A 144,179-nucleotide genomic window follows, 5' to 3' on the forward strand; every position below is an offset into this window, starting at 1 on the left:
TACAGAATTTTCGGTATTTTTTCCTTTATAGCACAAAAAATAAAAAACCCAGCGGTGATTAAATACCACCAAAAGAAAGCTCTATTTGTGTGAAAAAAAGGACAAAAATTTCATATAGGTCCAGTGTTGCATGACTGAGTAATTGTCATTCAAAATGCGAGAGCACCGAAAGCTGAAAATTGGTCTGGTTATTAAGGGTGTTTAAGTGCCCAGTGGTCAAGTGGTTAAGGATGGCCCTGCACATGACCTGGACAGGTATTTTATTCAATGTACGTGAATAGTGCTATGCCTTATAAGCATGAACAATGTACTGTATGTGACAGTATGGCCACTGTAAGGGCATACCACTGCTTTGTTTGGGGGACCTTATAAGTGAAGATCTTCTATTCTGTGCAGACTTAAGTATCTCATAGCAACTGCCTTCATTTCAGAAGTAAGATATGCAAAACATGAAAGCTGATAACTAATACTTTGAGTTTATCTTGCTTTAATGATTAAACAAAATAATGGTTTCTGTATAATTTTATAATCATCAATGATTGACTTTGTAAACTTGGAGTTGAGAAAAAAATATATTAATCTTTCCTTCGAATAGAAGCAGATGAAATATGAAAAAAATATACACCATAACCGAATTGGACTTTGTATTTCTTGTGTTTCTTTTTTTAAATGTAAATTTCTATTTCAGTTGGTTTACTTTGAGCGCATTGGTATATATTTTACATTTTGTGGTATGTGGGCAGACAAATATTATGTGTCACTTTTATGTTCCTGTAAGTGGCCTCAGAGTTGCCAGTAATAGCAATAGTCAACACTCTGTATGATATTATCAGCAGCATCCCCTCCAGCAAACCTGTCTGTGCAATCTGGCTTCTTCTCATTCCATCTGCTACCATTTCAAGCTTCAGTATAACGTCTTTTGGTCTCAGTCTTTGTTTCCATTATGTAGCACTTTAGTAATCTGGAATGTTTTAAACTGTGTACTGTAGACTGCTGTTAGAAAACCTCCCTTGTCTTGTAAGATGAGTAGAAGTCATTTAGGAGATCTCCACAAAAGATGTTTAGCTACGCAGAAATGTGCACAATAGTTGAGGTTACATGGAGGTCTGTATTTTCCATGATGGCACCCATGGGCCTCTGTCTAGAGAGCAGGGTTAGAGGGGGCAGTGCCAAGCCTCAAAATGTACAAATTGTGATAACTTTTACTTAATTTTTTTCTCTCTCCTTGACACCTCTGGACATTTTAGGCCTGTTCACACTGTTGTGGGTGGTTGTGGGAATGTAGGAATTGCAGCTGTTCCAGCACCCGCAACCACATACAGCCAAAACACACTGCCCTATAGAGACACACTGGGCTGCCATTCATTCTTAATCGCACCCTCATGCATCTAAACCCACAGCGCATTTGCGGGTGCGGGAAAATTTCCCTGTGGCGCATTTTGAGAATGGTGTAGGCGCCTTTTTTTCTGTGGGAAATGCAACTGATTCAAATCAATGGGTTGTTGAGCCTGTGCAAATGCAGGCTGCAAACCCACAACAGTGGGAACATAGCCATAAGGCAAAATATAGCAAAATAATTAAGAAGGAGTGTAGAGAGTTTTGAGGGAGCAAGAAGTCGTTCAAGAAACATAAAACCATCTCTCATCTCTTTTTTTTTATTATATGTACAGTTGAAACGTAGTTCTGAATATAAAGCAGGCAGCACACTGTCTCCAACAGTGCATTCTACCATTCTATTAAATTATTAAGTTAACACAATGGGCATAGCTTGTACACAAGGGCATCAGCATTAAGGTGTTCCTGGGTTAGTATGATATCTAAATATTGCCCTAGTTACATAGAGGTAGAGGAAGATTAGACTGACACTCCCAGTGCCAATCTAATCGTGTAGGAAACATTAGCGGATGGTTGAAATTATCCAGCAACTTTTCATAAGTCTTCATTGGAATGGATGACTGGCTGTATATGCATGGGTCTACATAAAGATTGTCATCTGATCAAGCAGAATGGTTGCAATGGAGACAGCCATCTAATTTCTAGAAGTACCTTGAGGGATGACTGGCCTGGTTTTCAGTTTGTCATGTTCTGATGTGTGTCATATAGCTTAAAGAGGAACTGCAGTCTGCTCACATAATTTGTAATAAAAACATCTTTGCCCTTCTGAAGCTTCCCTCCAACCACTTTGCATATTATTTTAATAATACTCTGATTCTGTATGTGCCAAACATGCTGCAGAAATCTCCCTCCACTGAGTCTGGCTGCAGCCATTTCAACTGTGGCAACTGAAGCTGCTGCCTGTTCATTTCCTGGATTTACACGGACACACAGAGGCACACCTCCAGCCCTGCAGCACTCATTGACCCTCTTATGACTCACCCCTCCCCCCTTTCTGGCAAACTCTCAACAAGAGTGAGAGAGAGAGCTGTGCATGATGTCATAAGCCTAATGACCGGACAAACAGGAAGTGGGCTGTATAAGGTATTTACTGTCAGAAAAAAAATGTTTTACTATCCAGAGTTAAAACAACAAGGGCAGAGGATTTAATAGATGTAAAGTTGAAAAAAATTACTAAAGGTCCTTTAAGCGCTTTAAAGTGGATGTAAACCCTTACAAACCACTTTGACCTACAGGTAAGCCTAGATTAAGGCTTACATGTAGGTCCATGTTCCTACACGGTTTAGGAGATATTTACAAAAAGACAGGGGTGCACAGGTGCATTGACATGCTGCTGCTAACGGCGATATGCCGTTAGTGGCGGCTCCCGTGCCCATGGAGTGACGTCATCACTGCTCCGACACTGTGAGTGGCCGGAGCAGCGATACCCGGAAGAAGATGGATGCTCCGGGCCACAGGGAACAGCGGTGACATCGCTGGCTCCTGTGTCAGGTAAGTGACACATAATGGGCAACTATGCGATGCATAGTAGCCCATTATGCTTCACCTTTGCAGGGAGACAAAGAGGAAGTAAACCCATCAAGGTTTACTTCCTCTTTAAGAGCTGCTGTGAATGCTACTAACAGCCAGGTCTGACCAATGTATTCTGAAAAACTACATTAAAGTATCACTCAGGCAGCCTGTGCTACTAATGCTTTGACTTTCAGTGACTTGAGGATCGGGGGCATGTTTTTAATGAATGGGGATCTTGCCACTCTCTGAAAAGGTAGCTAAGTGGTTCTTCTGCAGCACCTCTTCCAAGTGGTGCATTTTTTTCTCCTCTGGGATGGAAAGACATAGAATGTCTAGGCCAATGCTTGCTGGACCACAAATCTGTGGTCACGTGGACCTTCTGTTGCCTGTTTGGCCCAGCGACACAGCATTACCTTCCATGTGTTGATAGAAGGGAGGCATTGTCTTCTTTTAGAAATTATGGCTAGGTACCTGCCACTTTGAAGCAGCACAGGTCACTAAGTTTCAGAGGGGGTAGACACAAGATGAAATTGGGCAGTTGTAAAGCCACCATCTTTATTAGTCAGTATTGAGACCATGGACCTGGGGGCTATTGGTTCAAATTTTATTTCTTCTACTTCTTCTACTTCAGCAGCTGGAGAAGAGAGTTCTGCATTGTCAACAATGCTGCCGTAGACTGCGAATTGGGATTGGGAGACTTATGGCAAAGTACATGCCTATGTTTGACTTTACTCTGCAGGGTCCCAAGCTGACCCTCTACCTATAAGTTAGGCTTTTTAAACCCTTTCTCAGACATCTATCCCTAGTGCATGTACACCTTTCCCTGCTGTATGTTTAAAAAAAGATCAGAGTGGCTGCCATAGTGGGTGCCATCTTTTCTTTTTTTTAGATTTCCATCCCTTTCTCTTAAAAACTGTAGTTGTCGCAGCGGATGAAAATGGAGATTTTTATGGAGTGAGGTAAGAGGTGGAAAAGGAGGTGGAGGCGCAGGCCATTTGCTACCAACCACTCATTCAACCAATGTCATTCATGGGCTGCTCATGGGCTGCTCTTATGGAACTTTGTGGTGAAGAATCATGTGTCTGCTCATGCATGTGGAACCCAAATGACTGGTAGATTCGCCAAGCCTGATATGCTGCAGGCAGAGGAAATAAACCACTATGGTGCTGTCAGCAGCAGATGTGTTAAAAAAGACTCAGACTGCTGCGCTATTTAAAGCAGCCCTGGGGATAGCATTGGCCTGCATGGGCAGTGCTATCTGGTAGAATAAGATGGCTGCTTTCTACACTTGTCTGTAAGTTTCCCCTGCCCCTGGATGCCAACTTTCCTTTCTGATGTTGCACCTCTCTCTCACTTTTCCCATCTACAATCTCTGGCACCCAGGCGCAGTGTGCCATCTTGTCATCCACGCCCTCCACATAACTTAAGTCCACTTGATAATAAACTACAGGAACATCAATGGCAGTTACTCCACTCTGCCTGTTGTCTCCTCCCTCTTTGCTCCTATCACTCTTCTCCTCCACATTTGATAACAAGAATTTTCATTGGATGAGCATGCTTCTGCATCAAGCTATGCATGCTGTGCTCAAATAATTTAGCCAACTCCTCTATGCCTGTTTGTACCGAAAACAATAGGATTTTTTTAGCCTTTGTTTGCCTCCTACATGTGGTCCTGTATAGCACACCCACTGCCTGAAAGAAAAGACACAAGTGCCCTGCATCTGAAAGGTGTGGTCGACCAGTGCTTTATCCTGCAGATGCAGAACCTGCTCTCCTCCTACTAGCTGCATGTGAAGATTCTCTTCCTCTTTGTTTGGACTCCCTGAGATATAATGACTATAGGGAATTGCCTAACTTTTTTAGCAGCTATGGCAAAAGAGAGATGTTGCACTTTGATGCACTTAACAATGTGGTGAATCAGTTCACCAAACTGTACCGCAGTAGTGTGCGATGACGTGCTGCAAGAATAGGTCAGCTTTGCTAGCCCCTCCCTTTCCATCTTGCTGCCCCCTTCCCCTCCACACTAAATCATGAAAAAAGCCTCCTAGATTGTTTTAGGTGTTTTTCCTGCACTCTCGATGGATTGAACACCAGAGACTATTTAAGGTAAGTTCCTGAGGGACTGGGGGCTGAGCCAGGCATGGCACCCTGAGTTCTCCTGGTGGCTTCACTTACTGTTGGACCTGTTCTGCATGGGCTAATAGCTGTTGTTACAATTGTATCTCTGCTGTCCAAACACTTGTCAGCCTTGCCTATGGAAAGACTGGAGGTGTGAAGCTTCAGGGACAACTTTTAAGAAACATCCAGGGTTGGTTCAGGGCTAACTGGCTGATCCTGTGTAGTGTCAGTGCCATATAAATAAGGTGCTGTCCTGTGTACTGCACATTCTTGAAGATCTCATTCATATGGATGTTTGGGGACACAGGCAGGGTCTAGCACAAAAAAATTGCAGCGTTTTCCCACATCCATGCAGCCAAAAGTGGAGCATACAGCTTCATAAAGGTGAATGACTGTATGCATTTGTGTTAGGGTATGGCAACACTTTTTCACATCATTATTGGAGTAGAAGAGAATTAAATTGATCTTAAAATATAAGAACATTTTATCCAAAAATGCTATATACAGCGAAGCAAATCCTTCCATGTGATAGAAAGAGAATGTTTTCCCCTTATACTGGGATATGATATAAGTATTATCAGTCCAATGAGGAAATAGCTTGCTGTGATTTTCAATAAAGAATTAAGGATTTAAAAAATTGTATTTGTCCTGTCCCATAATTGTAAATCCCATAACTAATCACCGGAGAGTGCAATATCTGGTGTACTGTAGTTTCTCATAGAAACCAATCAGCTTCCATTTTTTTCTTTTGTCAAAGTTTAATTGAACAAGCCTAAAGTAGTAGATGATTGGCTACCATGCACAGCTGCACCAGATTTTGCACTCTCCAGTTTAATAAATCAATCTCATTATGTTCTTGAATTAGTGATAAATGTTAGAAAATGCCATTGTAAGGCCTAATGGGAATCTCTCAAGTCTGTGAAGTATTGTATATTGGCCTGATAATTTAACCACAATTATGAGCAATATGTCCAGTATATTTACACACATTTCTCAGCAGTCTGAGCTCTGTGCAGTAGGTAAGTAAGTAGATGTAAGTCCTAACTAAACGTCAATTTGTTTGCCAAAGCATTGTGCACCCTATACAATTGCCATGTTTATTTTCATAAAATACTGTTTTCTTCTTTTTTTTTCATCTTGGTGTTGCTGATCTCCTCCAGCCTTATTCTTGCTTACAGTTGCTCCAGTATTTGTTAAAGTGGTTGTATAGTAAATTTTTTTACTTTAACCTACAGGTAAGCCTATAATAAGGTAAAAAAATGTAGGTTTAGGAGATATTCCCCTCGCAATCCGCCGCTGACTGCAGCGGCGCATGCGCACAGGGGATTCTTAGCTGAAAGTCTGACAGAGAGCCGGACCCTGCCAGAAAGAAATCTCCTGCGTGAATGCGCGGGAGTGATGATATTGTGGCTCCGGCCACTCACAGTGTCAGAGCCGCGATACCCGGAAGAAACTCTGAGGGAACATGTCAGCTCCCTCTGCGTGGATCGGGCCAGATATTGGGGCCTCGTTCTAAGGTAAGTATTTCATAATGAGCTAGTATGCCGTGCATACTAGCTCATTATGCCTTTTCCTTTGCAGGTCAGGAAAAAAAAAACTTCAGTGGGTATACAACCGCTTTAAATATCATTGCTTTGGACAAGCTTCCTGAGAAGGATAACCAGTAAACTATGCCTGTACAATTTGTATTGGCTCGGCCACTTACCGTCTCTACCAGGGCAGTGCCTGACATGGTTGCAACACAGGAACACAAATATGAGTCTTTTTGTATCTCAAAAATGCAGTGTGCCTGAACAAGGAGCTTAAAGTGGAATGAGACCTCTGGAAAAAAAAGGGCCCCCAGCAGAAGATTTTAGCCATAATGTGCTAGTATGCACAGCATATTAGCACATTATGGCAGACTTACCTTGCAAGTGATCCCCTTCAGTGCTGCAGGGTCAGTATACCCATCTGCTGTGAATGCCTCCAGCTTCTCCTGGTCTTCCATGCAGATTTGGGCTCTTCGGGCACTTGATTGGCTGTGCATGCACACAGGAGTTAAGTCATCTCAAAGTAGTGGCGGTACATTTTTTAATTTTTAATTCTGTTTTAATGACAGGATTGCCAGTAATATTATAATGGAAAGGAAATAAATATTTCAAAAGATTGAAGACAATTTTTGGAATCCCATTAACATTTTAATTCTTGTATTAGATTTTAGTGATTGAGTTTACATCTAGGTTATTTTACAATGGTGTTCCCAGTTCTTTGTCCTTTAAACATTTTGACTGCACATTATGGGTCATCTCATTGTGGAGACTATGCAATATATTTGGCATTCAGGCCATATCTTAGATATTTGCAAACACAATCCAAACCAAACATGCATTCTTTGCAACACTTGTGAAAAACATACAACACAAAAAAGGTACAACACAGAGCTATTCAACTGTATCTGACAGTTGACAGTTACCATACTGCCTTACAGTCATAATCTCACTAGAAAAAGGACCTCATTGGCAAACAGGACCCTTTAACTATACAGGACCCTTTACCTGTACAGGTGATAAATCAATCATGCAAGATTTGTTACATTTGTGTTTGAGCATAAAAGAACACAACCATATCTGTTATTTTTGCCTTTTTTGCAGTGATGGTTTTCCTATCTACAAGACAAAAGGATCAAGCTGTGCTGTTTCAGCATAAACAGAAGTACTATATTATCTCCTAGACATCTGCACCAGCTAGCGCTCAAAAAGCCACCATGCATCAAATATCATGTTGTCCACCATAATAATATCTAATTAAATTAAACTATATCAGATTAAAAATTCCATTATTGCATGTTTTGACTCGCCTGCTTACCAGATGTACAGTGAAATATATCTTGTTTCTTATCCGCAAAGCTTTGGTTGCAGCCAAGTAATGTACAATCTAGGCAATGTATTTATTTGGAAAACATCAGCTGTCTGGGTGAAATGATTCCCTGGGTGCTGTGTGCATCATAAGTGGTATGTATTACAGCTCTCTCCATCTCTCGCTTTTTAACACCTTTCATCTCCTGTTTAAAATGTTGTGATCGCCCTCTCCAGAGCGAAACTCAATTTCCTCTCTCCGTCCTATTTTATGGTCGTTGTCAGGAATTTCAGACATTTGTCTAGGTATATGACAGATCTGCTTCAGATTCATTGCTCTTCTTATGTACCTTAAGATTGCAATACCAAGTCCATAAATTCAGTTTTTTTCTGTGCTGCCAGCACTCGGTTGTTTGAGATCATGCCCTGAAGGCTATTAGAGCTGCTCTCCTGTATTTGATATGAATTTGCTCAATACTTGGGATAAGCCGATAGCTGGGCTTTGTTGACCAGAAATCGGACTTGTTTTCCATAATCCCAAACTTCAAATTTCTCTTTTGTGATTTATGAAATCTTTATATGAGTTCAAAAGCTTAGTCAGTTTTAGTTCTAACTTCTAAAACACTTATTACAAATGTTTGCTGCAGTACTACAAAATCAGGGTTTAGGTAAGCATTAAAGTGTAGCTAAAGACAAAACTTTTTTAAATTTTTTCAGTTTTGGATAAATTTGAGGCACACATTGTGGGTGTGCACCACATTGTGTACCATACGCTTACAATGTGGGGGGGAGTTATTGTTGTTTTTGAAATACACGACCGGTTATTCCATCAGAATAAACTCTGACGGTCTTTCCGACGGGGTTCCGATGGAGTTCCGCTGAACTGGACTTGCCTACACATGATCACACCAAAGCCCAGTCGTTTTAGAATGCGATGACGTACGAGGGGACTAGAAAAAGGAAGTTCAATAGCCAGTAGCCCATAGCTGCCCTTGCATCGTTTTTGGATCATCGGAATAGCATACAGATGGACAATTTTCCCAATAGGAATTGATTCCGTCGGAAAGATTTAAAACATGTTCTATTTTTAGGTCCGTCAGAATTTTAGAAAGAAAATGTCTGATGAAGCCCACACACGATCGGATTATCCAATGAAATTATTCCGTCTGATCTTTTCTGCCAGAAAGTCTGACCGTGTGTACACGGCATAAGGGTTTTACTGCTGTCTGTGTGATTTCCACTCTTTTTTTGTCCAGTTTACCATTATCACTGAGAGTGAAAGTGAAAGAAAATCAGAAATTTTGGGTTGCCCCAAAACAATAATAGAGGGGATATCTACCAATGGGGACACTAGTTCTGGTCACCTTGGAGACAACAATGGATTCCTTCACTTGGAAGGGATTTCCTCTCACTTCCTGTTTCAGCTAAGAGAACTGAAGTAGAATCTTCCCAATGGGACATACAGCAGGTGGCAAAAAACTGCCAGGAATTATAGCATTCTCTTACACGAATGTGAAAAAAGTTTTGCCGATAGTTCTACTTTAAAGATTCATGATTTGTTGTATATGCCAAGGTTTATATGATAATCACCACATTCAACAATTTAAGTTTTCATTTTTTATTTTAGTTTAAATGCACCCTTTTCAGCAAAATGCCCAAAGGCGTGCTAGCGAAGTTAAATCCAAAGAAATGGTGCTTTAAAAATCGAATCCCCAGTGTGAAAATTGAACTGAATACTGAAAGAGTTTCTGGTATAAATAACTGTAGGAAGTGGAAAAAAAGCATTCCTACACGTGGGAGGTTATTTACTAAAGGCAAATCCACTTTGCACTACAAGTGCACTTAGAGTTGCCACCTGTCCTGAATTCACGTGTCCGGGTTTCAAACTGCCTGACACATTATTCAGATTGAACTATGGCTTCCCAGTGGGGTTTCTGGCTGCAGTTGTCTAAGCCGAGAGTGTCTGTTATGCCGCATACACACGATCTGACTTTTCAATATACTAGGTCCAACCGGTCTTCCCGACAGACTTTCGGCGGAGGTCCAACGATCCTTCTGAACGAAACGGACTTGGTCACACATGACCGGACTAAGTCCGTTCGTTTTGAACATGATGACGTAAACGGGACTAAACAAGGAAGTTCAATAGCCAGTAGCCAATAGCTGCTCTTGCGTTGTATTTGGTCTGTTGGACTAGCATTCAAATGAATGGTTTTCACAGTTTTTAGTCCGTTGGACTTGAGTCCATCGGATAGATTTGAAACATGTTTTATTTCTAGGTCCGTCTGACTTTTGGGAAATAAAAGTCCGCTGGAGCCCACACACGATCGAATTGTCCGATGGATTCCGGTCCGCCGGACCAAGTCTGCCGGAAAATCTGATCGTGTGTACGTGGCATTAGACTCTATTTCACACTGCCCAAAGCCGGCAGTAACAATCCCCGCCCCCCCACACACACATATGGAAAACGAGAGAAGACTCAATCTGCTCCTCTCCCTCCCGCCCCTTACCCCTCTGTGTCTGCCCACACTCCAATCCCCAGGGCTGTGCCTCCGAAAGACAAAGTTGGGGCTGGAGATTTGAAGTCCAGCAGCCTCAGATACTGGGTGAGAGGTGGCAAGGGGTGAGTAAGCTCACCATCCTTCTCACTCCTGCCTCTGAGTGAATACACTAATGCCCCATACACACGAGTGGATTTTCAGTCGGAAAAAACTTGAATGGTTTTTCCAACGGAATTCCGCTCAAGCTTGGCTTGCATACACACGGTGACGTACAACACTACGGCGAGCCGAGAAAATGAAGTTCAATGTTTCCGAGTATGCGTGGAATTGTTTTTGAGCATGCGTAGGAATTTTGCGCATCAGAATTTGTACAGATGATCGGAATTTCTGATCGGAACTTTTTCTGACCGAAAAAGAAAGAACCTGCTCTCAATCTTTTGCTGGCTGGAATTCTGCCAGCAAAAGTCCGATAGAGCATACACACGGTCGGAATTTCTGACCAAAAGCTCATATCCGCCTTTTGCTGCCAGAATTTCTGATTGTGTGTATGGGGCTTTAGGTAAATCAGGGTTCTCAGAGCACCTCTTACATCAGATCTTCCCTTTACACCAGAAGCCACAATGTTCCGCCTTACATCAGGGTTCCCAGAGCATCCCTTATGTTAGAGTACCCAGAGTTCTCCCTTACATCAGAGCTTGCAGAGTTCCCCCTAACAGTGTAAGGGAACTATTTGAGTTCAGATGTAAAGGGGGAACTCTGTGGACAAAGCAGGACTCTTATGATCAACTTCATATGATTAGAAATGTTGCAAAATATATGTATAGTATATACATTTATATGCTAAAGTGTTTGTGTTTGACTTGAAGAAAAGGTGCACTGCAAATCAGCAGAGCTTCCCCTCATTTCTGATCTACCCCTCAGATTTACAGCGACTGCACTTCCAAGTGCACTTGTAGTGCAAAGTGGATTTGCCTTTCGTAAATAACCCCCATAGACTCATACACACTCCTCCACAGCTAAACACCAACAAAAAAAACCTTTATATTTATATTATCTATGGCTAGATACAAAACAAAAAGTAGCAAAACAATCCCAAATAAAAAAACGAAAGCTGCCTTCCATGAAAACAGATAAATATACATTTGAAAAATCATATAGATATATTTAACTGCCAAAGGATTTGTAGTTGTATTCAGCAAGTCTTTTGATTCAGTCTCCCTGTCAGACAGGACAGAGAGATCAGTGACACTACTTTTTTCTCTTTTGCAGTGTAACGTTAGGCTCTGTTCTCCCCTAAATGGCAGCCTTAGCCCGGACTTCAGCCAGGCCATGACCCCCCCCCCCCCTTACTGTGGCAGGGGGACTGTGACGTGACAAACTTGTAAAGAAGGCAAATTGCCTTGTCTATGCATTGGAATTGCACTGGGATAGCCCCCCATTCTTGTAGCCATCTACACAATCTTGCAATTGACACTGCTTTATTGTATTAATTGAACATGGATCATATTTTGTATATCGCACTACATCACTTTATGTATACTCAGCGTTTGCAATGATAATTGAATGACCCAATGGGGGTTATTTACTAAAGTAAATAACACTAAAAAAGAACACACTGCCCGAAGGGGCTTGGAGAGTGCTGCTCACTCCAAATAGATATAAAAATGGAACAAGTTCCCCCACAATCGGGGTTTTTAGGCAGCAAAAACACTAATAGTATGACGGAGTAGCGTAAAAAAAGTATTTTAATATGTTTATTACCATGAAAAAACAACAACATGGCACAAAGGTAAAAACATGAGCTCCACCTAAACAATTGAAAAACTCCAAACGAAAAAATAATGTAACATAAGAGCTATATAAAAAGTACAATAATAACGATGGATGTGCAGAGGCAGACACAACTATTACTGACACTGTACAATATAACAACAGTGGAGGTATAGTTCTAACGCGTTTCAACCCGCTCAAGGGGTCTTCTTCAGAGAAATGGTCTGTTATAAAACAAAAATGTAATAAATAATTACATCAAATATTAATTGTTTATACTGGGAATACCTGATATTTTAGTATAATTTACCCAATAGTGCACGTCCAAAGGGATAAAATAAAGTACTTTCAGTGGAGTACCCCCTCCGAATGACTGCCTCAATTTCCCTTCACGTATCAAGGATGTCAACAAGTCCAAAAATGTCACCAAATGGGAAAGATTAGGGGTCCAACGTCGTGGCTTGCGAGAGGTCACACACATACCTCACCCCCCATGGACATAGGGAGTGGGCGCGGACGTTGGCAGTCCGACAATATGGCAGGTCACACCTGTGATAGAATCCCATATATATATATATATATATATATATATATATATATAAAAATTAGGGACATATATTTTAAACATAATCACTGGGTGTGTGTAGGGCATGAAACTATTATCATACCTCTAGTCTATGTGTATAGAAGATAGCCACACCTAGGTGTTTAAATTTGTCTATATATTAGATTAAAAGGAGAAGAAAGGAAGAAGAAAGAAAAAGGAAAAAGCTCACGGACTCAGGTTCTTAATTGGTGTCAGAAAAAAAAAAAAAAAAAACACACTGTGCACAAAAAAAGGGAAAAAGGTGAGGAACACATGAACAAGTGAAAATGGAAACAACAACAACAAAAAAAAAAAAAAATATATATATATATATATATATATATATATATATATATATATATATATATGTTTTGTAGTGGAATGTGTGTTAACTGTGTGAGATGTGTGAGTGATATAGTGCATACTGTGTATAAGACAAAAGAAACTGTGTGTGTGTTATTGTGGAAAATGTAAACAATGTGCAAGTGATGTGAACAACATAATAATGACAGTAGTGCCTGGATGGAACCAAATGTATATTGATGAACTAGTGCAAACGTCGTGTATGTGAAAAAATGTGAGAAAACAAAAAAAAACTCACAACAGCAAAAACCAAGGTGGACATGCAAGCCTAGTAAGGTAAACAAAATCATAAAGATCAAGGTTATTACCTGTATTACCTGAATAAATAGTGTTAGTAAAGGGGTACCCCTGTAAGAAAAGGGGGGACTGTGAACAAGGACCTAGCCCGGGATAGGTAACAGACGCAGTCACAGACTCAGATATAGAGTCGCCCAATCTATAAATTAATAAATAAGTAACTCAGGGTGTTGTTATACCAAATTTCTTTCAAAGAAAATATATAGAAAATAATACATGAATATAAGAGATGAATAGGCGCAAGCAGGGAAAAGTTAGCCGTACGTACCGTCCGAGAGCTGGAAATTCCTAAGTCCTTCCTCATGTAAAGATAGGCAGTAAATGTGCCCTTCCTACTTGGGGGAACATTTATACTAAGCCCTAGAGTTCCTCACAGGTGTCATCCACATGCCTAATGGCCGATAGCTGCCCCATTCCGCATGGCCACCTAAATAGGTGGACCGCGTGTGGCCACCCCGGCGTCCCGAAAGGCCCCTTACTGATGTCACTTCCGTCGCAACTGCCTGACGTCAATACGTCATGCGCACCCGCTAGATCGCGGGTGCGCACGAGGCATGAGTCCGGAAGTGTCCAAGGATGCCGCCGGCAAAGGAATGAATGTCCCCCGTGGATGGGCGGTAAGAACCCACCCATATCACAAGAGGTGACAAATGGAGGGGCTCGTGTAAATGAACAAGACCCCTCCTACCCTTGCCGGGAAGTCACGACAGGGTGCTCCTCTCCTCCAAAACAAATGGCGACAGGACCATGATAGTGGGGAATAGCATCCCCCAAGGGGGGAGGGGCATGTGGTACTGTGGCTACGGCACACCGCATCGGTCCACACCCCCACAACGCCCAAAAAAATAAAAAAGAGTTGAGTGGGACAGGAAGTGTAGGAGTGAGGGAAACAAAAAATAAAAATAAAAGGGGGGGAGGGCATTGGGGGGGGAGGAGACACAGGTGGTGCACCCAAACACAACACCACATTGGCACAAATTTATCTCATCAATCCTATCGTGTCATTCCATATTAATCACACTAATTCACATATATATCATACATATTATTTGCATACAAATGTGTGCATTACATAGAGCACGACCACAATAAATATGTAACAGCAAAGTAACTAATATTTATAAAGCATTAGCCATACAAGGTACACTATCTAGACCCCAAGTGTAGTAACAAAGGCTAAAGTGTTTCCAATAATTTAGAAAGGCATGACCAGGAGATTTAACTGAGAGAACGCTTAAAAATGAGGGGAAAAAACGAGCAGCCGAATAAGGACAGGTTCAACAAGTGGTCTCTACTGTGTCCTTCCAGAGGTGAACCCCTTTAAAAAAGGGGCAAAGGAGACCGACTCGTTGAGTCCTGGAAAAGAGGTGACATTCAGTTTGTGTATCCACCTCTGTTCATGTTGGAGTAGAGTCTTATTCCAATCACCCCCCCGTTCAGGGTTTTGTATTCGATCCAGGGCATTCTGTAGTTGTGTACTTTCACAGCATGTCGTCCTATTGGCAAATAATAATCTTTCCCATTTGGCGACATTTTTGGACTTGTTGACATCCTTGATAAGTGAAGGGAAATTGAGGCAGTCATTCGGAGGGGGTACTCCACTGAAAGTACTTCATTTTATCCCTTTGGACGTGCACTATTGGGTAAATTATATTAAAATATCAGGTATTCCCAGTATAAACAATTAATATTTGATGTAATCATTTATTACATTTTTGTTTTATAACAGACCATTTCTCTGAAGAAGACCCCTTGAGCGGGTTGAAACGTGTTAGGACTATACCTCCACTGTTGTTATATTGTACAGTGTCAGTAATAGTTTTGTCTGCCTCTGCACATCCATCGTTATTATTGTACTTTTTATATAGCTCTTATGTTACATTATTTTTTTGTTTGGAGTTTTTCAATTGTTTAGGTGGAGCTCATGTTTTTACCTTTGTGCCATATTGTTGTTTTTTCATGGTAATAAACATATTAAAATACTTTTTTACGCTACTCTGTCATACTATTAGTGTTTTTTCTGCCTAAAAACCCGATTGTGGGGGAACTTGTTCCATTTTTACTTACTAAAGTAAAATCCACTTTGCACTGCAAGTGCACTTGAAAATAAAGATACTGTAGATCAGAGGGGGACAGGCAAGGAAAATAAAAAACAGCATTTTAGCTTGCACATGATTGGATGATAAAATCAGAAGAGCTTCCCCTCATTTCAGATCTACCCCTTAGATTTAGAGCGACTGCACTTCCAAGTGCACTTGCAGTGCAAAGTGGATTTGCCTTTCGTAAATAACCCCCAATGGATGAATATCAACTTCTTACTGAATGCACTATTGGTTATATCGAAGACCAGAATGGAATTTAAAAGTTTCTAATTGTTTTTGGATAATCACTTTTTTGGTATTTATTTTTGCTGGTGAATATAGGAGATTTTGTATTTGTTACCCTAAAATTCCCTAGACCCTAGACTTTATCAGGTGTGCTTATGTTCTAATTCGGCTTAGATTTAATTGAGCGAAGTGATTTGGACAAAGTCGCCACTGATCTTAAATTTTGGCTTAGATGCATATAAAACATATATATATATTATAACATAACATTATATATAAACTCTAACAATGAACTTATCTTATAGATGCCAGCAGTAATCATTGTACTCTGCCGGCCGGGAATGCTCGCTGCACCGTCCTGCAGGCAGAATACAACAGCAATGTGGAAGGCTTTCCCCATCAACACTAACTGTGTTGATGGAGCAATCAAGCAATCTTCTTGGCGGAAGGAAAGAAAATTCATTAACCCCCCTGACGGTATTCCCGAGTCTGGCTCGGGGTGGAATTTTCATACCAAAAGCGGTATCCCCGAGCCAGACTCGGGACTGCATCGCTGGATCCAGGAGGAGGTTTACTTACCTTCTCCCTCGGATCCAGCGTTGTCTCCCCGCTGTACGAGCGAACCATGTCTCGCTCGATGCATCACATCGCCGATCTCCGTGCCCTGCGAGCGTTGCGACGCACGGGGACGGAGATCGGCGCCAAATTCAAAAAGTGAAACAAACAGTAAACATACAGTATAATGTAATCTTACAGATTACATTGCTGTATGTAAATATTTCACATCCCCTTTGTCCCTAGTGGTCTGCCCAGTGTCCTGCATGCAGTTTTATGTAATAAAAACTGTTCTTTATGCCTGGAAACTGGAGATTGTCCATAGCAACCAAAACTGTCCTTTTACATCAAAAATGGTTTTAGACCAGCTAGAAAACAGCGATAATAAATTGGAATCACTCGCAGAATTGAGCGATAGCGATTTGTGGGGAGATCCGTCATCAAATACTGAAAAGTAATGACAGTGACAATTCTGCAACTGAGCAAATTTCAGTGTTTTTGATTTGATTACATTATTGAATAATTTTTATTATTGTTATATTATTATTTGGTACAATTATTTATAATTATTTATTATATTATAATTTATGATTTCATTTTTCAAACTTTATTATACCCGGGATGTCTGCTAGACTCTGGTTTGGACAGATTTAAGAGAGTTATTCCTAAGAATTGCAGGACTACAATATAAAACGCCAAATTTTCATGCAAAATAATGGTACCGCTTTTAGCACCTAAAATCCGAAATAATCGTACCGCCAGGGAGGTTAATCCATTGCGTGCTCAAAGCTGGCCATGCACTAGGAGTGTATTGTAGATTTCTCCATCTGCACAAATAAGGAAGATAGAGGTATTCCCCCCCATGGCATATTATATTCTGACAGCAGAATTGTCTGAATACACTGATCAGAGGCTAGTTACAGTATCTCACAAAAAAAGAGTACACCCCTCACATTTTTGTAAATATTTTATTATATATTTTCATGTGACATCACTGAAGAAATGAGACTTTGCTACAATGTAAAGTAGTGAGTGTACAGGTAAGTGTAAATTTGCTGTCCCCTCAAAATAACTCAACACACAGTCAATGTCTAAATCGCTGGCAACAAAACTGAGTACAGCCCTAAGTGAAAATTTCCAAATTAGGCCCAATCCCTGTTGTCATATGACTCGTTAGTGTTAGAAGGTCTCAGGTGTGAATGGGGAGCAGGTGTGTTAAATTTGGTGTTATCACGCTCCCTCTCTCATACTGGTCACTGGAAGTTCAATATGGCAGCTGATGGCAAAGAACTCTCTGAGGATCTGAAAAAAATAATTGTTGCTCTACATAAAGATCATCCCTGGCCTAGGCTATAATAAGATTGCCAAGACCCTGAAACTGAGCTGCAGCACGGTGGCCAAGACCATCCACTCAGAACAGGCCTTGCCATGGTCGTCCAAAGAGGTTGAGTGCACGTGCTCATCGTCATATCCAGTGGTTGACTTTGTAAAATAGATGTATGAGTGCTGTCAGCATTGCTGCAGAGGTTGAATGGGTGGGGGGGGGGGGGGGGCTGGTGGGCTCAGCCTGTCAGTGCTCAGACCATATGCCGCACACTGCATCAAATTGGTCGGCATGGCTGTCATCCCAGAAGGAAGCCTCTTCTAAAGATGAGGCACAGGAAAGCCTGCAAACAGTTTACTGAAGACAAGCAAACTCAGGGCACGGGTTACTGGAACCATGTCCTGTGGTCTGATGAGACAAAGATAAACGTATTTGGTTCAGATGGTGTCAAGCGTGTGTGGCAGCAACCAGGTGAGGAGTACAAAGACAAGTGTGTCTTGCCTACAGTCAAGCATGGTGGTGGAAGTGTCATGGTCTGGGGCTGTATGAGTGCTGCCGGCACTGGGCAGTTCATAAATGCCAACATGTACGTTGACATACTGAAGCAGAGCATGAGCCCCCTCCCTTCGGAGACTGGGCAGTATTCCAAAATTATAACAACCCCAAACACACCTCCAAGATGACCACTACCTTGCTAAAGAAGCTAAGGGTAAAGTTGATGGACTGACCAAGCATGTCTCCAGACCTAAACCCTATTGAGCATCTGTTGGGCATCCTCAAAACAGAAAGTGGAGGAGCGCAAGTAATCTAACATCCTCCGGGTCCGTGATGTCATCATGGAGGAGTCGAAGAGGACTCCAGTGGCAACCTGCGAAGCTCTGGTGAACTCCATGCCCAAAAGGGTTACAGCGGAGGTCCACCCTAAAGTGGACCTTCCGCTCATTGGAACCCTACCCCCCTCCGGCGCCACAATTGGCACCTTTCAGGGGGGAGGGGGGTGCAGGTACCTGTACAGTACAGGTATCTGCACCCACTTCCGGCGTAGATTCTGCAGAAGGTGCGCCCCTTTCCGCAGAATCTACGTCCCTTTCCGAAGGTCCCCCGCTGCCTGCTGGGAAACACACGGATCCCAGAGACAGCGGGGACCATCCTTATTGCGCAGCGCGACTCGCACATGCGCAGTAGGGAACCGGTAAATGAAGCCGAAAGGCTCCACTTCCTGATTCCCATACCCAAGATGGCGGCGGCAGCACCCGAGAGACGATTGAGAGATCGGCTTCGGGTGCCGACATTGCGGGCGCGCTGGGTGGGTAAGTGTCATTATTTTAAAAGTTAGCAGCTGCAGTATTTGTAGCTGCTGGCTTTAAAAAAACAAAAAAAAACGGCGGACTCCCGTTTTAAGGAAGTGCTGGAAAATAATGGTGGCCATACAAAATATTGACACTTTGGGCCCAATTTGGACATTTTCACTTAGGGATGTACTCACTTTTGTTGCCAGCGGTGTGTTGAGTTATTTTGAGGGGACAGCAAATTTACACTGCTATACAAGCTGTACACTCACTACTTTATATTGTAGCAAAAATGTCATTTCTTCAGTGTTGTCACAGAAAAAGATGTAATAAAATATTTACAAAAATGAGAGGGGTGTACTCACTTTTGTGAGATACAGTAACTGGCTGCAGCTGAGATCAAGAAAAGTTTCCCAGTATGCTCTTGCAACAATAGTTGATCAAACAATCAACCTTTGTCAAGTGAGGATGGCCATACAAAGATTGACTTTTTGTACTGGCCAAATTTCAATCGGTGTATGGCCAGCTTTAGGAGCTGAATGCATTTCTAGCAGATCAACAGGTATTTTACTTTACTTGCAGGGTCTTTAAAAGGACAAAATATTGGGAATATTGTATGTACTGCAGAGATGTACAGTATATGCTTTCTTTTATTTTGCCTCGGCATACACTTTAAAGAAAACCAGAGTAAAGAGATGGGAACAAGTGATGTATGTGTAGAAGTTAAGGCATTATTTGATACATACTAAGCATACAGAATAATAGAAAATGTCCTTAGAGTGATGGTAATCTCCCTGATTTTTACCTGATTACCTGAGCTCTGAGTAATAGCAGCATGGAGATCACATATTGCAAGCTAATTGTCAGTCCTTATCTGTATCAGTACTAATTGTCATGCACACTATTCTAATTATATTATAATTAGTCAGCATGCAGATTAGTGCTGACTATCCCACTCTGAACTCTGTTCAAAGGAATAATTTAGTTTGTACATCCTCATCCTACTTTGAAAAATGGCAGCTAAGCAGTGTTAAGTGAAATGTCTGACAAAGTTTGTATCAGGGCCATCCTTGAAAGGAGGCAATTCTAAGAACCTTGTCTGTACTGTAGCTGGGGGAAGAGACAAAGTTCAAAAATTTACGTTGCTGTTGCATGTACGGTTTGCTAGCATGAAATAAAGGAGAGTTCCTAGAACACCATCTAATATACAGTGTAAGACAGGCATACCAAACTCCATGAAAACATGGCGGAATTAACCACTTCAGCCCCGGAAGAATTTACCCCCTTCCTGACCAGAGCACTTTTTGCGATTCGGCACTGCGTCGCTTTAACTGACAATTGCGGGGTCCTGCGACGTGGCTCCCAAACAAAATTGATGTACTTTTTTTTCCCACAAACAGAGCTTTCTTTTGGTGGTATTTGCGGTTTTTATTTTTTGCACTTTAAACACAAAAATTGCGACAAGTTTGAAAAAAACGCATTATTTTTTACATTTTGCTATAATAAATATGCCCAAAAAATATATAAAAAAACATTATTTTTCCTCAGTTTAATCCGATACGTATTCTTCTACATATTTTTGGTAAAAGAAATCTCAATAAGTGCTTATTGATTGGTTTGTACAAAAGTTATAGCGTCTACAAAATAGGGGATAGTTTCATGCCATTTTTATTTATATATTTATTTTTACTAGTAATGGCAGCGATCAGTGATTTTTATTGTGACTGCGACATTATAGTGGACACATCGGAAAATTTTGACACATCTTTGGGACCATTGGCATTACTACAACGATCAATGCGAAAAAATTGCATTGATTACTGTAAAAATGTCAATGGCAGTGAAGGGGTTAACCACTAGGTGGCGGTGTAGGCGTTAAGTGTGCCCTCAGGAGAGATTCTAACTGTGGGAGGGGAGGGACTGTGTGTGACACGTCACTGATCAGCGTTCCCGATTACAGGGAGAACTGATCAGTGACAGTGTCACTAGGCAGAATGAGGAGATGCTTGTTTACATCAGCATCTCCCCGTTCTTCCTCACCGTGAGGCGATCGCGGGTATCCCCACGGACATCAAGTCCGTGGGACCCACGATCATAGAGCTCCCAGTGGGCATGCGCCTGCAAGCCGCCTCTTAAAAGGCAACATACAGGTACATTAACCAACACCTATAAATATGGGGAGGTGAAGCCTGATTTTACCTGGAGAGGTATGTGAAATATACACTCTGGGGGTTATTTACTAAAGGCAAATCCACTTTGCACTACAAATGCAAACTACAAGTGCAAAGCGCACTTAAAATTGTACTCGCTGTAGATCCGAGGGGAACATGCAAGGAAAATAAAAAACAGCACTTTAGTTTGCACATGATTGGATAATAAAATCAGCAGAGCTTCCTGTCATTTCAGATCTATCCCTCAGATTTACAGCAACTGCACTTCCAAGTGAACTTTTAGTGCAATTTCAAGTGCACTTTGCACTTGTAGTGCAACATGGATTTGCCTTTTCTTAAAAAAAAAACCTATATTGTCAAAAGTATTGGGCCTGACTTTACACGCACATGAACTTTAATGTCATCCCAGTCTTAGTCCGTAGGGTTCAATACTGAGTTGGTCCACCCTCTGCAAGTATAATAGCTTAAATTCTTCTGGGAAGGCTGTCCATAAGGTTTAGGAGTGTGTCTATGGGAATGTTTGGCCATTCTTCCCGGAGGGGAATTGTGAGGTCAGGCACTGATGTGGATGAGAAGGTCTGGTCACAGTCTCTGCTCTAATTCATGCCAAAGGTGTTCTGTAGGATTGAGGTCAAAACATTCCCATAGACACCCCTAAACCTTGTGGACAGCCTTCCTAGAAGAGTTGAAGCTGTTATAGCTGCAAAGGTTGGCCAACTCAATATTGAACCCTACGGACTAAGACTGGGATGCCACTAAAGTTCATGTGCATGTAAAGGCAGGTGTCCTAATACTTTTGGTATTGGTAATATAGGGGGTTATTTACAAAAGGCAACTCCACTTTGCACTGCAAGTGCAGTTGGAAGTGCAGTCACTGTAGATCTTCCGGGAAGATCTGTAATGAGTGTAATCTCTGCTGATTTTATCATCCAATCATGTGAAAGCTAAAATGCTGTTTTTTATTTTCCTTGCATGTCCCCCTCAGATCTACAGCGACTGCACTTGAAAATGCAAAGTGGATTTGCCTTTCGTAAATAACCCCCATAGTGTATATTATAATATATGCAAACTAAAAAATACCTATTTTGTAAGCAAGCGTAATAATAATAATATTAATAAGCGCTTACACCTCTTTAGTGTTTCATGTGTTGGATGTATGAAAGCTATTTAGGACCTGGACACTCAAATCTCCATTTTTACTGCATGGTACAAGTTAGCAATTATAAAAGGGCCGGGATTGCCTGAAGTCATTTTTGATGAAGCTATCGAAAAAGTTTACGCTCACTGTGCTGTAACCCCTTTGTATTATATATAGATTCTTTTTATGGTTTTGAGAAACACAGCTGGTTATGAGCATAAATGAAGATTTTTGCCTGTTGGTGCCGTTCACCCTCCTAAATGTTTAAAAAAAATATTTTTATAATTTTTTTTTTTTTTTTAGTATGCACAAGGTTTGCATAAAAGCAACAAACAACAGTGAGCAACAAAAAGTACAGCGTGTTTAGTGTTCCATGTTCCAATAAGCGTTCATGGAAAAAGAGATATACATCATTTGACTGCAGCAAATTGCATCGTGGTATTTTAATGCTCTTATATTGAGTGTATGTAATATTGTTAAAAAACACTATAACCTGGGACACCAGTGGCAGCTGGTGCTCAAAATTTTTTGGGGGGTGTAAACAAACTGAAAAATTCTGAAAAATACTTAAAAAAAACATCAATTGCAGCCTCATTGTGCCTATCAAATGCAGCCACTTTGCCCATTAAATGCAGCCACTGTGCAATCAAATGCAGCCACTGTGCAATCAAATGCAGCCACTGTGCCATCATATGCAGCCACTGTGCCCAGCAAATACAGCCACTGCGCCCATCATATGCAACCACTGTGCCTAGCAAATACAGCCACTGTCTCTAGCAAATACAGCTACCGTGCCCATCAAATACAGCCACTGTGCCCATCAAATACAGCCACTGTGCCATTAAATGCAGCCACTGTGCCCAGCAAATACAGCCACTGTGCCCAGCAAATACAGCCACTGTGCCCATCAAATACAGCCACTGTGTCCATCATATGCAGCCACTGTGCCCAGCAAATACAGCCACTGTGTCCATCATATGCAGCCACTGTGTCCAGCAAATACAGCCACTGTGCCATCAATTACAGCCACTGCGCCCATTATATACAGCCACTGTGCCCAGCAAATACAGCCACTGTGCCATCAATTACAGCCACTGTGCCCATTATATGCAGCCACTGTGCCCATCATAAGCAGCCAGGTGCATCCTCCTCACTTCACCAACCCCCCCCTCCCCCGCGGCTGGTCAAGTGGCACTTTCCGCTCATGTGGCTGGGCTCTGCTCCTCTCCTGCAGTGACGGGGCTCTCCTCCTACTCTTCTGCAGTGGCGGGAAGCAGCGGCTCCAGTGTAGGGTTACCACCTGTCCAGGATTCACCCGGACAGTTTGGGTTTGGAATCTTGTGTACAGGTTTCAGTCTGCCTGAAACCCGGACACATTTAGACTGGGCTGTGGCTCCCCAAGTAACTGAGAGAGTCATACAAGAATCTGTTGCAATTCGGTAGTTGCCAGCCCCTGTCTGGGGGCAGGTTTGGCATCACTGGGGGGGGGGGGGGCATGATGTCAGTAAAAGCAGTTACCACTCTCCTTAGGGCACCCAAAGGTGTCCCAGGTCTTTTATAATTCTATAGTGTATACTACAGAAAAAAAAGTGTCCTGTGTCGCTAAAGTGTTCGGGTTTGGCTTGAAGAAAAGGTGGCAACCCTACTCCAGTGTCCACTCGGCTCCTCAGGCCTTCTCTGTCGTGTCTCTTCCTCTTCCGCCAAAGCGTTAGGCATCCAATAGGTCTCACTGACCTGCCTCCTGATTGGCAGGGAGGAGCATTAGTGTGAAAACAGCAAAAATTTATTTGCTATGTCACACAACAGGGTTGAATCAGGACGCAGTGCTCTGCGCCCCCTTATCCCACCCTGTTTTGAAGCTGATTAGAGGCTTATAATCTGGCTCTAATCACGTGCTTTAAGATACACACCCTCCGTCATAGTATTTCATGTGTCCAGAATCCTGAAAGGGGCCAGGCACATGAATAGGGAGGGTCCACAATGCACAGGCCGCCACTGTGGAACACTCTGTTCAAGTACGGTATCTTTCAATATATGAACAACCAAATGTAAATCAAAGAAAAGGCTTCATGTGTCAAACTGTATCTGCCTCCTCTTCTTTTTTTTTTTATTCTTTATTTCTTTGCAAGAATACAATCATAAGTCGATAGTGATAGTTACATAAAACTACTTTTAAAGACCAGTTTCAAAACATAACTCATTCTTTAAGTCTTAAAACAAAACATGACTTAGTCCTGCCATTTTTATAAACAAATAACAATATTACAATATCAATTCCCTTTAAAGAGGAAGTAAACCCTTACAGCCTTTCAGATTATATTTTGCTGCAAAAAAGGCATTGGTCCAGCTGAATGAACATTTGATCTAGGCCTTGTACACAGTGGGATGCCTATTTCGTGTTTCAGATTTTGCACTGCTTCTTTCAGTCATTTTGATTCTGCAACTTTGTACTGTTGTCTGTGTCTCCTAAGCCTTGTCCTCTCATAATAAAGGAGATATTTATCAACGAGACTGGCATTAAAAATGTAAAAAAGTGTACCAGGAGCAGTATGGATCCAACATACAAATTCATCTTTAATGTAGGAGCATGGTCTCCAACAACCTCTCCTATCCATAGTTAAAAGTAGTTGTGAACATATAGATGCTTTCTAATGCAATTATAGCTATACAGGTATCATAACTGCTTTTGCTTGGTTTCATAAATGATCTTTGATTTTTTTTTACAAGGTTAAAATATTCTGTCATATGACCATGCATCTCTTTTTCCTGATAGCGAGGGCAGGGTTACAGGATGTTGTGCAGACACACAATGTGCCTATATTCTATAGTCTGTTCATTCTGACATAAGACACAGACTGTGCTTAACCACTTCAGCCCCGGAAGATTTTACCCCTTTAATGACCAGACCATTTTTTGCTATACGGCACTGAGTTACTTTAACTGACAATTGCGTGCCACCATAACAGTCGTGCAACGCTGTACCCAAATAAATTTGACGTCCTTTTTTTTCCTACAAGTAGAGCTTTCTTTTGGTGGTATTTAATCACCTCTGCAGTTTTAATTTTTTGCGCTATAAACAAAAAAAGAGTGACAATTTAAAAAAAAACATTTTTTACTTTCCGCTATAAAACATCCAATAAAATAAAATGTAAAAACCTAATTTCTTCATCAATTTAGGCCAATATGTATTGTGCTACATATTTTTGGTAAGAAAATTCCAATAAGCATTTATTGATTGGTTTGTGCAAAAGTTATAGAGTCTACAAACTATGGGACAGATTTATGGCATTTTTTTTTTTTTTTGTAGTAATGACGGTGGTCAGTGATTTTTTTTAACAGGACTGCGACATTGCGGTGGACAAATTGGACACCTAACTGACACTTTTGACACTTTTTTGGGAACCAGTGACATTATTACAGTAATCAGTGCTAAAAATATGCACTGTTACTGTATTAATGACACTGGCAGAAAAGGGGCTAACATCAGGAGCGATCAAAGGATTAACTCTGTCCCTAGGGGGTGCATTCTAACTGTGTGGGGGATGGTCTGACTGGATGAAGTTAAGGATCAGTGTTCCTGGCAGGAACACCGATCTCTATCTTCTTCCCTGTCAGAACTACAATCTGCCTTGTTTGCATCCCCGTTCTGCCTCTCTAAGGAACAATCGCAGTGGGCAAGCGGTTAAGCAGGGGGCATGTTCAAGAGGCAGACTGTAATTGGGAGGGGTGTGTGCCAGAGGCAGGCTTTGATTGGGAGGAAGTGCGACAATGGCAGGGCGTGATTGTGAGGGGTGTGTGCCAATGGCAGGGTATGATTGGGAGGGGTGTGTGCCAGAGGCAGAGTGTGATTGATTGAGGGGCATGGTGGCTGAACCAACTCCAACTATCCAACAGAGGCATGCTGTGCGTCTGCACCTCTGAATGGTCAGCCAAAGGATGAAAACTGACCATGCTAACACAGATCAACTTCTGTGCTTTGTGTGGTAATTTTAGAACATGGAAGAGTGAGGACTTGCAGGATCAACCAGGTACTTCAGATGAAAGATGTACATAAAAATTATACAGACTATGATTTCTAAAATACACATACAGTGTCTTGAAAAAGTATTCATACCCTTAGACATTTTCCACATTTTGTCATTACAACCAAAAATGTAAATGTATTTTATTGGGATTTTATGTGATAGACCAACACAAAGTGGCACATAATTGTGAAGTGGAAGGGAAATGATCAATGGTTTTCAAAATGTTTTACAAATACATATCTGAAAAGTGTGGCGTGCATTGGTATTCAGCCCCCTTTACTCTGATACCCCTTACTAAACTCTAGTGGAACCAATTGCCTTCAGAAGTCACCCAATTAGTAAATAGAGTCAACCTGTGGGTAATTTAATCTCGGTATAAATACAGCTGTTCTTTGAAGCCCTCATAGGTTTGTTAGAGAGCCTCCGTGAAGGTCAAGGGACATACCAGACAGGCCAGTGATACAGTTGTGGAGAAGGTTATAAAAAAATATCCCAAGCTTTGAACATCTTACAGAGCACTGTTCAATCCATCATCCTAATATGGAAAGAGTATGGCACAACTGCAAACCTACCAAGACATGGCCGTCCACCTAAACTGACAGGCCGAGAAAGGAGAGCATTAATCAGAGAAGCAGCCAAGAGGTCCATAGTAACACTGCAGAGATCCACAGCTCAGGTGGGAGAATCTTTCCACAGGACAACTATTAAGCCCCATACACACTATCAGATTTTTTGCTGATTTTATCCTTCAGATTTACCAAAACCATATAATATGAGGTCAAACCTTAGGAGTTTCAATTTGTATGCAATCAGACAGACCCTTGCACTACATGCTTTTGGTAAATCTGAAAACAAAAATCAGCAGAAAATCTGATAGTGTGTATGGGGCTTCAGTTGTGCACTCCACAAATCTGGCCTTTACAGAAGTGTGGTAAGAAGAAAGCCATTGTTTAAAAAAAAAGCCATAAGAAGTCCCATTTGCAGTTTGTGAGAAGCCATGTGAGGGACAAACATGTGAAAGAAGGTGCTCTGGTCAGATGAGATCAAAATTTAACATTTTGGCTTAAAAGCAAAGCATTATGTGTGGTGGAAAACTAATACTGCACATCACCCTGAACACACCATCCCCACCGTGCAACATGGTGGTGGCAGCATCATGTTGTGGGGATGCTTTTCTTCAGCAGGGACAGGGAAGTTGGTCAGAGTTGATGGGAAGATGGATGGAGCCAAATACAGGGCAATCTTAGAAGAAAACATGGTAGAGTCTGCAAAAGACTTGAGACTGGGGCGGAGGTTCACCTTCCGACAGAACAACGACCCTAAGCATACAGCCAGAGCTACAACGGAATGGTTCAGATCAAAGAATATTCATGTGCTAGAATGGCCCAGTCAAAGTCCAGACCTAAATCCAATTGAGAATCTGTGGCAAGACTTGAAAATTGCTGTTTATAGAGGGTCTCCATCCAATCTGACAGAGCTTGAGCTATTTTGCAAAGTAGAATAGGCAAAACATCACTTTCTAGATGTGCAAAGCTGATAGAAACATCCCCAAAAAGGCTTGCAGCTGTAATTGCAGTGAAAGGTGGTTCTACAAAGTATTTACTCAAGGGGTGGGGGCTGAATACAAATGCATGCCACGCTTTTCACATATTTATTTGTAAACTATTTTGAAAACCATTTGTCATTTTACTTCCTTTTCACAATTATGTGCCACTTTGTGTTGGTCTACCACATAAAATCCTAATAAAATACATTTACATTTTTGGTTGTAACGGGACAAAATGTGAAACATTTTAAGGGGTATGAATACTTTTTCAAGGCACAGTATATGAACACACACATTGAATAAAAATAATTATTTAGGATAATATTCACTTTAAATGTAGCTTATACTACACCCCCAATCACTACATCCAATGCCTGGGAGGACTTCAATGCAATGCTGGAATTTGGCTGTCAAAACAAAATCTCTAGATGGTGAACAGTCTTAACAGACACTTTCCTGTAAGACCTAAACATAGTGAATCTTTGCACTGTCTTGCAAATGCACAAATTACAATCACTGTCAAAAGACTAACAGCATTTGCCTGTTTCCACACTTCACAGTTTATTGAGCCATGGTACAAACAGGCATTTGTTTATTTTGTTGATGCTTTCAATAGGCTTGTCAAACTGTACACAAAAAATGCTATCCTATGCAAAGGGTACAAGTTCATGATCACAATCAATAACATGGTGAACAGCCGTTAAAAAACAAGCGGACGTGTCATTCACAAAAATAGCTACGTCTCTATTTCTGAAATCAATGAAGGTCACTAAAGACTGAAAACTTGACAGTAGTAACTGAATGTTTAAAAAAAGAATAGGTAATGTGAAGTGCTAAATAGACAATTATACTGTAATCAGACAATAATTAAAAGTGCGCTATCCTTGTGCTAGGTATGTTAATAAATCACATAAGATACACAATAAAGTGCACTAAACATATGATGAACGCATCCTAAATTGACATATCTGTGCAAATAAAGTTAAAATAAATTGTGCAAACACTGTGCACAAAAATATTATTTATAAAAACTAACTAAATATATAAAGTGCAAAAAAGTGCTCAGACTTTTGTATAAACATCAAAAGTTCTTCTTTGTTTGCCGTGAAGGAATGATGATAATGTGCACCACCGAAGAAAAAGTGCCCCCAATAGTAATCACCACAAGCTATTAAATGAGCTCCTTACCCGCTACTCTGATCCACAAAGAGATCCTTAGACGCCTTGCTCCAACCAAATTATTGTTTGGTTGGAGCTTGTTGCACATCCTACTCGGATTGGTCATTTAGATGCTGCTGTCCATTTGATTTAATTGAGTGTTATTGTATTTGTTTTCCTTTTTTTTTTTCCACTAAGGTTTACAGTTTTTTTTTTTTTACAAGCGCACAAATATTATCTTGGGTTTAGTAAATTGTGCTGTAATATTCTTGCACTCAAAAAGTTTGGGACAGGAGTCCATCCCCACTAGAGGGCTGACTGGGTAACCAGGATTTGATTATAGTAGCTGGGGCAAGCAGTGATGTAAACCAGAAAGGTGACACGGAAAGCTCTGAGGCGTCTTAAACTGGACATAGGTGGGTAGAATTTTGAACAAACATTCTTAGAAAAAGAATTTTGTAAGAAGGTTTGTTCGTTTTTTGAATCAATAGCGGGTCAAATCTATTTGTTTTCAACCACAGTGACAAGGAAATTCGAAGGAGCAGGATGAAAAATGGTTATTAAATGAACTAATTTCTAACAGTGTATGTGGTTTTCGTTCAGTAAAGTCCATTCATTCTAAAATCAAATGTTAAATGCAAATTAAATATTTTGAACAACATTCAAATGCTCTATATATGTTCTGTTAATTTTTTCACAAATTTTCCTAATGCCGCGTACACACGATCGGACTATTCGGCAGATTTAATACGGTGGACCTAGTCCGGCGGAACACCCGCCAGACTTTGCAGCTGAGGTCCGCTGGACTTTCCGAATGACGAACCTGCCCACACACGACCAGACCTTTCCGGTGGACAAACCGCCTGACTATGGCTGAACTGAACAGACTTGCCCACACACAGAGGGAAGTCCGTTCATTTTGAATGCTACTCCAGGTAGCCGGGACTAGCACAAGAGGTCAATGTCGCCGCCTCCATGGGCGAGATTGACACCTCGCTGGCCCCATCACCTGGTATGGACTTAAAGGGGTCCTCCCAAAGTCCATATCAGACCCTTACCTGAGCACGCAGCCCGACCGGTCAGGAAAGGGGGTGGAGACCAGCGAGTGCCCCCCCGAGCTGTACCAGGCCGCGTGCCCTCAACATGGGGGTTGCTTTGGGCCCGGCAAGAACAACCGAAGAGGGGGACAAGACCCCCGAAGTCGAAAGAAGAGGTAGCGGCGACAGAAGACCGGGCCACCGCTAGTAAAAGAGCTGGAAGAAGAAATCGGAGGCCCGGCAAGAAGAACCAAAGAGGGGGAAGAGGTGGACAAGACCCCCAAAGTCGGAAGAAGACCCCCAGATGGCGATGAAGAAGAACTTCACTAGTAAAAGAGCTAGCAGAAGATAGCGGAGGAGTCCGGCGAGAAGACCCCCCAAGACGGAAGACCACCGAAGCTGTGCAATAAATTATTTTCTCCCCGGACCCATCTCTAGCCCTACTCAACTTAACACCCCACAATTATACCCGCAATCAGCTATCCCTATTCCTTCAACTTACCACGGCGGCTAAGCAAACGATAGCCAGAGCCTGGAAAACTCCGACGCTCCCGGTGGTGGAACTGAAAAACAGGGTTACACAGGCCATGATCCATTGCAAGATTGAAGCGAAGCTCTTAGATCGTATGCCTCAATTTTATAAGGTCTGGCAGCCTTGGATATAACACTTTTTGCCCCCTGATTTAGACCCCTATCTTTTAGAGCCCTGAAATACCCGTTTGTTAGAAATCATCTCCAGCATGCGGCGGCCTGGGCCCGTGCGGGCCGATCGACTAGTCTCTCTCTCTCTCTTTCTCTTGCTCCTCACTTCTCTTTCCTTTCTTTCTTATTTCACTACTTTTACTCGTGTACCTGATCTAATTGTTCTTTCCCTTCCTCTTTCCCATATTTGAAAACTTTGCCCACGCAGTACCAGTGCTCCCCTAACCAATATATTTTTCGCTATTGGGAGTAATCTACCTCTCCGACCCCGGTGACACCGGAATGTTTGGGTTCCTAATTGTTTGGCTAAACAATTACTTTCCATCCTGATCTATGCGGCATGTCCATGTGTACTCCTTGTAACTGCTATATTACGTATAAGTCGCAAGTTTCGTGATCGATTGTTCTTTATCCATTGTTCTATCTGAATTCTGATTGTAACGTACTGTGTAATTCATATGTCAATTGATAATAAAAATTTTGAAAAGAAAAAAATATGTGTTGTGTTTTTTTCTTTACGCTTTTTTCACCAGGTGAATGGGTAGGGGTACATGGTACCCCAATACTCATTCACATAGGGTGGGGGGTAGGGTTGTCGGGTAGAGGCCCTTGTCCTCATCAACATGGGGACAAGGTGCTTTGGGGTTGAGGGCACGCTGCCTGGTACGGCTCAGGAGGGGGTGCCCTCGCTCGCCCCCACCCCCTTTCCTGACCGGCCGGGCTGCGTGCTCGGATAAGGGTCTGATATGGACTTTGGGGGGACCCCCCATGCCGTTTTTTCAGAATAGGGCTTCCTCTTTAAGTCCATACCAGGTGACGGAGCCAGCGAGGTGTCAATCTCGCTGATGGAGGTGGTGACATTAACGTCCTTCGCTAGTTCCGTCTACCTGGAGCCACGTTCCAAATGAATGGACTTTTCTCCGTGTGAGCAAGTCCATTCATTTCAAAAGTCCAGCGGACTAGCACACAGACGGCAGGATTTGAGTCAAAACTTCTTTCTAAGTCCGCCGGACTTTTGGGGGAAAAAAGTCAGCCGGAGCCCACACACGGGCGGATCCACCGGATAGTCTGATCGTGTGTACATGGCATAAGACTTTTCTTAAGAGTTTTTGCTCTTTCTTAAGAGGCACCAAAAGTGTAGAGGCAAGTGGGAGAAAGCTCATGACGCCTGCTTGATTTGAGGAGGTGGAAGTCCCTAAAACAAGAAGCTAATTTGAAGAAGCCACCTTGTCCTCTCCAGAGCAACTTACAAGGGGTGATGTGTTTCATTGCTGATGGCTAGGGATGAGCCTGCGATGTTTGACTCAATTATTGGGTGTTTGCCCGTTTGCTGAATACCAAATATTATCATGGGAAATTTGAGTGCCCGCAGAACGCGCCATAATGAACAGCGAGACCGTCAATGCACTGCGAGATAGCAGTGCATTGACGGCGGCCAATGCATGCACCCGTTCTGTATGCTTTGGCCAATCACAGCGGGCTCTGCTGTGAGAGCCATGACTGGCCAAAGACAGGGTGCCTTTAGCCAATCATGGCTCAGGGGAAAAAAAAGGCCCTTCAGGTTTGGTATGGATATTAAGGGGAACCCTGTGCCAACATTTTAAAAAAATTGTGTAGGGGTCCCCCAAAAATCCATACCAGACACTTATCCAACCACGCAACCTGGCAGGCTGCAGAAAAAGGGGGGTCCAAGAGAGTGTACCCCTCCTGAGCTGTACCAGGCCACATGCCCTCAATATGGAGATTATGCTTAGCGGTCCCCCCAAAGCACCTTGTCCCCACAACCCTTGCCCCTGTGGGTTTGGGGGCTTATTAGAATCTGGAAGCCCCCTTTAACAAGGGGTCCCCCAGATCCTGGCCCTTCCTATGTGACTGGGTATTGGGCACATTGTAAAAATCACAGGAGACAGTTTGGGACAAGTCCTTTATTAAAAAAAAAAAAAGTGTCCTGCAAAGTAACTCCATCTTTGATCACAGTGTCCAATGACCTGAGAAAAAAAATAGAAATGGGAAAAACTCCATCTCGATGGGAGGCGTCCTGCTGACTGCAGGCTTTTTCCAATGACACCCGTTATATAGATGAGGGCGGGGCCACCTGGTGGCGTAAACGGGTGACCCCTCCCCTTCTGACATCATGTGATGTCACATACTTCTATGGCGATTGCGTTTTTTTAATTGGGGGGTGCATATTTTATTTAAATAGATTGGCTGGTTCTAAGAATTACTGCACTATGGGAGCTCTTTATTTATGCTTCTTTCACTGAGAGCAATGCAGAATGGCCATGAGAATATGTAAATGATCTTAAAGAGGCCACACTCCTTTAATTTCTGGAGGCACTGTGAAGTGCATCAAGAGAGACCCCAGTGAAGTGTCTGGGTAATACATGCTAAACTGTTTATGCTGGAGGGGAGAGTTTTGTGAGCCTGAAGGGAGCACGTGGTGCCTATATATTAAAGAGGAAGTAAAAACCATCAGGGTTTTATTCCCTTGCAAAGTAAAAGCATAATGGGCTAGTATGCATCGCATACTAGCCCATTATGTGACACTTACCTGCCGACGAAACCCGCAATGTCACCGCTGGTGGAAGCATCCATCTTCGCCTCTCTTCCTTCCGGGGCCACGGACTCTGGCTCTGTGACTGGCTGGAGCCACGTGACACATGCGCGTGGGAGCTGCCAGTTACGGCACACACTGGGGAAAAAGTGGCACGGAGGGCTGTTTCTTCACTGCACATGCGCCATTGACATCATCGGTACACTATCAGGTAAATATCTCCAAAGCGGTGCACGTTTAGGAGATATTTTCCATACATATCGGTAAGCCGTATTATAGGCTTACTTATATGTAAAAATGTCTCAGGGGGGTTTACAACCACTTTAACCTCCCTGGCGGTATGATTCAGTCTGGAATTAGGTGCTGAAAGCGGTACAATTATTTTGCACAGAAATCTGGCTTTTATTTTGTAGTCCTGTAATTCTTAGGAATAACACTCTTAAATCTGTTCAAACCAGAGTCTAGCAGACATCCCGGGTATGATAAAGTTTATAATATAATAAAGAATAATAAAAAATATTCAATAATGTAATCAAATTCTAAAATCCAAATCCTAAAAAAGGGACACTTTTTGGTTGCTATGGACAATCTCCAAATTCCAGGCAGTAAAAAACAGTATTTATAATATAAAAGTGCATGCAGGACATTGCACAGACCACTAGGGACAAAGGGGGTGTGTATTTTTTAATACAGCACTGTAATCTGTAAGATTACAGTGCTGTGTGTGTTTTGTGTGTTTTTACTTTTTTGAATGTGCCGCCGTTCTCCGCTCCCGTGCGCCGTAACGCCGCAGGGAACGGAGCTCGGCGGCATTCGGCACTGTGAATCGAGCGCAGGACGGCTCGATCACACAGCGCGGCGGACATTGCTGGATCCAGGGGACAAGGTAAGTAACTCTCCCTGTGTCCTCCCCTGCATCGAGCGAAGCCATCCCGAGTCTGGCTCGGGGTTACCGCTCCTATCAGTATATTCCTACCCCGAGCCAGACTCGGGATTACCGCTAGGGGGTTAATAGTAGTGTTAATTTCACCCTGGTGTGGATAGTATTAATTATGGGAGATTGGAGCACTAAATGAAGTTTTCTAATATTTAGGCACTTTAGTGCAATTTCAAATGCACTTTGCACTTGTAGTTTGTACCCAGGGCCGGACTGGGAATAAAAACCAGCCCTGGAAATAATTTCATACCAGCCCCATAGCATTATTATACTAGCCCAACAACATAGCGCCATTATTTTCTTGTTCATAAAAGGGAAAACCATGCACATTTGAAGAGCGTATTATATATAGATTACATAGGGCTTTATATATTTTTATATATAAATAAAATGGAACATTTCGGTTAAAAGTAGTAAAAGTGGGGGAATCCTCAAGGGGGACGACTGGGACTCTGCGAATAGGGGGGGGGGCTCTGGCAACCAGAGAGAATGCAGACATGATACAGGAGATCAATGCAGCCTCACCAGTGCCCATCAATGCAGCCTCACCACTGCCTATCAATGCAGCCTCACTGTGCCCAGCAATGCAGCCTCACTGTGCCCATCAATATAGCCTCACTGTGCCCGTCAATTCAGTCTCACTGTGCCCATCCATGCAGCCTCACTGTGCCCGTCAATGCAGCCTCACTGTGCTCATCATTGCCACTTTACTGTGCCAATCATTTTCGTATCCCCATGCCAATCAATGTAGTCTCACCGTGCCCATCATTGCCACCACATCGTTCCAATCAATGTAGCCTCAGCATGACCATCAATGCAGCCTTACTTTGCCCATCATTGCCACCTTACCATGCCAATCATTGCCGACTCACTGTGCCAATCAATGTAGCATCACTGTGCCCATCATTGCCACATCACTGTGCCCATCATTGCAGCATCACCATGGCCATCATTGGTGCCTCACCATGCCCATCATTTCAGCCTTACTGTGCCCATAATTGCTGCCTCACCATGCCAATCATTGGAGCCTCACCATGCCCATCATTGCAGCCTTACTGTGCCCATCATTGCCGCCTCACCATGCCAATCATTGGCGCCATACCATGCCCATCATTACAGCCTTACTGTGCCGCTCATTTTTGCCTCACCGTGCCAATCAATGCAGCCTCACCGTGCCAATCATTGATGTCTCACTGTGCCCATCATTGCAGCCTTACTGTGCCCCTCATTGTTGCCTCACCGTGCCAATCAATGCAGCCTCACCGTGCCAATCATTGATGTCTCACTGTGCCCATCATTGCAGCCTTACTGTGCCCCTCATTGCCGCCTCACCGTGCCAATCAATGCAGCCTCACTGTGCCCATCATTGCCGCCTCACCATGCACACCATTGCAGCCTTACATTACCCATATTGCCACCTTACCATGCCAAACATTGTCACCTCACCATGCCAATCAATGTAGCATCACCATGCCCATCATTGCTGCCTCACCATGTCCATCATTGCAGCCTTGCATTGCCTATCATTGCCACCTTACCGTGCCAATCAATGTAGCATCACCAGGCCCATCATTGCTGTCTCACTGTGCCCATCATTGCAGCCCTACTTTGCCCATTGCCACCTCACGGTGCCAACCATTGCCACCTCACCATGCCAATCAATGTAGCATCACTGTGCCCATCATTGCACCATCACCGTGCCAATAATTACAGCCTTACTGTGCCCATCATTGCTGTCTTACTGTGCTAATCATTGCCACCTCACAGCGCACATCTCACATTGTGTCATGGAGCTCAGTGTGAAAGGTTCAGTCTCGCTGTGACAAAAGTCCCACCCCCCCTCCTAGACCAGCTTGTGTGATAGACAGAACACTGTGTCTATCACACGAGCTGGTCTAGGAGGGGGGCGGAATTTTGTCACAGCGAGACTTCACACTGAGCTCCGTGACTCAGCGACACTCTGCTTTGAGCTACACTGCAGCCACAGCGTAGCTCAAAGTGGCCCCAGGGCAGGCAGCCTACTGGGAAATGTACCGGTATCCCAGTAGGCCAGTCCGGCCCTATTTGCACCTGTAGTACAAAGTGGATTTGCCTTTAGTAAATAAACCCCAATGTGATTGATATATATATATCTTTTAACACAAGGCTTCACACTGCCTACAAACTGCTTATAAATGTTTCTATAAATATGTTTATTTGTAGTATGATGGATTAGCACTCTTTACAGTCCCTTTTATCCCACACATTATTTATTAGCAGCACAACACTTTTACTAGTATCAATTCCTTTTCTATTACTTTCTAATACACTAAATATGGTATATTTCTTTTCATACATATGTAAAAGTCTGTAGCAGTAAAATGCCCCCTAAAATGCCTATAACAATATATTTTTATAATGTAATACATGTTTTTGTTCTCACTTTACTTATCTTTGAAAACATTAAAAATGTATGTTAAACAGATCCCTTATGAATATTCATGATGTTATACTCTGGGCACAAGCCTGCACATGGAGGTTTCTTGGCTTCAATCATTTTTATTACGTTTTGATATACAACAAGAAAAACTTTTATTTTTTTATAAAGAAGATAAAACACAGAAAATATCATACAGAAATGAACCTAAAACAATATAATATAGTTACTTACCTATTGATCATTATGTAGTACAGAGAATGTAGATGGAATTGTTTATATCAGTGGTTTAATAGACAAAAAGGAATGTATTAGGTAAAATGTAGGTTTAATCGAAAACTTTAGAATATTACATTATAATGTGTAAAGGTTTATTGAACAATTTCAATACAAAATGAAGTTCAAGAATTGTACAGAAAAATAGAGTGTGTCACAGAGATAAGTCAGTCAGTTACATACATGGGAAAGATCAACAACCTTATTAGTGTGATCAATATGGTCTGATAGAGGACCATGCTGTACATTGTGGAAAAGAATACTTATGCACTACTCTGTGTAGATTACAAAGGTTACAAAAAAATAAATAAAGTGCAATAAGGAATATATATTAGGCTTGTGCAACTCGTTTCATAACAAATCGAAATTCGGCCGAATTTTGCATCTTTCGGACATTCGGATGCATCCAAATGTCCGAATAAAAAAAAAAAAACGAATTACAACGAATACGAAAGAAATATAACGAATGAATTTAAATGAATTCAACATGATTTGTTAATTCTTTAAAGATCTAATGAAACAAAAGGTCAGCTCAAAGTAAATCTTATAGTCCAATCAGCTAATTAATTTTGTGCCGGAGGTTGGATTACTGGCAAAGTGCATTCCTGAGAACTGAGTTTAAAGGGTGTTGTATTGTATTTGAGCCGAGGAGAAGAGACGTTGTCATTTTGTTTGTTAAAAGATTCAATAAACAAACGACTTTCCAAACTACAAATCATTATCACGAATGTCTATACATACATAAATAGCGAATTTCAACGAATACGAACGAATGAATTCGTCACTCTACGAATAATAATGAATTATCCGAAAACGTATTAACGTAACATAACGAATATAGCAGAACGAAATGATGTATTTTACGAATGACAACGAACCGAAACTAAACGAAATTTTCCGTTGTGCACAAGTCTAATATATATCTGCTGGACTCCTATAGTGTCACCAGCACCAAAAGAGAGTAAAATGTATACGATGGAGCAGTGCTATATACCGGTAAATACATTCTAAATAATGAATAATCTGTGCAAGTGTGCAAAACATCAGTAAAACATTATGCAGCTGTGAAAATAAACATCAAAAGTGCAATGATGAAACAACGTTTAATAAAAAACAGTCCAGTTCAAAAAAATTGTTAAATAAATGGTCTCGTCAGATGTGTAAAATGTGCAAAAAAATGGTAAGATAAAGTGGCCCAGTGCAAAGAGATTCAAAGTGACTTGATCACACTTGTAGCCCCCTTCTTTTTTCTCTTTTTAATCCACACACAATGTGCCCAGCCTCTCACCTCTAAGGAAGACCCCAATTGGTCTAGTCAAGCGTCTATACAATCCTCAGTGTCAATCCCCTATCCTTTCCTCTTTGTTTGGAAGTGAAACGACTGGGGCTACAGACACTGGAGGCTCCTCTTCTGTGTGGTTCCCATCCTAATAGACCTCTCTTGAACTCTGCTCCAATTCAGGGGTCATGTATTGGGATAGAAGGAATCTCCAAGGTGTAGTATTTCAATAAAAGTATTTTATTTTAAAAGCAGTAACTCACATGTCAAAAACTATGCATTTAACAACATGCTATACATTGACCTGGGTGTGATTATGACTGTGACCTAGCAGAAGGAACTCAGGAAGGATCCAGTTATAGAGGGAGTGAAGAGTAATAGCGAGAAACATAAGCAGGTAGGAAAAAGAGAAGGAAGGGGAGGGTCTTAGGTAGCCACTGAGAGCAATTACTTTTTTGCTGGTTCATAGGTTAATGGTCAATGGTGTCACAATTGGCTTCTGGAGCAATCAGTGCTCATATAGTGAAATGCTCCAAGTGAGTACATAATAGTCACATTGGAGTCAGACTGTCAGCTCCTCTGTGTGTTGCAGGTGGGTAAGTTTGTTAACCCATTACATAACAGTAGGAGGGTTGTTAATTCTTCAGTATCTGGGTATTACAATTCCAGCTGCAACAGGAAATAAGTAAAGAAGACTTTTCTATGCCTGTGATATGGAGTCCAGCAGCATAGAGAGGATTGCAATTTCTGGTGTTCCCGAGATGGAAAGACTTGTCACTTGTTCATTCATATATCATGAAGATCTACATCCAGAAGGGCAGAACCACCAGATGTGTAGTAAAGTGTCTCTTTGTATCATGCAGCGCCAACACCAATTCAGTACTGAGGGGAATATTTTATAAAGGAGACAATTATACCAGTGTGTAAGAATTTTATAGTTGGGATATATAGGGGATGAATAGTTCTGAATCTGTAGGATAGCATAAAGTTGGGAAATTAGGTTGTTGGGGGCTTGAGATTGCAGGCAGAGAGCTTGGAAAGGTGTAGGGTCTCTATGGTAGCTCCTACTTTATTGATATGGAAGACATAGGGGGAAGATATAAGCTTCTAACTTCAGCTTGTTCAATTACGCTTTGAGAATAAAACCTGGAAGCTGATTGGTTTCTATGCAGAGCTGCACAAGATTTTGCACTCTCCGTTTTTAGTAAATTTCCCCCATAGTCTTTAAGTTGCCAATGGAGCCAATGGCCTAGGAGGTGGTTGATCCACTTCTAGAGTGGCACCACATTCAAGATGGCCAGCTAGTAGTGCCATAGTTAAAGGGGAAGGATTTGCTTGTGACCATTTTAAGAAGGAGATTGCATCAAGACCTAGGAAGAATGTTGGGTTTCTTAAGATGGGGGTCATTAAGAGAACTTTTAAATGATGTGTCCACACTCATAGGAGGGGGAGTATACATATTGGAAGTGTAGTGGGTGGGGATCATCTTTCTGGGGTATCCATGGTAGAGAAATTAGCAGGAGAGGAGTCAGAGCAAACTATATAGTAACCCACAACTTGTCTCTGTCATGAAATTGCTAATCTAATATGTGTGACAATTGTGCGGCTTTGTAGTGAAATGCTGTGTAAATTGTCTGCGCTATAGTACATACAGAAAATACCAAAAATAAATAATATGTATAGTAAAGCAAGACGTGAGCAAAACTAAATAAATTGAGGTCCAGAGTGTTTAGTTTGACTTGATGTTTCGATGAGGAACAAGCCCACCTTTTTCAAAGCATCCGCACAAAGCCAAGAGAACCTATACATAGCACCACATCCTCCCTTCTAATGATAATGTCCACACCCTACACTGTAACACCCCGCTGGAGGGTGTGGATGGGTAGTGGTACTACATGCAAACATTTACACGGTTTCGTGTAGCTGCTTTGAGAATGGTGGGCTCAAAATAAAAACACTCTGAGTGTCAGCTTGGCATATTGTATAGCCTGATGACTGCTCACTTTTTGCTCTACTGGATATGACTTTTGTTTTGTGATGTACTTGGGCATTGCTCTGCCAAATAGTGTGGGTGCCTACTCTCAATGCTGCGCTATATAAGCAATTGATATAGTGTTATAGATTTTGACTGCCCCTGTACATGGTCCATCTCTGCTAGAAAAAAAAAGGATAACGAATGGAGGACAGGGTGTAGGAAGAAACCCAAGGAAATGGTTAAAGAATAACTATACTTTAAAAAGAATTTAGCACAACTGCCCACTTGCCTTTACCATCCACTGTAAATCCACCATTACACACATCGCAGAGCAGCTGAGGGTCATGTCCTCAAGTCTTGTGTTGTTGCTTCAGTCCTCAAATGAGCCAGCAGGTTGTGCAATACTGCAAGTGAAAAATATTCCTTTCCATAGATGGTTTCATAGAGCTCAGCTCCTTGCAGTACTTCCTCGCCTGTGCTGTCTGGTGCAGGTTATGGCATATGGACAGGTTTTTCTGCTGCTCTGAGGTCTCTGTAAGGTTAGGGGAGGAGTTGGGCTTAATCCTTTAAAAAATATAGTAAACCTTTAACCACTTTCTCCACTTTTTTTATCCACTACCACTTCATTTGGTCTGGACGAAGCTGTTACCAAGTCAAAATCCCTCCTCCTACCCTTTCTTCTCCAAACGAAAAGACTACACTGTCCACGCTTAACCCTTTTCTTTGCAGCCAGACATTCAGGGAAGCAGTGCTGAGAAAGAATCTGGAAATCTATATTTAAAAAAATAAAATAAACGATTGACAGAAAGTGTCTCAGCCAATTGGATGTCATCCAGTTAATTTAGATGGACTCTAAACCTTAACCCACTACTTTTAAAGTCTTGATATTAAACCCTTCTTTATCACCCTTAACCTAATCAACACCATGATCTATGTATCACCTGAACTCTCAGCCTCAGATGCTTGGCTTACATAGTTACAGAGTTAGTAAGGTTGAATAAAGACACCAGTCCATCCAGTTCAACCTGAGTGAGTGTCTACAGCTGTCCCTATCCCTGTACATTGCACACTCACATCACCTTATTGGGCCAACACTTACCCCAGTGTCAGAACCCATTCATAACAGTCTAGTGCCCATTTGCAGCTGTGCTGAATGTGCATTGCCTAAAAGCCTGATAATTAGTGATGGACGAACTTCCGACGGGACGTTTCGCGAAAGCGAAATGCGAACGGACCCAAACGTTCGCGAAACCGAACGTTCGCCGCGGGCCCCATTGACTTCAATGGGAGGCGAACTTTGCAAACCTTCATGTCGAATTTGCGGCCACGTGGTAATTATTAGGGGGTAAAACGTAGTCCCACCATCTGGACAATGACATAATACATGTATGAGGTGAATTTGGGATCGATAACTACAAGCATTTTTATTTTATTTGGGAAATTGTTCTAACAATTCAGGACTATGGAGCTAATGAAGGCAATGGAGGAGAGGGAAGGTCAGGGACCAGGGTAGGCAAAGAAGAGGGTGCAGGAGATGATCACCAGCAGCGTGACATACCGGAATGACACATGCACCGTGATAGAGGCATCTGACAGCAGCACCGTAATACAGAGCACTGACAGCAGCACCGTGACATACAGCGCTGACAGCAGCACCGTGACATACAGCGCTGACAGCAGCACCGTGACATACAGCACTGACAGCAGCACCGTAAGCAGCCCCAGGAGGAAGTCAGCACAGCACAGGGATGGTGTGATCCCCTCATAATAAGAACCCCCAGGAGGAAGTCAGCACAGCACAGGGATAGTGTGATCCCTTCATAATAAGAACCCCCAGGAGGAAGTCAGCACAGCACAGGGATATCATAAGCAGCCCCAGTAGAAATATGACACCGCTCAACCTCTTCAAAGAGGAGGGTAGGGGCATATAGTACGGTGTGCTTTTTTGGGTCAAGGAAGTGAGCAGACTGTACGTCAGTCCCTATACCGCTGAAGGACTGCTGCAGTATAGGGCAGCGGTCAGCAGTGGTGCACGTCAACCCTATCTATTGTGGACCGATAGCGGTCCTTACAGAACAGCAGACTGTACCGCACTCAAGCCTATGTACCGTAGCACCCTATACCAAGTTACCAGTCCTTATAAGAACTTTTGTGGAACAAGTGAGTTGTGAATGTTTAGCAGACTGCAGCAGAAGGGCAGCAGTCAAGTATAATATCCTTTCTATATTTGGAAGAAAGAATATTATACATGTACAAGCCTATTACTGTACCACTGATACCAGTCCTGAAAAGAACCTTTGTGGAACTAATAATAACAGCAAGTCTTTAAAATTACCCTCACTGCCTGACAACACTGCTTCCTTCCTGTCCCTATACAAATTGGCAAAAAAAGAGAACGATTAGTGGTTACTGGAACAGCTCTTTTGTGGACCTTGATAGTAACAGCTAATGATGATGATGATGATGATGATGATGAAAGACTAATCTGGCTGTCCCTGTAGCATACACCGTCCTTTCCCTTTCTCTAAACTAACAAAAGACACTCAGGCTGCTGCAAGAATCAGCAGCACAGCAAACCTATCAACACCTAACACCTATACCAGTCCTGAAAAGAACTTTTGTGTACCAAATAGCTAGTGGTTTATCTCTCCCTACTCCACACAGGAACCTGTCCCTATCGTAACAGAAGAAAGAATGTAAAATGGCCACCGGATCGGGTGTATTTATAGGTTAGGGGGAATGTCCAAGTGTCCATGTGCTGTCATGTCTCAATTGGCTGTCCTGTATCACATGATAAACGTGTCACCAAAGGTTAAAGTTCTTGTATACATTAAACACGTAAGTCCGCCGCGGCGAACGACGGAAAAAGGCGTTCGAACGTGCGGACCGCGAATGTCGGAAATTCGCCGCGAAACGACCGCCGGGCGAAACGTTCGTCCATCACTACTGATAATCCATTTTATGGATAAATTAGAATATGATCTTCCTAACATTTGAAAAAAGGTAAACACAGTTTTTCTTAATGGAATATGGGGTGAAAGTGTCCACTGAGCTATACCTTGTCATGAGAATCAATTCATGAGTAAATTATTACTTTCTGACTTTCATGTCAAAATAAGTATTTCAATTGCTAGAACATGAATTGGAAAATCCATGTATTGTGGCTGCATTTACTGCGGTGAGTTTGTGCATTCAGAAGTGTGTGCAGTTTGCTTGCAGTGCTATACCAATCTTTTTCTGCCATCTCAGCACTGAACGCTATTGAGAAAGCTTACTTCCCCCTTACAGTATTATTCTTTTTTTATCCTCTTTAATTCCAGGGTGAGTTGGCAGATGTCATACTGACTGCCTCCCTGCCATCTTCATCTAAAAACTGCCATTCATTCATAGCCTACTTCATGTCTTATCTACCACACCCCTTGGGCATTCTCGTAGAAAGTTGTCAGAAATTTCAACTGTCCATCTTTTTCTGTAAAATCCTTCTGTATGCAGAGCACTAACGTTTTTATTTAAGGTAATAGGGAGTTATGTCTATAAAAGTGCTTTAGGACAGTAATGAAACAATCTAATTATAAAGTACAGCATATACTGTAGATTTCAAGCCTTAATTTTTTAAAAAAAGCTACACAGGCTAATGTTTTATGGTTACATAATAATTAATATAAAACTGAAGTTGAATAAATTACAACTTCTCCACCCAATATTTAGACATAGCCATATTGAATACAATCCCTGGACATTTACATTTTTCTCACAAGAATATAGAGTAAAATATTTCAGGGGGTTATTTTAGAAAGAATTTGCATATCCATTTGCCCAGGGAAAGTGCATGTACTTTTGTTTGGTTTGAATTAGGAAAAAAATCACAAATTTACATAGTCAATAAAGTGTGCTGTTCAATTGCAATCCATGGATTTGGTGTGAATACCACTGTTGGTCACAGGATAGCACAGATAGAAAATTCCTATCACCATCTAGTGGCCAAATGCAGTATTGTCCATTTTAAGTCAATGAAAAACATTCGTCCAGTACAGGAAATATTTAGAGCATTCTTTTTTTGCCTCATTTGCACAAAGCAAAAATCCATACTCTTTCACTGGGCAAATAGATATGCAAATTCAACGCTTTTTAAGTCAACCCCATTTATGCGTATATCAAGTTAGGATTTCAGCTAGGTGAAATAATAAGGATTTGAAGTTAAAGGACAGAAATGGTTGTTTAGATGCATAGCCCTGTGTATTTTGTCCATGTAAACAAACCATTATACTGTTGTTTCAAAGATCAATTAAGAGCCTATTCATGCTAGTGTGCACTATGCACATTGGTGCAATGTAGTGCCATTCATTCATTCAATGCTGCTTCTCAATGCAATTCTATTACAGCACAAATCAGCAGATGGACTGAGGACAGTGGAAGAAGGGGATGATCAAATAAAACAGGATAAAACAGCCTTTTTAAACAATGCAGAGGAATAACCCCTTAGGTTCCACATTAAGTATGGTTTACTGCATATACAGACTGTTGTGGGTTTAGTAACACTTTAGGGATAGCTTCCTGACTGGAATGGTAACAGCAGATTGGCAAAAAGCCAACTTGGTACTAATATTCAAAAAAGGGCCAAGATACATACCTAAAAACTACAGACCAGTCAGGCTAACATCAATAGTGTGTAAACTATTGGAGGGGGTGATAAGGGACTACATCCAAGAATTTGTTGATGAGAAAAGAGTCATTAGAATTGGGTGTGGTGTACCTGGGTTTTGCTAAAGAATTTCATACAGTACCTCATAAATGTTTAATACAATCAGTTGGTATTGACAATAGTATATCTACCGACATAGAAAACTGGTTACATGAGCATGTACAAAGGGTGGTGATAAATAGTGTATCTTCTGAATAGTGTGGTAGGCAGGGCACCCCACGGCTCTGCCCTGGGACCAATTCTATTCAACTTGTTCATAAATGATATAGAGATTGGAATAAATAGTTTAATCTCAGTGTTTGCTGATGATACTAACCTAAGCAGGGAAAAAACTTCACAACAGGATATAGTAACTTTACAGGAAGACCTTAATAAAATAAGGGATGGGCAACTACATGGCAAATGAGATTTAATATTGATAAATGTAAAGTAATGCACTTGGGGCTTAAATATATATACATGCAAGTTACTCATTTGGGGGAAAACCTTTGGGGGGATCAAGATCTGCAGGTCCTAGTAGATCACAGGCTCAGCAAAAGCATGCAAACAAATAGACAGAGGTATAGTACCCCTTTAAACTGGCCAGCAGATAGAGCTTCAAGGTAGTTACAGCTAGGTGCAGGCCTTAGCCCTAAGTTTTGTTGGAGCTTGTGGGCGTTGCGGCCATCAGTAAGGCCTGAAGGCAGTATTAGAGCTATGGGGTCACTGGTTAGGTTGCTCCAAGTGGCTTTATTCCCTAGCAGTGGCAGCAAGAAGTGGACGCAAGGCCCGCTTACCAGTCCAGGTAACACTGTGTTAGTTGCCCATCCAATCAGGCTTCCACTCGTTTAGGTTGCTTAGGGTGACTCTGATAGGCAGCACGATAAAGACAGCATCCTGGGGGTGGCTCTGTCTCTCAACGAACCGGTCCCGGAACAGCTTTCCCACACTGTAGTAGCTTCCAATGGCGCCTCGTCCTCTCTCCACACTGGCCCCGATAACTTGCTGTAAACTTAGGTGATCCCCAAATGGCTGTGGATTTCTGCCAACTTAAGCTCTCTCTTTCTCTAGCTGACAATCTTGGTTACAGTTGTTCCCTCCTCACTGTCTCTGCATTGTCCTGTCAGAGCCTGTTCTTTTCCTGGGCTCCTGGACTCTCTCTCTCTCTTCCTCTGAAATCCCCTCAGCCTCCCCAGCTCTTCCTGAAATCCCCCTTTTTCCCAGTGTTCACTGTGTCTCTGAGTTTTCTGGAAGAAAAAGTCAGCATTTCCCTATCTCCATCTTATGGCCAAAAGGAGAAATTTTATGACAACATGTGTACTACAACTGCATAAGGGATTCTTTACTGTTAGAGCTGTAATAGAAAAGGTGAATGTGAAACTCCCTTCCACAGTCGGTGGTGTAAGCAGGAAGTGTGAATAATTAAAAAAAAACCGTATAGATGGGCATCTCAACAAACACAATATACAGGGATATGGGAAATTGTAGTGATGTAAACACATACACACATACTGTACACACAAACACATTGAACTGGTTTAAATGGTGTCTTTTTTCAACCTTACCAACTATGTAATAATACACCCAACAAGCAAATTCTATACTTACTTGTTGAGGGAGCACTTAATAAGCTTTGGGATGGAGGGTGGGATCCCCAAGAGAACAAGTTTGGTATGCTGGAAGCGTTTAAGTCACTATATGCTGTATGAATGCCCACCCTAAGGGCATATTTCCAGTTTCACTCTCCTAAATTACTGGTGGGGATGATTTTCAGCAAAATTATTATCATTACTAGTAAACTGCATTACTATTGTGCAAAATGCATATACAGTTGTAGCACTGACCCTTGAAGGAGCGGCTGATTTAATTGGGCTTACCATTACCTTCTTCACCGCGTGCGCCTAGGGGTTTCCCGGTAGATGGCCCAAGAACTGCAGAGACTGACACCAGATCCACTCAAAAGGATTTTTATTTGCAAAAAATAGTTAACGAACACAGTCTCTCAATGTAGGGTTAGAGGGTTTAGGTAGGAAAAGTCCAAGTACTCTTAGTGCTAAGTCAGTATGAAAAAGCACGTCTCTCATATCAGGAAATCCAGAGAATAGCCACTCACAGCTGGATCCTCACCCTTATTGGATAGTCCTTCTCTCACCAGGTCTAGCAGCCAACAAGGTGTTTAAATCAAAGCAAGTCTCTGCCACAGAATTGGTGTAGAACAGTTTAGTAAAACTGAAAGGTCGTAGACAACTTGTAGAACCCTCGTATGGTACCAGTGTCTTGCAGCCAGTCTGGCGATACCACACGAGATTGGATTCACTTGGGGTCTTCCAACTTGTCCAGGCTCTTGTTGAGAAGCCAACGCTTGAGTGGCCTTCTCCCGAAGAGTCCTCCGCTGGAAAACGTTCACAGTTGCTGAGCCTCTCCACTAACCGAGACGGCACTGGACCCCCTCCAAATCCTTCCTTCAGTTTCCTTACCTCGAGCTAGCCAGCTCTGAGGTTTGAAGTCAGGTGGATCCGCACCCCAGGCCATGGCAGTCCTGGGGGCTGGTCAGGAGGACCAGAACCAAACAGTCAGAAAACACTTCTGGACTGGAACCCTGAAACACGTGACATCCGCACCTTAAGTACCCTCTCTCAGAAGGCACAGCAAGAGTGACACTCCCACTGGGCTGGTTCCGAGAGAGAATAACCTTAATGCACCCAACTAGACTGTGTTCTAGACCCTGCCGTGATGACAGCGCCACCTATGGTCAGGCAGAACACCAGGCAGTCCAGCTAGACTGGTGCTGAGGTCTAAATTTAGAATAATTGAACCCAAAACCTAACTGCGGTTCAAGGGTAAGGCTAAATGACAAAACACATATCGCATGCTCTTCAGGAGCCGACGCTACACAGTATATGTAGAAATAGTAAGAGCTACAGGACAGAGAGGTTTTCATTTATATCATTTTGCAGATGTTACTTTGTAAATAAGATGCTATTAAAGATGCTAAGTATAAAATATAAGTGCAATATGGGTAGCAATGATTATGAACTGTTCTTGGTAATATTGGTAATATTGGTAATATTCTTATCATTATTAGTCATCAGTAAACATATGATATACAGTATGTGCTGCTCCATTTTTGCTCCTTCACCTACTTTTGGTATATTTCCTGTTCTTTTGTCATTCTTTCCTCCCTCACATCTCAGGAACTAGCTATCACCAGGGATGCAGTATGACTAGTTCAGCAAGACAGACTTCCATCTGCATATAAAAGATTTACTTTTTTTTACTGCTGATTCTGAAAAATGCTGTCACTACATACCAGGGAATGAATGTTCCTACTGGTGCAGATTGTAGGTAATTTACATGTTTCTGGAATATTTAAACTTTTACTGTGCATGTCCCTGCCGTAGGCATTTGGAAATCATATGAAATAGTTCCTAGGCAGAGGGAATACTGATTTTGCATATGTGCACTGCTACTGACTACAGAAATTGTTTCTGCATCCATTAAATGCTTGTCTACCCTAAGTATAACTATATCCTTACATACTCTATGATAGTGACATACAGAAACAATTACACTCAGGCTTGTTTCATAAAACTATGCAATGGACAAAGCTCTAATAGCAAAATACTGTCTATAGCACCCAACTGGAACAAACAAATGGCCCCTGCCCACACCTATAACTGCCCTTCACAGCAAGGAGCACATGAAAAGATAAAAACAGAACATTCCATAGCTCAACTCACCAACTAGTCTGCTGACCAACCAGATTAACCTGTCCAACAGTCTGTGTTAAAAACAGGGGTTTAGTTAGCACACATTTGCAAACGAATGCGTAAGCTGCAAGGCCTCTTCACAGCACCCTGTGTATGCTTGCAGTCCTAAACGCTACTGAATATATGAGCGTCTCCACAGTGGGAGCACATGCATTCAATGGATAGATGAGGGGCAGGTGGGTCTGGAGGCAGTCCAATCCCCCTTAAAGAAGCCAACTGGATCCAACATTTTACTGGTCTTATTTTAGTAGATTTAATTCTGGTTGTGCTATTTATTAACTAATGCCAGTTGTGCTTTAGGAAAAATGTGGTCAGACTCACATATTTGCATTGCTTAACAGACAGACATACATGTGTACCACAATGATTGGTTCCCATCTGCACAATGTAATGCGCTAAACACAAGTCTATTATGCTATGTTGGAAATGTGTGTTAAGGTGGATGATACTGCAATGGATGCAAAATTAAACACACATATGTGAGTATTACCTTTATGTAAGTCTGTCAGGTGAATTTTCCACCTATTTTCTGTCATCACAATGGTCTTTACTTCACTTTCTACACATTATTTCATATTATTCTGCAATTAATAAATGATAACCTCTGTTATAAAATATAAAGAATTTAGGAGTTCAACATTATAGGATAGATCACAGGTAATGTTAACCTTTTTTCAATGCTTATATGCCTATGCCAAAAGTAGCATCATCAGTATGCATCTGCTACCTTGATTGTGGCCCTATTACAAATTTTTGGGTTTGACAGCGGGGTCCAAGAACTAGAAAAATACACAGGTGCACATTCCTAGCTCTCTGCTACAGTGTTTTTGATTTTTTTTAAGTATTTATTTATTCATTTTCTGTAAACAGTTTTAAAATGAACCTCTCAAAGTAACATTGAATACACATTGTATGCATATAGCACACAGCTAATATTTGGCCAAAATAATAGTGTAACAGTAACACATACCATACCCCCCCTAATGGAGGAAAATGCCATAAAATATCATAGTTGTTTTAGGTGGGCCATGCAGGGCCCAAAATATTACTCTTCAATCTTAAAACAGAGTAAACATCCAGACAGCCATACTAGCACACACACACACATATACTCCACTCATACTCACACTGCTTCCTCCCTCACCTTTACACAGGAGAACCAAGGAGTCCACAACTTGGCATTTAGCAAACCATAGACATAGTGGTATGGGGTTGTGCCCACCATCTACGACAGCGGATTGTCCTTCCAAAAGGAGCTTGCTATATCAAGGTAGGGCTGCCAAACCTTAAAAAAACTTTTCTGGGCAAGCCCTTCCATTATATATTAACTTGAAAATAGGTAAAACGTTATCAAAAGGTTTGTATATCTGGAGCAGAGACATTTTTCCATCGTAGCAGAATCAATTTCCTAGCGTAAAATACGTACAAGGGTTCAAGCATGAGTCCGATGAATAAAGTCATTCAGTACACCAAGCAATCCAACCTCTGGAGTATGAGGTACAGGTACATGTAAAGTGTTGTCAAAGAAAGAAAAAATATGTATTTCCAATACGTTGACAAAGCAGAGGAGGACCAAAACATATGTAAATGATCTGCTTCCTTTAAACCACAATGGGAGCTGGAAGCAGCAGAGACAAAACTCATATGGGCTAACTTAGCAGGAGTATAGTGCAGCTGGTGTATAAACTTAAACTGTGTAAATTGATCATTGGAACCAATGATGTCCTAAAAACAGACCCCGGATGCTCCACCACTCCATGGACAGTCCAGGAAACACCTCCCACTTTTGCTGAACAAGTTGAAATGGGTTGCACCCAGTCGACTGAAAACAGTCATAAACAGTCATAACCAATTTAGAGTTATCAAGATATGATAATAGCACCTCTAGGGGTGAGTCTGAGAGCTGCTGGGTCAAACCCCTAAACTGTGCCTGAATGGCATGACGTAACAAAAATAAGTGATTGAAAATAATAATTGAAAAATAATTTGTTGTTCACTCCACTCCGAGCCTTCAAATCCTCAAAAGGAAACAAAAATGTTATTAACAAAAATGTGAGAGGCATGGGTGACCCCTAGTCGAGTTCGTCACAAAGAGTCTTGGTGACCCAAGAGCTCTGAGAAGTTGGGATTGTGCCACAGTGGTGCATTAGGAGACACTAAAGTGGTTGTGTTAACACTTTATTCCCCTCTTGCCAAGCCAGCCAGCTAATATCTATCGGAGAGCTGCGTGAGCAGTGCTTAATCATATACCTGTGTAATGCGTCCACAACAGAGGTATTTGAACCATAAAATGCAGACAGGAGTTCAAGGTGGTCTCCTGTAACCAATCTGAAACAAAAGTAAGTTGTCACGAAAAAAATTGTTCCAGAGATTCGGACAGGCCAACCCACCATCAGATTTTGAAGCTTGGAGAGATTTTTTTGCAGTACATGGGTGTGTCCCCTGCCAGAGGAAGGTGATCAGAATAGAGTCTAGTTTTTGGAAAAGTTTCTTAGGCAAAAAAACTGGGAATGGCCGAAAAACAAACATTTTTGGTAGATAGATCATTTTAAAAATTCATGCGTCCAATCATAGGCAAGGAAGTTCAGGTACGTAGCCAAGCTTCCGTGTGTTACACAATCAGTGTTATATTAAGAGACTCAAAAGTGGATATATCAGCATTAATGCAGATCCCTAAATACTTAAAGGTTGGCTGTTTTTCCAGTTTGGACTGAAGTATATAGTCATAGTTGAGTTTAGGGCCAACTGGAAAAGCCACAGATTTTTCCCATCCAACAAATAGCCCGGCGACCTTCCCAAACTCCTCCACAACCCCCATCAGAGACACAAAAGATGTCTCAGAACCATATAGATTCATGCGTCATCCGCATAAAGAGAGATCTTCTCAGATGATTCGCCATAACAGATGTCCCTCAGCAACGTCGTCTGCTGCACTGCCAGAGCAAAAGGCTCAATTGTCAGCGCAAACAGAAGTAGCAAGAGCAGGCAGCCCTGTCTCGTGCCTCATTGTAGAGAGAATACATCTGAAATGTCTTTATTGGTACATACCCTCGTTTTAGGTTAGTATAGAGCAGCCGGACCCAGTTGATGTACTAAAACCCATCCGGTGCATAGTCTCCCAAAGAACTGACCAGTTAACAGAATAAAAAGCCTTCATTACATCTAACAACAGTACCAGTTCCCTTTTTTTCGGTCAATGGCCGCTTTGTAAATATATAAATAAAGTACTCTTACCAGGGATGAACCCTGTTTGATGTGGGTGGACAAGGTGAAGAATGACCTTTTGCTGTCTTATAGGAGTTTTGCCAGCACTTTCACATCATCGTTAACATTGAAACGGGGTGATAGGACCCACATTGCAATTTGTCTTTCTCGGGTTTGGGCAATACTATGATCAGTGCCTCACACATAGAAGCGGAAAGCTCACCCTCTTCAAATGCCACTTCAAACAGAGAATGCTAAGTATTCCACATAGGTCTTGTAACAGCCATCTAACCCTGGAGTCTTATTTGGAAGAAGGGAGTTTTTAGCCTCTGTAATTTCCTCGATTGTCAGGGGTTTATCTAAAATAAGTTTATGAGAGTCCCCCAGTTCTGGGAAGTGAATAGATTCAAAGAACCCCTCAAACGTAATTTCAGCAGGGCGCCCTTGGTCCGAGTATAGGTTTTCATAAAAGGACCTAAATGTCTGGTTAATGATCAATGGATCAGAGGAAGCTGATCCACATTCTACCAGAGAAAGTGCATTCAGATGAACAACCAGGCTGTTGCAGGGATTCAAACCAGGATAGAGCATTCACAGGGGTTTGAAAAAAATGTACCTGGCCTTGGTAGACAACTCTCAGGAAATAACATGGAGTATCGGATTGCTTTCTCCCTCAAGTTCTGCTGGACATGTTGTTACTTGGCCCGCAGGGTACAGACAGCAGGGGAGTAATCTGGGCAGAGGGACACCGCCACATTGTTTATCTTGAGGCTCCCTTTTAAGTGAGCAGAGCATAGGATGGAATCCCTGTCCCTGTAGTTGAGTAGATGAATCACTATGGTATGGGGAGGTTTGCCCTCAGGGAGCGGCCTGCCAGGGACTCTGTGAGCTCTTTCAATCGCAATGCAGGGAGACAGACAGTCCTTTTCTAATTCTTGGGTGAACAAACTCTCTAGGAAGGACACCGGATCAGAAACCTCCACCCGCTCAGGCAGGCCAACCAATCTGAGGTTATTCCCGTGTATGCGATTTTTTAAGTCCTCTACCTTATCTTTCAGTGATTTGATTTTACTGCCATGGGTTTTAACAGCAGGAAGGACAGGGTTAATCGTATCCTCCAGATCACTGATGTGCCACTCAGTAGCAGAGACCCGGTCCCGTATCTTATGCATATCGCATATCTTATGCTTATGGTGAATTATAGTTATGTCCAGTTTAAGCTTCTCCAACTCCCCATAAGATCAGAATGATTTACATGAATGATTTTAAGGACATCCAACAGGGTAGGCTCCGGCTCTGGGTCATCCTTCATGCCATCCTCACTCAGAGAGGTCTGGGCTTACAGCATCGGCGGAGCAAATGCCCCTGGGGAGGACGGGGGAGAGGGCGCCGACGCTTTCCCAAACAATTCTGGTGTGGATGCCAGGGAGGAATGAAGAGCGGTGGAGTGATGGCCATCTTGACAGGAGCACGTGGAGATATTCATCTTGGCTGGGGATTGTTTCCTCCGTCTTCCCATCCACCTAACCTCTCAGTAAATGCTCTGTATCCCTCTACAAGGAGCCAGGAGAGAAATCAGCTGATTTGGAGGAACAGGTATGCAGGATTGCACAGGATTGTACAGAGGGGATCTGCAGAAACAAAGAAAAACAATAATGTCAGGATCCACTGCTCTGCCTGACTGACAGCTGGCTTTGACTTTCAGGGTGTAACTGAGAGCCAGAACAGGCCTTAATCACCCCATCGCCAGCTTGGAGTTTCAGTGAGCACTGGAAGAGCAAACTAGTGACTGACAGCTGGTCTCAGCTGCAAGTAAACAGAGAGCAGAATGATCAGAGGTCATGTAATCATTCAGTTCTCCATCTTAGAGATGGCTTGGAAAGGCTACAGTGTCACACAGATGCTTCAACATGGAGGTGAGTGAGTATGTTTACTTTTTAATTTACCCCAAACTTCCCCTTTAACTTCTTCCCGCCTGGCCTATAGCAAAATGACACCCATGCAGTGTTTCTGTTATCCTGACTTGACATCATATGACGTCTTTCAGGATAACGAGTCAGCCCACGCTTGTCGGTGGTGCGGTGTGTCAGTCTGACACACCGCAACATTGATCTCAGTAAACAGCCTCTGATGGAGTCTCTTTTTCATGTGATCAGCTGTGTCCAATCACAGATGATCATGGTGTAAACAGGAAGAGCCATGTGTCGGCTTTTCCTCTATCGTGTCTGACAGACGTGACTGGAGGAGAGCCGATCAGTGCCCATCAGTAATGCCTGCCAGTGCCTCCTTATCAGTGATGCCCATCAGTGCCATCTATCAGTGTCCATCAGTGCCACCCATCAGTGTCCATCAGTGCCCATCTGTGCCGATCAGTGCCCCCTATCAGTGCCCATCAGTGCCGCATATCAGTGCCCATTAGTGCCACCCATAAGTACCCCCCAGTGCAGCCTTTCAGTGCCCATTAGTGTCCCCTATCAGTGCCCATCAGTGGCACCTATGAGTGTGTATAAGTGTCGCCTATCAATGCCCATCAGTGCTGCATATCAGTGCTACCTATCAGTGCAGCATATTAGTACCCATCATCAGTGCCACCTCATTGGTGCCACATCATCAGTGCTGCCTTATCAGTGCTCATCAGTGCAGCCTCATCAGTGCCCATCAGCGAAGACGAAAACGTACTTATTTCCACCTTTTTTAACAGAAACAAAGAAAAACTATTTTTTTTTCAGCAAAAAAATAAAAACCCCAGAGGTGATCAAATACCACCAAAAGAAAGCTCTAATTGTAGGAACAAAATTATAAAAATGTTGTTTGGGTACAGTGTAGCATGACCGCACAATTGTCATTTAAAAAGCGACAGCGCTGAAAGCTGAAAATTGGCTTGGGCAGGAAGGAGGGAAAGTGCCAGGTATTAAAGTACTTAATTACTTTTCTCATGACATGGGGAATTGGGTGTGAGAACTTACATATATGTCATGTAGTCTCGACATGGTTTAACTGGAATAACTCCTAGAATTCTTCCTTTTTCCCTGTGTTTTGCAAACTAAAATATTAAACTGGACCTCAACTCGAAAAGTAAAGTTTTGCCATGTTATAAAGTAAATCTAGATATGTTAATGTACTAAAGCAATACCTTGAAAAATCTGCTTTTTGTCTTGAATACCTTCTGGAAAATATCAGTGTATTTGCTTGCAGCTGGCAGCTGAGGGTGTTTAGGAAATTGTGTGCCTACAACCTCATAGCCATATATCTGCTGTATGAGATCACAGGCATTGCTGCCTCTGGCTGATAATCTGAGGAGATTTGCTGATGTCACTACTGTTCTCCTTGTTGGGGAGGGAGCTATACTTGAGGACCTGTGCTGCATGCATCTTGGCTGTCTGTACAGATGTTTTTGACAACGGAGGGCCGCTTACCTGACTGCAGATCACTTACCTTGAGTACAAAGCGCATGGTACTGCCTCTGCATAGATGTTTCCATCTTCGATTATTCAATATGGTAATACTTAGAACAAGGATTCCAAGGTAATATGCTTGGAAATGCAGAATTCTATGAACAGTTTTGAAAAGAGGAGCAGGTCTTGGAGCTCAAATGACAATAGAAAACCTAAGTTCATGAAACAATTTCCACTGAATATGTTGAGACCTTATGAACCACTTTCATACCGGGCCATAGTAAAATGACGGCTGCAGGAACTCTTCGTCCCTCTGGGTGGACGTTATATGATGTTCTTGTCTTCCCAGCATTGTGGAGAGCGAGCACACGCCACCGGCGTCGCACGCTCACTGGGGACCCGATGGGCGGCCGCAATGTCCGCTGGACACCTGTGATTGCTCATCACAGAGCAGGGATGTGGCTCTGTGTGTGTAAGCACACAGATCCACGTCCTGTTCGGGGAGAGGTGAACTGATCGTATGTTCCTTGCATATAGGAACACAGATCAGTCTCCTCCCCTGATCAGTCTCCTCCCCCCACAGTTAGAATTACTCCTTAGGACACACATTTAACCCCTACAGTGCCCCCTTGTGTTAACCCCTTCCCTGCCAGTGACATTTATACAGTAAATCAGTGCATTTTTATAGCACTGATCGCTTTATAAATGTCAATTGTCCCAAAATAGTGTCAAAAGTGTCCAATCTGTCCGCCGCAATGTCACAGTAAAGATAAAAATCTCAGATTGCCGCCATTAGTAGTAAAAAAAAAATAATAATAAAAATTACACAAATCTATCCACTATTTTGTAGATGCTATAACTTTTGTGCAAACCAATCAATTTACGCTTATTGCATTTTTTTTTGTACCAAAAATATGTAGAAGAACACATATCGGCCTAAACTGAGGACATTTTTTTTTTTTTTTAATTGGGATATTTATTATAGCAAAAAGTAATAAATATTGTGTTTTTTCAAAATTGTCGGTCTTTTTTTGTATATATTGCAAAAAATTAAAAATGCAGAGGTGATCAAATACCACCAAAAGAAAGCTCTATTTGTAGGGAATTTTTTTTTATCAACATTTAATTTGGGTATAACGTCACATGACGGCGCAATTCTCATTCAAAGTGTGGCAACACTGAAAGCTGAAAATTGGCCTGGGCAGGAAACGGGTAGAAATGCCGTGTATTGATATGATTAAATTGACTGGGAAAAAAAAAGTTTAAATGTGATTGAATGGATGTTGCTTAATAAATTGAGGGTTTCTTCAATCACAGCTGCACCTTATATTCCTAGATCTTATATAACAACTTTTATACTGTGCACTGCAGTATAGTGTTTTTAATAAAATGATTGCATGCACACAGCTACAATGAAAAGGTTAGCAGAATAGGCTCACTTCACTAAGATGTAGTGATCATTATTTGCCATATTGATCATTAATTTCAGCAATGAGATCTGAAAATAACAATCCCATGGCTAGGAATAATGATTTTTATGGCAGAGACCACATGAGCTATAGCTTAGTGACTTTTATCACTAATTTATACAAGGAAAAGCTAAGTGATGGCAGCATCTTTATAAAATAGAAAAATGGCACTATCGGTCACTGTTCTCTTGTTATCATATATTATATGCAGGGGCGAACTGACAACTCATGGGGCTCCCGGGCAATAGGAGATTATGGGGCCCCCAGGCAATCAGAGATTATGGGGCAACACAGTATTCAAAAACACACACACAGTATACAATCACACAGTTTACAAATACATGTACACATAGTATACACAGACATGTTTCTATTGGCTGAGAAGGTACTGGAGAGGTGGGGCAGCTATAATCTCTGGATTTTTAGACCAAAAGGATGTCGGTAAGGAAATTTCAGAGACAGATGTAAAAAAAACACAGATTTTTACATACTGTCCCTGGTTTTACTGAGGCTGGTAACCCTGATGGGGCCCCCTAGTGGCCCGGGGCCCTCGGGCAGTGCCCGAGTGGCTGAATGGTCAGTCCGTCCCTGATTATATGTGTATATATATATATATATATATATATATATATATATAATAAATGTACAAAGAAAATACACAGCATTTCTATATGCTCTTCCTTGGAACGATACACCTATTTTTGATGTGGGTGTCGATATTGATCAAACATGAATTCATTTCTGTATCTGCCTTTTCTCTTTTTTATCAGTTCAAGTTTACACACTACAAAATGACAAGAGTGGAGTGACAGCACGTTTTACTATTTTATTACAAGTGCCATCATGACCAGGCTATTGCTTGTAAAAGTTAGCTTTTCCCCACTAACTTTAACTTTCTGGGTCAGAGGTTGTTAACTTAGTAGTAGGTGCAGTCTGGTGTGGTAGGCAGTAAAGTCCCACTTTGCAAAGAAAGTTGTATTGAAACAGTAGGTTAACAGCACAAACAGGCCCGATGGGGAGCTCACCTGCCCAGTGCCATTTACAACCGTGCAGCAAATTGACAGCAGTCAGAAGACTCAGAGATACCCACAATGTCTGCAATGAGGAACGAAGTGCAGCTTGGCCTAACCGAAGAGGAAGATGTGGTACCTGTTCTCTTCTTACTTCATCTGAACCTTTCCCTATCATTGCTACTGTCCCTGTCAGACAGGAAGCCTATCCCCAACTTAGGGTTGCCACCTCATCCCTTTAAAGCCAGATACATATTAATTACACATGTTCTGTGGCTGATTAAGGTGGTAATTAATATGTGTTCAGTTTTAAAGGGATGAGGTAGCAACCGTACTCTAACCTGTCCACTTGCATAAAGCATGCCAAACCCAGGGGTCAGAGTTGTAAATAGATTCTGTCTGACATAAGATAGCCACAAGGGTCACATGGGGCATGTGCATCCAACTGAATCACTGCCCAAGTGACCAAGGAAAGTATAGCAAAACATAGCTTATCTTAGACCCCTTTCACACTGGGCGTATTTCAGGCACTTTTAGGCTTAAAATAGTGCTTGTAAAGCACCTGAAAAATGCCTCACCTGCAGCCCCAGTGTTAGAGCCCGAGTGCTTTCACACTGGGTCGGTGCGCTTGCAGGATGCTAGAAAAAGTCCTGCAAGCAGCATCTTTTGGGCAGTGCCAAAATGGTATATACACCGCTCCTCCACTGCCCCTGCCATTGACATCAATGGGCATCACTGTCAAAGTGCCTGCAAAGTGCTTCGGCAGCGGTGCTTTGCGGGTGCTTTTAACCCTTTATTCGGCCGCTAGCGGGGGTTAAAAGCGCTCTGCTAGCAGCCAATAGGCACAGCTATAACAGTGGTAAAGCTCTGCTAAAATTTGTGGCTCTTTACCGATACTGCGCCCCCCACCCCAATAGTAGCCATAACTTCCTCTCCCATTGCATTACTACTGCAGATGGGTGCCACCTGCAGAGGAGAATATAGACTGCACCTGCCTACATGCCCTCTTTACCACACTGTCAAAATCATCTTTTTCACCAGTATTGTTATGTACCAGTATGACTTCAAAAGAGGTGAACAGATTGGTTTTCTTTTATCTATGGATAGCTATTAGTGATGAGCTGCATATACTTTGGTTCAGGTCGAGGTTGGTTTAGCGAACATGACTAAAGGTGCCGTAGCTGTATCTGAGCTGAATGGGAGCTGAATGTTAAAAAACAATAATGGCCATTTTCTAGGCTAATAGGCAGACATTGTCAAACAAATAGCATGGGGGTTGGGCACTACCCTGGGGAACATGTACCATATGGCAAAAAAAGCAAAAAGCAAAAATTGTTTTGCAGGCATCAGCAGTTTTAGTAATGTTTAGTGTTAGTTCACCTTTACAGTAAATCTGTATAGGTGACCTAACACCAAACTGAGTTCCCCAACCCCCCCCCCCCCCAATTTCTCACTGTACTTACCTCACGTGAAACTGGCCTGGCAAGGCTCCCACAGGCTGCTCCACCAGTCCAATGATTTGAAATCCCCACTGCATTCTCTCCTCACCATCCAGCGCTGCCAGTACAGATCACACAGATTCTAATTGGTCAGCAATGCTACATGGATGGTGCTGACCAATCAGAATCCATCCGGTCCATCCCCATATAATTATTTCCAAGCACTTCAGGCTTTGCACACATTTTAGGAGGGACCCAATGTAAAAAAAAAAAAGACTTGGGGGTCCCCAAATTCTATACCAGATTATTGGGTACCTACACTCAGGGTACCCACCCACAGGGATATTCTTCCTCCCTTAGCTTTGAAGCCAGGCAGCTGTCAGGGATAGAGGCAAGCTGCTGCAGTGGTGGGTCATTTTTATGCTGTGGACTCGGGGCACCTCACAGGAGATGCAGGGTACATGCCCTAGATGCCTAGCGCTAATAATGCCTTTTTCTTGAATACACTATTCTTATTTTTCAGTTGTCCTGATACAGTAGCGTGAGTGAGTGTAACATCCTAGATCTGGAATTTTGTTACTGGTCTAATCCCCAGATTAAAATAAAGGAGAAAAAGCTTAAAAAGGGGGAAAAAATACAGCCACCATATCCCTTATGCTGCCGGGAGAGTAATTGGAGGAGGGAGCAGTAATGGCCACAAGCACAAGAAGCAGGTGAGTTTGTGTGTATTGAAACATAATACTGTAAGTAATTTTTCTTCTTCACTGGTGGGCTCTGATAGGCAGCACTGATAGGCACTCATGCTGTGGCCCTGATGGGCCCTGACTGGAAGTGGCACCGATAGGTGGCACCAATAGGCAGCACTGATGGGCACTCATAGGTGGCATTGATAGGTGGCACTGATGAGCAGTCATGCGGCTGCACTAATAGGCACCACTGATGGGCACTCTTGTGGTGTCACCGATAGGCAGCACTCATAGGCACTAATGCGGCGGCAAACAAAACAATATAAAGTTGGCGCACAAATGACTGGACTCTTTAAGAGCGCTTGGCTATCTCGTGGGATGTTCGTTTATTTAAATAAATGTCCTGTAGATGGTCTCAATGTGCGGCTGTTAACCCATTATGGACTTGGCAAAAAATGGATGCAGCAGAAAAAACGATCAAAAACAGCGCATCAAAGGGACTAGTAGATTGATGTGAAAAATACTTTAAAATGTCATTTATTAAATGTAAACAATGAACACAGACATCTGATCCCTGCAGGATCTAAAACACATAAAAAACACCAATCATAAAACGGACAGATGTTTGATAATGAAAAGCTCCTCAGATCTCTCAATTAAAACTTTGGAAAGGTGAAAACCAAAGACCAATGTGTACAGCTATCGAATGCCTAATGAATGCAATCAATCATCTGAAAGAACCCAGAGCGTTGTATGAAAAGTCAGTGTAAACGAATGGAACAACGTTCCTAGGGACACTCACTTCATAGGTGTTCAATGGGCTGCAGAGCTGATGAGTCCAGTCTGATGACCGAGGGGGAGGTGTTTATTTCAGCTCCATCTGAAGCGTTCGGCTTGGAGGCAGAGGTGTAGTGCTGCACGCTGGGTGGTAAGGATCAAGCTTAGTCACCAGATGATATCAGCTGTACACATAGGCAGCTTAGAGAATGCTGCACTGCTTGCAGCGCCGCTTGTCCGAGCGGCTGCGGATCACATGAGAGGCTTGTCACGTGGAAGGCTGTGAAGGGGAAGGTTGCTATGCCGACTCTCCTGCTTACATGTTTCGCGCTCCTGCGCTTTGTCAAAGCCCTAATGCGGCGGCACTGATAGACAGCACTGATGGACACTGATGAGGCACTCATGGCCACTCGTGCAGCGGCACTGATAGGAGGCACCGATTGGCACTCATGTGGTGGCACTGATAGGCAGCACTCACGAGCATTCATGCAGCTGCAATGATTGGGCACTGATGAGGCTGAGCTGATGGGCACTAATGAGACTGCATCGATGGACACTGGTAAAGCTGAGCTGATTGTCACTGGTGAGGCTGTGCTGATGGGCACTGATGAGGCTGCATTGATGGGCGCTGGTGAGGTTGCATTGATGGGCACTGATCAGGCTGCATAGTTGGACCTTCAAGACTTCTGCAGAGCCTCTCCCATCCTCTGGAACTCCCTGCCCCAGTCTGTCCGATCAGCCCCTACCCTGTCCACCTTTAGGAGATCTCTGAAAACTCATTTATTCAGCCTATCCCACACCCACCTAACAAGTGTCCCCGAGCCCCCCCATCAAATCATTCTCTGCAGCCATTACCTTTTGTACCACCAACCCCTCCCTTTAGAATGTAAGCTCTACAAGCAGGGTCCTCCTTTTGTATTGAACTGTAATTTTGTTATCAGCCCCTATACATTGTAAAGCGCTGCGTAAACTGTTGGCGCTATATAAATCGTGCATAATAATAATAATAATTGATGGGCAGTGATGAGAATGCATTGATGGGCACTGATGAGGCTGCGCTGATGAGCACTTGTCATGAGTATAATACACTCTTCAAATGTGCTTTAAAATGCAAGGTTTTCCATTTTATGAACAAAAAAATAATGAGGTTATGTGATTCGGCTGGTATAATAATGCTATGGGGCTGGTATGAAATGATTTCCAGAAATAACGTATATATCATACAATCATTACATAAACACATACCACATACACTGCATATATAATTTGAGGAAAATATGCATATAAAATAGTTTACTATTTGCCAATAAAAAAAAATAAAAACATGCCCCGGATTTAATTTTAATCTTTGGGAGGAATTAGAGCAGACACTGCGAGCCAGGCCTTCTCGTCAAACATCAGTGCCTGACCTCACAAATGCGCTTCTGGAAGAATGGTCAAACATTCCCATAGACACACTCCTAAATCTTGTGGACAGCCTTTCCCAGAAGAGTTGAAGCTGCAAAGGGTTGGCCAACTCAATATTGAACCTTATAGGCTAAGACTTGGATCCCATAAAGTTTACGTGCGTGTAAAGGCAGGTGTCCCAATATTTTTGACAATATAGTGCAGAGTTGGAGATCTACCTGAACAACATGGGAGAAGTCAAAGATCACTGGGCACAGTGTCTCCTGCTCAGACCTAATTTAAATCTCTAATTGCCGTTTAAATCAGGTGATAAGGAGGCACTATATTGCCTCCTTACCACCTTACCCACTTGTCAAACAAACTCGGATCACTTTTCAGAAGAGCAGCAGTGTCTGCTGTACTTATTAATGAGACCTTAGTTGCTGGGATAAGAGATGGAGTGCAGATGGTGTCACTCAGCATGGGACAGGAGTTGGCACTACAGAGGAGGCATCGGCTTATGCCGCTCTTCGTCCCTGCTACAGCTTAAACTTTACAAGCAGTACCTCTGTATTGTACTCTGTTGCTCTGGGTTGGTGGGTCAGCAAGTGAAGACCATGATCTACCAGTCACCTGGTCACCACCTACTGGTAGATTGTAATCTACAGGTTACTGGCCCATTGATATAGTGTATATGTGGTAGAAGCAAATGGATGGAAATCCCTTGATTTCATATTTTTACTGATCCCTTCCCTAAAGCGTATGCCAATGGAAAATTGAAAGACACAGATTTAGTACATCTCTGGAAAGCATGCACATTTCCTCAAGTTTCATTCCTTTAATTACTAGGGATGAGCCGAACACCCCCCGGTTCGGTTCGCACCAGAACCTTCGTATGAACTGTAGAACCCTATTAAAGTCTATGGGACTCGAACGTTCGAAATCAAAAGTGCTAATTTTAATGGCTAATATGCAAGATATGCAACAGACATAAAAGAGAGTCAAACACATTTTCGAGTCGAACACCGAGCTCATCCCTATTAATTGCATTGCAAGTACAGGATAAAGACTGTTGATGAACCAGAAATATAGCATGCACGCACTTTCCTCTTTGACTTGACAACACAGTTATGAATTCCTAAGCATGTGGTGTCAGCTCTGTCCACTTTTTCTGATGGACTACAAAGACCAAAGATCCTCACCAATTCCCGACCCCTCTTCATCACCATAATCCCTCCTTATCTCCATAACCTGTCCTTGTGCACAGGCTGGGAGCACAGGAATTTCTCAGTTTACAAGATTTCTGGCTAGATCAATAGGTATTTTTCATACTTTTCGAACAGATATAATAAAACCCTTTCAACAGTATATTTAGCATACTAAAAGAGAGCAAAAAAAGAGAAGTTCATTGTATGGGTTTACATACACTTTAAGAGACCTAATAGGTGTATTACATGATCTTTAGTCCTCCCATGCATTCTTCTTTATCTGAAAATTGTATACAATCATACAAGAAGACGCGTTATGTTGAGCAGAATGCCCACGTCAGACAAAATATTTAAAACATTTTAAAGGATAGTGTGAGGCTTAGTGGAAAATCTGTTATCCTGAGGGTGATAATAGATAAGGAGAATTTTCAGTTCCTGCAATCAATCCATTGAACTTTCCTGCAGCTGTGAAATGTTAAGGGAGTGATTGTTTTGATATGTTTGGAATTTATAATAAACAGACCACATACCAACTGTAAACCTATACTGTATATCTACAGCACTGGAAAACTCAATTTGCTGTTACAGCCCTACCGACCTCTTAAAAGTTGTGGAAAAAAATCTGATAAATCCAGAAAAGTTTGACATTCGTTTTAATTTACTGACACCAAAAACAATCAACATTACAGGAGGCATATCATATAAACTGCTTTGTAGGGCTGTTTTACAGCTGAAAAATTATTCACAGTCCGGCATTCGTGTAAAATGTGTGGGAAAGTGAAAAACAGGATGTAGAGAGGATGAGTTTTTGGCAAAGAAGTACATTTTCGATGGAGATCTGTGTTCGCTTCCAATGTTTAATAGTCATGGACCCATTCTAGGCTTGATTGGTTTTAAACACATATCTGAAACTCTAGCGCTTACAGATTTTTGGGGGATACAGCTTTAATGATTCCCCTTCTAAACTACATCTAAATCCTCATGCCGCGTACATATGGCCGGAATTTCCGATGGAAACAGTCCGGGAGCTTTTCATCGGATTTTCCGACTGTGTGTATGCCCATCGGTCTTTTTCTGATGGCATTTCCGATAGACTTTAGATTGAGAGCCTGTTCTTAACCACTTACAGACCGAACCATTTTGCTGGTCAAAGACCAGACCACTTTTTGCGATTCGGCACTGCGTTGCTTTAACTGACAATTGCGCGGTCGTGCGACGTGGCTCTCAAACAAAATTGACGTCCTTTTTTTCCCACAAATAGAGATTTCTTTTGGTGGTATTTGATCATCCCTGCAGTTTTTATTTTTTGCGCTATAAACAAAAATAGAGCGACAATTTTGAAAAAAACACATTATTTTTTACTTTTTGTTATAATAAATATCCCACAAAAATATATAAAAAAACATTTTTTTCCCTCAGTTTAGGCTGATACGTATTCTTCTACATGTTTTTGGTAAAAAAATCGCAATAAGCGATTATTGATTGGTTTGCGCAAAAGTTATAGCGTTTACAAAATAGGGATAGTTTTATGGCATTTTTATTAATAATTTTTTATTTTTTTACTAGTAATGGCGGCGATCAGCGATTTTTATTGTGACTGCGACATTGTGGGAGACACATCGGACATTTTTGACACATTTTTGGGACCATTGTCATTTATACAGTAATCACTGCTATATAAATGCAGTGATTCCTGTGTAAATGACACTGGCAGTGAAGGGGTTAACCAGTGGGTGGCAGTGAAGGGGTTAAGTGTTCCTAGGGGTGTGTTACTAACTGTGGGGGGGTTGGGCTTTCATTTAGTGAACACTGATCTCTGCTCCAATCACATGGAGCAGAGATCAGCGTCACTAGTTGCTAGGCAGAATGGAGAAATGCTGTTTACACGGCATTAGATCCCAATAGGAGGCTTCTGCAAGCATGTGTGTTCAGTGGAGAGAAAGCAGAAAAAGGATCCATGTAGTGCCAAACCCCCAAAATATATCCCCGGAAGGGCTCAAGAGGCTCTGCCCCCAACGCCATGTGTGGACTGCCGTGCTAGCGCAGGAAGCATCCGCCATAATCGGTAGGCGCGCATACGCAGGCGTCTCTATAGGTCATCCAGGTGACACAGTACTTACAGCCGTAGAGACGCCGCGCAATCGCAGACATCGAACGGCTGGTGCAAACACATGGCCCCGATGTGTAGGTGGTCCCAAAAGAGCTCAAAAGAGCAGACGGGGACAGCAGGGGACAAGATATGATATCATGCATTGATATCATGAGTAAAAGCCAATTCATACAGAGTACATATTTTCATGGTACAAAACATAAAATGAGTTGTATGAGAGAATTAAGCCTCATACACACGATCGGACTTTGTACAAACGTTCCCGTGGATTTTTGTACAAAGGGCGTAGTCCACAAGTTTGTATTGCATACACACGATCTGACTTTTTGACAACAAACACGAACGTAGTGACGTCACAACGTACTGACGACACTTCAAAAGAGGACGTTCAATGACTCCAGCGCCACCTTTGGTCAACTTCTGTATTGTAGTCTGATCTTTTGCATTGGTTCTGAGCATGCGTGTTTGTACCTTGTACAAAAGTCGGATGCTTTTGCGTACACACGATCGGACTTTGCTCCATCGGACTTATGTTGTCAAAAAGTTTGTCCGTTCGCACAGCCAACAAAAGTCTGATGAAAACAGAAAAAGTTTGTCCGATGGAGTGTACACACAGTCGGATGTTGCTCCAAAACAGCTAATTTGCATGTTTGTTGTCAAATAGTCCGACCGTGTGTACGGGCCTTAAGACTGATTCTTTAAGAGTAGCTCCTTCTTGTCAATATTCATAATATGGTCCTACGTTCTCCATAGTTATGTTCATGTATGGTTAGCATAGATTGATGTGAGATGTGTTTGGAAAGGGGAAGGCACCCCATTCTAAAATATAAAAAATATTCTAATAATTTTACATAATGCATCAACATCCACAAGTCCAAGTAGGACACCCAATGTTAGAGGTGATTTATTCTTCCAAAGCAAATACAGTTTTGCAAACTGGTACTGTGACCCCAACGCTGATGGAGAGGGGCAAGGGAGAGTCAAACAAGGATGCTATGAAGGCAACTGATATCCTCCTTATCAACTGAAGATGCCATTGGTCTTTAGGACTCCAGCCGCTAGCAGGTTGTAATGGTGCACAATGAAAACCTGTGGCTTAGTGTAACTAAAAGGCGGCATTCATCCACACACCGACCTGTATATGATTTTTGGGCAATTTGTAGGCATTTTGCCAAGGCATCCTTGGAGAAACCTCAAGGCACTCCAGGGTGCCTGGGTACCTTGGTTGTAAAAGGCTGGTGTAGAGAAGGGAATGGGGGGGGGGGGGGAGAGTAATTGGTAAGATAGGTGAGGTAAAAAATGGAGAGGGGAGGAAGAGGGAAGGGTGGGATTTAAAAAGATAGGGCAAAAAAAAAGTTACTAACAATTACCTTATTCGTATAATGGATTACTGCTTATCACAAATAGGTACATCTAAGGTCAGGGTAGCATCCAGAGAATTTTTTAACTACACACATTTGTCAACTGAAAGGTAATTTCCACTTTAAACTGCATTGTGAATTATTAATTTATTCAATAAATGTATCTACATCCTATAGATCAGAAAGTTCAAAATGTTTAAAAAATATGAGGCACTCAGGACTTTCATGGTACAACTAAACTCACAACTCTAAATTCTTATTAAAATCATAATATTTTTTGCACAAATTTATATTAAAAATTCACAACCATTCGTGGCTAAACAAGCTGAAAAAAAATTATTCAAATATATCAATAATAAAAAGGTCAGGTCTGAGCATTTGCCCCCTTACAAAATAATCTGGAGTGGGTGACTGGGGACTAAGAGAAGGCAAATTTATTAAATACTTTCTTCGGCTCTGTGTATCAAAGGAGCATGAGGGAGCTCATGGCCATAATGGGGTGGTAATGACACAGCTCCAAATGATCCACAATGGCTCAAAAGTGATATTGTCCAGAAATATTTAGACAGACTAAAGGTAGATAAAGCACCTGGACTAGATGGCATTCACACACGGATCCTAAAATTGAGCTTTGTCATTTTAAAGACAATGTTTCTCATTTTTAAGGACTGGAATAGTACCGCTGGATTGGCGTAAGGACAATGTGGTGTCTATATTTAAAAAGGGATCAAAGTCTTTACCAAGTAACTATAGACCTGATAGTTAAACTTATATAGTTGGGAAAATACTGGCGTGTTTAATAAAAGACCACATAGATGGGTTCTTGCTGGGAAAAAATATTTTAAGCAACAGACAGCATAATTTCATGAAAGACAGAAGTTGTCAAACAAACCTGATTTCTTTTTATGAGGAGGTAAGTAAAACCTTGGGCAGAGGGGTGGCTGTGGAAGTAGTATACTTGGATTTTGTAAAAGCGTTTGACACAGTTCCCCACACACGGCTCATGTGTAAGGGCCGGTTCACACTGCGACGCGAGGCGAGGCGACACGGCTCGCCTCGCCTCGCTCCCGCAAGTCGCCCCCATTCAGTACTATGGAACCGTTCTGAGAGGAGCGACTCGAGTCGCTCCGACTCAGAAAAAAGGTTCCTGTACTACTTCGGGGCGACTTCGGGGGCGACTTGCATTGACTTCTATGCAGAAGTCCTCTGCAAGTCGCCGCTGAGCTCCCCGCAAGTCGCGGGAGGTAAGTCGGAGACGCCTCGCCGCGGCTCGCTGTGTGAACCGGCCCTAAGGTAAAGTCTACAGGCTTGGAAAGATCAGTTTCTAAATGGATAGAAAACTGGCTAAAAGACAGAATTCAGAGAGTAGTGGTTAATGATTCTTACTCTGAATGGTCTAAGTTTATTAGTGGTTACCCCAAGGTTCTGTGCTGGGACCCTTACTTTTTAACATTTTTATAAATGATATAGGGTGTGGGATTAAAAGTACTATTTCAGTCTTTGCAGATGACACCAAGCAGTCTTTACAGTCTAACTTAAAAGCTGTCCTCAATGCACTGTTTAATTGGACAACTAGGTGGCAAGTGAGGTTTAATGTTGATAAATGTAAAGTTATGCACTTGGGGGCTAAGAATATGCATGCATCATACATACTGGGGGGGGGGGGATACAACTGGGGGAATCCATAGTGGAGTAGGGATTTTGGTATATCATAAGCTTAATGATAGCATGCAAGCCAAGCTGCAGTTTCCAAAGCAAACAAAGTCCTTTGTTGTATTAAGAGAGATAGGACTCCAGAGAGAGAGATACCATTTTGCCCCTGCACAAATCATTAGTAACACCTCACCTGGAATATGCAGTTCAGTTTTGGCCACCAGTTCTCACAAAAAAGGATATCTGGGAGCTGGAGAAAGGACAGTTAAGGGCAACAAAACCGATAAGAGGCATGGTGGAATGCATCTATGATGAAAGATTAGACTAAATTAATTTATTGTCTCTTGAGAAGAGGAGATTAAGGGGGGGGGGGGGGGTATGATCAACATGTACAAATACATAATAGGTCCATATAGTGAACTTGGTGTTGAGTTATTCACTTTAAGGCCCCCACAGAGGACAAGGGGGGAACTCTTTACATCTAGAGGAAAATAGATTTTATCTCCAAATACGGAAAGGTTTCTTCACAGTAAGTAACTGTAACTGTAACTGTGAAAATGTGGAATAGACTCCCTCAAGAGGGGGTTCTGGTCAGCTCAGTAGATTGCTTTAAAAAAAGCCTGTGCATACTATAACTGGGTACTAACATTTATAGGTAAAGTTGATCCACGGAATATTTGATTGCCTTTCGGGGGAGCAGGAAGGATTTTTTTCCCCTGCTGTAGTTAATTGGATCATGATTTGCTGGGGATTTTCAATTTCCTCCGGGTCAACTGTGGGTAAAGGATTGTGTAAATGGGATTATATTGTTGTTATTTTTTTTTAATTGGTTGAACTAGATGGACTTGTGTCTTTTTTAAACCTAACTAACTATGTAACTATGTGTAACTATGTAATCTGGCTGCAGCTGCCTCTCTAACCAGCCCTGCACAGCTGACTCTTTATACCAGTCCACCAGACTGACTATTCACCAGCCCACCTGGCTGACTCTCTAGAGATCTTCTAGGAAAAGGTAGAAGACTTAAGCCCACCATTGTCTTTAAAGGAGTCTGGGAGACCAGCTACATGTGGCAGTGTTGAATTACTCACTCTGTACTCTATTTGCTCCCATGTGTCCAGGAAAGCTTCCTCCCTTTGTTTCTATGGTAGGATCCTTCTGTCAGGTCACCTTGGGGCGAGGTGACAGGTGCACACCGTAGGGATCCGGAGTGCACCGCAAGGTTGTGGACCCTACGGCTGACCGCTGCAGACGGGGGACAGATCCCACTGGGGATAGAGCGTGAGATTCCCTGGGGCTCGGAGTCTAAGAGCCAGCAGGTGTTCACCAGAGCCTCCAGTGGTGAGGATGGACTTGGCTGCAACTGGCTCCAGGTCGCGACCCCCAGGGTCCCCCAGCTCACACCCACAGTAGGCAACAGGAGGATAGGGACGAGGGACAAAGCCAAGGTCGGGGCCACAAGCAGAAAGAATAGTTGGGTACACGCCAAAAGGTCAGGATCACAGGCAAACAAGGATAGTCAAGACACGCCAAAGTCGGTAACGGAAACCAGTAGCAGAGCACACGGCAGGCAAGCGGAAGCTAACACACAAAGAATACACAATGGTTGATCAGCCCTAAAGGCCTGCAGTGCACAGGTTAATATAGGGCTCCCTGATAGGGCCTGGGGTGGAGCCATGCTTAGAGGAGAGGCCATAAAAACCACCAGGTGGAAGTGGCTGGCTTCTTAGTCTGAAGACATGAGGGAAGGTAAGCAAACACAGGAAGATCACTGCATAACCATGACAGTACTCTCCCTCTTACGAGGCCTCCCCCTTCCCTGCCTGGGTCCAGGCTTAAAGGGAAACTCCAGATGGAACCTCCTTAACAGACAGGGAGCAAAGACCTCAGATGCAGTGATCCAAGACCTCTCCTCAGGACCCAACCCTTTCCAAAGTACGAGGTATTGAAGAATGCCTTTACGGAACCGGGAAACCAAAACTTGACTAACCTCGTATTTTAGATTATCCTCAGAGACCGAAACAGAGGTAGGGAGAGGACGAGGGGACTTGAGGACTAAAGGCTTTTTAGGAATGGGTAAGGGCATGAGAAGATCAGGAGTCTGAGCAGGGTCCCCCAGACCCTTAAAGATGAGCTGTGCATCCATAACCGGACCACCAGACTGGGCAGAGGTCAGTGGATCCCTGAGGTCAGGTTGGATAGAAAGTGACATGTCACAAGAGTCAAGCTGGGTAGCTGAAACAGAAACAGAATGCAGAGTACCCTGAGAAAAAGATTGAAAACCCCTCCTGGCCGAATGAGGTATTCTATTCAAAGGATGGATTGAGCCTCTTAAATGGGTTTGAACGGACATAGTAGCAGTAGGGAGAGGCTGGGTCACAGAAGGTCCTGAACAAGAAGCAGGAAGCTCATTGGGCATGGGCTGGACTGGCATAAGTGGTGCAGAGGCCGACTGAATAGTATTGTCAGATGTAGCGACCATCTCAATCGCATCACAAGGCATAGCGACTCTGGAACTTGCAGACAAGTTAGCCTGGCTGTGCGTCCAAGGGAGATTAGGGACAGGCAAAGGTAAATGGTTATGCGAACTGGAGTGAATGATCGACTCAGGTTCATAAGTGGGCTCCTCATTCAGAGTACCACATAACCCAGAGAGTGCACCAGTCCGGCTATTGCAGGACGTATCGCAGGGATCGCTATATACAGCAGGAAAAGCAGAAGATACTGGGATGGTGGAAACAGGAAGTCTCTCCTTTGGGGTACCCTTGAGTAGGCAGGAAGAGGAACAGGAGGAACCCCAAGCCAGGATCTGTCCAGCAGACCAGTCAACGTGTGGAGAATGGAGCCGTAACCAAGGAAGACCTAATATGATAGGAGATGAAGCCTTAGGTAAGACAAGGAAGGATATCCACTCCTGGTGAAGTTTCCCTACTGACATCTTAACAGGAATAGTCTGGAAGTGGATAGGGCCCCCTGGGAGAACCGTGCCATCAATCGCCAAGACCACCAATGGTGTTGTAAGGGGCAAAAGGGTAAGTCTCATGGAGGATGCAGTTTCCCAATCCAAGAAATTGGCAGCGGCTCCGAAATCCAGATGTGCTGAGACCGAACGAGAGGAAGCACCGACATGAAGCAACACAGAAAGGAGAAGACGAGAAGGTGAAGGTGATATATCAGGGTCTAATACTCCACCTTCCAGATGTATTAGCCCTGAGCGTTTTTCCGGATGAAGAGAACAAGTGTCACAGAAATGACCTTTGGCCCCACAATAGAGGCATAGGCCCAGAGTCCTGCACCTAGCACGTTCTTCGGGAGATAACTTAGTCCAGCCCAATTGCATAGGTTCCTCGGTAGGCAGGGGGTGCTCCTCGGATCGAAGAGAAGGGACTGGGGGCTCAGGTTGCCTAAAGAACGGGGAGTGCTGGCGTCTTTTTTCCAGAGCCCTCTCCTGAAAGCGAATATCGATCTGGTTACACAAGGAGATGACACTGTCCAGATCAGCAGGAAGGGATCTTCCTGCTAATTCATCCTTCACTCTATCAGAGAGGCCATGTAAAAATCTTGCAACTAGGGCCTCATTATTCCAGCTCAATTCAGCTGTGAGGATACGGAACTGAAGAGCATACTGTCCCACAGACGTGGACTCTTGACGAAGACATAAAAGAGCGCTAGCCGCTGAGGAGACACGACTCGGTTCCTCGAAGATATTCCGAAAAAGTTTCAAGAAATCAGACAGGCTAGAACCCACTGGATCATTCAGTTCCCACAGAGGGGCGGCCCAAGCTAACGCCTCGTCGGACAGGAGGGATATGATATATGCGACTTTTGCCCGATCGGACAGGAAGTTTTGGGGCTGAAGTTCAAAATGAATAGTGCACTGGCTAAGGAACCCCCTGCAAGCCTTGGAGTCCCCAGAGAAACGGAGTAGTAATGAATGTGTGGCTGCGACTGATGTGATAGGTGCAGCAGCAGATAGTGGTTGGGGGTCCTAATGAGGCCTGAACCTGTTCAAAATGGGATGCCAAATCCTGAAGGAATCGCATCACCTGGGTCTGATGCGATTCTTGGGTCTCAATTCGCCGAACAAAGCTCTGCAATGGATCATCTGTAGGAAGCGGCACGTCAGCCGGGTCCATGGCTGATCAAACTGTCAGGTCACCTTGAGGCGAGGTGACAGGTGCACACCGTAGGGATCCAGAGTGCACCGCAAGGTTGTGGACCCTACGGCTGACTGCTGCAGACGGGTGACAGATCCCACTGGAGATAGAGCGTGAGATTCCCTGGGGCTCGGAGTCTAAGAGCCAGCAGGTGTTCACCAGAGCCTCCAGTGGTGAGGATGGACTTGGCTGCAACTGGCTCCAGGTTGCGACCCCCAGGGTCCCCCAGCTCACACCCACAGTAGGCAACAGGAGGATAGGGACGAGGGACAAAGCCAAGGTCGGGGCCACAAGCAGACAAGAATAGTCGGGTACACGCCAAAAGGTCAGGATCACAGGCAAACAAGGATAGTCAAGACACGCCAAAGTCGGTAACGGAAACCAGTAGCAGAGCACACGGCAGGCAAGCGGAAGCTAACACACAAAGAATACACAATGGTTGATCAGCCCTGAGGCCTGCAGTGCACAGGTTAATATAGGGCTCCCTGATAGGGCCTGGGGTGGAGCCATGCTTAGAGGAGAGGCCATAAAAACCACCAGGTGGAAGTGGCTGGCTTCTTAGTCTGAAGACATGAGGGAAGGTAAGCAAACACAGGAAGATCACTGCATAACCATGACACCTTCCAGCACCCGAGCCCTGGCCCTTGGCAGGACACTCCCCCAGACTAGACGGTACCCCTCAGGGCAACTGACACTGCATCTTCATCTTCCACCCGACTCCCCTTCTGGCATGACCCATGTCTATTTATGGGGTTGTCTCTGCCCCCTGCCAGCCCACCATTGGGGATTGGCCAAGGTCCAATACATATCAATGGCAGCTTCTCATAACCCCCAACCTTCATTCTAGAAGGCTCTCCAACCTTTCAGACCCTGGGGGGGGGGGGGGGGCACCAGAGAGCTGCCAGGGTGAGCCACGCAGTCTTGAACTCTAGTGAACCCTGACTCAATAAGACTCATAGACTGTAAAATGAGTCAGGTAAATTTTCCTACTCTGCCTCTACTAATAGCACACACTAGAGGGTGCTACATATGCAATCAGGCAGGCCCTTGTACTACATATTTGAAGTTAAATCTAAAGGAAATTGAGTAAGAAAATTGTATAATGCATGTCCAGCTATACACAGGGATGCCAGAGCTGCGGGATCACGTGACATCATATCAATCTTTAAGGCCGTCATTCTCTCTTTGGCACTACATTGAAGAAGAGGATGAGTGATAGGACCAGATGGTAGTTGGGACCTCTTTCAAGCTACCTCCCTGTCATAAACAACCACAAAGCATCCCCAAGATCCTCTATAGACTGTGATTGCCGGGTCTGTGATGAAGTCTGTAATGGTTAGGTCTGTAATGGTAGTGAGTTGCCTGAGGTAGAAAGAAACTTCTCATCCAGGGTGACCTGGCTGCTCTCTAATAACATACTGGCCTTCCATTATTCATTTGGCTCTGTGTTTTCCACATCATCCAGGTTAATGGTGGTTCTGTGTGAACCAAAAAACAAACAGTTAAAATATTACTGAAAACCAAAAATTAAAACTAGGTCAACTTACTGTTTAAAGCTCCAGAATAGGCCTTAGGAAGTACAACTAGTTGAAATATATGTAGGTGTTAGAATATTATTCCAAATTCATAATTTGGCACTTATAGGTATTATAATATATTTATGGCAAGCTTGCAAAACATATTTGGTTTTATGATTAATCATAATAAATAGTATGTGTGAATGACCTTGATCAAGTGTTCAGTGAAACATATCCTCATCTAAAGCTGAGTTAGTAATACGTTTCTGATGTAGCCAATTTGAGTATGACATATATGGTATCTTGGTACAGAATGTCATGAGAAGACAAAAATAGACATGTGTCTATGTAGTCAAAGCAATGATACATTATGGATTATATCTTGTTAAAATAAGTTTAGTGTAGTCTCAGTCATGTTAATACATATTAGTATATAGTTACTTAATGTAAAGTTACTAATATGTGTTCATATTATGTAAATGTATGGTTATATGACATTACATGAACAGCACATGATGTCAAGTATGGAGTGTTACATGTGAGCTTGTCAATCAAGCTCCATATGACTCTCTGAGTTAGTATCTACTTTTGGATCGCACATTGCGGAAGTTAGCAGAAATGAATGTGTGCCATACAAGGTTCTAAGTTTGTGAGGTTATGACGTTCACATGTAGCATATAAGCCTACGTTTCCAGATTGATGGAGAGCACTCACGGACACTCACGGACACTCACTCACACTCAGACACCCACACACACACCCACTGGAGAGATGATACTGACATATTCACACAGAGATTGATGACTTGGGACAGCTGAATTCTGCCAGAAGTCTAAGAACGTCATTTCCTATTTCTTCTTGAAGGACACACAAGACAGCGAGACAGCAACCATTGAAACACACATGCTTTCATAAGCTTATTACAGCTTTATAACTATTCTATTTCATATATTTTTACCTACACTGAACTGAACTATTATACTTTTTACATTGTATTTATGATGCTAACTGTGTGACAAATAAACTCACACTTTCTTTTAAGTCAGTTTGACTATCAATGCTATTGATTCGGAAATGCCTCTGAGATATAAGAATATAGACATAAATAATATTCTTACAGTAGGTGTGCCTCAATGATGGTCCAGCCCCACCACTTTGCTCAATTCTAGATAACAATGGGAAAAAGCCACGCACATACATAAATACTACAAATAAAATTAAATATAAACACCTATGAGTGATTCATTAATTGATTGCAATAGTAGTGAGAAAAGTTGATCTACCCCTCTAATAAATCAAACATACCATAATTTATAAAAAGAATTATAAATAACAAGTGTTAATAATGAAATTTGAAAAATCCCAATGAAGTGATAAAAAAGTCCAATAAATGAAAAATAGTCCAGTGAGAACTTAATAAATACCTAAATTTCATAAGAATTCATGAAAAAATAAAAAATATTAGATTAATAGTAGCAATTAAAAAAAATATTTTTTATAAATGTATATCAGTGATAATAATGAAAAATTGGTGATAATGAGTGTAATAATATTTTAAAAATAAAAAATAAAAAGTGTTCAATCTTCTGTGCAACCAAAAACAGCAAGGATCGTGACCACCACCACACAAAATATGCGCTTACCAAAAGGCAAGCGATTTCATGCCCATAGTCAATCTCCACAGCACCTCCTCAGACTATCTTCACAGTAGGGTCCCTTATTGAATAAAACAGACCGGAACCATCAACAGCAGCACAAGAAGCAGAAAGGCAGTAATTGGGATCTCAGGGAAATGGAAAGAAGACTCACCATAGCATAAGCGTAAAAAGACTTATTCGTGGGGACCGTCGTTTTACGACGAAACGTACGTCGGATGGCAGATGTGCTGACGTCATTGCGATACAGCGTAGGTTGGGCGGGCGATTGCATGCCGCCCAGCATTTTTTATGGCAATTTTTACTGCTTTCTATGTAAGTGTATTTCTTTACTCTTATTAAATTTGTTATACGGAATTATGCTATGGTGAGTCTTCTTTCCATTACCCTTATCTTATATTGTGTTTACGTGTATCTTGTAAAACTGAGCTGCAGCGATTTTTAGTTGTACTAGTGTAGATTTAGGTTTAGCGCAGTATTTATTTTTCTTTTTGATCCATTCTCTGTAGATTCTCTGTTTTGCATGAGACCTCATTTCAGCAGGCTCCCCATTATGGTTTTTAGCAGTTGTGGTAACGGCAGTGGAGGTGTTCATACAATCACTGCCCTCCCTTTTCTGTTTTGGCACACTGTACATGATTGGGTTGCAGATATTTTGGCTAGCATTATAAAAACCCATATATACCAGTGGCTTCCTTCCAGGGTTTTTCCATTTGGTCCCAATCAGGATATATTCATGTTAAAAATCTCTCCCAGATGTCAACATTTCTCCTTTTGTTTATAAAATATGTCTTCTGAGGGTTATGTAGCTCTAGGTGTTCCTGGGCCATGGTAATAAAGTATTCCACATCCATGCATGCCTTGGCTGCCATTATGATAGCATGTATAGTCTGCACTGCTCTGTACACACCGCCTGTACAACGAGGAAGTGGGATGGGAAATGGCAATTCATCAAAGGAGTCCAACATAATTTTGATCTAAAATTGTGTTTATGTTCATTGCATTTACGTGCATTTATGCATGTTTGTATTGTGTTAAAAAATGCTTGCCCAACTATTTGTTGATGAGTTTGCACTAAACATTAGGTACAACCCATAGCGCATTGTTTGTTAACAAGTCACAAGAGTCAATCCTAAGGAATCTGAAGTCCTCTAAATATAAAAGATTAGACTCACTGCAGCCATATTGTCAGTGCATGGTGGAACTGTTGGGGAAAACTGACCATTCAATATAGAGATACTGTGCATTAGTCTGCTATTATACTGTGGATCGCAGTGGTGGACTACATATCCTTTGGTACCTTGTTCCATAACACCACATTTTTAAAGTAATACCACAGATTTTAAGGTCAAGGTTAATGTCCTTAGTCTGTAATTTAAATAATATGTGTATTTTCAATTGTGCATAAAGGGGGAAGGGGGGAAAATTGGGACTTTGAGTAAGGTTTACACATGGTAATATGTGCCTCCATCCCTGAATTAATGAAACATAAAAAGGAAGTTGGGACTTTATGTGAGGCAAATGGCTGTTGAATAAGGCAATACATGTACAGTGATTAAATTAGTCGGGGCAATGGCTGGTATTGGTGCTCCAATCATCAGGGCACCACAATAAAATGAAATAGTTCAACTCACCATAATGCAGAATCAGTGGGAGCCCTTAGTGTACCACTTGCACCGTCGCCTGCCACCAGATGCTGATTGTCACTTGTCACCGTTGCCTGCCACCAGATGCAGCTTGTCACATGCCACGTCGCCTGCCACCAGATGCAGCTTGTCCCTTGCCACGTCACCTGCCACCAGATGCAGCTTGTCACTTGCCACGCTACTTGGCACCAAATGCAGATAGTTACTTGCCACGTCACCTGCAACATCACCTGCCACAAGATGTGGATGTTCACTTGCCAGTGGCTGTGTCACCTGCCACCAGATGCAGCTTGTCACTTGTCATGTCACCTGTCACCAGATGTAGATTGTCATTTGCCATATCACTTGCCACGTCACCTGCCCCAAGATGCGGATTGTCACTTGCCAGTGGCTGTCGCCTGCCACCAGAAGCGGATTGTCACTTGCCAATGGCTGTGTCCCAGAGTGAGTCAATTGCCCCGTTGCCCCCCCAAATCCGCCCCTCGACTGAACATGTACAGATTCAGCTGATGCATTTCAGAAGTACATTCTTTCTTCAGGGATGTATTGTGGTAGAACAGAGTCACTTCTACAAATAAAACAAATAAATGTATGAGCACACTATTATCATGTCTTATAAGTCTTATGCCCCATACACACGATTGGATTTTCCAACAACAAATTTTGGATGTGAACTTGTTGGCAGAAAGTCCAACCGTGTGTATGCTCCATCGGACATTTGTTGTCAGACTTTCCACCAACAAATGTTGGTTAGCAGGTTCTCAAATTTTACGCCAATAAATGATGGTTGTCTGACTTTTCGATCTTGTGTACACAAGTCCGTTGGACAAAAGTCCATGCGTGTTTGGAATCAAGTACGAGGCGGAGATATAACTAGAATTCGTAATGGAAATATCACGTGCTTCTTGTACGCCACTACGTTTGTAATTTATTGGCCAACATTTGTGTGACCATGTGTATGCAAGACAAGTTGGAGGTAACATCATTCGAACAAAAATCCATGGTTTTGTTGTTGAAAAGTCCGATTGTGTGTACGGGGCATTACAGTTAATAGTTTTCTGTTATTTATTACACTCACATGTTGTGTGGAATGAAATATTTCTACAGCAGTCGACAGAGATAAAAACAACCAATGGTATCCATCCTAACACAAGGGGGAGATGACACGTCTGCTGTAGCGCTCTAAGGAGAGCAAACAAGGACCACCATGGAAGCACGTCAGAGGGGGGAAGAACAGTCGCCCAACAGGATACAGTCTAGTATCAAAAAAAGTTTAGTGCAAATATAATAATATGTATATTTTGTTATGTTATAAATGGTTGTATTTACATGCTATTATATTTTTTCTTTCCAGTAGTACCCATCCCAGCCAGGTAGTCTTTTTGATTCGTCTGTCTGGGTGTCTATTTTTTTTTTTTTAGCACATAGTTCTGCTCTTGAGAGTCAACCCGGCGCGTGCGGGCCACCCACTTTATATTTAGGCGTTATGGCACCTTAACATCTTCAGGCATCTGACCCAGCTTTGTCTTTGGGTCCAGGGACACGGGCTGAAAACTGTCTTCCTTCCAGCGGGTGGGGACATGCCATGTGTCTTCCAGTCCGAGGGACTAGGCTGGAATGCACATCAGCCATCCGGGAAGCAGATACATGCCCGACTGATGGTCTTTCTCCTGCCAGTTTGGCTTTTTAAGGCCACCCCATCCACTTGTCTGCATCATCCAGGCTGATTGCCCACCAGAGAGGCCGCTCAGTGCATCCCTAAATTTCTGCTAGACTTGTTGAGCTATATTTTTGTGTATGTTTACCCAGTCTTGATGTCCATATTTAACACTTGATCTCACCTTATGCAATATACACCCTTGGTATCATTTGACTATAGATGTTTATGCTGGATTTGTCTGACCATTATATTATGGACACTTTGGCTGGCTCTGTCTGACCATAGCATTCAGCTGTGCTATGCACATCTCCACTTACATTTTACTTCATGTGTAAGCATCCATTCATGTATGTAGATGCATGTGTATATATATATATATATATATATATATAAACCTAATTTTGCCACCCCCTCTTGCTCCACCCCTGACTCCACCCCCTTTGCCCTGCCCATATATACCTAACCTTTTTAATGAAGTGTCACCAGTGCCCATCAAATTCAGCCTCACCAGCGCCCATCAATGCAGGCTCACCAGCGCCCATCAAATGCAGCCTACCAGCACCTATCAGTGCAGCCTCACCAGCGCCAATCAAATGCAGACTCACCAGCGCCCATCAATTGCTCCAATTCATTCGAGAGTTGGGACACGCCTCTGACACTTTGTGCGAAAGGAGACTTAGTTGCTTGCTGCAGAGAGAAGAGATTAGGAACACCGGTGGCCGGGCGCCCTAGGCAGCAGTGCACCTGAGGAGGCTGCCTAGTTTACCTAGTGGTAGCACAGGCCCTGACATTTATACACATCACGCTTAGTTTTTTAGCCTTTTAAGTGGAGTTTCAAGGTTGCAAGCAATCAGTATTAGTGATGAACGAACTTCCGATGGGACGTTTCACGAACGAGGGCCGCGAACGTGGCCGATAGTTCGTGAACCGTAACGTTCGCGGCGGGCCCCATTGACTTCAATGGGAGGCAAACTTTGCAAACCTACAGGTCAAATTTGCAGCCACAAAATAATTACTAGCTGTGCAAACATAGTCCCACCACACGGCCAATGACATAACACATGTATGAGGTGAATCTGGGATCGACAACTATAAGCATTCTTTTTTTATATGTGAAATTGTTGTGACAATTCAGGACTGTGGCGCGCATGAAGGCAATGGAGGAGAGGGAAGGTCAGGGTAGGCAAAGAAGAGGGTGCAGGAGATGATCACCAGCAGCGTGACATACAGCAATGACACCTGCACCATGATAGAGTCATCTGACACCAGCACCGTGATAGAGAGCACTGACATCAGCAGCGTGACATACAGCAATGACACCTGCACCGTGATAGAGTGATCTGACACCAGCACCATGATGGAGAGCACTGACATCAGCAGTGTGACATACAGCAATGACACTTGCACCGTGATAGAGTAATCTGACACCAGCACCGTGATAGAGAGCACTGACATCAGCAGCGTGACATAAAGCACTGACACCAGCACCATGATATACAGCACTGACACCAGCACCGTGATGGAGAGCACTGACATCAGCAGCGTGACATACAGCAATGACACCTGCACCGTGATAGAGTGATCTGACACCAGCACCGTGATAGAGAGCACTGACATCAGCAGCGTGACATAAAGCACTGACACCAGCACCGTGATATACAGCACTGACACCAGCACCGTGATATAAAGCACTGACATCAGCAACGTGACATAAAGCACTCACACCAGCACGGTGATATACAGCACAGACACCAGCACCGTGATATACAGCACTGACACCTGTACCGTAAGCAGCCCCAGAAGGAAGTCAGCATAGCACAGGGATGGTGGGAGCCCCTCATAATGAGCATAGCACAGGGATGGAGGGAGCCCCTCATAATGAGCATAGCACAGGGATGGTGGGAGCCCCTCATAATATGCACAGCAGAGGTACAGCCCCAGCAGGAAGTCAGCACAGCACAGGAATTGGGGGAAGCCCCTCATAATAAGCAGCGTGACATACAGCAATGACACCTGCACCGTGATAGAGTGATCTGACACCAGCACCGTGATAGAGAGCACTGACATCAGCAGCGTGACATAAAGCACTGACACCAGCACCGTGATATACAGCACTGACACCAGCACCATGATATACAGCACTGACACCAGCACCGTGATGGACAGCACTGACATCAGCAGCGTGACATACAGCAATGACACCTGAACCGTGATAGAGTGATCTGACACCAGTACCGTGATAGAGAGCACTGACATCAGCAGCGTGACATAAAGCACTGACACCAGCACCATGATATACAGCACTGACACCAGCACTATGATAGAGAGCACTGACATCAGCAGCGTGACATAAAGCCTCACACCAGCGCCGTGATATACAGCACTGACACCAGCACCGTGATATACAGTACTGACACCTGCACCGTAAGCAGCCCCAGGAGGAAGTCAGCATAGCACAGGGATGGTGGGAGCACCTCATAATGAGCATAGCACAGGGATGGTGGGAGCCCCTCATAATATGCACAGCAGAGGTACAGCCCCAGGAGGAAGTCAGCACAGCACAGGGATGGTGGGAGCCCCTCATAATAAGCAGCCCCAGTAGAAATATGACACCGCTCAACCTCTTCAAAGAGGAGGGCACGGACATATAGTACGGTGTGCTTTTTTTGGACAAGGAAGTGAGCCAAATGAAGAAAGAAGGTCTGTGTGCTCGATTAAAAAAATCGTTTATAGACATATACATGGTCTACTGGTCACATGTGTTGAATTCCTCCGAGATCCATGCCTCATTCATTTTTAGAAATGTGAGGTAGTTAACACTGTCGTGAGCTAGGCGAGTACACTTATCGGTCACGATCCACCCTGCTGCGCTGAACGTCCTTTCTGACAGGACACTGGACGAGGGGCAAGCCAACAGTTCTATTGCAAATTGGGCAAGCTCTGGCCAGAGGTCAAGCCTGCCCACCCAGTAGTCCAGGGGTTCATCACTCCTCAGAGCGTCCACATCGGCCGTTAACCCGATGTAGTCAGACACCGGACGGTCTAGGCATTCCCTGATGCTGGATCCGGATGACACCTGTCGATGGGTCGGCTGAAAGAATGACCTCATATCAGAAGTCACCAACACATCTTCAAACCGGCCTCTTCTTGCAGGCGCTGTTGGATTGGTACCCGCAACTCCTTCTCTGGGAGTGGGAATTGCTCCTCTGCCAGCGCACGCAAAAGCAGAATGCAGCATTTCGCAAAGCAAGGCCTGGAAGTGATCCATTCTGACAGCCCTCTTTGACGGCGGTAACATTTCCACCATTTTGTGTTTGTACCGGGGGTCTAAGTACGTTGCCACCCAGTACTGGTCCTTGACCCTTATGCTTTTTATACGGGGGTCCCTGTTTAAACACTGGAGCATGAAGGCCCCCATTTGCACTAAACTGGAAGCGGTGTGGTGGCCTGGCTCCTGCTCATCATCCAGTATAATGTCGTCCTCTTCATTCTCCTCTCCCCATCCACGCACAACAATAGGGAACCCAGAAAGGTTTAAAGCATGCTCTTCTTGCTCCTCCTCATCCGCCCCGGCACCATCCTCCTCTGACTCCTCTTCAGACTCCTGTTGTTCACTTGTCTCAGATAGAGTAGCCCCCCCTGGGAATTCATCCAGCATTGCGACTTCCTCATCTTCCCGCTCCTGCTCCTCCACAGTTTGATCAATGACACGACGCAATGCACGCTCCATAAAGAAGGCATAAGGTACCATGTCACTGATGGCGCCATGGCTGCGACTGACCAGTTTGGTGATCTCCTCAAATGGCCGCAGAAGTCTGCATGCGTCGCGCATGAGCAGCCACTGGCACGGTGAAAAAAAACCCAGCTCCCCAGAACCTGTTCTGCCGCAGAGTTCATACAGGTAGATGTTAACTGCACGTTTCTGCTGGAGCAGCCTATCAAGCATATAGAAGGTTGAGTTCCATCGCGTCGGGCAATCGCAAATAAGACGTCTGACTGGCAGATTGTGTCACCGCTGAATGTCAGCAAGGCGAGCCATGGCCGTGTAAGATCTTCTGAAATGGGCCGAGATTTTCCTTGCCTGTCGCAAGATGTCCTGGACCCCAGGGTATTTGACAACGAATCACTGCACGACCAAATTTAAGACGTGTGCCATGCATGGCACGTGCGTAATTTTGCCCTGTTTCAATGCGCTAAGCAGATTGGCACCGTTGTCACACACCACTTTACCAACTGTCAAATTGAGCGGTGTTAGCCACTGATCTGCCTGTGAACGCAAAGCTCAAAGGAGTGCCGGGCCAGTGTGGCTCTTGGCTTCCAGGCACAACAGATGCAGCACGGCATGACAACGTCTCACCTGGCATGTCGAATAGGTTCTGGGGAGCTTGGGTGGCGCAGCGAAAGAGACGCTAGCAGCGTGGCGGTAAAATCAAATCTACACGGGTGCCACGGGTTACATGCTTGACGGCCGTCAGAAGGTTCACCCAGTGGGCAGTAAAAGTGATATACCTTCCCTGCCCGTGTTTGCTAGACCACGTGTCTGTGGTCAGATGTATCTTGGCACTGACACTGTGTGCCAGAGATACATTCACTTGCTGCTGAACATGGCCATATAGCTCTGGGATGCCCTTCTGTGAGAAATACTTCCTTCCTGGGACCTTCCATTGTGGTGTTCCAATGGCCACAAATTTGAGAAAGGCCACCAGTTTATATGGCAGTAGTTGGCGGGCTATGAGTTCTGACAAGCCAGCCCTCAACCGTTGGGCAAGAGGGTTATCCGGCGTCATAATTTTTTTACGCTCGAACATTAGGCCCACGGAAGCCTGCCTTTTTGCAGAAAAACGTGAGCTTGGCGTGATGGAAGGTGGAGTGGAGGACAATTGTGAGGAGAGAGGAGAAGGAGAAGTAGAAGGCGAGGCTGGACGGTGAGAGCCTAGAGTGTGGCTTTGTGTGTTCCGTTGCTCCCACTGGGCTCGGTGATGGCTGCTCATGTGCCTTCTTAAGGCGGTCATCCCTAGGTGAGTGTTGGGCTTACCGCGACTAATGCGTTGACTGCAAAGATTGCAGATGGCATGCTATTGTCAGCAGCGGACACGTTAAAAGAAGCCCACACTGCGGAGCCATGTGCCGGTGTCCTGGGAGCGCCAGATGTGACCGTACATGGTCGATGACTCGCTCCTGATACATTTGCAGTCTGCTTTGTCCCTCCTGTGAAATGTAAGTTATTCCTGCTTCTCCTCCCTATCTGCTGGTCCATATCTCCCTCTGAACTCCCCTCCTCTTCCTCTCTTGTGGGCACCCACGTGACATCACTAGACACGTCATCATCGACGTCACCTTCCCCACCACTATAAGTAGAGTTCTCGGAGTAGGCAGCAACACCAGGGACCAACCTCCTCCTTGGGCTGATCTGGGTACTGTCGTCAGACTGCTGAGTGGCGGTTGTTGCTACCTCCTCTTCCTGATCCAATACCAAGAGTGGCTGCGCATCAGAAATGTCTTGATATGGATCGAAAATAATTCCTGTGACTCAAGCAGAAGGTATGTGGTGGTGGTGGTGTTGTTGGTGGTAGTGTCTTTGGGGGTGCACATAGCAGAGAGTGAAGAAGAGGGTGCAGATCGAGAGGATGAGGAGGGTGCAGAAGAGTAAGGCTGAGTAAACCACTCAACCAGGTCTGGTGCGTCCTTTAAATGAATTGAATGCACCTTCTGCAACTTCCCACTTTGGCTCAAGCCTGTTGCTCCTGCCCTACCCCTACCACCCCTGCGGAAGGACCTGCCTCTTCCTCTGCCTGTCATTTTTTAAATGACCCTGTGACAAAACTCTCAGTCCCTATACTGATAAAGGACTGCAGCAGAAGGGCAGCAGTCAGCAGTAGTGCACCTCAACCCTATGTATTGTGGACCTATACCAGTCCTTACAGAATAGCAGACTGTACCTCACTCAACCCTATGTACTGTAGTACCCTATACTATACTACCAGTCCTTATAAGGACCTTTGTGGAACAAGTAGGTTGTGAATGATTAGCAGACTGTACCTCAGTCCCTATACTGATAAAGGACTACTGCAGCAGAAGGGCAGCAGTCAAGTATAATATTCTTTCTATATTTGGAAGAAAGAATATTATACGTGTACAAGCCTATTAACATACCAGTCCTGAAAAGAACCATTGTGGACCTAATAGTAACAGCTACTGATTAAACTGACTGTCCCTCACTGCCTCACACACAGCTTTCTGCCTGGCCCTATTTAAACTGACAAAACAGAGGCTGCTGGAACAATAAATCGAATAGCACTTTTGTGGACCTAATAGTAACAGCTAATGATTAAACTGACTGTCCCTGCAGCACACAGCGTCATGTCCCTCTCTCTTCACTGACAAAAGACAGGCTGCTGCAAAAATCAGTAGCACAGCAGTGCCTCAAACCTATATCCTGAACTACACCTATACCAGTCCTGAAAATAACTTTTGTGGACCAAATAGCTAGCGATTTGGGTCACTGCAGTCTCTCCCTGATCCACACAGCAACCTCTCCCTATAGTGACAGAAGAAAGAATGTAAAATGGCCACCGGATCGGGTCTATTTATAAGTTAGGGGGAATGTCCAAGTGTCCATGTGCTGTAATGTCTCAATTGGCTGTCCTGTACCCCATGATGGATGTGTCATCATAGGTCAAAGTTCTTTTACACAGTAAACACGGAAGTCCGCCAGGCGAACAGCGGCAATAGTCCGCCGATCGGGCAGGCGGCGAACAGCCAAAATTCGCCGCGAAACGACCACCGGGCAAAGCGTTTGGCCATCCCTAATCAGGATTGCATTAATATATGTATTCTAGATTGTAAGCTCTAACAAACAGGGCCCTCTGATTTCTCCTGTATTGAATAGTATTGTAACTGTACTGTCTGCCTTCATGTTGTAAAGCGATGCGCAAACTGTTGCGCTATATAAATCCTGTATAATAATAGTAAAAATTATATTCTTATATGGCCAAATATAGCTGCTTTTGATTGAGCAACCTATTTAGGCCATATTACCATATTTGCAATAAACTTTTTTTGATACTAGACTACATCCTGTTGGGAGACTGTGCTTCCCCCCGGCATGCTTCAATGGTGGTCCTTGTTTTATCTCCTTAGAGCACTACAACAGATGTGTCATCTCCCCCTGGTGTTAGAATGGATACCATTGGTTGTTTTTAACTTTGTTGACTGCTGTACTAATAAATAACAGAAAACAAATAACTGTGAGACTTATAAGACATTATAATAGTGTGCTTATAGGTTTGCTTGTTTTATTTGTATAAGTGACTCTATTCTACCACAACAGCCCTGAAGAAAGAATGCACTTCTGAAACGCGTTGATTAAATCTGTATATGCTCAGTCACGGTATATGTACCGTGGGGCTTACAGGAGACATAGAACATTGTTTACATGCATTTTTCTTGCCTTGTTGTCAATGTAATAACAATACACCAGCCGTAATTCATTTTTTTATGACATTGTTTAATAAAAATTTATATTTGAGATTTTATACTTCGGTTACAAAATGTAAATCATTATTCATGGTTTGACTCACAACTTTAGGCCTTTAAAGTCTCTTTAGGTGGTTCCTTCTTTTTCCAGTACGTGGGATGATGGCCTAATCTCCTTATTGACCACACTCCCCCTTGTCTTCTAGTACCATTAGCCCTAAAAATGGCCAGAACTTAATAAAAAGATTCACCCCCTATATACTTCAGCAGAGTTTGCTGTAAAGTTGAATTTTGAACAAGATTCCTGAAAAGGCTCGTAAATTGAACCTTGCCCGTTTAATCATAACTACTCTAATTTCAGTTACTGCATACTTGTTCTGGTTCAGTGACTCAAAGGGCCTTGGAACTAGATGATTAAAACGACAGTCAAACAATATTTTTAGAAACAGGTCCACAATTAAAGCAATTAAGGTAAACAGGCCCACAATTAAAGCAAGTGATATGTTTTTAATAACAATCGGTTTTAAATATCTGAACAGAAATTACAATCTCTTTTTTTTTTTTACTTACTGAAAGCAGCTTCTTGTACTCTGTTACAAAAATGTACAAAAGTTTGATTTAGAACCTAAAGAAACAAATAAAAACTCAAAAGAATGTATTCTTGAACACGTGACTGGTACATGTGAGGTTAGCCATTTGAATCTTTAATTTATCTGCCGATATCATAAGAAATACATATGTGAAAAGGTGAGATGAAATCTGTCATTATTCTCCTGAATATTAAACAACCTGTTTAAAATGTTGCCCTTTTGGCTCAGTCTCATGCTATCTGGATATGGATGCCTCTATTTTAAGTGGTTTATTCATTGCTACATACAGCCGGTAACAAGGGAGAAACACAGTTGATTGATTATATTGGGTTTATAGATTTCCCTTCACCTTTAGGCTTTTGGATAGTTAATGGCCAAAGCCATTAATGTTTCAGAGTCATATGGGCAAGTATTCAAAATTAGTTCATTATTTCACTAAATTCTCTGTGGGGAAGTGTCATTTAACTAGTACATTCCTCAACAGTTAATGTAATTGCTCTAAAGAGACGAGCAAACGAATGTCAGCTTTTTAATCTGTTTAAGATTTTCATGGGCTTTTTTATAGCATACACCAAACAAACTATTGAAGCAACTCCCTGTTAAGTTTGCTCACTGTTCAGTTAGCGCTTATATATGGGCCATTGTTGGTATTGTCGATAAGTGTAGAATGACACATTACAGAGGCACCTTAACATACACTATAATGTCAAAAGTATTGGGACACCTGCCTTTACACGCACATGAACATTAACCACTTCAACCCCGGAAGATTTTACCAACTTCCTGACCAGAGCACTTTTTACAATCTGCCACTGCGTCGCTTTAACTGACAGTTGCGCGGTCATGCAATGCTGTACCCAAACCAAATGTGCGCCCTTTTTTTCCCACAAATAGAGCTTTCTTTTGGTGGTATTTGATCACCTCTGCAGGTTTTATTTTTTGAGCTATGAACAAAAAAAGAGCGCCAATTTAAAAAAATATATATTTTTTTACTTTTTGCTATACTAAATATCCTCAAAAATGTTTTTAAAAAACACATTTCTTCATCACTCTAGGCCAATATTTATTCTTCTACATATTTTTGGTAGAAAAAATCGCAATAAGCTTTTATTGATTGGTTTGCCCAAAAGTTATAGTGTCTACAAACTATGGAAAAGATTTATGGCATTTTTATGGCATTTACTTTTTTTCACTAGTAATGGCCTTGATCTGCGATTTTTTTAGCGGTACTGTGACATTGCGGCAGACAGATTGGACACTTTTGACACATTTTTGGGACCACTGACCTTTATACAGCGTCACTGGTAGGTAAAGGATTGATACTAGGGGGCAATCAAGGGGTTAAATGTGTGTTCCTTATATGTGTTCTAACTGTATAGGGATAGGACTGACTGGCAGAAGAGACATATCGTTGTTCCTACCAAGTAGGAACAAACTATATGTTTCCTTTCCCCTGTTTACACAAAAATCCCTGTGCTGTCTCTCATGCCCGTGACTGAATAATTGGGCAATTACAAGGCAATTGAAAGCATTCAAATGTCCTGACTCAATCATGTGCCCTTGTAATAAGAACTCTATGCACTGCATGCACTTGTAACCTTACTGCGTTAACAGAAATAGCTATGCGTGTTAGTTACTATAAGCCACATCATGTAAAAAAAAAAAAAATACTACTCCTAATGCCGCGTACACACGATCAAACAAGCGGGTGGAAAAGTCCGGCAAACTCAAGTCCGCCGGACAATCCCCCCGTGTGTAGCCTCCGGCATACTTTTTTTACCCGAAAGTACGGCGGACTTAGAAAGTAGTTTTGCACTCCAATCTTACCGCCGGACTCGCATTTCGGCGGACAATCCTGCCGTGTGTCTGCCAGTCCGCCGTACTTTTGAAATGAGCGGACTTTTCCCGCCCGGAGAAAAGTCCGCTCATTTCGAGCGGGTCTCCAGGTAGGTGGGGCCCGCGAAGGAGACGTCGCTGGCCCCGCCACCTGGTATGGACTTAAAGGGGCACTCCAACGCCGAAAAAAAATCAGCGTGGGGGTCCCCCCCAAGTCCACAACAGACCCTTGTCCGAGCACGCTACCCGGCCAGCCAGGAAAGGAGGGGCGAGCGAGCGCCCCCCCCCCTCCTGAGCGTACCAGGCCGCGTGCCCTCAACATGGGGGGTGCCTTGGGGAAGGGGGGCCACGTGGCCCCCCCACCCCAAAGCACCTTGTCCCCATGTTGATGAGGACAAGGGCCTCTTCCCGACAACCCTGGCCGTTGGTTGTCGGGGTCTGCGGGCGAGGGCTTATCGGAATCCGGGAGCCCCCTTTAATAAGGGGGCCCCCGGATACTGGCCCCCCACCCTATGTGAATGAGTATGGGATACAATGTACCCCTACCTATTCACCTGTAAAATAAAGTACAAAAAAAACACAACACACAAGATAAAATAGTTTATTGCACAGCTCCGGGGGTCTTCCGTCTTCGGGGGTCTTCTCGCCAGACTCCTCCGCTATCTTCTTGTAGCTGTTTTACTAGCGGAGGAGTCTGGCTTTCTTCCTCGCCGCCGCCCTCTTCTTCCGACTTCGGGGGTCTTGTCCCCCCTCTTTGGTTCTTCTGCCGGGCCACCGCACCTTCTTATAGCTCTTTTACAGGCCGTGGCCCGGTCTTCTGTCACCGCCGCCGCCGCCGCCTTCTGTTCTGTCTAGCACCCCTGGTAGAGATGACAGGGAGTGAAAGACACAGAGTGGCACGAGGGCCGATGTAGCAGGTGGCTCAGGACGGGTCTTGGCAGGAACCCGATAGCTTCAGATCACCAGATGGGCACTGAGGACTGGACTTCTGTGTTTCTGGATCAGCAGGCAGAGTCGTGGTCGGAACATAAGCCAGGAGGTCATCAACAGCCGAGCAAAGCAGGTACCGGAATGTGAGACAGAACCAAAGACAGGATACAGGCCGGGTTCGGTACACAGTCGGGCAGCGCAGTACAGGAGCATGAAGCAGGAACGAGGTTAAACACAAGCCGAGGTCACGGGAAGTCAGGCAGAAGTCAACAGGAAGGTTCAGGTACAAGCCAGGTGAAACATAGGAACGCTGGAACAGATCAGATACAGGTAACAGGTACTAGCTGAAAGACCTCTCAGCAAGGCTCATGTGTCAGTGTTCCGTTTAAATAAACTACTTGGCGCCCAGACGTGCACGTGTGCATTGGCGTGCACCTGTGTCCGTGCGTTGGCGCGCGTTCGCGCATGCACCCATACACACTGGTATTGTGTGCTTTTGTGCAGGTGCACATCTGTTAGCCAAACTTCCCTTACATATACTGAAGCAGAGCATCATCCCCTCCCTTTGGAGACTGGGCCAAAGGGCAGTATTTCAACATGACAACGACTCCAAACACACCTCCCAGATGACCACTGTCTTGCTAAAGAAGCTGAGGGTAAAGGTGATGATCTGGCCAAGCATGTCTACAGACCTAAACCCTATTGAGCATCTGTGCGGCATCCTCATATGGAAGGTGGAGGAGCACAAGGTCTCTAACATCCAACAGCTCCGTGATGTCACCATAGAAAAGTGGAAGAGAACTCCAGTGGCAACTTATGAAGCTCTAGTGAACTCCATGCCCAAGAGGATTAAGGCAGTGCTTGAAAATAATGGTGGCCACACAAAATATTGACACTTTGGGCATAATTTGGACATTTTCTCTTAGTGGTGTACTCGTTTTTGTTGCCAGCGGTTTAGACATTAATGGCTGTGTGTTGAGTTATTTTGAGGGGACAGCAAATTTACACAGCTGTTATATAAGCTGTACACTCACTACTTTACATTGTAGCAAAGTGTCATTTTTTCAGTGTTGTCACATGAAAAGATATAATAAAATATTTACAAAAATGTGAGGGGTGTACTCACTTTTGTGAGATACTGTATATTCTTTTTTATCCAACCTGGGGGGATGAACAAAAAAAAATGATCAGATTTCTGCATTCATGCTAAAGAGCACAGATGAATGAATCCAACACTATTGTATTCTTACAGAATACAGTGGGTGCTGCCAAAACAGTGACTGTAGCTGATTGACTGCAGGTACTGTTCAGCCAGGAATTATCCGCCTGGCTCCTTCGATTTTGGCCAGTTCATCAAACAACGGACAAAATGTAATCATTGTATGGCCAGATTAATAGTAGGGAGCACATTTAACTAAAACTTTTAAACTCCATCCAGTAAAGCATTTTACAGTAAAGTAAAATGACCAGTAATGTCACACTGATGCAATATCTACCAGGTAAATATCAAGCTAATAAAAGCAAACAGTACATATACATTTAGAGATGCATCATTTGTTGCAATCCTTAGCTACAGTGGCACATTTCAAAGGGGCACTAGGTCTCTGTCTGTGGTGGACCAATCCTCAAAGTCTCTACTAAAAGTGATTGTAAACGATCACCTTGTAAAACAACCCATTCAGTTTAATATAGAAATGAAAGGCAAAACATTTTTGTATAGATATAAAAATACATTATAATGACCCTTTTCCCTTTTTTATAAGTGATCACATTCCATCTGTTCTCAGCTGCAAAGAGCTGGGGGGAGGAGAAGCAGCAGCATGCTTAGCTACCCAGTAAATGGCTGTGCAGCAGGGTGTGTCAGGACAAGTCTGATCATTGGAGGAGAGCACACTGAGTTCCCAGCATAGCTAGAGAACTGACCAAGCTTTGACCAAGCTTTGTTCTCCTGCTTGGTGTGGTCAGGTTTTAATAGGAAAGCAGAGGCTGGTAGGAATACGAGGGATTTCACATAAAAGAAGCAATACAAAGAGAACAGGAAACTTTCTCATACAAGTACATGGTACAGCAGGCACATATCAGGAATAAGAAGTTTTGGGGTAACAAACACAAAAAAGTTGGGTCACTCCTACCTGTATGTAACCTGCAACTCAAGCAAAATGTACATATATACATAAAACCCTAATCTTGCATAGGAACATATAAGCCAAACAATGATCATGCTGAGATCCAAACTTACATATGTACACATGGGCCAAACAAAACACCTAGGATAATATAAGTTTTTTTTCTCAGAATGATCCTTTTTGGCTTATATTTCTATGTTTATCATTGTTTTTTTCTACTCTCTGATTATAATTATGATTTCCAACATATGTAAACATTCCTACAGCTTACAAAATTCTCTCAAGAAGACCCGGTGGGGTCAAAACGCGTCAGAATTGCATATCATCTTTACTCTAGTGCTTGAGCACTGTTTATCATTGTGTACAGCCACATTAATGATGTTGTTGTTTTTATCTTTTGTACCACAGCTCATGTTTTGACTGATTTTGTCAAATTTTTGCTACTATGTCATAATAGAACCTTAGTTATACTAATTATACTTCGTGTAGTATTTTTTCAACCTTGTGTTGCCTAGAAAACCCTTTACAGGGGACAATTCCTCTTTCTTTGACATTACCCGGGGTGTGCAGCTGTTTTCTTTTCTCCCATAAGTGTCTTCCCTTTCTAAAATATTTCTATGAAAGACTGGGGTTTTCTGTGACATGGATGTACACATTGCTTAGTGGGAGTCTTTTTTTTTTGTCTTTTCTGTTCTTTTAGTGATGGGGGTCACTTTTGAAAACTCACCACAATTTTTAGTCACCACTTTCACTTTATATATTTCATTGGGCTTGGATGGCTTTTTACATTCATATTTGTTCAATTACTTTGCACTTAGCAAGGTGTCTTTGATCTATTATGAATATTTACTTTAATAGCACCTTTTCAATATCATTCAACACATTAGTATCGATATTCACACGTCTTACACACACCTTGTACATTATTTTTTCATTGGATATGCACTTTTGCCCATGTGTATAGGTCAACACTTCAATTAATCCTTTATAAAATGAACACATGAACTAATAATGTTCACATTGTTATCTATGACCCCTTCTTCTTATTTCACAGATGTATTAATATATTATAAAATGATGTTGACATCAGGGGTTCATCTATTTTATATAACATGGGTTCATAATTATGGTAGTATTTATATTTTCATTATATGGTGATACATATTGTAGCATTATTCTATATGTGCTTTTTGTAGCTTTTAGTGAGATCTCAGCCAGCTATAGTGGACCATTCCTGTATGTTTACCCTTCACATGGATCATGGTAGCCCCGCTTTTCCACAGCTCCAAGGACAGATACCTGTGGTGGTTATTATTTGAACTTTGTTTTTAAGTGTATAACTTTTGTAAACTGTCACAAAACTGATGTGGCCCACTTTATGTGGACATGTGGACGGATGTATATATATATATATATATATATATTTATTTATTTATTTTTTTTTTTCCTTAATTTGTCAATTCTCTTTTATAGACACCCTGTCAGTAGCATCCATTCCTGATGAAGTGAAATAATGTTCATGAAACGCGGTCACGATGTAATTTATCCATAACATTTTTTTGCAGGTTCATGGAATTCAGTCTTGAGCATGTTTTAAGATTGTTAAAATATGTAATCTATATAGTTATTATCTATGTTAAAAAATAGACTGACAGTAGTACGTCAGTTCTTCTGTGCTAATTTAATTTGCTATATTTCTTGTATAAAAAAGTATATATATTTTTTTTCTCACAATATAGATTTTATTGAAAATAGTTGAATGTATACAAACGTATATAAGTATACAGATACCACAAGAAGAGTAAAAGGGCATTCAGGGGTTTAAAAAAGAAAATGTAAGTACATAAGGTAACTGGTAGTAATTGAACATAATCTAATAACTAATAATATAAGAACATATAGGAATGGGTGCATTCTTGATAGGAAATCTTACATAAAATATTTAGTGATAAACAGTAAGCGTAAAATAATATCACAATAAAAAAATTAAGTAATGACTTAACCTCCGCTAGGGAAGTTAAGTCAATATTTAGGAACAAGATTGGTCTGTTATTTTGTGCAATCTTTGAGGTCTTTATTTGCCTTCGGTATGACTGTGATGCGGGCTTGTAAAAATGATTCAGGGATTTTTTTTGCTGTGTGTCTAGATAGTTAAAGTTTACAAGTAGATTTCAAAATATCTACAAATGTTTTATAATATTGAGAAGTTAGGCCATCTGTGCCTGGGCTTTTGCCCGATCTAAGGTCTTTAATGGCTTGGATGAGTTCATGTTCTTGTAGTGGGGGTTCTAGTTTTTGGATCTCATCTGGGTGTAAAGCTGGTAAAGAGCTTTGTTTTAAAAATTTTGCTATAATATGTTCCTATATCCCTGAAGGATATTTGGTTTGTGACTCGCAGGTAGATCGTAAAGTTTTGTATAGAAGTTATGAAACTGTGCTGCAATCTTATCTGTCGAGTGTTCCAAGATAACTTCCCTTGAGCGTATATAAAATATGTTTTCTAGGGTGTTGGTGTCTTTTAGAGCTCTGGCCAGATACTTTCCGCTCTTATTACCATGTTTGTAGTAAAGTTTGTTTTTGAAAAAAAGCAAACGTCTTGTCTTGTTTTCTAAGAGAGATTGAAGTTCTCCCCTGGCTTCCAATAATTTAGTAGCTGATTGTATGAAGAGTGATTGTGTTGAGATTCAAGGCATAAAATGGTGGTGAAAAGAGTGAAAATTCTCTTTTCTGAAGCCTTTTTAAGGCAAGCTCTCCATTTAATAAATTCTCCCCTTATCACACATTTATGTGCCTCCCAGGTCACAAGGGGGGATTTTTCATTATTAGAGTTCAAGGAGAAGTAAGTTTTAATTGCTTCCTTTACCTGAGTGAAAATATCAGGTTTCAGGAGCAAGGTTGGATTTAATCCCCAATTACAGGATTTGGTCTGGTTTTTAGATTGGGAGAGGGTGATAGCAATGGGTGCATGATCCGAAACGTCTGAAATCCAATTTTATCTTCTGTCAGTAAGGTAATATCTCTTTGTGTGTTGAAAAGGTAATCAATTCAAATATTTGTTGCGTTGTATTGAGTAAAATGTGAAATCTTTCTCAGTAGGATTTATTAGTCTCCAGGAATCCATTAAAATTAGGGAATTTAACATCTGTTTATTATGTGTAAGTGTCTTATAGGCAATTGAAGTCTGACCATTGGATGTGTCTTGTAATGGATTAAGTGGGATATTGAAATCTCCACCTAGAATTATCACCCCTGCTGAGTTCATCTATAATCCTCTGGCAAAACGAGACGTGTGCTGTATTAAGAAAGTGAGGGTCATTTGTTGACCATTAAAGGACCCCTTGAGAAAGAGATATCTTCAATCTGGATTAACCAATTGGTCAGTAACAGAGAAGTTAGAATCTTTACTTAATAATAATGCAACTCCCTTTGTATTGGCCAGAGAATTAGAGGCATGGAAGACCTTTGTGAAATATTTAGTTATCAGGTTTGGAATTTTGTCCTTTTAAAGTGGGTTGCCTGAAGAAAAAACATCTTAGGTTTAGCTTTTGCAAGCTCTCCTAATAGTGAGGATCTTTTTTCAGGAATATCGAGACCCTTAGATATGTGTTATTGGAGATCAGCATGGGGTATTTCCCTAGTTCAGAATAGGCCATTTTTGCACAAACGAAAAACAGAAGACAAACAACAACAACAAAACAAAAAAATGGGTGGGGAGAAAAAAAAATAGAGAGTTAAATCTTCAGGGGTTTATAACAAGTAAGTCTATAACAATGCCTGTATTAGTCTAGATAATAGTCTAAGCCCTTGTACACACGGTCGGACATTCCGACAACAAAATCAGTCGGATTTTGTCTGATGGATTTTGTCTAAAACTGGTGTTGCATACACACGGTCGGACAAAGTTGTCGGAAGATCCGATCGTTCGTAACGTGATGACGTTATTTAGTTAGGACGGGACTACGTTCAGGCTAGTAGCCAATAGCTTTGTTCTCGGAATTTGATCTGAGCATGCGTGGAACTTTGTCCGATCGGAACTCTCTACAAATGATCAGACAAAGTACGATCAGATCATGTTGTCGGAAAAATTTATAGCCAAGCTTTCAAACTTTGTCTGTCAGATATTCCGACGGAAACAGTCCGATGGAGCCCACACGTGGTCGGATTATCCGACAACATGGTCCGATTGGACATTTTCCGTCAGAATATCCAACCGCGTGTACAAGGGCTAAGACTAGTGTCAGATTTTTGTGGACAATTCTTCAGGTTTGTGAGAATAGAAACTGATTTAAATATCTGAATGTATCTACAAGATATTTGTGGGGGGATGGGAGATTTCCGAGTTTAACCCAGCAGAAAAGAAGTGATCTTACACAAATAATAACAACAATATTTCCAACACAAGTTGGATAAAACTGGGTTATCAGTACTGTGGTAGATATATCTGTGGCTCCATGGCATTTATAGTTATAGCATAACAATAAGCAGGTGATTAATTAACGGTCTAATCATATAGTATGTAGCTTGTCAGATTTTAGTTAACTGGAAATCTTAAAAAAAGAAAAAAAAAGGGTGTTCAAAAGGATAGAACTATTAAATATACAGAACATTCTTATGTCTAAGCTGGGGTTCTTCAAGAAGATACCTCATGTGAAGGTTGTCATGAATAATCACAGGAAGAAATAGATAGACCCACTTAATGCAAGTCGATAATACAGCTTAATCACTTCAGCCCTGGAAGATTTAGCTGTTCAATGACCAGGTCATTCTTTGCGATTCGGCACTGCATCGCTTTAACTGACAATTGCGCGGTCGTATGATGCTGTACCCAAACAAAATTGATGTACTTTTTTCCCCACAAATAGAGCTTTCTTTTGGTAGTATTTGATCATCTCTGCGGTTTTTATTTTTTGCACTATAAACAAAAAAATTGCTTCAATTTAGAAAAAAACACAATATTTTGTACTTTTTGCTATAATATCCCCAATTTATTTTTATTTTTTAAAAAGCACATTTTTTCCTCAGTTTAGGCTGATAAGTATTCTTCTAAAAAAAATAAAAAATAATCGCAATAAGCCTATACTGATTGGTTTGCACAAAAGTTATAGCGTCTGCAAAATAGGGAATAGATTTATGGCATTTTTATTTCTTTTTTACTAGCAATGGCGGTGATCTGCGATCTGCTCCTATAGTGAGTCCCCTCCCCGCACAGTTAGAACACACAGTCAGGGAACACAGTTAACCCCTTGAGCGCCCCTAGTGTTAACCCCTTCCCTGCCAGTGAAATTTACACAGTACATTTACAGTACACAGAGCTAACAGATCGTGGTTCCTTGCTATTAGGAACTCACAATCTGCCTCTCATCACAGAACAGGAATTTGTGTGTTTACGCACACGTCCCTGCTCTGCCTCTCGTGCCCGTGATCGCACGGGGACGGGCTTTCCATGTGACATCAACGGATGGTCACGCCCCATGGCTGTTGTCAGGAAAGGTTCCACAAGCTGATGATACTGTCTGACATTTGGCGTGCAGTACTGTGGTCCACCAGCAGGTGTCTCCTGCCAGTCTGGAACTGGGAGGGGAGCTGTCCCCTATTGGTGGTATTATGTGATCTTTGGGCCACAGTCCTGGCATCCACCAGCGGGTGGTTCTTGGCAGTGTGGGGCCGACATCGGGCATCACCTGAGTCTGATTGCAGGAGATGTGTATAAGTACTCGGCAGACACACATATGTCTTGCCTTGGTATCTTTCCTTGTGCCCTGATCCTGAACCTGAGAGCTCTGTATCTGTACCTGACCCTGACCGTGTTTCTGTTACTGTCTGTTTATCTGAACCCTGAGCCTTGTACCTGTACCCATCCCTCCTGTGATGCATCCATCCTCTCCTTGTCCTGGTTGTTTCCCTTCCCCAGCTACTGACCTCCCGTTGACAACCCTGGCCTGGCTCTGTTTATGATCTCAGTATTCCCCTTTACTTGTATATATTTGTCTGTTACTATTATTATTTGTGGGTTTCTGTTTGGTATTGGTGGTTGTGCATTGAGTGATATTGGAGGTGGTTTTATTTATATTTATTGACTTATCTTTAATAAATCATAAATTTTCACCTTACCTGTGTTTGTTCCTCTATTGCTGTCCACACAGCTCTGGTCATACCTGATTCTTACAGCGGTGTATGAGATGCCAGACAGTGGAAGACGGCGGCAAGGAAGAACATGGCAGTGAGGAAGAACACAGCAGTGGGAGAAGTAGGGGGTGGTGAGAGAGATGGCTACAGAAGATGTTGGCAAGAGAGACAACATCAGAAGAAGATGATAGGGGAGACACGGCTCGGGGGAGAAGACCACTCAGAGCTATTTTACAATAGAGGAATTGTCAAGAACTGGCTATTGTTTTTTGTCACATTTCACTGCTTTTTTTTGGTGAATGGGTAGGGGTATAATGTACCTGATACCCATTCACATGGGGGGGGGGGGGGCATGGCTTCTAGATTCTGATAAGCCTCCCGCCCGAAAAAACCTGTTGAGGGCACGTGGCCTGGTACAGTTCAGGAGGGGGGGCGCTCTCTCACCCCCCCTCTTTTCCTGCAGCCTGCCAGGTTGCGTGCTCAGGTAAGGATCTGGTAGAGATGTGGGTGGGAACCCCACGCCATTTTTTTTTACTTTTGGCTGGGGGGTCTCCTCTGGGTCCATACTAGACCCAAAGGGCCTGGTGTAGACCTGGGGGGGAACCCCATGCCATTTTTTAAAAATGTTGGTCTGGGGGTCCCCTCGGAATTCATATTAGACCTGAAGGGCCTGGTATAGACCTGGGGGGACCCCATGCAGTTTTTTCATGATATCTTTATGGCTGGCATTTTTTTTTTATTTCAGTGGGGAAACCGCTGACAGCTGATGGCTCATTGGTTATTAAAAACGCGGCGGCTGGCTTCCCAGCAACCAGCTATTTACAGTGTTTAAATAAGAACCGCAAAACACATCAAAAATCTCATCACAAATGCAACAGTTCCATTGAAATCTATTACCTGCAAATCACGTGAAAAAAAATTCCTGACCATTTCCAAAAACGCACTAGACGCAAAACGCATAAATGTGAACTAGTTCCATAGGAAACCATGTTAAATGGACTGTAGCGTGTTTCTGCAAACTGCAAAATGCACTAAAAAATGCATAGGTGTGAACCTAGGGTCAAGGTCAGTTCACACTGGAGCGATTCGGGAACCCTGAGAATCCAGAGTGGTTTCCCATACAACTCACAGGCAGTTCACATTGCCATATGCAAACTGCTGGGAGTGTCAGTAGAAAGCTAATGACACCCCCAAATCAGTTCACATATCACAGAGTGAACTGCAAATTCAGACAACACGAATGCGATGCAAATTCAACCATACATTCTGTATGGCTGAGTTTTCATCACACAGACATGTGATTTCCAGTGCGGGGCAAATCACTTTCGATGTCGGACAACACAGCAGTGTGAACCGGCAGTGTGAAAGGGGTCTTATGGACCTCAAGTTGTATGAAAAGTCGGCCAAGTGTAAAATGAGATTCATTATTAACACCTTTGAATTAGGCCCCATTTGCACTTGTGCGACCAATTCCTGTGTAATCTTGCGGTATATGGACCTCAAGTCGCATCAAAGACAAATCAAAGTAGTGCAGGATGCACAAGTGAGAATGATGCCTAATTCAAAGGTATTATCCATGAATCTCATTCATGCTGCTGCAACCTAAATGTCACACTATTTTGCTGCCACTTTGCTGCTACAACTTGGCCCCAACTTTGGGGAATGACTGTGTAATATTGTGCCGTATGTACCTCAAGTCACATGAAAGTCGCACCAAAGTAGTACAGGGACTAATCTGAAGTTGTTGCAACTTGAAGTAGCACAGATATGAATGGTTATCTTTGAGAATCATGGGGTACAACTTGTCATGCAACTCCAGTCCAAATTTGCCGGAAAATTCGCCCAAATGTGAAACAAGTCATATATATTTTAATAAAAAGGAGCTCTCATTTATATTTGCATAGTCCTTATTTATTTACATCAACAGAACAAATGCAGGAAGTGATGTGTATACATGGGCCAGAAGCAAATGTGTGGTGATGCCAAACAAATCAATGAACCCCACCCACACCAAATCTAACTATCACACCCACCCCCACATTGAGTAAGCACAAGTACATTTACAAATGAGCAGCACCTCCTCTTTGCTAAAGAGGAACCTTGCCATGTCCACCTAGATGGAGAGCCTGACCAGCACAGAAACTTCTGAGTGGTTACAATTACTAATTTCTGGGTCAGAAGGTGAAACCAAGCTCTTATGATCGCAGTTGTGAATATTTGATCGCAACCACGATTAGAATTCTTTTATTTTTGTTTATTTGCAGATATGCAAATCTGTATTTCTAAATATAACAATATTTGAAGGTAAACTTAAGGAAGTTTGATAAGAAATGGTGTCCATGGCATAAGACCAGGTGAATTACAAAGACAAAGGCCCAGTTTGAGCCCTGATTCACACTGGCGGCGGGAGGAAATCGTGTGAGTTCAGCTGAACTCACACAATTTCATTCCCGCATGTCAGTTCCGACTGCGGGGGGAATTTCAGAGACATCTGTTGTCATTTAAAAATTGCACCCCAAAAAGTAGTACAGAAACTACTTTGGGAAATTGCGGCGCCCCACCAATAAGAATGGTGCAATTGCCACCGATTTGACATGTCAAATTGCATGTCAAATCTCAGAAATGTGAACCAGGGCTGACACATAAAACACTGCCTATCCACCAGCTGAATTAATTACCTGCAATTCTCCACAGCTGTTGTATCTAAAGATTCCATCTTTAAAATTTACTTGCAGGTGTGCTGAAGAGATTTGTTTTTTTGGTGCACAAATACATATATAAATTATAAGGTATAAAAGAAAGATATTGCACTTCCCCAAAACCACCACCCCCAAAATGAATTAAAAAGAACAATGAAAAGAGAAAAAAAACAAATAATGTACTTTTATTTTGCCAGCAGAAACAAAATTATGTACATTCATTTACTATCTTCAAAAAAATATTCTACAGGACATATGGTGCTACATTTCTCAAAACAGTTAACAATTGGGTTTTAAGGGCCCTGCTCATAGGAGCTTACAGTTTAAAATGTGTCTAAACCTTAGAGTGGACACAGCTTTACTTTCAGTATATAACGGGTAACATTTCATAGTACAACTCACCAGGGGTGCCCATCTTCACTGGTCTCACAATTTCGATTTGATTACGATTATCTGGTCAACGATTCGATTTGATTCTGCCATGCATTGAGATGCATCACGATGCATCACGATTACCAACAAGCTCCCACTTCCGCTTGGACGCCTAGGCAGCCCTTCCACTCTGCAATCTTCTGGGACACATCACAGGTCCCAAAAGATTGCCCGGCTATACAGGACAGTGCAAGCTGCATGCTGTCACAACCAGATGCCCACAGTAGTATTGCTAGCACTCTGGACAGGTGGGGGAGAGAAAGGAGGGTTTGGGTGGCCATGTCGCTGGATTGTGGGACAGGTGAGTTTTTTTTAAATCAAAAGTCACACTTTTTTGTAGCTTCTGACTTTTAATAAACAAAAAAAATTGACTGGAACTCTGCTTTGAATTAAAAATAACCTCACTCCCTTAAAAAGTGCACTAATCCGGTGCACTACAGGGTACAGACATTCACACACACTGCCTCGAAGCCAGAACTCTGTGGGCAGCTCATGCCAAATTCGTGTGGCACTCACGGCCCACAATGCACTGCGCCATCACAGTGCATTGCTGGCTCATGATTGGCGAAGCATGCACTGTGACCCCGCATGCTTGGCCAATCACAGCGCCAGCAGCGAGGAGAGCCAAAATTGGCCACAGGCAGGATGCCTGTGGCCAATTATAGCTCAGGGGGTTTAGTACACACCCCACACTATATAAGGCCGCCAGCGTGGCAGCCTTGTGTAGTGTGTTCCGGCGTGCAGGGAGAGAAGGATAGGCAGGGACAGTTTGTTCTTTTCTCAGGCATCTGCAGGAGTTAGTGGGTGTTGTGTGCTTACAGCGCAGTATACACCTGTATCTACCCTTTATTGCTGTTGTTCTCTAATACCGCCACCTGCAGGAGTTAGTGTGTGTTGTGTGCCTCCAGAGCAGTATACACCTGTATCTACTCTTTATTGCAGTTGTTATCTAATACAGCCATCTGCAGGAGTTAGTGGGTGTTGTGTGCCTCCAGCACAGCACAATATACACCTGTATCTACCCTATATTGTTGTTGTTCTCTAATACAGCCATCTGCAGGAGTTAGTGGGTGTTGTGTGCCTTCAGCACAGCACAATATACACCTGTATCTACCCTTTATTGCTGGTGTTCTCTAATACAGCCATCTGCAGGAGTTAGTGGGTGTTGTGTGCCTCCAGCGCAGTATACACCTGTATCTACCCTTTATTGCTGTTGTTCTCTAATACAGCCATCTGCAGGAGTCAGTGGGTGTTGAATGCCTCCAGCACAATATACACCTGTATCTACCCTTTATTGCTGGTGTTCTATAATAAAGGCATCTGCAGGAGTTAGTGGGTGTTGTGTGCCTCCAGCACAATATACAACTGTATCTACCCTTTACTGCCAGGGTTCTCTAATACAGCCATCTGCAGGAGTTAAGGGGTGTTGTGTGCCTCCAGCGCAGTATACACCTGTATCTACCCTTTATTGCTGTTGTTCTCTAATACAGCCATCTGCAGGAGTTAGTGGGTGTTGTGTGCCTCCAGCGCAGTATACGCCTGTATCTACCCTTTATTGCTGGTGTTCTCTAATACAGCCATATGCAGGAGTTAGTGGGTGTTGTGTGCCTCCAGCACAGTATACACCTGTATCTACCCTTTATTGCTGGTGTTCTATAATAAAGGCATATGCAGGAGTTAGTGGGTGTTGTGTGCCTCCAGCACAGCACAGTATACACCTGTATCTACCTTTTATTGCTGGTGTTCTCTAATAAAGCCATCTGCAGGAGTTAGTGGGTGTTGTGTGCCTCCAGCACAGCACAGTATACACCTGTATCTACCCTTTACTGCTGGTGTTCTCTAATACAGCCATCTGCAGTAGTTAGTGGGTGTTGTGTGCCTCCAGCACAGTATACACATGTATCTACCCTTTATTGCTGGTGTTCTATAATAAAGGCATCTGCAGGAGTTAGTGGGTGTTGTGTGCCTCCAGCACAGCACAGTATACACCTGTATCTACCCTTTATTGCTGGTGTTCTCTAATACAGCCATCTGCAGGAGTTAGTGGGTGTTGTGTGCTTCCAGCGCAGTATACACCTGTATCTACCCTTTATTGCTGGTGCTCTCTAATACAGCCATCTGCAGTAGTTAGTGGGTGTTGTGTGCCTCCAGCACAGTATACACCTGTATCTACCCTTTATTGCTGGTGTTCTATAATAAAGGCATATGCAGGAGTTAGTGGGTGTTGTGTGCCTCCAGCACAGCACAATATACACCTGTATCTACCCTTTATTGCTGGTGTTCTCTAATACAGCCATCTGCAGTAGTTAGTGGGTGTTGTGTGCCTCCAGCACAGTATACACCTGTATCTACCCTTTATTGCTGGTGTTCTATAATAAAGGCATCTGCAGGAGTTAGTGGGTGTTGTGCGCCTCCAGCACAGCACAATATACACCTGTATCTACCCTGTATTGCTGTTGTTCTCTAATACAGCCATGTGTAGGAGTTAGTGGGTGTTGTGTGCCTCCAGCGCATTATACACATGTATCTACCCTTTATTGCTGGTGTTCTATAATAAAGGCATCTGCAGGAGTTAGTGGGTGTTGTGTGCCTACAGCACAGCACAGTATACACCTGTATCTACCCTTTATTGCTGGTGTTCTCTCATACAGGCATCTGCAGTAGTTAGTGGGTGTTGTGTGCCTCCAGCACAGTATACACCTGTATCTACCCTTTATTGCTGGTGTTCTATCATACAGGCATCTGCAGGAGTTAGTGGGTGTTGTGTGCATCCAGCACAATATACACTACCCAATTGCTGGTTTTCCCATCTCCCGGCAGGCCATTACTATGTCTGGAAGGCCAACAAGGAGAGGCAGACAGTCACGAACCAATTAAAGAGGGAAAGCAGGCTCTGTGTCTAGAGACAACAGTTCTGGTCGTGGACGCGGTGCATCGTCATCAGCACGTGGCCATGGGGCACACTTGTCCTTATTTTCGGCAGCTGGACGTGTTGAGCCGCATCATGCTGAAGACTTGGTAGAGTGGATGACTATGTCCTCTTCATCCTCCTCATCCTCTCTAACCCAGGCTCAGGGTACTAGCAAAGCAGCTGCCAATGCATCCTCTTCCCTTGTCTCAATGTCATCATCAGTCACTCCTTCCCTAGACCCACCATGTCCTCCTGAGGATTCCCCCGAAATGTTTGAGCACAGTGTTGGGTTGGGGCTCCAGGAGGATTCCCAGTGTTTTGAAGGCTCTGATGATGATACCCAGCTAGAGGAAGGCAGTAGCATGAACGCAGAGAGAGGGGATGCTCAAGAAGGACAGTAATCTGGCAGTCATGTTCCACCAGCTGCAGTATACTGCCAGGTTTGCTCCAGTGATGAAGAGGGAGGGGATGATGAGGTCACTGACTCCACGTGGGTGCCTGATAGGAGAGAGGAGGAGGAGGCACATCTCCAACGAGGCAGGATGCCCTCCGGGCGCCAGCTTAGGGGCAGCACACCAACTGAATCACACCACAGAGCTCCGCCTCTGCAGGGCACTGCCTCTGTGCATTATTCCAAAAGCTCTTTGTTGTGGGCCTTTGTTGAGTGCATCAGATCGCAACGCTGCTATTTGCAACATATGTCTCAAGCCTATCTTGCGTGGCCAAAACATCAGCCGCTTGGGCACCACATGCTTGACCAGACATATGTTGACTTGCCATGCAGCTCATTGACAAGCGTACCTTAAAGACCCACACCAAAGAACAAAGCGGACCTATCCTTACTCCTCATCAGCTGGGATCTCCAACCCCACTAGACCTTCAGTCCTCTCTGAAACCTGCACTGAGAGGAATAAAGGTGTAGAATTAGGTGTTTCACAGCCAAGTACTAGCGGGCACTCTGCTGCCAGTACACCCATGTCCGATTGTAGCAGGAAAATTTCCCTGCCCCAGCTGCTGGTCCGTCGAAAGAAGTTCACTCCCAGCCATCCACATACCCAGCAGTTGAATGCTAGCTTGGCTAAATTGCTAGCACTTCAACTGTTGCCTTTTCCGTTGGTAGACTCGGCCCCCTTCCGTGAGTTTGTGCAATGTGCGGTTCCTCAGTGGCAGGTCCCCAAATGCCACTTTTTCTCACGAAAGGCGATTCTGGCTCTCTACCATCATGTGGAAGGCAATGTCCTTGCCTTGCTGGACAGGGCGGTCAGCAGTAAGGTGCATATTACCGCTGACTCATGGTTCAGCAGGCATGGACAGGGACGTTACCTATCTTTCACGGCCCATTGGGTCACTCTTCTGGCAGCTCAGCAGGATGCAGGACAAGGTGCAGTAGTGTTGGAGGTTGTTCCGCCACCACGCCTCCAAAATGCTACTACTGGTTGTGACACACCTCTCTCATCCACCCCCTCCTCTTCTTCTTCCTCCTTGGCCTCCTCCAGTGCTCTGTCCTGGGAACCAGCGGTGCTCTGTAGGCATTCAAGGGGCTATGCAAGTATGCAGGCAAAAATATGTGCTTGTGCTGGTTTGTTTAGGGGACAGGAGCCACACTGGGGCAGATATTGTGTCAGCTCTGCAGGGGCAGGCCGAGAGGTGGTTGACGCCATGCCAGCTTAAGCCAGGAATGGGGGTTTGCGACAATGGCACCAACCTCTTCTCCGCCCTCCAACAGGGACAACTGACCTATGTGCCCTGTGTGGCTCACGTCCTTAACCTGGTGCTACAGCAGTTCTTGAGCAGGTACCCGGGCTTACAGGATGTCCTGAGGCAGGCCAGGAAACTCTGTGTGCATTTCTGCCGATCATTTAATGCCAGTGCTCGGCTGGCTGAGCTCCAAAAGGAGTTGAACCTGCCCAAGAACTGCCTTATATGTGACATATCCACCAGGTGGAGCTCAACGTTGGCCATGCTGCAGCGGCTGCACACGCAGCAGAGGTCCATCAATGAGTACTTGTGTGACTACGGCACCAGGACAGGGTCAGGGGAGCTCGGTTTTTTCTCACCACGCTAGTGGGGCATGATCAGGGATGCATGCACTGTCCTGTCACCATTTGAGGAGGCCACAAGGATGGTGAGCAGTGACAGTGCATGCATCAGTGACACTGTACCTCTTGTCCATCTCTTGGAGCATACGCTGCGTGGAATAATGGACAGAGCACTTGAGGCAGAACAGAGGCAGGAAGAGAAGGACTTACTTGCCTCTCAAGGCCCCCTTTATCCAGACAGTGTTCCTGCTTTCCCACCCATCCCACAGGAAGAGGACGAGGAGGAGGAGGATTGTGTCAGCATGGAAGTGGAGCCTGGCACTCAGCATCAGCAGCAGCAGTCTTTTAGGGATAATTTACAGTCCCAGGAAACCCGTGGACTTCTATGTGGCTGGGAAGAGGTGGCTGCAGATCATGTTGTCCTTAGTGACACAGAGAACTCTGGACCGAATGCCTCAGCTAACCTACGCTGCGTGGCCTCCCTGATCCTGCAAAGCCTGCGTAAGGATCCTCGTATTCTTCAGATCAAGGAGAGGGACCATTACTGGCTGGCCACTCTCCTTGATCCACGGTACAAGGGTAAGGTTGCAGACCTTATCTTGCCTTCGCAGAGGGAGCAGAGGATGAGACATCTCTGGGAGGCCTTGCAGAAAGGTCTGTGCAACGCATTCCCAGAGACTGGGAGGTTCCAAACTCCTGGTCCTGGACAACGTGTTGCTGAGGCTTCGGTCAGTCACAGAAGGAGCAGTGGAGACGGTGGCCATCTGACCGATGCGTTCAGACAATTTTTTAGTCCACAGTCCCAAGGTATGATCGGTTCCAGCAACCATCGCCAGCGTTTGATTTACATGGTGCAGGAATACCTAGGGGCAAAGTCAGACTTGGACACCTTTCCCATCGAAAATCCTCTGGCTTACTGGGTCTTGAGGATGGATCATTGGCCAGAGCTTGCACAGTATGCAATTGAGCTACTGGCCTGTCCTGCATCCAGCATTCTTTCGGAATGCACCTTCAGTGCTGCTGGTGGATTTGTAACCTATCACAGGGTGCGCTTGTCCACCGACTCAGTTGATCGACTGACCTTCATAAAGATGAATCAGTCTTGGATCACCACCAGCTACCAAGCACCTGAAGCTGATGTAACCGAATAATTTTTTTGGAAATGTCACATCCCTTCAAGACTGCCTATCCTGATGCTGAGTGACTGTCCTGTTATGTTGACTGACTATCCTCTTCCTCCTCAATGATCCTGCTGATACCTTGGAAGAACATTTTTGGTTCTGGATGATGCCACGAGCCCAATCTTTCAGCCCCTGTTTAACAGTGTTATGTAATTAAAATTTTTGATGCAATGCTTTACAGCAGGGCTCATTCCTGCACTCCAACTAGAGTATATGGTAGAGGCTGCAGTGTCATGGCACCAGCACCAGTGCCTAAGGCCCAATTTTTCAGCCCCTGTTTAACAGGGGCATGTAATACAATTTTTGATGCAATGCTTTGCAGCAGGGCTCATTCCTGCACTCCAACTAGAGTATATGGGAGAGATTGCAGTGTCGTGGAACCAGCACCAGTGCCTAAGGCCCAATTTTTCAGCCCTGTTTAACAGGGACACGTAATTACAATTTTTAATGCAATGCTTAGCAGCAGGGCTCATTTCTGCACTCCAACTAGAGTATCTGGGAGAGGTTGCAGTGTCATGGCACCAGCAAGCAGTGCCTAAGGCCCAATTCTTCAGCCCCTGTTTAACAGGGGCATGTAATTTCAATTCTTGATATAATATTTCACAGCAGGGCCCGTTCCTGTGCCCACCAAGAGTCACTTTAAAAGCTTACAGTGTTGTGGCATCAGCATACCAAGACATTTTGGAAAATTTCCCGCTCCCAACTTTGTGGGATGGCCCCTTCCTGTTCCAACATGACTGCACACCAGTGCACAAAGCAAGGTCCATATAGACATGGATGAGCGAGATTGGGGTGGAGGAACTTGACTGGCCTGCACAGAGTCCGGACCCCCACCCGATAGAACATTGGCTGAATTGGCTGAATTAGAGCAGAGACTGCGAGACAGGCCTTCTCATCCGACATCTGTGCCTGGCCTCACAAATGCACTTCTGGAAGAATGGTCAAACATTGCCATAGACACACTAAACCTTGTGGACAGCCTTCCTAGCCTATTGCGATCGTGTGTACACAATTCCAACGCACAAAGTTCCACACATGCTCAGAATCAAGCAGAAGAGCCGCACTGGCTATTGCACTTCAATTTTCTCGGCTCATCGTACATCACCGCGTTGTTGACGATCGGAATTTCCGACAACATTGTGTGACCGTGTGTATACAAGATAAGTTTGAGCCAACATCCATAGGAAAATATCCCACGGATTTTGTTGTCCGAATGTGTGATTGTGTGTATGTGGCATAAGTGTTTAGCCGCTATTTGTTTTCATGGAACTATAGTCAATTTGATTTTGGGAGTACTTTTTTACCCGCGCTATAGTGAATACCGTTTTAGCACTGATTAGCTCCAATTTGTGGTAATTAGCGCTGCGGCTCTTTAGTAAATGACCCCACAATATGGATGTTTTTGATTATAGATCATAATCATTTCAGCTGAGGGAGTTTTTGTAGTATAGCAGTATATCTATGAACAGGTCCCCAGAAGCCTTCGTTGGGATGTTAATCCCCAAAAGGGGGAATCATAATTAGATTCCTGGTTTAAGTATTTTAATGAAGCAGGCATCACATTTTTAGCTTTCCTAGTAGACAGAAAGAGGGATACGTGAAGATCCTTGGCTAATGAGATAAAAACCTTAAATGATAAGCCTTCTAAAAATTCCCCAGAATATATCTTACCCTCTTTGGGATTAAAAAACTATCTGGAAAAAGAAGAATGAGAACAAAAAAATAAGAAAAAGAAAAAATGTATTAGAGATGTGGGAGATTATAAATCAGGGTTGGTTTTCAGCTGGCAAAGACCAGAAGAATTGAAGGGTATGGATACCAACAATATTGGTGTTCTGTCCCCCAATGAAACCAGGGTTCAAACCAGAACCCCCATTGTGAAGGTTCCTCATATTCAAAGACCAGCAAGACCACAACGTGATGTGCCACTACAAAGAGACCAATGTCCAAGTTTCAGAACGCCCAGTAATCATAATCAGAATTGGAGGGGTCCACAACACCCTAGGAATGAAATTTCTTACTTCAGCCCTAGACCTTATCCATATGAAAATAGAACATCTGGCCAACACAATAATTATGGGAGACCACCTCCTAGGTCCCAACCTAGGTATAATTATCCTCACCAGGATAGGGGTAGACCCCCCCAGGGCCCCAAGCGAGGTCCTGATAGGAGAACAGAACATTGTTATCCACAGGAACAATATCCAGTCTCCACTCATAATACATTCTCTCCTCTAAGGGAGGACAGTAATTTGAGTGGTCCATACCCATACATTGAGAGAGATTTTGAGTATCATGATCACTCCCCATATAATTACAACATGAATAATCCAAACTCAACGAGCAATTGGGGTTTTCACAGGGAGGGAACAGGCCAGAATCGAAAAAGAGGCCCTAAAGAGAGGTACAAGAGGGGGTAGAGAATCAAAAGGAAAAAGAAAGCAAACGTATCAGGTTCTGGCATCTTTAATCTCAGTAAAGTATGACTCACTAAGGAAGAGACCATTATTTTAGATAAGGGTTTAAAATATGTTCCCCCAGGGGGTTTCCTCCTTTCACATCCACTCTGGATTATCGAATCCATCTCTATTTAACCCTCCGGTTCATGTCTCCCGGTCTATCAGTGTCTTTAAGGATCTTTTCCTTGGTGACCTCGATAGTATGGCTATTAAAAAGGCCTCATAACAGCTCAACCATCAAGATCAGGCTTAAACAGTTATGTGAGAGAAAAGATCTGGTGATCCCAGCAAATAAGGGGGGTGGTTTCGGTATCATTGGTTTGGACAAAAGTGATTATGAAAATGAGATGTCAAATATTTTAAATGATCGAGAAACATATAGTCAAATAGTATCTGATCCCATAAAGAAATTTAAAAAAGCATTAGAGAGTATCATTAAACAGGGTTTTCTTGATTCTACATTAAATAAAAAAGAGTATGCCTATCTGGTTCTATCGAGTCACTTGGATCATATATGGCTGCCCTTAACAACAACAATAGAGGCATCTTATTATTGTTTGAGGTTAGTTCCACAGAAATTCATTTTTTAGATTTGGTCATTAAAGTAGTTGATAACAAACTAAGTACTAATACCTACTTTAAACCAACAGACCAAAACTCATATATTCTGGTGGACAGTTGCCATCATCAGAACTGGTTACGTTCAGTTCCGCTGAGTAAATTTTTAAGGCTGCAACTCAACTGTATGGACATCCAAGACTTTGAGATACAAGCATCCTTGGTTAAAAACAAATTTCTCAAGAAGGGATATCTACAATCTGATTTGGATTATGAAATTCATAGGGCAGACAAAATAAACAGAGGAGAACTCTTTCAAGATAATTCTCAGTCCAGGAATAAGAGCTCTAAAGATTTGAAATGGTCACTTTTCACGGCCCTTTCAATTCAGCATCAGGAGATTAAACAAATTTTGAACAAACATTGGAGAGTACTAAAGAATAACCACATTATTATAAGGCTGATGTTGTTTATAGAGGAGCTCCGTCGCTCCAGATGCAAATTGTTCCCAATATCATTAGTCCTCCTTCCCGACCCACGTTTTTTCATAATTTAAAAGGCTGCGACCCATGTAAAAAATGTTTTATATGTCACCATAATATACTTGGGAGAAAGAATGCAACATCTTTCCCTTGCAATGTCACTCACCACACTTAGCCTATTAAGCCATTTATTACATGTGCTACAACAAATATTGTATATTTGTTAACTTGCAAATGCGTTAAACATTATGTGAGCAGGACCACACAAAGCTTTTCTACTAGGGTTAATAAGCATATTTCTAACATAAGAGTATGAAAAAAAAACTGTGTCATTAAACACTATGCTCAGTTTCATCAAAAGGATCCAACTGGTACTCAGTTTTTGGCGATAGATCATTTCACCCCCCCCCCCCCCCCCTTGGCCTGGGGGTTCAATTAAACGTGGTGTATCCCAACGTGAAACCTATTGGATATATGAGTTAAAATCATATTTTCCAGAAGGCTTGATGTTTCCATATAAGGTTATCCTTATTGTCTCTATTGAAGTTATTTTTGTTTTTATTTTATGTTATTTTTTTAAGCTTTATATATGTTTATTCATTATTCATGTATATATCATTTGATTTGAAATATTTGGAACCTTTTAGTCAATTCTGTGCGACGCACAGATAGTATATGTTCAACATGTATTTCCTTACTGATACATTCTGGTACATCATTGTGTCACATGTGTTTTTTCATATTGTCTGTTTTTTTTATTGACTGCAAATATTAATACCATTTTGAATTGCTAGTGGGTGTATCACATCCCCTTTAATTAGTGAGAGATAACATGAAGGTGTGGTATATTTAAGTGCACCATGTAAAGCATCACTCCCGCATGTTGTCCAATAAGAGCAGAGCATTTGAGTGAGACTTGAAACACATCTGCACTTTTTCCGGTTCTTGAGTGTGGAGCGCATCATGATACTCCTACTTACTTAGCCCTTGTACACACGGTCGGACATTCCGACAACCAAATCCATCGGATTTTGTCTGACGATTTTGTCCGAAACTGGTGTTGCATACACACGGTCGCACAAAGTAGTCAGAAAATCCGATCGTTCAGAATGTGATGACGTTATTTCGTTACGATGGGACTACGTTCAGGCTAGTAGACAATAGCTTTGGTCTAGGAATTTGATCTGAGCATGCGTGGCACTTTGTCCGATCGTAATTCTCTACAAACGATCGGACTGCAAATATTAATACCATTTTGAATTGCTAGTGGGTGTATCACATCCCCTTTAATTAGTGAGAGATAACATGAAGGTGTGGTATATTCAAGTGCACCATGTAAAGCATCACTCCCGCATGTTGTCCAATAAGAGCAGAGCATTTGAGTGAGACTTGAAATACATCTGCACTTTTTCCGGTTCTTGAGTGTGGAGCGCATCATGATACTCCTACTTAGCCCTTGTACACACGGTCGGACATTCCGACAACCAAATCCATCGGATTTTGTCTGACGGATTTTGTCCGAAACTGGTGTTGCATACACACAGTCGCACAAAGTAGTCAGAAAATCCGATCGTTCAGAACGTGATGACGTTATTTCGTTACGACGGGACTACGTTCAGGCTAGTAGCCAATAGCTTTGGTCTAGGAATTTGATCTGAGCATGCGTGGCACTTTGTCCGATCGTAATTCTCTACAAACGATCGGACAAAGTCCGATCGGATCATGTTGTCGGAAAATTTTACAGCCCAGCTCTAAAACTTTGTCGGTCAGATATTCCGACGGAAACAGTCTGATGGAGCCCACACACGGTCGGATTATCCGACAACACGGTCCGATCAGACATTTTCCGTATGAATGTCCGACCGTGTGTACAAGGGCTTACAGTGCAGGTTGAAAGTGAGGCACAGAGCGCCTTACATAATTTCCACCTCTATGGCTATTGATTGTGGAGCAGATTGCATCACTTCTGCCCTTCCACCCACTAACAATGTGTTATGGAGGCAAGGCTTGAAGTGCATTGCAGTGCATCACTTTCGCCCTTCCACCCACTAACAATGTGTTATGTAGGTGAGGTGTGGAGCACGCACTGGCGCCATTTTGGGACATCATGGAAGTAGTCCCAGGTGTCCCCTATCACTGGTTTGGATGAAAATTCTTCATTGGTGAGTCCTACTATATATACCACAGCGATTGCCCATGATCCTCACACCCCAGATGATGTCTGATGGGATGAAACGCATAAGGGGATGTTCATGGCAATCACTTTATACCTTTTACGAGACAAGCTTGTTTGTTTGATTTCTTGTAAGTGTGAACCCCATAAAAAGACCATAAAGTGTTACAATATGCATATTTTATTTATCTTACATGTTTGTTGTCATGGGATAACTTCACATTTGAGCCATACTTGCTGTTCACCACAGAGTTTATCGTTTGAGGAGGCATCACCTGTTCCTTATTGAAGCTTATCCTCCAATCACTGCCTCATATGGATGATTTTCTTTGAGGTTTTTCCTCAACAAAGCCTGTTTGACCCACATGCTATACAGTATGTGTGTGCCAAAAACCATGAATCAGACTGAGACAGAAGTACAGTTAAATCACACACCGAGGTGGTAAAATGGTTACAAACCAAAGGTTTTAATAAGGAGACATGAAATACATTTGAAATACGCATATTAGAAGAAAGGTCTAATGCATAAGCCACTGGGTTAATCCTGCGAAGAATATGGAAAGGCCCAATAAACCGAGGTGCAAACTTCAGTGCGGGAACACAAAGTCGGAGGTTGCGAGATGACAGCCAAACCTTGTCAGCCGGGTGTCTGCGGTCAGTAAGGAGTCTGTACCTATCGTTAGCCTCCTGGACTTGTGCCCAAGTGGAATGAAGACCACAGAGATGCTCCTCTAATGAAAGAATTCTCTGAGGAACAAATGAGTTAGGCAACATGGAAGGTTGGAAACCATAGTTCGCCATAAACTGGGACAATCGGGAAGCAAAATTCAAGGCACTATTGTGAGCAAACTCCGCCCACGGTAAGAAGTCTGACCAGTTGTTATGGTGGTCAGAAATATAGCAACATAGGAATTGCTCCAAGGACTGATTGGCTCGTTCTGCTGCCCCATTAGACTGCAAGTGATATGCAGATGAGAAAGCAAGCTGAATTCCCAACTGTGCACAAAAGGCTCGCCAGAACTGGGACACAAACTGACTACCCCTGTCCGAGACAATCACCTTGGGTAGCCCAGGTAAGCGAAAGATCTCCTGAGCAAAAATGGAAGCCAGTTCCTTAGAAGTTGGTAGCTTCTTAAGTGGAATACAGTGGGACATTTTTTTGAGAAACGGTCAACCGCCATATAGATAACTGTGTTGCCCTGGGAGTTGGGTAACTCCACAATGAAGTCCATAGACAGGTGGGTCCGGGGCCTCTCTCCATTGGATATGGGTTGTAGGAGGCCCACTGGAAGGTGTTGTGGAGTCTTACTCTGAGCACACATGGAACAGGCAGCTACGAAGGCAGTTACATCAGTACGAAGACTAGGCCACCAGGATTGTTGTAAAAAGGCCCAAAAGAGTTGATTCTTTCCAGGGTGGTGAGCAGCCTTGAGAGAATGGTAAGTCTGGAGCACGGCAGTACGGAGACTCTCTGGGACAAAGCAGCAGTCACAAGGTTTCTCAGGAGGAGCATGGACCTGAGCAGCAAGAATTTCGTCACCCAAAGGAGAAGTGAGACTGGTGCGAACTGTAACCAGCATACAATCAGGAGGAATCACAGGAATCGAAACCAACACCATCTTGGAAGTGGAAGAAAATTGTCGTGACAAAGTGCCAGCCCTTACATTCTTAGTACCAGGTAAGAATGAGACAATGTAATTGAAACCAGACAAGAAAAGAGCCTATCATGCCCTTCTGGGAGAGAGGCGTTTAGCCTCAGACAAAAATTTGAGATTCTTATGGTCAGTAAGAATGAGAACCGGCACAGTGGTACCTTTGAGGAGATGCCTCCATTCTTTCAGGGCTAAAATGATCGCTAACAGCTCTCTGTCTCCAATCTCTTAATTGCACTCCGCAGGTGACAATTTCCAGTCTCAGAAGCATCAACTTCAAGGATAAAAGGTAACGTAGGATCAGGATGTGCCAACACAGGAGCAAAAACAAAGGCAGCCTTGAGACTCTCAAAGGCCTTAATAGACTCCAGAAACCAACTCGGTGGGTTGCCGTCCTTTCTGGTCATATCAGTCAGGAGCTTGACCAGAGACAAGAAGTAACGAATAAACTTCTGATAATAGTTGGCAAAGCCCAGAAAACGCTGCAGAGGACCTAAACCCATGGGTTGGGGCCACTGTAGGACTGCTGAAAGTTTCTCTAGGTCCAGCAAAAAACCAGCAGTGGAAATTACATAACCCAGGAATTTAAAACCCTTATGCGTTGAGTGTATGCATATATGCGGCCTCGGCTTTCGGGGGTTATACCAGGATGATGCCCGCAGCTGCAGGCATCATCCTGGTACCATTTTTTAAAGCAGGCGATCGGCTTTCAAGGTATAATAACCAATGCAGCTAAAAGCTGCTTGATTGTTATACAGGAGGAGCAGGAGGGGACAGCCCCCCTCCCGCCACCTCCAACCGCTCTGGCCGGGCTTCCCGTCCCACCGGGAGACCCGATCCATGATCTGGCACTTCCGGCGTCTAGCCACAGACTGGATTCGTTCCAGTCTCCTTAATGTCACAACGTCACTTCCGGTTTCATCAGTTGCCAATGGTGCAGGGCCATCTTTAAGGCAGGGCAAAAGGGGCAGCTGCCATTGTTGTGGGGCCCAAAGCAGCTGCCTCATACTTGCCAACTATCCCAGTTTACATTCCCTTGTCCCTTGAAGTTTTAGTCCTGTGCTGCTACTAATGCTGCCCAGCTCTGCCCTATTGTTGTGTACAGATGACTCACCTGCAGACCTGTGTTTACATGTAAATTCTGGCATTCATATGTAAATAGCAGTGACATGCATATGTAAATAGCTGAGTCCAACTGCATTGATATATAAATAAAGGCAGCATTCATAGGTATATCATGCCCCCCTGCAGTGAGGAGAAGATGTGCTGTAACCTATAGCAACCAGTGAGCAGTATTACTTTACAGCAATCTCTAGCAGCCAATCAACAAGCAGAAATGTGCTGTAACCTCTAGCAACTAATCAGTGAGCCTTAAGGAGTGCTGCAACCAATCGCAATCGCTGCTGATCTGATACAGTAAACTGATTTTAAATCTAGCTGCTATTTATTGTATGTCTCCGGGAAGGTGGAGAGCGAAATTGCATGGGGGGAGGGGGGCCCTAAGAAAATTTTTGCCCAGGGTCCAATCAATATTAAAGACGATCCTGCAATGGCGCCAGATTTAAAAAAATATACAGTATTCAGAATCGCCGTTTTTCAGTGATCTGAATACTTTCAAGTGCAAAGGAGGGATTGGAGGTCTTTTAGACCCCCAAACCCTCCATAAAGAGTACCTGTCACCACCTATTACTGTCACAAGGGATGTTTACATTCCTTGTGACAGCAATAAATGTGATCAAATGTTTATTTTTTTTAAAAAACACAATTTAATAATATAAAAACAAATAAAATAAATAAGAGAAAGAATTTTTTTAAAGCGCTCCTGTCCCCGCGAGCTCGCGCAGCAAACAAAATGCATATGGAAGTCGTGCCCGCATATGTAAACGATGTTCAAAGGACACATGTGAGATATCACCACAATCATCAGAGCGAGAGCAATAATTCTGGCACTAGACCTTCTCTGTAACTCTAACCTGGTAACTGTAAAAAAATTTAAAGCGACGCCTATGGAGATTTTTAGTTACCGTAGTTTGTCGCCATTCCAGGAGTGCGTGCAATTATAAAGCGTGACATGTTTGGTATCTATTTACTTGGTGTAACATCATCTTGCACATTATATAAAAAATTGGGCTAAATTTACTGTTTCATTTTTTTAAAATTCAAGAAAGTGTCCCTTTTCCCAAAAATTAGAATAAAAATTGTGATGCGCTAATTTCAAACCATACAATAATCGCAGTAAGCCACAAATATGCGATTATAAAATTATATCAAGTGCAACTGTGCATAAATAAGTCAAAAAATGCCCCTGTGCATATATTTAGAGTAATAGCTAGTGTATAGACCATAAGATAACTCTATGTGCAAAAAGACGCAAATTTGTCATATAGACTAAAATCCATATATAGAGTGTATAAACTTATTACAATATGTACAAAGTGAAGCAAAGACAGATATCTGTGCATATGTTAAGGTGATAACTAGTGCATAAATCATAAAGTGACTTTATGTGCAAACAGACGCAAGTTTATCATATAGACTAAAATACATATATATAAAGTGGGTGAGACTTGTTGCAAGGTATAAAAAATGGAGCAAAAAGACAGGTATATAAAAAAAAGGAGGAAAAAATATATATAAAATATTATATCCAAGTGACCAACGTGATTAAAATGTCCCATACACAATCAGATCAAATCGTGCAATTCGGTAAACACACTAAATAAAACGTGCAACGTGCTGGGCAGTCAATCCATCCGTGATGGTCCGTGCAGAAAGTGCAAATGCTATGTAATTACCTCACTGCTGTGGGTAAACAGCAAAATAAGTAATGGACATCAGGATGATTGCAGAGACGGCTGTGTAACACAATCTTTGGGAGACTTCTCTAACTTCCTCATGAATGGCAGGTAAACTCAAGGAAATGGATTAAAGAGGACCGCCATAGTGTAGTATTTCAAACATGTATCAATTTTATTAAAAAGGTTTAAAACTACTCACAAGCAAAGTATGGATAAGCACATAAGACAGACAGCATAAAGTTTAGACCGGATATGGGCGTCACTTCCGGGTTCCTACGCGTTACGTCGTGGAGACTTCAACTGGGATGTTGAAGTCTCCACGACGTAACGCGTAGGAACCCGGAAGTGACGCCCATATCCGGTCTAAACTTTATGCTGTCTGTCTTATGTGCTTATCCATACTTTGCTTGTGAGTAGTTTTAAACCTTTTTAATAAAATTGATACATGTTTGAAATACTACACTATGGCGGTCCTCTTTAATCCATTTCCTTGAGTTTACCTGCCATTCATGAGGAAGTTAGAGAAGTCTCCCAAAGATTGTGTTACACAGCCGTCTCTGCAATCATCCTGATGTCCATTACTTATTTTTCTGTTTACCCACAGCAGTGAGGTACCGTATATACTCGAGTATAAGCCGAGATTTTCAGCCTCTTTTTTGAGGCTGAAAGTGCCCCCCTCGGCTTATACTCGAGTCATCGCTGTCTGTCTGCCCGATCAGCGTGTCGAGCAGACAGACAGCGGCCATTCTAGGATTCAAAGGCCGCGCCTCCCTCTCCGCCTTCGCCTGTGATAGGCGGAACACTGAATTTCCCAGCAGTCTGTGTTCCGCCTATCACGGACATCCTCTCATCCTCGTCCGTAGTATGAAGATGAGCGGACGTCCATGATAGGCGGACCACTGACTGCTGGGAAATTGAGTGTTCCGCCTATCACGGACATCCGATAGGCGGAACACTCAATTTCCCAGCAGTCAGTGGGAAATTGAGTGTTCCGCCTATCACCGACGGAGGCGCGGCTTTTGAATCCTAGAATGGCCACCGACGAAGAGCTGAAGGACGGAGGCTCGGCTCGGGACGGGCCGGGACGGGCCGGGACGCAGGCCGGGACGGGACGCAGGCCGGGACGGGACGCAGGCCGGGACGGGACGCAGGCCGGGACGGGACGCAGGCCGGGACGGACACAGGCTGGACGGACACAGGTAGGCTCTACTGTGTCTTTACTGTGCCTCTCCTGGAAATGAAGAAATCAATGCATGTGCCCTATTCCATTTTTCTTTCAGTTTGTACCATATGGAACCCATTACTTCAATGGCTACTTCCTCTGACTGGTGTTTATGATGATCAAACAATGTTTAGCAAATAATATACATACACATATGCTTATTATAGTGCTTTTGTAACAACAGCAATGTAAAACCTTTCTATTACTGGTGTTACTGGTTTATTCCTTAGTAGCCTATTTGACAGTTGTTTCTAATTCCTTAGGGCAATTTTGATATATTAATGAACCAATCAAACTAAGGTGGGAAAAAGCACACACACACACACGGATGCATGCACACACACACACACACACACACACAGGGATGGATGGACACACACACACACACGGATGCATGGACACACACACACACACACACACACGGATGCATGGACACACACACACACACACACACACACGGATGCATGGACACACACACACACACACACACACGGATGCATGGACACACACACACACGGATGCATGGACACACACACACACACACGGATGCATGGACACACACACACACACACGGATGCATGGACACACACAGGGATGGATGGACCCACAGGGATGGACGGACACACAGGGATGGACAGGCATGTCTCACCCTCGGCTTATACACGAGTCAATAATTTTTTCCAGTTTTTTGGGGGTAAATTGGGGACCTCGGCTTATATTCGGGTCGGCCTATACTCGAGTATATACGGTAATTACATAGCATTTGCACTTTCTGCACGGACCATCACGGATGGATTGACTGCCCAGCACGTTGCACGTTTTATTTAGTGTGTTTACCGAATTGCACGATTTGATCTGATTGTGTATGGGACATTTTAATCACGTTGGTCACTTGGATATAATATTTTATATATATTTTTTCCTCCTTTTTTTTATATACCTGTCTTTTTGCTCCATTTTTTATACCTTGCAACAAGTCTCACCCACTTTATATATATGTATTTTAGTCTATATGATAAACTTGCGTCTGTTTGCACATAAAGTCACTTTATGATTTATGCACTAGTTATCACCTTAACATATGCACAGATATCTGTCTTTGCTTCACTTTGTACATATTGTAATAAGTTTATACACTCTATATATGGATTTTAGTCTATATGACAAATTTGCGTCTTTTTGCACATAGAGTTATCTTATGGTCTATACACTAGCTATTACTCTAAATATATGCACAGGGGCATTTTTTGACTTATTTATGCACAGTTGCACTTGATATAATTTTATAATCGCATATTTGTGGCTTACTGCGATTATTGTATGGTTTGAAATTAGCGCATCACAATTTTTATTCTAATTTTCAGCAGTGAGAGACAACTCATTTAGTGACTGCTGCTTTTTTCACTAGCTATTTTCACTTTTTCCATAGAGCGCAGAAGTCTCTAGATACACCTTTTCCCAAAAAGTTGAGTTTAAAACACCACTGCACAAATAGCGTGTGACATAAACGATTTCAACAATCGCCATTTTATTCTCTAGATTCTCTGCTAAAAAACACATTTTTGGGGGTTCTAAGTAATTTTCTAGCAAAAATTACGGATTTTAACTTGTAAACACCAAAGGACAGAAATAGGCTTGGCAATGAAAGGGTTAACCTGTTCACAATGGAATTCGCACTTCTCCAATTTATAATAGAGATTGTTCTCTCTTAGTTTCTGAAGCACATGACAGACATCTGTGTGGTAGCTATCGAGGGACTTGGAAAATATGAGGATATTGTCGAGATAAACCACCACACATAACTGCAACATATCTCAGAGGACATCGTTAATAAATTACTGGAAAACTGCCGAAGCGTTACAAAGGCCAAAAGGCATTACAAGGTACTCATAATGGCCTGTTCTGGTATTAAATGCAGTTTTCCACTCGTTGTCCTCCTTAATCCTCATGAGATTGTATGCCACTCTCAAATAAAGCTTTGTGAAAACTGTTGCTCCCTTGAGACAGTCAAATAACCTCGTAGTCAACGGAATCGGATAGGCATTCTTAATTGTGAAATGAATGAGACCCCTATAATCAATACAAGGTCTCAGTTCACCACTCTTCTTCTTCACAAAGAAGAAACCAGCACCAGCAGGAGATGAGGATTTGCAGATGAAACCTCAATAAATGGTGTCTGCAACATACTTCTCCATGGCCTTAACCTCCAAGACCAAAAAAGGGTAAACCCAGCCATGAGGGGGTATGGTGCCACTTTGAAAGTCAATTGCGCAATCATACAACTGGTGTGGAGGCAAGCTACCATCTTGACCTTTGTCCAAGACATCACAAAAATTGCGGTACTCCACAGACAGAGAGGAGAGTGAAGAGGTGCACAGGACCTTGGCTACCTTCTGGAAGCATGTCTTACTGCATTGTGGTGACCAGAAGAGAACCTCAGCATGGAGTTAATCAAAAGAGGGGTTGTGGCTCTGTAACCAATGATAACCAATAACCAGCGTAAACTTAGGTGAGGAAATAACTTGGAATTGGATTATCTCATGGTGAAGAGCCCCTACAGCCATGGACAATAGAACAGTTTCATGAGTCCCATGGGCAGACTGTAGAGGTCTTCCGTCAAGAGCCTTAATGGCAAGTGGAGTGTCACGCAGCTTCAGCGGAATCGAGTGCTTCGATACAAAGGCAGGATCAATGAACAGGCCTGCAGCCCGATTTGATTAGAGCCTGTATCTTGACAGATGACTCAGCCCAAGAAAGGGTAACTGTAACCAGCGACTCTGATTAATGTTTGTATTACATAAACATTTGATATTTTGTCGTGTGAGTGGTGTAGCGCACCTTTTTTCGTTTTCCATATTTTTGTATTATAATTATGTTTTATAGTAAGGTTACAGCTTCCAATAGGTTCATATAGGGATCAATTCCTTTTTTCCTAGCTGCATTTGCAGCGTGAGTATATTTGTATACCGTAGCGCAGTTTCTTTTCTATATTTTTCCACAAAGTATATCTCAACCTGGTTGAGAAACCCTCTGCATGCACTGGATCCCCCTCAATCGCTGGGGAAGCGGAGTGGAACCAGACATACCTCTTATAGAGGTAATACTCGAGGCAGGTGCCTGCATGGAGACTGGATCAGCAGCAGGGATGGCCTGCAACACAGGATGTACTGGAGCAGTGGGAGATTCCAGATGAGCCTTGCAACTCAGGAGCATTTGTAGCACCATGGCAAACTGATCCATGCTGTGATCCTGCTCATCCAGTCTGGAAAAAAATATTACCAACAAGTGGATTCACTACATCTTTTGAATTCATGGCCTTTAGGCCTTCCAGTATAGATGCCCCACAGTAAAAATGATGTTAAAACTATGGGATATAGTTAAAAAAAAAATGGGATACAGTAAAATAACAAAGTTTACACCCCTTTGGAATAATAAGAAGCTACAAGAAATATGGCGGGTTGGAAAAATTGTAGAATGGGAAAAATGTGGTATTGTAAGGTTGAGTCAGCTATATGGAGGTAGGGGTATTAAATCTTTTGAGCAATTACAAAAAGAATTTAAGTTACCACAAAAGTCTTTTTATGCTTATATACAAGTAAGGCACGCTTTAAAGACCCAGCTTGGAAACGTAGTATCAACATGGGAAGAACTGTCCCTGTTACATCTAGTAGCACAAGTAGGACCCACTAAAGGATTAATATCTAAATTTTATGCCCAGTTGGGTGCACAGATTAATTGTGAGAAGAAAGGGAGGGTTGAGAAGGGGAAATGGGAGCAAGACATAGGTAATATAACACGAGCGCAGTGGAAAAATATTCTAGAGGCATGCCCAAAAGTCTCAGTCTCTCCCCCCCATAAGATATCCCACTTGATGGTAATTAATAGAGCTTATTATACCCCCCAGAGATTATTTAGATTCGGTAAGAGAGCAGATGATTGTTGTCCTAGGTGTGGGGGGACAGGAAATTTAATACATATGCTCTGGAAATGTCCTAAATTATTTAGATATTGGGAAGGAGTGGTAGAGACACTAAGCAGAGTCTTTAGGACGGTAATAGAATCAAACCCCATAGTGTGTATCCTGGGATATAGAGACGAGAAAGCAGAGAGAAAGGGAGTAACTATCGTAATTCTAAGATGCCTATTTCAAGCTAGAAGAATGATTGCTAGAAGATGGCAATCAAATCTAGCTCCTACAATAGAGGATTGGGTGAGTGCTGTAAACGAATATCTATGTAAGGAGAGAGCGGTATATGCAAAACGAAATAACCTAAAAGAGTTTAACAGAAACTGGCGAGATTGGTTAGTAGAGATGCATACCCCAGTCTAAAACACATTAGGAAAAGGGAGTAGAGAAGGGGGGGGGGATGGGTACTGGGTGGGAGTAGGGTAGAGGGTAATAAAGGTATTAGAATTAATACAACACATTACAACACATGTATGTTACATTGAAGGATAAAAGCACAAATATATACACTTGAGAGGGGGAGGGGGGGTTGTAAAGATATAAAGGGAGGGAAGGAGGGAGGGGGGTATATTAATAGGAAAAATGTTGGCAGAGTAAAAAGAGTCGAGGAGGGGTAAAGGGGGTTATAGTACTGTCTAGATAATGTTTTCATTTTTCTTTTTTTTTCTGTTTTTCTTATTAAATTATACTCGTTGTATGGATGTATATTTATTGCCCCCTTCTTCCTGGCACTTTAAAACCCAGACTCCTGGCTGGAAGGAATATGTAATGAACTGTTGGCAATGTTATTTGAAAAAGGTGTTTTGTATAGTCTGAAAATTTAATAAAGATTAAAGTTAAAAAAAGAATTCATGGCCTTTGCCTACAGTCAGAAACCATGAATCGGTCTTAGACAGAACAACAGTTAAATCACACTTATTTAATAATAATAAAAAAAGGTAAACAGAGTAAATGTAGTCAATACATAGCCAAAGTTCAGGAACCAGAATGGATAGTCAGACAAGCCAAGATGTCAGAGAGCCATAGATGAGCATAGTAGAACAGCAAGCAGGATCTGGAGCCAGAAGAAATGGTAGCCAAGCAAGTGTTTAACAGGAACACAGGAGAGTGTCTCTAGAGATGTGACCAAGGCAGAGATCCTCTGGACTAGACGGCTTAAGTAGGCAGGACTGACAAGCAGGATATCATCAACAGGTGAGTCAGTTCAGCCCTGACAGTGTGTCCATCTCGTCTGGTAAGCGTGCCAACCTTACTTTTTTCTTGTGTGCACTTCACGATCAAGTATCTACTAAAGGTTATCATTTCATTTTGGTTCATCACCTATGGACTTCCTTTTATATTATTATTCTATATGGTCTATTCAAGATGGACAAATATGTTATATCTGATATGTTATATTTGATAGACATGTGCATTCGTTTTCGTCCGAATGCATTTTCGTCCGAATTTCAGGTATTTTCGTTTTCATTTTGACAAACGATAACGAAAGTGCCGAATCCGAAAAACAAAAGATCCGACATAAATACTGTAAATGCTTTATTTCCGTTTTCGTTGTTACAACAGTTCGATATAGAATAGGAGATTTGACATGACTCTGACAATAACAATCTGTGTCTATTGAACCTGTGGTCGAATGTGCCTAACCTTACTTCTATTAGTCCAAGATTATTATTATTATTATTAATAAGAGAAAATATTCAACAAAGAGAAAATATTCAACATAGAGAGAAAAGATTCGACAGAGAGAAAATATTCTAAAGTGCTAATTTTAAAGGCTAATATGCAAGTTACTGTCCTAAAAAGTATCTGGGGACCTGGGTCCTGCCCCAGGGGACATGTATCAATGCAAAAAAATGTTTTTTTTAGGGAGCAGTGATTTTAATAATGATTAAAGTGAAACAATAAAAGTGTAATATTCCTTTAAATTTCGTACGGGGGGGGGGGTGTCTATAGTATGCCTGTGAAGGGGCGCATGTTTCCTGTGCTTAGAACTGTCCCTGCACAAAGTGTAATTTCTGCAGGAAAAAAAGTCATTTGAAATCACTCGCGGCTATAATGAATTGTCGGCTCCCCTAATACAGAGAACACTCATTGAAAGTCATTGATAAAAAAAAAGCGTGGGGTTCCCCCAAATTCAATTATCCGGCCCTTCAGGTCTGGTATAGATATTAAGGGGAAGCCCTCGTCAATTTTTTTTTTTAATTGACGCGGGGGTCCCCCTAAAAATCCATACCAGACACTTTATTGGAGCACGCAACCTGGCAGGCCGCAGGAAAAGAGGTAGGGACGAGAGAGCGGCCCCCTCCTCCTGAACGGTACCAGGCCACATGCCCTCAACATTGGGAGGATGCTTTGGGGTCCCCCCCAAAGCACCATGTCCCCATGTTGATGGAGGCAAGGGCCTCATCCCCACAACCCTGGCCGGTGGTTGTGGGGGTCTGCGGGTGGGGGGCTTATCAGAATCTGGAAGCCCCTTTTAACAAAGGGACCCCCAGATCCCGCCCCCCCCTGTTTGAAATGGTAAGGGGGTACAAAAGTACCCCTACCATTTCACAAAGAAAGCGTAAAAAATTGTTAAATAAGACAAACACACTTTTGAAAAAGTCCTTTATTAAAAATAAAAAAAATAAAAAAAGATTCCAGCGGTGGTAATCCATTCTTGCTATCCAGCGACGGATGGTCATCTCTCCAGCAGGTTTCCGTTACATCAGAGGGAGGCGGGGTCACCCATACGTCATTGGGGAAGCCCAGCTTCCCCATTTGCGTCAGAGAGGGCGGGGTCAGGTGACGGGTGGCCCCGCCCTCCGCATATAAGAAACGTCAGGCCGCTGGGATTCCGCAGTGTCTCCTCCGTGGAGACAGAAGATGGATGGATTCACTGCGCTGGATCAGATAAGCCATCGCTGGACCCCGGAGAGATGATCATTCGTCGCTGGATAGCAAGAGTGGATTACCACCGCTGGAATCTTTGTTTATTTTTAATAAAGGACTTTTTCAAAATTGTTTGTCTTATTTAACTATTTTTACACTTTCTTTGTGAAATGCTAGGGGTACTTTTGTACCCCCTTACCATTTCAAATGGGGGGGCGGGATCTGGGGGTCCCCTTGTTAAAGGGGGCTTCCAGATTCTGATAAGCCCCCCACCCGCAGACCCCCACAACCACCGGCCAGGGTTGTGGGGATGAGGCCCTTGTCCCCATCAACATGGGGACATGGTGCTTTGGGGGGGACCCCAAAGCATCCTCCCAATGTTGAGAGCATGTGGCCTGGTACGGTTCAGGGGGGGGCGCTCTCCCGCCCCCCTCTTTTCCTGTGGCCTGCCAGGTTGCGTACTCGGATAAAGGGTCTGGTATTGATTTTTAGGGGGACCCCCACGTCAATTTTTTTGACGCGGGGTTCCCCTTAATATCCATACCAGACCTGAAGGGTCTGGTATGGAAATTTAGAGGGAACCCCACGTCATTTTTTATTTTTTTTGTGTAATCAGTATTTATTGCAATATAACAGAAACAGAAACATGAAAAACAAGACAAGTCCAACATCACATTCAAGTGCAATACTTATCGGCCTCAGAAAAGCCGCTCTAGTGTCAGATTAACAGCATGTAAGTTGAACATATAAACAAACTGAAAGAGAGAGGTCTTAGAGTCATAAAGAAAGGGAGAATGTCGTGGGTATACACATAGTAGGTGGGCGGGGAAAACCGTATACTTGCAAGGGCAAAAAGAAACCAATTACCCCAACAGATAGCGGGACTACTCTGGCAAAAAGTTACCTGAAACATGGACACCGTCCCGGCACTAGGGTAGAGGGGGGGGCCCTAACAGCCGCCAACTAGCCATCCTCCACCGCCAGTGTATCCCGGGAGCCGGTGTCACCACAGAGGGTTGGCCGGAACGCCACCCTCTGCCAATCTCAAAAGTTCTTGCCTGGCAGCCCCAGCGTCAAAATAGGGATCCCAGCCCACCATCTACCAGCTCCGGTAGCTCAGGCTACACGACATTCAGACCAGAGAAAGGTAGAGAGGTAAGGAAAGAGGAGGAGGAAGAGAGAAAAGGACAGCATAGGGTAGTAAGGGAGGTTAACTGCGTCTGCAGCGGATAGAGGGGAAGAGGTATAGTAGAGGGGGACAAAAGAAGGGAAGGGAGGCAAGAGGAAAAAGACAGGAAGAAAATAGGAAGAGTAGGTCAATTTACCTGAGTATAGGCTCCAAATGTCTGCTCTGTCCGCACCGGGCACACCACTCTCGAGTGTTAAGTTTCATAGGCAGTATTCCCTCGCTAAGAGCTTCCAGGGGGAAATCCAGTCCCCCCTCGGGCTCCACCCAGTCTGAGAGCCTTAAGGGTAGGGTCTGCCAACTCTAGCAGAGCCACGTCTAAACTGGAGGGTACGTGGTTAGGGTCCGATGCATATGCCGACCAAGGTCTCCAGATCTCATGAAATGGATCTTCAAGGCCTTTACATGTGGCAACCCAATTCTCTGCCTCTTTCACCGTGTGCACTCCCCTGCACCACTCTTCTCGAGTGGGGATTCCAGGCCTTCTCCAGTATATCAGAATCAGGCGTCTTGCTGCATTCAGCAAATGTGCCAGCACAGTTTTCTTATAAACACTGAGCGGGACCGGGGGTATCTGTAAAAGGAAGTGCAGCAGCGAGAGAGGGACATCTATCCCTGTCACTGCTTTCACTTGGCCCTGTATGTCTTCCCAGAAGGGTCGAATTAGGGGGCACTCCCACCATATGTGGATTAGGGTCCCTAGTTGCCCACATCCCCTCCAACATAGCTCCGAAGCGGAGGGGTAAATACAAGCTAAGTCCGCTGGCACCCGATACCAACGTGCCAATAGCTTAAAATTGGTCTCCTGGACCTTGGAGTCCCTAGAGGACGAATGGGTGAGGGAATAAAGGTGTGATAATTGCGACTCCGTAAACGTCGTCCTCATGTCAGTCTCCCATCATCTAATATAAGCAGGGGTGGCCTGGGGGCCGGCTGAGTCCAACAGCTGGTATAACTCAGAAACCAGGTGCGGAGTCGGCTCCTCCGCTAGAAAAATGCGCTCAAATGGGGTAAGGGATAAGGGATCCCTGATAGTATGACCATGTACCTGGAAAAAGTGGTGCAGTTGTCGGTATCTCCAGAAGTTCATGCGTGAACCGCACCTACCTACGGGCAGGGCTTCATACGGCATGAGACCACCATCCCTTAAGAGCTTCCCGCAACTAGCGTTCCCATCGTCCTCCCAATCCTCAAAAAAAGCCATCCGTTCTCCCGGCGGGAACCATAAAAAACCACCCAGTGGGGCCAACAGGGACATAGGGGGAGCTAGCTTAAGGGTTGGGTTGAGCCTGTCCCAAACTGAAAACACATGGGTCGTCAAGGGGGAGGTCGTCTCCGCCAGGCCTCTATATTCCCGGGGCAGCCAGGGCGCGTAAGATAAATTCCTACCCGCCAGACATTTCTCTAGAGGGACCCAGAGCTTAGTTCGAGAATGGAAATGCCAATCCAGAATCTTCTGGAGGGCCACAGCTTGATAATACCGTCTAACGTCCGGGACACCCAGGCCACCCCTCCTCTTCGAACTACGCAGCATCCGTAACGCTATTCTAGGTTTACGGTCGTTCCAAATAAAGCGAGACATCATACTACTTAAGCGGTCAAAGAAGCACTTGGGTAAGGGGACCGGAAGCATCTGCAAGTAAAAAAGTATACGGGGTAGGACATTCATCTTTATGACGTTCACCCGGCCAAACCACGTGAACGCCGTCCCTGTCCATTGCAAAAGATCTCTCCTGATCGCATCAAGTAAAGGTGGGTAATTGGCTAGGTACAGGGTATCAAAACGGTTCGTTAAGTGCACTCCCAAGTATCGCAGGGGCGACATAGTCCAAACGAAGGGAAAAGCTGCCTTGAGGGATGCTACTAGGTGAGGGGCTAAGTGAACGGGGAGTATTTCCGACTTCGAAAAATTGATCTTAAAATTAGATAACGACCCAAAAAGCTTCAGTTCCTTCATCAGGTTCGGCAGAGAGAGCAGGGGGTCCGTAAGGTGAAACAGCACATCATCAGCATAGGCCGAGAGTTTGTGTTCTGTATTACCAACTTGGAGGCCCTTAATATCAGGGCTAGCCCTTACTGTGCGGAGAAATGGCTCCAGCACCAGGGCAAACAAGAGGGGCGAAAGAGGACACCCCTGCCTCGTGCCGTTTCTAATGGGGAACCGAGCCGACAAAGTCCCATTCACCTTGACCTGGGCACAAGGCGTGGAATATAGGGCCGCGATCGTAGTCAACATCCGCGGGCCTAATTGTATAGAGCGAAGCACCTCTGTCAGGAAGGACCAGTCTATGCGGTCAAAGGCCTTTTCGGCGTCAGGGGACAGAACAATATACGGTTGCGGGGCTGGGTGGGAGCGTGCCCAGTGAATAAGATGGACCGCTCGAAGGGAGTTATCCCTGGCTTCCCTCCCGGCAACAAAGCCCGTCTGGTCAGGGTGGACAAGGTCAGGAATAAGGAGCTTCATTCTATTTGCTAAAATTTTTGACAGAATCTTTATGTCCAAATTAAGAAGGGAAATAGGGCGGTAGCTCTGGGGGACGGTGGGGTCCTTGCCCTCCTTCGGTATCACGGTGATGTGAGCTAGAAGGGCTTCCGGGGGGACGGCACCACCTCCAGCTATTGCATTAAAGTAGGCGCACATAGGAGCCCGCAGCTGGGGCAGGAAAGTTTTGTAGTAAACCTTAGTAAATCCGTCTGAACCAGGACTCTTACCATTAGGCAAGGACTCCACCGTGGCCCCAAGCTCCTCCACAGTAATTGGGAGCTCCAGGGCAGCGGATTGTTCTTCAGTTTCGGCAGATCAGCCGCCGCCAAGTAGGCACGGGTCGCCTTAAGCCTGTCCACTCGGGTCGTGGGGGAAATTGTAGAGTCCAGATTATATAGCGTCGCGCAGTACTCACGGAACCCGGCCGCTATTTTAGAGGATTGGACCACCAGAACCCCCGCAGAATCGTGCAATTTGTGAATATAGGTCCAGAGCTGGTGCAAGGATTTTTGACACCCTAGGCGAAACCTCATTTTGCCGCCCCCCCCCCCCCCCCGGCTCCACCCCTGACTTCACCCCTTTGTCCTGCCCATGTATACCCCACCTTTTTAATGAAGCACCCATCAAATGCAGCCCACCAGTGCCCATCAAATGCAGCCTCAGCAGCGCCCATCAATGCCACCTCACCAGCGCCCATCAATGCCGCCTCACCAGCGCCCATCAATGCAGCCTCACCAAGCCCATCAATGCAGCCTCGCCAGCACCCATCAATGCAACCTCGCCAGCGCCCATCAATGCAGCCTCGCCAGCGCCCATCAATGCAGCCTCGCCAGCGCCCATCAATGCAGCCTCGCCAGCGCCCATCAATTTAGCCTCACCAGTGCACATCAATGCTGCCTACTTGTGCCCATCAATGAATGTTTGCTTGCTTCCATTCATTCAGGAGTTGGGACACAGACACAGTCCTCCGCCGCCACTGCGCCTCCGACGCTATGTACGAACTGAGCGGTGGCTGCCTGCTGATGCTGAGACTTAGTTGCTTGTTGCAAAGAGAACAGAGTAGTAACACCAGTGGCCAGGCTCCCCTAGGCAGCAGTGCGCCCTAGGCGGCTTCCTAGTTTGCCTAGTGGTAGCACTGGCCCTGATGGGCAGACTGGTTGTACAGAATTTGAAAGATCAACTGACTTCAGTACAACCAGCGTGTCTTTTTTTTTTTGACGATCACTGCTGGCTGCTATAGCTGCCAGCAGTGATCACTGTATTCTGATGGCTCGGAAACCTTCACCTAAGAGCACACACCCACACACGGCTCTTACGGAAGCTTGGTAAATCAAATGCCAGGCTTCCCTAGCATTACACCTGTGCAGCTGCGACTAAGTCTGGGCACAAGCCAGCACAGGCTCCTAGAGATGCAGCATGGTGCCTAGTAACAGGAGAGCTGGGATATGACGTTATTTACATCGTATCCCTGCCACTCCTAAACCTGCTTCACTGCTGCACCAGGCCCACAATGCCCTTAATCTGACCCTGGGGACTGGTGCACTGGCCTTTACAGAGAGAGAGAGACTTCTCAACATTGCTTCCACAGAGAAAATGCAATATGGAGCAATCTCTCTCTCTGTGTGGGCAATATGAAGCGATTTCTCTCTCTCTGTGTGGGCAATGTGGAGCGATTTCTCTCTCTCTGTGTGGGCAATGTGGAGCGATTTCTCTCTCTGTGTGGGCAATGTGAAGCGATTTCTCTCTCTCTGTGTGGGCAATGTGGAGCGATTTCTCTCTCTGTGTGGGCAATGTGAAGCGATTTCTCTCTCTCTGTGTGGGCAATGTGGAGCGATTTCTCTCTCTGTGTGGGCAATGTAAAGCGATTTCTCTCTCTCTCTGTGTGGGCAATGTAAAGCGATTTCTCTCCCTGTGCGGGCAATGTAAAGCGATTTCTCTCTTTCGATGTGCTTGCAATGTGAAGCGATTTCTCTCTCTGTGCGGGAAATGTGAAGCGATTTCTCTCTCTGTGTGGGCAATGTAAAGCGATTTCTCTCTCTGTGCGGGAAATGTGAAGCGATTTCTCTCTCTGTGCGGGAAATGTGAAGCGATTTCTCTCTCTGTGTGGGCAATGTAAAGCGATTTCTCTCTCTCTCTGTGTGGGCAATGTAAAGCGATTTCTCTCTCTGTGCGGGCAATGTAAAGCGATTTCTCTCTTTCGATGTGCTTGCAATGTGAAGCGATTTCTCTCTCTGTGCGGGAAATGTGAAGCGATTTCTCTCTCTGTGTGGGCAATGTAAAGCGATTTCTCTCTTTCGATGTGCTTGCAATGTAAAGCGATTTCTCTCTCTCTGTGTGGGCAATGTAAAGCGATTTCTCTCTTTCGATGTGCTTGCAATGTGGAGCGATTTCTCTCTCTGTGCGGGCAACGTGAAGCGATTTCTCTCTCTGTGCGGGCAACGTGAAGCGATTTCTCTCTCTGTGCGGGCAACGTGAAGCGATTTCTCTCTCTGTGCGGGCAACGTGAAGCGATTTCTCTCTCTGTGCGGGCAACGTGAAGCGATTTCTCTCTCTGTGCGGGCAATGTGAAGCGATTTCTCTCTCTGTGCGGGCAATGTGAAGCGATTTCTCTCTCTGTGCGGGCAATGTGGAGCTAATTTGGTAGTTAAATGGGCCACTTGACTGGACTTGCCCCCCAGGCCTAAGGCTGCCAGCCCCCCCCCCTGCCACCAGCGCCCATCAATGTAGCCTCACCAGCGCCCATCAATGCGACCTCACCAGCGCCCATCAATGCCGCCTCACCAGCGCCCATCAATACCGGTTTACTAGTGCCCATCAATACTGCTTTACCAGTGCCCATCAATGCCGCCTCACCAGTGCCCATCAATATCGCTTCACCAGTACTCAAGTGTTCAACAATGCCGCCTCACCAGCGGCCACTAATGCCCATGAATACTGCTTCACCAGCGCTCAACAATTCCGCCTCAGCAGCGCCCATCAATGCCACTTCACCAGCGCCCATAAATTACAGACTTGGGGGGACATTTGGCAGATCAGTCAACAGTCAATATAATAGATATATATACACTCACATTTTAAAATGACATTTCATGGTCATCACATTCACATAGTGTCATTCACATTAAGGCCCCTTTCACACTGGGGCGGTGTTGGCGTCAGCGGCAAAGCGCCGCTATTTTTAGCAGCGCTTTACTGTTGTTTTAGCGGCGGGCTGCAGCCGCTAGCGGGCAGTTTTAAACCCCCGCTAGCGGTGGAAAAAGGGTTAAAACCGCCCACAAAGCGCTGCTGCAGTGGCGCTTTGCCGGCGGTATAGCCGTGCTGCCCCATTGATTTCAATGGGTAGGAGCGGTGAATACACCGCTCCTTCACCGCTCCAAAGATGTGGCTAGCAGGACTTTTTTCACTGTCCTGCCAGCGCACCGCTCCAGTGTGAAAGCACTCCGGCTTTCACACTGGAGTGAAAGGGCCCGTTTTTTTCAGGCGCTACACAGGCGCTATTTTTAGCGCTGTAGCGCCTGAAAAACGCCCCAGTGTGAAAGGGGCCTAACTGAGAGAGAAAGCAACAGTTTTTTACTTACCTCACGGTCACACCAGTAACGCCTGTTGCTGGCACTAACTCTACTGTATTTGCCAGCCTGTGTACCTGCCTCCTGTGGTGCCTCTTCTCTTCCTGTTCCAGGCTGCACGTACCTGACCCGAAGTATCCCATGATGATGCATGCTGCATCCATCCTCCATCCATCCTTCGTTCCAGGAGAGCATGGGGGCGGGGCCAGGGGCTCTGTGCTATCAAATGGCACGTGTCATGTCACAGAGAGCAGAGGGGTGGAGGGGGGAGGGGGCGGCTGCTACTGTGCCTGTGTGTCAGCCTCATAACTAATTTCACAGACCGTCAGACTGAGAGGGGGGGGAGAGGGCGGCTGCTGCAGTGCCTGCCTGTGTGTCACAACAATTTCACATACATTCAGACTGAAGTGAAGGGGGGAACGGCTGCTGCTGTGTGTGTCATCATCATGATGACTAATGTCACAGAGGACTGAGTCTGACAGAGAGCGGAGGGGAAGAGGGGGGGGAGGCTGCTGCCTTTGACACTGAGAGGCGGTGCGGTGCCCTGTAGGTTACTGAACAGTGACTGGACATATGATCGTTACTGGCTCACTGCGTGAGCGAGGTGATAGCAGATGAGAGGAGGATTACTGGAAAGCCAGAGCGGGACGGGGGGAGGGCGGATGGCGCTGCTGCTTGACATAGCACTGACGGTAGTAGTTGTTGCAAGGACAGTATGCAGCCAAAAATAACCAGCGGCCGGGCGCCCTAGGCGGCAGTGCGCCCTAGGCGGTTGCCTAGTCCGCCTAGTGGTAGCGCCGGCCCTGTATAGGTCTGAGCGTGGCGTTTACGGAGGGCGCGGGCCAGCATTCCCGTGTTCATAATATTTATGGGCCAAAAAGCGAAATTGTTTGCGGGCTTGGCGGTCCAACAACCGCAAAAACAATTCCCGTAGCTCCGTCAACGCCGACAAAGCCTCTGGACTCCCATTAGTCTTATGATCGAGTTCAGCTTTCTGAAGGGCAGTGTATACCCGTGTGAAATCAGCCTGGCGTTCTTTTTTCAGCCTAGACCCCTGAGAAATTAAGGCCCCTCTAACCACCGCCTTATGGGCCTCCCATACTACCCCTACACCCACCTCAGCAGGCGGATTCTCCTTAAAGTAGTTAGGCAGTGTATCTGTGATCTCCTTCACCGCTACCCCATCATCTAATAAATTATCATTGAGCCGCCATGTCCAGGACCTCTGCAGGCCCATGGGCAGGGCAAAAGCCACTGTCACTGGGGCATGATCTGAGATAGAAATTACGTCAATAGACGTGGACTGAAGGAGTTCCAGGACATTGCGGTCAACGTAGACGTGGTCAATACGCGTGTAGACATCATGCACCTTCGAATAATAACTGTAGTCCCTATCAAGGGGGTGCAGTGTCCGCCAACCGTCCGATAGGAGATGGGATTGCATAGTCTTGCGGTAATGTTTAAGGAATTTGTAGGAATGGGAGGGTCTCGCATGGGATGTGTCCAACTGGGGGTCGGGGCTTACGTTAAAGTCGCCTCCTACAATTAAAAAGCCCTCCCTAAAATCCGCTAGACGGTCTAATGTACGGTCAATAAAAGTGAGTTGGTCGGCGTTAGGGGCATAAATCGTCGCGAACGTGTAGAGTTGTCCAGCTATGGTGCCCTTCAAAAAAACATATCTGCCCTGGGGGTCTACCTTATGATCAGAAGGTTGGAAGGGGCAGGACTTATGTATGCCAATAGCTGTACCTCTCGATTTAGCTAGGGGGGAGTTGCTCAGGAACCACTGGTTAAAAAGATGGGTAGGCAGTCTAGGGGACGACTGATGTGTAAAGTGAGTCTCCTGAAGGAGAATCACCTGTGACCTCAGCCGCTTCAATTCCCCCCAGAGCTTACTACGCTTATGAGGAGAGCATAGGCCCCTAACATTGTAAGTGCTTACCTGCAGTGCAGCCATCCAAATAAGTCAGGTCGGGTCATACTCGAAAAGTGGAGGTGCGCCCGGTGCAGACGGCAGAGTGGCAGGGATGACCTAAAGAAAGGAAAGTCAGAAAAAGGAGAGTAGTCACGGGAAGAGAGAGAGAGAGAAGGGGGAGAGAAAACATACGCGTGAGAGATATATAAGGCACAATTGATAAAACATAGCGGCCTAGGCCGGTCAGAGGTAGAAAAAAACTAAAAGTTATGGCGAGGTCCCCACCCCACCCAAAGGGAGGGTGGGGCCCAGGCCACAACTTCAGATCCCAACCAGGATCTAAGCCCGTAAAAAAAAAAAGAGGAAAAAAACGGGCATCCTACTGGGGGTACGTGGAATCCCATAACAAAGAGGGAAGTGGGTCCCCACCTCCGCCCACCGCATCTAACTTGGTGCGATAAAGGAGGGGGAAAATAATAAAAAAAGAAAAAAAAAAGCAGCAATGACTAACGTGTAGCAGGTTCCCCACGGCCGAACAAAAACAATGCCATTCAAAGAGGGAAAAAAAGGAAAATTAACTACAAATGTGAAGCAAAAACTCGAACCAGCACAGGGTGCCGTGGGGAATCCCAGGTAAGTCAAGTCGAGTCAACTCAGAGTTCCTCAGAGCACAGGAGTGCGTCCTTGGGATAAGATGCGGCACCCTCAGGGACCTAGGACAGCAGAGTCCGTGGAAGGATCCATGGATTGTCTCCTATGGCGCCGTCTGCGGTTCTGACTTCTAGCGGGCAGCCACGGTTGCGGTGTCGGCAATCTAAAAGCCGCAAAGTCCGAAGGGTTCCTCCAGTCCGGAAAGTCAATCTGTTCCAGCTCCAAGGAAGCTAAAAAGTGCGGGAGATCATCCTTAGTACGAAGAGTCACGGTCTTTCCGTCCCTGGTTACCTGGAGGGCAAAGGGGAACCCCCAGCGGTACGGCAGGCCAGCCTCTTGAAGAGCCAGCAGGAGGGGGCGCAGGGCCCTGCGTTGCATAAGAGTGCGCCTTGAAATGTCCTGGTAAAAAGCCAGATGTGCACCATCAAAATCAAAATAAGGCTTCCCTCTCATTTTCTGCATTATGCGATCTTTAAGCGTATACTTATGTAGTTTACAGATAATGTCTCTGGGATTATTCACGTCTTGGGAGGGGGGCTTCAAAGCCCTATGTGCACGGTTAATTTCCACAGTAGCCATGGCAGGAAGGCCTAGGATCTCCTTAAAGACGCCTTCCAGGGTGGGAACAATGTCTCTAGCTCCTGTGGCCTCAGGGAGGCCCCGGATCCTAATGTTAGCTCTGCGACTGCGATTCTCGGTGTCGTCCAACTGACAAAGCAGGGCCTCAATCTGACGGCCTTGTGCATCACATTGGTCCCGCAGCATATTAATAACAGGGAGGGCCTCCTCAAACCTCTGCTCCAGGGACTCCATCCTGCCCCCCAGGTGTACTGTGTCTGCCTTAAGCTGTGCAATGTCCTCCTTAAACGCCTTCTCCACTCTATCAGCAAAACGCTCCAGGTCAGCCTTGGTGGGGAGGGACAGAATATGGCGCCTGATATCAGCATCAGCCAGGGGGTCCGGTTCGTCAGGGGCTTCCATCGGCAACCCGGGGGACCCTGGGGAGGTCGGGGGGACCGAATCACTCACCGACTGCGGGGAAGGGATCGGCGATGCGTCCCTCCGGTGCGACTTTGCGGCCGCGGATGGCGCGGCCTTGCCAGCTTTCAGGGGCCTTGCCGGCCGGTGCCATTTTGGAGGCCTCCCGGCCCTTCTCCTCCTGTCCTGGGAAGAAATTATCGAGCTGTGCTTGCCGTGAGCGGTCCACCCGCGGGTGCTGGGATGACGCCCGGCCCTTGTGGGACATCGCCGTGTGAGGATGGGGACAGATTCACCCTCCTTGCGCTGTTATAATGCGGCGGTGAGACGGAGCTGAGGAGACACACGTCTTCACTCCTCCATGGTCAGGCCACGCCCCCCACGCCATTTTTTAAAAAAATTTGATGCAGGGTTCCCCTTAATATCCATACCAGACCTGAAGGGCCTGGTAATTGAATTTGGGGGAACCCCACGTTTTTTGTTTTTTTTTATCAATGACTTTCAATGAGTGTTCTCTGTATTATGGGAGCCGACAATTCATTATAGCCGCGAGTGATTTTAAATTACTATTTTTCCTGCAGAAATGACACTTTGTGCAGGGACAGTTCTAAGCACGGGAAACATGCACCCCTTCACAGGCATACTATAGACGCCCCCCAGGTACGAAATTTAAAGGAATATTACACTTTTATTGTTTCACTTTAATTATTATTGAAATCACTGCTCCCGAAAAAACTTTTTTTTGCATTGATACATGTCCCCTGGGGCAGGACCCAGGTCCCCAAACACTTTTAGGACAGTAACTTGCATATTAGCCTTTATAATTAGCACTTAGGTTTTGAACGTTGGAGTCCCATAGACTTTAATATGGTTCTAAAGTTCACACAAAGTATGCTATATAGAGTTTAGCAGCTCTGTCGAATCTTCTTTATACATTCGACAGACACCATAAGCCTTCAAAGACAGATTCGACCGTAATTCATGTGGATTTTCCCGACGAATGCAATTTTTGAACGAAAAACAAAATAAATAAAAACGAATTTCGGGAGTAACTAAATAAATGTATTTTTTGGACGAAAGCGAAATTCCAAAACGAAATATTTCACTCTGCACATGTCTAATATTTGATTTATTATGTTTTTCCACTACGGAATTAAAGTTCAAATTCACTTATTTTTGAGCGCTTCGCTATTTGTTTTTATTTTGCAGACATTGTGCCCTGTAAGTCAGTCCATATTTTATTTTTTATTTTTTGTTCAGCAAGAGGGTTGAACCAAAAAAATTAGCCAATTCCTGCGTCCACATTTTCGATGTGGATGGGGAATCCTTCCCGCTGCCTTATATTATTCTGCCAGTGGGGAGCCTTCCCCTTTGGCAGAATACAATGATAAGTGCTGCTGTTCATTCAGGAAAAACCCCGACAGGCTGGTTGTACACAAGTTAATTGATAGCTAGGGCACTAGCCCATACATGGATCGAAATTCATCCAGTCTATGCTGAACCATATTAATTTCAGTCCATGTATGGCCAGCTTAAGCTGGTCATGATGGCATTTCTTCCATTATAAAGCCACTAACCAAGCAGGGTTTGTTAATTGCTCATTTACGGTGCACAGATAAATGACTCAGAGCAACAACTCAGTGTAGTGTTATTTTTAGTTTTGGACTCCAGCAGCAGCTTTGCTCATGCTTAATTTAACACTTAGCTGTGGTCAGCTACCATTAATTTAATTTCTCTTTAAAGCAGCCACTTGCTAATTTGATTTTCTTTCCTTCCACCACAGGTGGAAGGAAAGACTATCAATCGATCCCCCCTTCAACACATTCAATGCTGATGAGGAATGCCTCCTGCAACACTATTGGGGTCAAGGGGCTTAAAATTTGGGAAGCATTCCAGGCTGGCAGAACACAATGACTAGCTATGGCCACTGGTAGTAATCTTATGCCAAAAATCTGACGGCTAGTTCTACCCAAGTTGATTGATGGATCAGCTTGGGTACAATTATCCTGTCCATACATGGATCAAAATACACAGTGCAAATTTCTTTCCTGCAACTAGACAATGTTGACAGGGGAATCCCTCCCGGCGGGAGAAGATAGTCATTATGGCTACCAGCTATATCAGCTGCTAGCGATAATCACATGCAAGATCCAACAGGCTGGGTGTACCCAAATTGATCAATTTATAAACTTGATACTTTCAGCCTGCCCATACAAAGTTTAAATCTCGAGATTCAAATTGTCCATGGCCGCCCTTAGGCAGTTTCTCTTTCAAGTGAAATAATAGCTGCAGTTTGTGCTTAACAACTGATATGAAGATTAGATATTAATTTATAATTACATTAAATGTATCTTATATTTAGGGCTATAAGGTTGTTTTAGCATTGTTATCACAGTGTGTTTATTTTTGTCTTGTATCTTACTTTCCTGTTTAGCTTTGTAGGATGAAGGGTGGTTGTATCAAAAGATGCTCCGTTTCCATAGGAACCATCAGTTATTTGCCATTTCTTCCACAAATCTTCACACACTGCAGATATTGCAATCCTTTGTTTCTTATTTGCCTGCTTTATAGTAACATACCCCTGTAATAATCAGAAAACAGGAGCAATCAGTGATAGAGGTAATTGCTCTTTATTGAGTGTGTGACTTGAAGGCTCTATTTTCCTTGATGTATTTCAGCCATGATAACCACTTTGAAAGTTTAATGGGTGTTATAACTGATGCACACACAATTTGCATTGAATTTGCTGGTCACAATACATGATAATGTTGTATAAATTATACATATATATTATTCTGATGCATTTATAAACAGAATGTTTGATAATTCTATTCTAGATATGAGGAGAAGGCAGTTAAAGGGTTACACAGTAAAAGGTTCCTGCAGCAATTGTTAAGTGATTGCATTGGGCGGACTCATATAATCAATGCTACAACAGGTGTGTCCTTTATTTAGAAATTGAAGAAATCAATTAAATGGCTGACTGGTGGTCCACTCAGCACAATTTCAGCCTTCCCAAGTCTGCAGTAAATGTTTCCCCATCACAGGGGAGCATGAGAGCAGAGTGCTGAATGGTGATTTAGATTACATGTATAGATTTCTTTGCCTGCCTGTGCTATAACTCCATTTCTCCTTTACAGGCTAGGCACATATCAAAGTTATTATCTGCAAGACATTTGCATTACTATACTTTTATTAGTTGGCTAATGGTGGATTACTGGGACATTGATAGGGTCTTAAAAACCCGAGCCATCTTTGGGAGCTCTTGATAGTAAGAATTTGTAGACCACCAAGATTGGTGGAAGTGGTCAAGTATGTGATTTAGTAGGGTTGGTTATTTAATAGGAAAACAGAGATATTGAGAATAGTCAGGAGACTTTATAGTTCAGGAAACAAAAAAAAAACATCTCTCATTTCTTTTGTTTGGTTATGTGTACAAGTGAAAAGAAGCCTTGTATATAAAGTAGACAGCAAACTGATCCTAGTAGTGCATTCTAAATTTTTTTGTCAAATTATTAATCGCATGATGCAAGGGGCAGTGTTTGTACAAAGGAACTTTATCATTCATGTAGTCCTAGGACAGCATAATGTCTAATTGTGCCCCTATTTATTGGCATTGTTATTAACTCCAAGGGCTCCACAATATACTTTACAATGGGTGCCGCAAGTGAGAATGTCTGCTGTGCATTACAGAGTCACTGTAAGTAGACAACCTGGCTTCTTATGGTTTTGAAGAACTAATGGTCCCATCCTTATAGCTCAATCAATGAATAAATTAACCACTTTAATCATCTAATTACAACACTAACACTATTTGAAAAATTGGCCAAACTATTTGGTAATTTAGACAGTTTGCTTGTTTTTCGCCCCATTAATGTGCACAAATCAGTAATCGGTTTGGATGTTTTGGAGCCAAAAAACGAAGGACAAGTTTGGAAATTTTCTGCTGAATAAAAGATAAATTGAAAGGTTAATGTGGTTCCCATCCAAACCCTTTGCCCTAGGTATATGTGAAAAAATTAACAAAAAAAACAAATTCATGTATGTCCATTGAACGATTTATTGCTCATTACATGATGGCACTATAGTTTGCTCTCGCAGCCTAATGTTCGTTTTTGGAAAATGGGTTTAAACAATTGTTCGTATAGTGTATGGCCAGCATAAGGCAGTAGTGTGAAATAATGTATATAATTGTCAAGCCAATGACATAAATACACAAATTAAAATAACGGTATTCCACAAATGCATAATGCAGTATTGGTATTTACCATTTACAACTGGCAAAATATTGGTGTCAATGAAGGGTAAATTCTATTTACTGTACCTGGTATCTGTTTACCGGCTTCATAGGAAAATATATATTTTATATAATGATCATTTTAAACTGGGTAATGTTTCAACAGTCATTAATTCCTCCGAGGGTAAAAAACAACAATTTTAAATATTGGATATGGGATGCATCTCTCTTCTTCAGTCACAACATAGCTAGGCAAGTGGTAAAGCATAACAACAAGGGCAGAGATTGGCATGAATATAACTTGTGGTGCTTCCTACAATATATATATATAACGTTTTATATGTGATATGAGTAGGGCATGGTTAATACCACTTGCAGGTTACTTTTGCCACCTATGTTCTACTGAACAGATTTCCCTTAATAGCCTGTCCAGTAGGCACCCCAGGAAGTGGGAAAAATAGCTCACAAATTTTTTTTGACAGATGTAGCTGGAACAAATGTCCCCATTTAAAGATATGTCCTCTATTGCTGTTATGGTGACAAATGAACATATTTGGAGCTTCTCCCACTTTCAGTCACAATAACAGTGGTCACCGTAACAAACAAAGGTGTTGACGTGGGCAGAAATAAAACCTGATAGGGCTTCTATAACCCCCCCCCCCCCACACACACACACACACACAAACACACACACACACACACACACACACACAGACACACACACACACACACACACACACACACACACACACACACACACACACTCTATCTAAAAAAAAAAATGGCTTTAGATACACATTAGAATACTTTATTTGTCAAGGCAATACTGGGTAACAAAAGTTAGAGTTAGTGGGACCCAGAACTTTGATATATAATACTGTGTCTTCATCAAAGTCTTCAATTTGATTGATGAATCTATAATATGAAAATAGTGTTGGCCCAAACTACTATTGGCCTGAACAGACAGAGGTCAGAAAACAAGAATCTTTGCATTTATGTGTCACTGCTGTTAGGGTATCATACTTCTAGATTCACTTACCAGTGCCATGTTGCAAGAGCCAGATTCAGTGCCAGGCTATTCAAGCCATGATCCAATTTGTACCATGTTGCCTGGGGTGCCATTGAAATTATTTTTTCAGAGGTAAGATGTTGCCAGGTGCCATTTTTCCTCTTCTCAGCATATTTTGTCAAATAGGTGATATTTACTAGACTTCTGCTGCTAACTCATCCTGGTTTTTATGGATTAAGGTTGATGCCAGAGGAGCCAAGTATGTAAGCGTTAGTATATAAGCCACTGCAATTCGTGAAGTTCAGTTACGAGAGCTACTGTGCATTCTACATTTGAAGTCTCATCCTTTCAATTCCTGAGACGACACTGTGCTTATTTTTTTTTTCATGCTCTTTTAAAATAATTGCATATGCTTTTCGGTTCAAAACGGAGGTGTCGGATACTTAACATAAAATTTCTATTGAGCAAAACACCATTATTTGTATTAGTATGTTAGCTCATACCCTATATAATTCCTTGCCTCTTGGCTCCAGTACAGTTTGGAATATGTCCAGATCAATACAGCCCTTTATTCTCTGAAAGCATATAGAACCACTTGATGAAATGAGAAGAGTTACTTACTTTTTCCCCTGGGGGTACAGAAGCAACAAAAACACTTAGCAAACGGCAAGATCTTCTGTAGAAGCACTTAGTATATTCACAGAAAATATTGCATCATTTTTAATTAACATGAAACTAATACAAAATACTTTTGTCATTTTACACCTGAAAAGTATGTCGGAAAGTCAAAATATTAAAGATCTTTTTACAAAGAGATTGTTATTTTTTTGCCTCCTTGAGGCCAGATATCATTTTAATATATCTCCATAAATCTATGGTTTTATTGATGATATTAATGAGGACACAAGAGAGTAGTAAGGAAGACTCCATAAAACTGAACCTAATATTCACAACATTATTATGTATAAGAAGTGTTGCATGAACTGTGGTTCTTTGTGAAAACAGCATTTTCAGGGAGGTTTTTTGTTAAACACGTGACAATTTTAAGATGTGACTCTGGAGCCAAGTGGGACACACAACAGACATTTCTACATAGCAGGAACAGGTAAGTATAAGATTTATCAGAATCTACTCTTACACATCTTGCAAGCAGTAAATTATCCCTTCATTTTGGTGTTTAAAATTACTTTTATAAATGCTTACTAGAAGCATAACTATCAAAATGTGCTCCGAGTAATTTTAATTTTCACTTAGTTTCGAGGCTGTAGAACATGCATTACATCTTAATACAGGCATTACTGCGATCTGGTCCAGCGAGTCTCCAAATTGCAGCTTTTGCTGATGATTTACTTTTATTCAAGTCAAGACAGCACATACTTAGATTCCTATGGAACAGTCTGAATTACTCAGCAAACCATATAAGTTCAAAATTAATTTTCAAAATTGGAAGCACTTACAGCTTGTATTGCCAGCACTGGATGCACAATGCTCCTGATGGTCCTGCTTTCAAATTACCTAAGCAAGCCAGCTAATGACTGTGCGTTTGAGCGGGGAAGTTTGCTTGGGAGAGCCATAAGAAAGAACCACATGTCTTACAAATACTGCAGGCTGTGTTCTTTTTAATAAAGCAGAGTACCTGGCAGAATGAACGTCTTACTAAGCACATACGTTGTATGAGCTATTCTGTTTAATACATCATTATAACCACCATACTGAGGAAGAAGGAAATAGGCATAGGAAGTGTACTGGATAACCCCTCCTGAAATATTATCAACCAGTGATGATGTTTAAGAAGCTTTATAAGAGCCCATTCACACCTCATGTGTAGGACTGTGTTTTACTCCAATGCAGTTCCAATGCATGAACTAAACAATTTTCATTACATCTTGTTGTTTCAGTTCACACCAATGTGATGTGTTGGTGTGTGCGGAAAAAAGTAAGACAAGACATATTATCATGCAGTACAATATGACGTGATGCAATAAACTGCATCCAAACAACAATAAGGTTGTTTGGAATGAAATGTTGCACCACCTGTAAACAATGCACACCAGTGTAATATACAAATATTAATGTGTGCTCCCTAGTGTCAATGGTCACTAAATGTACTACCTAAATGAAACCTTCAATTTCATTAAATATTGCTATAATATATATATATATATATATATATATATATATATATATATATATATATATATATATATATATATATATATATATATATATATATATAAATAATGCTTGAGTTTGTAATTTAAACTGTATTTTTAACTATTATAAAAGTTTTTTAGTATCTGGTTCCTGCCCTCTCCTCTGGATAATGTTTAATCGTTTTTAGAAATTATTGTTATCTTTTGCATCAATGCAAGAATGATATAGGGCCCCCGCTGCCTCCTGGAATGATGTCCAAATCATACATCCCAGCAGGATGTGGCCCCTCGGATAGGCACATGTGTCCAGTGGGATTGTCCATATGCAAAGATGTGTTACAGTTCTTTGGCACCTTAGCACATCTGCTCCCATGCTGGATTTTTGAAGATAGCAGGACGAAAGCAGGATGGAGGGATGAGAACATTAGGAAAGTGAAGCCCCTCTTTGATATCTTTGAACATAACCTATAGTATATGATTTTCTGCCATAAATCAATATTTCTCTACTTCTTATCCCTCCTCTTCTCTTTGGGTGGTGCCCTTTAGAGCGGTGGTACTGGGCTTTTGTGTAATGGGTTGACAGACATTGGCTTTAATATAACCT

This window comes from Lithobates pipiens, unplaced genomic scaffold (genome assembly GCF_037356315.1).
Source record: "Lithobates pipiens isolate NorthernLeopardFrog02 unplaced genomic scaffold, aLitPip1_a1.2 Scaffold_22, whole genome shotgun sequence".
Lineage (NCBI taxonomy): Eukaryota > Metazoa > Chordata > Amphibia > Anura > Ranidae > Lithobates > Lithobates pipiens.